This window comes from Triturus cristatus, chromosome 1_1 (genome assembly GCF_964204655.1).
Source record: "Triturus cristatus chromosome 1_1, aTriCri1.1, whole genome shotgun sequence".
Taxonomy (NCBI): Eukaryota; Metazoa; Chordata; class Amphibia; order Caudata; family Salamandridae; genus Triturus; species Triturus cristatus.
Genome location: NC_140579.1, coordinates 582,812,810 through 582,956,988, shown reverse-complemented (window position 1 = coordinate 582,956,988; position 144,179 = coordinate 582,812,810).

The window sequence follows — 144,179 nt, the reverse complement described above, 5'->3', positions numbered from 1 at the left end:
TGACCATGTGCCTCATGGGAACATTCCAGCCCGAACTCCCAAGCCAGGTCCTTCCTAGACTGGAAACAAGCATCCTAGGATCAGTTTAGCGGCTTCACCCCTCTTCAGCCAGGATAGCTTGATTCCATTGGCATGGAGTGCAGGGGACCCACGTCTGGGCATACCCGTCTCACTCGGGGTGACAAATGCAAAAACAACAGTTGATGGACAGAATGAAGAACAATGTCATACATTCACCTCAGTACAGAGATCTGGGCCTAAATCCATAGTTTTTTTGTTCACCATGACATTCCAGTTTGAACCCAGCCACATGCAAATCAGTCTTGACCCTGTGCCTCTTGGGAACAGTCCAGCCTGAACTCCCAAGCCAGGTCCTTCCTAGAGTGGAAACAAGCATCCTAGGACCGTTTTCAGGGGTTTCACCAGTCTTTAGCCAGGATAGCTTGATTCCAGTGGCATGGGGAGCACAGGACCCACGTCTGGGCAGACCCGTCCCACTCGGGGTGACAAATGCAAAAACAACAGTTGATGGACAGAATGAAGAACAATGTCATACATTCACCCCAGTACAGAGATCTGGGCGTAAGTCCATCTTTTTTTTGCTCACCATGCCATTCCAGTTTGAACCCAGCCATATGCAAATCAGTCTTGACCCTGTGCCTCATGGGAACAGTCCAGCCCGAACTGCCAAGCCTGGTCTTCCCTAGATTGGAGACAAGCATCCTAGGACCGTTTTGGGGTTTCACCCCTCTTCAGCCAGGATAGTTTGATTCCAGTGGCATGGAGAGCACGGGACCCACGTTTGGGTATACCTTTCCCACTCGGGGTGACAAATGCAAAAACAACAGCTGAAGGACAGAATGCAGAACAATGTCATACATTCACCCCAGTACAGAGATCTGGGCCTAAATCCATTGTTTTTTTGCATACCATTCCATTCCAGTTCGAACCCTGCCATATGCAAATCAGTCTTGACCATGTGCCTCATGGGAACATTCCAGCCCGAACTCCCAAGCCAGGTCCTTCCTAGACTGGAAACAAGCATCCTAGGATCAGTTTAGCGGCTTCACCCCTCTTCAGCCAGGATAGCTTGATTCCAGTGGCATGGAGTGCACGGGACCCACGTCTGGGCATACCCGTCCCATTCGGGGTGACAAATGCAAAAACAACAGTTGATGGACAGAATGAAGAACAATGTCATACATTCACCTCAGTACAGAGATCTGGGCCTAAATCCATAGTTTTTGTGTTCACCATGACATTCCAGTTTGAACCCAGCCATATGCAAATCAGTCTTGACCCTGTGCCTCTTGGGAACAGTCCAGCCTGAACTCCCAATCCAGGTCCTTCCTAGAGTGGAAACAAGCATCCTAGGATCAGTTTAGGGGCTTCACCCCTCTTCAGCCAGAATAGGTTGATTCCAGTGGCATGGAGAGCACGGGACACACGTCTGGGCATACCCGTCCCACTCGGGGTGACAAATGCAAAAACAACAGTTGATGGACAGAATGCAGAACAATGTCATACATTCACCCCAGTACAGAGATCTGGCCGTAAGTTCATCTTTTTTTGCTCACCATGCCATTCCAGTTTGAACCCAGCCATATGCAAATCAGTCTTGACCCTGTGCCTCATGGGAACAGTCCAGCCCGAACTGCCAAGCCTGGTCTTCCCTAGACTGGAGACAAGCATCCTAGGACCGTTTTGGGGTTTCACCCCTCTTCAGCCAGAATAGTTTGATTCCAGTGGCATGGAGAGCACGGGACCCACGTCTGGGTATACCTTTCCTACTCGGGATGACAAATGCAAAAACAACAGCTGAAGGACAGAATGCAGAACAATGTCATACATTCACCCCAGTACAGAGATCTGGGCCTAAATCCATTGTTTTTTTGCACACCATGCCATTCTAGTTTGAACCCAGCCATATGCAAATCAGTCTTGACCATGTGCCTCATGGGAACATTCCAGCCCGAACTCCCAAGCCAGGTCCTTCCTAGACTGGAAACAAGCATCCTAGGATCAGTTTAGCGGCTTCACCCCTCTTCAGCCAGGATAGCTTGATTCCAGTGGCATGGAGTGCAGGGGACCCACGTCTGGGCATACCCGTCTCACTCGGGGTGACAAATGCAAAAACAACAGTTGATGGACAGAATGAAGAACAATGTCATACATTCACCTCAGTACAGAGATCTGGGCCTAAATCCATAGTTTTTTTGTTCACCATGACATTCCAGTTTGAACCCAGCCACATGCAAATCAGTCTTGACCCTGTGCCTCTTGGGAACAGTCCAGCCTGAACTCCCAAGCCAGGTCCTTCCTAGAGTGGAAACAAGCATCCTAGGACCGTTTTCAGGGGTTTCACCAGTCTTTAGCCAGGATAGCTTGATTCCAGTGGCATGGGGAGCACAGGACCCACGTCTGGGCAGACCCGTCCCACTCGGGGTGACAAATGCAAAAACAACAGTTGATGGACAGAATGAAGAACAATGTCATACATTCACCCCAGTACAGAGATCTGGGCGTAAGTCCATCTTTTTTTTGCTCACCATGCCATTCCAGTTTGAACCCAGCCATATGCAAATCAGTCTTGACCCTGTGCCTCATGGGAACAGTCCAGCCCGAACTGCCAAGCCTGGTCTTCCCTAGATTGGAGACAAGCATCCTAGGACCGTTTTGGGGTTTCACCCCTCTTCAGCCAGGATAGTTTGATTCCAGTGGCATGGAGAGCACGGGACCCACGTTTGGGTATACCTTTCCCACTCGGGGTGACAAATGCAAAAACAACAGCTGAAGGACAGAATGCAGAACAATGTCATACATTCACCCCAGTACAGAGATCTGGGCCTAAATCCATAGTTTTTTTGTTCACCATGACATTCCAGTTTGAACCCAGCCACATGCAAATCAGTCTTGACCCTGTGCCTCTTGGGAACAGTCCAGCCTGAACTCCCAAGCCAGGTCCTTCCTAGAGTGGAAACAAGCATCCTAGGACCGTTTTCAGGGGTTTCACCAGTCTTTAGCCAGGATAGCTTGATTCCAGTGGCATGGGGAGCACAGGACCCACGTCTGGGCATACCCGTCCCACTCGGGGTGACAAATGCAAAAACAACAGTTGATGGACAGAATGAAGAACAATGTCATACATTCACCTCAGTACAGAGATCTGGGCCTAAATCCATAGTTTTTTTGTTCACCATGACATTCCAGTTTGAACCCAGCCATATGCAAATCAGTCTGACCCTGTGCCTCATGGGAACAGTCCATCCCGTACTGCCAAGCCAGGTCCTCCCTAGACTGGAAACAAGCATCCTAGGACCGTTTTTGGGGTTTCACCAGTCTTCAGCCAGTATAGCTTGATTCCAGTGGCATGGAGAGCACGGGAACCACGTCTGGGCATACCCGTCCCACTCTGGGTCACAAATGCAAAAACAACAGTTGATGGATAGGATGCAGAAAAATATCATACATTCACCCCAGTTCAGAGATCTGGGCCTAAATCCATCATTTTTTTGCTCACCATGCTATTCCAATTTGAACCCAGCCATATGCAAATCAGCCTTGACCCTGTGCCTCATGGGAACAGGATAGCATGATTCCAGTGGCATGGAGAGCACGGGACCCACGTTTGGGCACACCTTTCCCACTCGGGGTGACAAATGCAAAAACAACAGCTGATGGACAGAATGCAGAACAATATCATACATTCACCCCAGTACAGAGATCTGGGCCTAAATCCATCGTTTTTTTTGCACACCATGCCATTCCAGTTTGAACCCAGCCATATGCAAATCAGTCTTGCCCTTGTGCCTCATAGGAACATTCCAGCCCGAACTCCCAAGCCAGGTCCTTCCTAGACTGGAAACAAGCATCCTAGGATCAGTTTAGCGGCTTCACCCCTCTTCAGCCAGGATAGCTTGATTCCAGTGGCATGGAGAGCACGGGACCCACGTCTGGGCATACCCGTCCCATTCGGGGTGACAAATGCAAAAACAACAGTTGATGGACAGAATGAAGAACAATGTCATACATTCACCTCAGTACAGAGATCTGGGCCTAAATCCATAGTTTTTGTGTTCACCATGACATTCCAGTTTGAACCCAGCCATATGCAAATCAGTCTTGACCCTGTGCCTCTTGGGAACAGTCCAGCCTGAACTCCCAAGCCAGGTCCTTCCTAGAGTGGAAACAAGCATCCCAGGATCGGTTTAGGGGCTTAACCCCTCTTCAGCCAGGATAGCTTGATTCCAGTCTCATGGAGAGCACGGGACACACGTCTGGGCATACCCGTCCCACTCGGGGTGACAAATGCAAAAACAACAGTTGATGGACAGAATGCAGAACAATGTCATACATTCACCCCAGTACAGAGATCTGGGCGTAAGTCCATCTTTTTTTTGCTCACCATGCCATTCCAGTTTGAACCCAGCCATATGCAAATCAGTCTTGACCCTGTGCCTCATGGGAACAGTCCAGCCCGAACTGCCAAGCCTGGTCTTCCCTAGACTGGAGACAAGCATCCTAGGACCGTTTTGGGGTTTCAACCCTCTTCAGCCAGGATAGTTTGATTCCAGTGGCATGGAGAGCACGGGACCCACGTCTGGGTATACCTTTCCCACTCGGGGTGACAAATGCAAAAACAACAGCTGAAGGACAGAATGCAGAACAATGTCATACATTCACCCCAGTACAGAGATCTGGGCCTAAATCCATTGTTTTTTTGCACACCATTCCATTCCAGTTTGAACCCAGCCATATGCAAATCAGTCTTGACCATGTGCATCATGGGAACATTCCAGCCCGAACTCCCAAGCCAGGTCCTTCCTAGACTGGAAACAAGCATCCTAGGATCAGTTTAGCGGCTTCACCCCTCTTCAGCCAGGATAGCTTGATTCCAGTGGCATGGAGTGCACGGGACCCACGTCTGGGCATACCCGTCCCACTCGGGGTGAAAAATGCAAAAACAAAAGTTGATGGACAGAATGAAGAACAATGTCATACATTCACCTCAGTACAGAGATCTGGGCCTAAATCCATAGTCTTTTTTGTTCACCATGACATTCCAGTTTGAACCCAGCCATATGCAAATCAGTCTGACCCTGTGCCTCATGGGAACAGTCCATCCCGTACTGCCAAGCCAGGTCCTCCCTAGACTGGAAACAAGCATCCTAGGACCGTTTTTGGTGTTTCACCAGACTTCAGCCAGGATAGCTTGATTCCAGTGGCATGGAGAGCACGGGAACCACATCTGGGCATACCCGTCCCACTCTGGGTCACAAATGCAAAAACAACAGTTGATGGATAGGATGCAGAAAAATGTCATACATTCACCCCAGTTCAGAGATCAGGGCCTAAATCCATCATTTTTTTGTTCACCATGCTATTCCAATTTGAACCCAGCCATATGCAAATCAGCCTTGACCCTGTGCCTCATGGGAACAGGATAGCATGATTCCAGTGGCATGGAGAGCACGGGACCCACGTTTGGGCACACCTTTCCCACTCGGGGTGACAAATGCAAAAACAACAGCTGATGGACAGAATGCAGAACAATATCATACATTCACCCCAGTACAGAGATCTGGGCCTAAATCCATCGTTTTTTTGCACACCATGCCATTCCAGTATGAACCCAGCCATATGCAAATCAGTCTTGACCTTGTGCCTCATGGGAACAATCCAGCCCGAACTCCCAAGCCAGGTCCTTCCTAGACTGGAAACAAGCATCCTAGGATCAGTTTAGCGGCTTCACCCCTCTTCAGACAGGATAGCTTGATTCCAGTGGCATGGAGAGCACGGGACCCACGTCTGGGCATACCCGTCCCATTCGGGGTGACCAATGCAAAAACAACAGTTGATGGACAGAATGAAGAACAATGTCATACATTCACCTCAGTACAGAGATCTGGGCCTAAATCCATAGTTTTTGTGTTCACCATGACATTCCAGTTTGAACCCAGCCATATGCAAATCAGTCTTGACCCTGTGCCTCTTGGGAACAGTCCAGCCTGAACTCCCAATCCAGGTCCTTCCTAGAGTGGAAACAAGCATCCTAGGATCAGTTTAGGGGCTTCACCCCTCTTCAGCCAGAATAGGTTGATTCCAGTGGCATGGAGAGCACGGGACACACGTCTGGGCATACCCGTCCCACTCGGGGTGACAAATGCAAAAACAACAGTTGATGGACAGAATGCAGAACAATGTCATACATTCACCCCAGTACAGAGATCTGGCCGTAAGTTCATCTTTTTTTGCTCACCATGCCATTCCAGTTTGAACCCAGCCATATGCAAATCAGTCTTGACCCTGTGCCTCATGGGAACAGTCCAGCCCGAACTGCCAAGCCTGGTCTTCCCTAGACTGGAGACAAGCATCCTAGGACCGTTTTGGGGTTTCACCCCTCTTCAGCCAGAATAGTTTGATTCCAGTGGCATGGAGAGCACGGGACCCACGTCTGGGTATACCTTTCCCACTCGGGATGACAAATGCAAAAACAACAGCTGAAGGACAGAATGCAGAACAATGTCATACATTCACCCCAGTACAGAGATCTGGGCCTAAATCCATTGTTTTTTTGCACACCATGCCATTCTAGTTTGAACCCAGCCATATGCAAATCAGTCTTGACCATGTGCCTCATGGGAACATTCCAGCCCGAACTCCCAAGCCAGGTCCTTCCTAGACTGGAAACAAGCATCCTAGGATCAGTTTAGCGGCTTCACCCCTCTTCAGCCAGGATAGCTTGATTCCAGTGGCATGGAGTGCACGGGACCCACGTCTGGGCATACCCGTCTCACTCGGGGTGACAAATGCAAAAACAACAGTTGATGGACAGAATGAAGAACAATGTCATACATTCACCTCAGTACAGAGATCTGGGCCTAAATCCATAGTTTTTTTGTTCACCATGACATTCCAGTTTGAACCCAGCCACATGCAAATCAGTCTTGACCCTGTGCCTCTTGGGAACAGTCCAGCCTGAACTCCCAAGCCAGGTCCTTCCTAGAGTGGAAACAAGCATCCTAGGACCGTTTTCAGGGGTTTCACCAGTCTTTAGCCAGGATAGCTTGATTCCAGTGGCATGGAGAGCACAGGACCCACGTCTGGGCAGACCCGTCCCACTCGGGGTGACAAATGCAAAAACAACAGTTGATGGACAGAATGAAGAACAATGTCATACATGCACCCCAGTACAGAGATCTGGGCGTAAGTCCATCTTTTTTTTGTTCACCATGACATTCCAGTTTGAACCCAGCCATATGCAAATCAGTCTGACCCTGTGCCTCATGGGAACAGTCCATCCCGTACTGCCAAGCCAGGTCCTCCCTAGACTGGAAACAAGCATCCTAGGACCGTTTTTGGTGTTTCACCAGTCTTCAGCCAGGATAGCTTGATTCCAGTGGCATGGAGAGCACGGGAACCACATCTGGGCATACCCGTCCCACTCTGGGTCACAAATGCAAAAACAACAGTTGATGGATAGGATGCAGAAAAATGTCATACATTCACCCCAGTTCAGAGATCTGGGCCTAAATCCATCATTTTTTTGTTCACCATGCTATTCCAATTTGAACCCAGCCATATGCAAATCAGCCTTGACCCTGTGCCTCATGGGAACAGGATAGCATGATTCCAGTGGCATGGAGAGCACGGGACCCATGTTTGGGCACACCTTTCCCACTCGGGGTGACAAATGCAAAAACAACAGCTGATGGACAGAATGCAGAACAATATCATACATTCACCCCAGTACAGAGATCTGGGCCTAAATCCATCGTTTTTTTGCACACCATGCCATTCCAGTATGAACACAGCCATATGCAAATCAGTCTTGACCTTGTGCCTCATGGGAACAATCCAGCCCGAACTCCCAAGCCAGGTCCTTCCTAGACTGGAAACAAGCATCCTAGGATCAGTTTAGCGGCTTCACCCCTCTTCAGACAGGATAGCTTGATTCCAGTGGCATGGAGAGCACGGGACCCACGTCTGGGCATACCCGTCCCATTCGGGGTGACCAATGCAAAAACAACAGTTGATGGACAGAATGAAGAACAATGTCATACATTCACCTCAGTACAGAGATCTGGGCCTAAATCCATAGTTTTTGTGTTCACCATGACATTCCAGTTTGAACCCAGCCATATGCAAATCAGTCTTGACCCTGTGCCTCTTGGGAACAGTCCAGCCTGAACTCCCAATCCAGGTCCTTCCTAGAGTGGAAACAAGCATCCTAGGATCAGTTTAGGGGCTTCACCCCTCTTCAGCCAGAATAGGTTGATTCCAGTGGCATGGAGAGCACGGGACACACGTCTGGGCATACCCGTCCCACTCGGGGTGACAAATGCAAAAACAACAGTTGATGGACAGAATGCAGAACAATGTCATACATTCACCCCAGTACAGAGATCTGGCCGTAAGTTCATCTTTTTTTGCTCACCATGCCATTCCAGTTTGAACCCAGCCATATGCAAATCAGTCTTGACCCTGTGCCTCATGGGAACAGTCCAGCCCGAACTGCCAAGCCTGGTCTTCCCTAGACTGGAGACAAGCATCCTAGGACCGTTTTGGGGTTTCACCCCTCTTCAGCCAGAATAGTTTGATTCCAGTGGCATGGAGAGCACGGGACCCACGTCTGGGTATACCTTTCCCACTCGGGATGACAAATGCAAAAACAACAGCTGAAGGACAGAATGCAGAACAATGTCATACATTCACCCCAGTACAGAGATCTGGGCCTAAATCCATTGTTTTTTTGCACACCATGCCATTCTAGTTTGAACCCAGCCATATGCAAATCAGTCTTGACCATGTGCCTCATGGGAACATTCCAGCCCGAACTCCCAAGCCAGGTCCTTCCTAGACTGGAAACAAGCATCCTAGGATCAGTTTAGCGGCTTCACCCCTCTTCAGCCAGGATAGCTTGATTCCAGTGGCATGGAGTGCACGGGACCCACGTCTGGGCATACCCGTCTCACTCGGGGTGACAAATGCAAAAACAACAGTTGATGGACAGAATGAAGAACAATGTCATACATTCACCTCAGTACAGAGATCTGGGCCTAAATCCATAGTTTTTTTGTTCACCATGACATTCCAGTTTGAACCCAGCCACATGCAAATCAGTCTTGACCCTGTGCCTCTTGGGAACAGTCCAGCCTGAACTCCCAAGCCAGGTCCTTCCTAGAGTGGAAACAAGCATCCTAGGACCGTTTTCAGGGGTTTCACCCGTCTTTAGCCAGGATAGCTTGATTCCAGTGGCATGGAGAGCACAGGACCCACGTCTGGGCAGACCCGTCCCACTCGGGGTGACAAATGCAAAAACAACAGTTGATGGACAGAATGAAGAACAATGTCATACATGCACCCCAGTACAGAGATCTGGGCGTAAGTCCATCTTTTTTTTGTTCACCATGACATTCCAGTTTGAACCCAGCCATATGCAAATCAGTCTGACCCTGTGCCTCATGGGAACAGTCCATCCCGTACTGCCAAGCCAGGTCCTCCCTAGACTGGAAACAAGCATCCTAGGACCGTTTTTGGTGTTTCACCAGTCTTCAGCCAGGATAGCTTGATTCCAGTGGCATGGAGAGCACGGGAACCACATCTGGGCATACCCGTCCCACTCTGGGTCATAAATGCAAAAACAACAGTTGATGGATAGGATGCAGAAACATGTCATACATTCACCCCAGTTCAGAGATCTGGGCCTAAATCCATCATTTTTTTGCTCACCATGCTATTCCAATTTGAACCCAGCCATATGCAAATCAGCCTTGACCCTGTGCCTCATGGGAACAGGATAGCATGATTCCAGTGGCATGGAGAGCACGGGACCCACGTTTGGGCACACCTTTCCCACTCGGGGTGACAAATGCAAAAACAACAGCTGATGGACAGAATGCAGAACAATATCATACATTCACCCCAGTACAGTGATCTGGGCCTAAATCCATCGTTTTTTTGCACACCATGCCATTCCAGTTTGAACCCAGCCATATGCAAATCAGTCTTGACCTTGTGCCTCATGGGAACAATCCAGCCCGAACTCCCAAGCCAGGTCCTTCCTAGACTGGAAACAAGCATCCTAGGATCAGTTTAGCGGCTTCACCCCTCTTCAGACAGGATAGCTTGATTCCAGTGGCATGGAGAGCACGGGACCCACGTCTGGGCATACCCGTCCCATTCGGGGTGACAAATGCAAAAACAACAGTTGATGGACAGAATGAAGAACAATGTCATACATTCACCTCAGTACAGAGATCTGGGCCTAAATCCATAGTTTTTGTGTTCACCATGACATTCCAGTTTGAACCCAGCCATATGCAAATCAGTCTTGACCCTGTGCCTCTTGAGAACAGCCCAGCCTGAACTCCCAAGCCAGGTCCTTCCAAGAGTGGAAACAAGCATCCTAGGATCGGTTTAGGGGCTTCACCCCTCTTCAGCCAGAATAGCTTGATTCCAGTGGCATGGAGAGCACGGGACACACGTCTGGGCATACCCGTCCCACTCGGGGTGACAAATGCAAAAACAACAGTTGATGGACAGAATGCAGAACAATGTCATACATTCACCCCAGTACAGAGATCTAGCCGTAAGTCCATCTTTTTTTGCTCACCATGCCATTCCAGTTTGAACCCAGCCATATGCAAATCAGTCTTGACCCTGTGCCTCATGGGAACAGTCCAGCCCGAACTGCCAAGCCTGGTCTTCCCTAGACTGGAGACAAGCATCCTAGGACCGTTTTGGGGTTTCACCCCTCTTCAGCCAGGATAGTTTGATTCCAGTGGCATGGAGAGCACGGGACCCACGTCTGGGTATACCTTTCCCACTCGGGGTGACAAATGCAAAAACAACAGCTGAAGGACAGAATGCAGAACAATGTCATACATTCACCCCAGTACAGAGATCTGGGCCTAAATCCATTGTTTTTTTCACACCATGCCATTCTAGTTTGAACCCAGCCATTTGCAAATCAGTCTTGACCATGTGCCTCATGGGAACATTCCAGCCCGAACTCCCAAGCCAGGTCCTTCCTAGACTGGAAACAAGCATCCTAGGATCAGTTTAGCGGCTTCACCCCTCTTCAGCCAGGATAGCTTGATTCCAGTGGCATGGAGTGCACGGGACCCACGTCTGGGCATACCCGTCTCACTCGGGGTGACAAATGCAAAAACAACAGTTGATGGACAGAATGAAGAACAATGTCATACATTCACCTCAGTACAGAGATCTGGGCCTAAATCCATCGTTTTTTTGTTCACCATGACATTCCAGTTTGAACCCAGCCATATGCAAATCAGTCTTAACCCTGTGCCTCATGGGAACAGTCCAGCCCGAACTGCCAAGCCAGGTCCTTCCAAGATTGGAAACAAGCATCCTAGGACCGTTTTCAGGGGTTTCACCAGTCTTTAGCCAGGATAGCTTGATTCCAGTGGCATGGAGAGCACAGGACCCACATCTGGGCATACCCGTCCCACTCGGGGTGACAAATGCAAAAACAACAGTTGATGGACAGAATGAAGAACAATGTCATACATTCACCTCAGTACAGAGATGTGGGCCTAAATCCATAGTTTTTTTGTTCACCATGACATTCCAGTTTGAACCCAGCCATATGCAAATCAGTCTGACCCTGTGCCTCATGGGAACAGTCCATCCCGTACTGCCAAGCCAGGTCCTCCCTAGACTGGAAACAAGCATCCTAGGACCGTTTTAGCAGCTTCACCCCTCTTCAGCCAGGATAGCATGATTCCAGTGGCATGGAGAGCACGGGACCCACGTTTGGGCACACCTTTCCCACTCGGGGTGACAAAGGCAAAAACAACAGCTGATGGACAGAATGCAGAACAATATCATACATTCACCCCAGTACAGAGATCTGGGCCTAAATCCATCGTTTGTTTGCACACCATGCCATTCCAGTTTGAACCCAGCCATATGCAAATCAGTCTTGACCTTGTGCCTCATGGGAACATTCCAGCCCGAACTCCCAAGCCAGGTCCTTCCTAGACTGGAAACAAGCATCCTAGGATCAGTTTAGCGGCTTCACCCCTCTTCAGCCAGGATAGCTTGATTCCAGTGGCATGGAGAGCACGGGACCCACATCTGGGCATACCCGTCCCATTCGGGGTGATAAATGCAAAAACAACAGTTGATGGACAGAATGAAGAACAATGTCATACATTCACCTCAGTACAGAGATCTGGGCCTAAATCCATAGTTTTTGTGTTCACCATGACATTCCAGTTTGAACCCAGCCATATGCAAATCAGTCTTGACCCTGTGCCTCTTGGGAACAGTCCAGCCTGAACTCCCAAGCCAGGTCCTTCCTAGAGTGGAAACAAGCATCCTAGGATCGGTTTAGGGGCTTCACCCCTTTTCAGCCAGAATAGCTTGATTCCGGTGGCATGGAGAGCATGGGACACACGTCTGGGCATACCCGTCCCACTCGGGGTGACAAATGCAAAAACAACAGTTGATGGACAGAATGCAGAACAATGTCATACATTCACCCCAGTACAGAGATCTGGGCGTAAGTCCATCTTTTTTTGCTCACCATGCCATTCCAGTTTGAACCCAGCCATATGCAAATCAGTCTTGACCCTGTGCCTCATGGGAACAGTCCAGCCCGAACTGCCAAGCCTGGTCTTCCCTAGACTGGAGACAAGCATCCTAGGACCGTTTTGGGGTTTCACCCCTCTTCAGCCAGGATAGTTTGATTCCAGTGGCATGGAGAGCACGGGACCCACATCTGGGAATACCTTTCCCACTCGGGGTGACAAATGCAAAAACAACAGCTGAAGGACAGAATGCAGAACAATGTCATACATTCACCCCAGTACAGAGTTCTGGGCCTAAATCCATTGTTTTTTTGCACACCATGCCATTCTAGTTTGAACCCAGCCATATGCAAATCAGTCTTGACCATGTGCCTCATGGGAACATTCCAGCACGAACTCCCAAGCCAGGTCCTTCCTAGACTGGAAACAAGCATCCTAGGATCAGTTTAGCGGCTTCACCCCTCTTCAGCCAGGATAGCTTGATTCCAGTGGCATGGAGTGCACCGGACCCACGTCTGGGCATACCCGTCCCACTCGGGGTGACAAATGCAAAAACAACAGTTGATGGACAGAATGAAGAACAATGTCATACATTCACCTCAGTACAGAGATCTGGGCCTAAATCCATAGTTTTTTTGTTCACCATGAAATTCCAGTTTGAACCCAGCCATATGCAAATCAGTCTTGACCCTGTGCCTCATGGGAACAGTCCAGCCCGAACTGCCAAGCCAGGTCCTTCCTAGATTGGAAACAAGCATCCTAGGACCGTTTTCAGGGGTTTCACCAGTCTTTAGCCAGGATAGCTTGATTCCAGTGGCATGGAGAGCACAGGACCCACGTCTGGGCACACCTTTCCCACTCGGCGTGACAAAGGCAAAAACAACAGCTGATGGACAGAATGCAGAACAATATCATACATTCACCCCAGTACAGAGATCTGGGCCTAAATCCATCGTTTGTTTGCACACCATGCCATTCCAGTTTGAACCCAGCCATATGCAAATCAGTCTTGACCCTGTGCCTCTTGGGAACAGTCCAGCCTGAACTCCCAAGCCAGGTCCTTCCTAGAGTGGAAACAAGCATCCTAGGATCGGTTTAGGGGCTTCACCCCTCTTCAGCCAGGATAGCTTGATTTCAGTGGCATGGAGAGCACGGGACACACGTCTGGGCATACCCGTCCCACTCGGGGTGACAAATGCAAAAACAACAGTTGATGGACAGAATGCAGAACAATGTCATACATTCACCCCAGTACAGAGATATGGGCGTAAGTCCATCTTTTTTTGCTCACCATGCCATTCCAGGTGAACCCAGCCATATGCAAATCAGTCTTGACCCTGTGCCTCATGGGAACAGTCCAGCCCGAACTGCCAAGCCTGGTCTTCCCTAGACTGGAGACAAGCGTCCTAGGACCGTTTTGGGGTTTCACCCCTCTTCAGCCAGGATAGTTTGATTCCAGTGGCATGGAGAGCACGGGACACACGTCTGGGTATACCTTTCCCACTCGGGGTGACAAATGCAAAAATAACAGCTGAAGGACAGAATGCAGAACAATGTCATACATTCACCCCAGTACAGAGATCTGGGCCTAAATCCATTGTTTTTTTGCACACCATGCCATTCCAGTTTGAACCCAGCCATATGCAAATCAGTCTTGACCATGTGCCTCATGGAAACATTCCAGCCCGAACTCCCAAGCCAGGTCCTTCCTAGACTGGAAACAAGCATCCTAGGATCAGTTTAGCGGCTTCACCCCTCTTCAGCCAGGATAGCTTGATTCCAGTGGCATAGAGTGCACGGGACCCACGTCTGGGCATACCCGTCCCACTCGGGTTGACAAATGCAAAAACAACAGTTGATGGACAGAATGAAGAACAATGTCATACATTCACCACAGTACAGAGATCTGGGCGTAAGTCCATCTTTTTTTGCTCACCATGCCATTCCAGGTGAACCCAGTCATATGCAAATCAGTCTTGACCCTGTGCCTCATGGAAACAGTCCAGCCCGAACTGCCAAGCCTGGTCTTCCCTAGACTGGAGACAAGCATCCTAGGACCGTTTTGGGGTTTCACCCCTCTTCAGCCAGGATAGTTTGATTCCAGTGGCATGGAGAGCACGGGACCCACGTCTGGGTATACCTTTCCCACTCGGGGTGACAAATGCAAAAACAACAGCTGAAGGACAGAATGCAGAACAATGTCATACATTCACCCCAGTACAGAGACCTGGGCCTAAATCCATTGTTTTTTTGCACACCATGCCATTCCAGTTTGAACCCAGCCATATGCAAATCAGTCTTGACCATGTGCCTCATGGGAACATGCCAGCCCGAACTCCCAAGCCAGGTCCTTCCTAGACTGGAAACAAGCATCCTAGGATCAGTTTAGCGGCTTCACCCCTCTTCAGCCAGGATAGCTTGATTCCAGTGGCATGGAGTGCACGGGACCCACATCTGGGCATACCCGTCCCACTCGGGGTGACAAATGCAAAAACAACAGTTGATGGAGAGAATGAAGAACAATGTCATACATTCACCTCAGTACAGAGATCTGGGCCTAAATCCATAGGTTTTTTGTTCACCATGACCTTCCAGTTTGAACCCAGCCATATGCAAATCAGTCTGACCCTGTGCCTCATGGGAACAGTCCATCCCGTACTGCCAAGCCAGGTCCTCCCTAGACTGGAAACAAGCATCCTAGGACCGTTTTTGGGGTTTCACCAGTCTTCAGCCAGGATAGCTTGATTCCAGTGGCATGGAGAGCACGGGACCCACGTCTGGGCATACCCGTCCCACTCTGGGTCACAAATGCAAAAACAACAGTTGATGGATAGGATGCAGAAAAATGTCATACATTCACCCCAGTTAAGAGATCTGGGCCTAAATCCATCATTTTTTTGCTCACCATGCTATTCCAATTTGAACCCAGCCATATGCAAATCAGCCTTGACCCTGTGCCTCATGGGAAAAGGATAGCATGATTCCAGTGGCATGGAGAGCACGGGACCCACGTTTGGGCACACCTTTCCCACTCGGGGTGACAAATGCAAAAACAACAGATGATGGACAGAATGCAGAACAATATCATACATTCACCCCAGTACAGAGATCTGGGCCTAAATACATCGTTTTTTTGCACACCATGCCATTCCAGTTTGAACCCAGCCATATGCAAATCAGTCTTGACCTTGTGCCTCATGGGAACATTCCAGCCCGAACTCCCAAGCCAGGTCCTTCCTAGACTGGAAACAAGCATCCTAGGATCAGTTTAGCGGCTTCACCCCTCTTCAGCGAGGATAGCTTGATTCTAGTGGCATGGAGAGCACGGAACCCACGTCTGGGCATACCCGTCCCATTCGGGGTGACAAATGCAAAAACAACAGTTGATGGACAGAATGAAGAACAATGTCATACATTCACCTCAGTACAGAGATCTGGGCCTAAATCCATAGTTTTTGTGTTCACCATGACATTCCAGTTTGAACCCAGCCATATGCAAATCAGTCTTGACCCTGTGCCTCTTGGGAACAGTCCAGCCTGAACTCCCAAGCCAGGTCCTTCCTAGAGTGGAAACAAGCATCCTAGGATCGGTTTAGGGGCTTCACCCCTCTTCAGCCAGGATAGCTTGATTCCAGTGGCATGGAGAGCACGGGACACACGTCTGGGCATACCCGTCCCACTCAGGGTGACAAATGCAAAAACAACAGTTGATGGACAGAATGCAGAACAATGTCATCCATTCACCCCAGTACAGAGATCTGGGCGTAAGTCCATCTTTTTTTGCTCACCATACCATTCCAGTTTGAACCCAGCCATATGCAAATCAGTCTTGACCCTGTGCCTCATGGGAACAGTCCAGCCCGAACTGCCAAGCCTGGTCTTCCCTAGACTGGAGACAAGCATCCTAGGACCGTTTTGGGGTTTCACCCCTCTTCAGCCAGGATAGTTTGATTCCAGTGGCATGGAGAGCACGGGACCCACGTCTGGGTATACCTTTCCCACTTGGGGTGACAAATGCAAAAACAACAGCTGAAGGACAGAATGCAGAACAATGTCATACATTCACCCCAGTACAGAGATCTGGGCCTAAATCCATTGTTTTTTTGCACACCATGCCATTCTAGTTTGAACCCAGCCATATGCAAATCAGTCTTGACCATGTGCCTCATGGGAACATTCCAGCCCGAACTCCCAAGCCAGGTCCTTCCTAGACTGGAAACAAGCATCCTAGGATCAGTTTAGCAGCTTCACCACTCTTCAGCCAGGATAGCTTGATTCCAGTGGCATGGAGTGCACGGGACCCACGTCTGGGCATACCCGTCCCACTCGGGGTGACAAATGCAAAAACAACAGTTGATGGACAGAATGAAGAACAATGTCATACATTCATAGTTTTTTGTTCACCATGACATTCCAGTTTGAACCCAGAAATATGCAAATCAGTCTTGACCCTGTGCCTCATGGGAACAGTCCAGCCCGAACTGCCAAGCCAGGTCCTTCCTAGATTGGAAACAAGCATCATAGGACCGTTTTCAGGGGTTTCACCAGTCTTTAGCCAGGATAGCTTGATTCCAGTGGCATGGAGAGCACAGGACCCATGTCTGGGCATACCCGTCCCACTCGGGGTGACAAATGCAAAAACAACAGTTGATGGACAGAATGAAAAACAATGTCATACATTCACCTCAGTACAGAGATCTGGGCCTAAATCCATAGTTTTTTTGTTCACCATGACATTCCAGTTTGAACCCAGCCATATGCAAATCAGTCTGACCCTGTGCCTCATGGGAACAGTCCATCCCGTACTGCCAAGCCAGGTCCTCCCTAGACTGGAAACAAGCATCCTAGGACTGTTTTGGCGGCTTCACCCCTCTTCAGCCAGGATAGCATGATTCCAGTGGCATGGAGAGCACGGGACCCACGTTTGGGCACACCTTTCCCACTCGGGGTGACAAAGGCAAAAACAACAGCTGATGGACAGAATGCAGAACAATATCATACATTCACCCCAGTACAGAGATCTGGGCCTAAATCCATCGTTTGTTTGCACACCATGCCATTCCAGTTTGAACCCAGCCATATGCAAATCGGTCTTGACCTTGTGCCTCATGGGAACATTCCAGCCCGAACTCCCAAGCCAGGTCCTTCCTAGACTGGAAACAAGCATCCTAGGATCAGTTTAGCGGCTTCACCCCTCTTCAGCCAGGATAGCTTGATTCCAGTGGCATGGAGAGCACGGGACCCACGTCTGGGCATACCCGTCCCATTCGGGGTGACAAATGCAAAAACAACAGTTGATGGACAGAATGAAGAACAATGTCATACATTCGCCTCAGTACAGAGATTTGGGCCTAAATCCATAGTTTTTGTGTTCACCATGATATTCCAGTTTGAACCCAGCCATATGCAAATCAGTCTTGACCCTGTGCCTCTTGGGAACAGTCCAGCCTGAACTCCCAAGCCAGGTCCTTCCTAGAGTGGAAACAAGCATCCTAGGATCGGTTTAGGGGCTTCACCCCTCTTCAGCCAGGATAGCTTGATTTCAGTGGCATGGAGAGCACGGGACACACGTCTGGGCATACCCGTCCCACTCGGGGTGACAAATGCAAAAACAACAGTTGATGGACAGAATGCAGAACAATGTCATACATTCACCCCTGTACAGAGATCTGGGCGTAAGTCCATCTTTTTTTGCTCACCATGCCATTCCAGTTTGAACCCAGCCATATGCAAATCAGTCTTGACCCTGTGCCTCATGGGAACAGTCCAGCCCGAACTGCCAAGCCTGGTCTTGCCTAGACTGGAGACAAGCATCCTAGGACCGTTTTGGGGTTTCACCCCTCTTCAGCCAGGATAGTTTGATTCCAGTGGCATGGAGAGCACGGGACCCACGTCTGGGTATACCTTTCCCACTCGGGGTGACAAATGCAAAAACAACAGCTGAAGGACAGAATGCAGAACAATGTCATACATTCACCCCAGTACAGAGATCTGGGCCTAAATCCATTGTTTTTTTGCACACCATGCCATTCCAGTTTGAACCCAGCCATATGCAAATCAGTCTTGACCATGTGCCTCATGGGAACATGCCAGCCCGAACTCCCAAGCCAGGTCCTTCCTAGACTGGAAACAAGCATCCTAGGATCAGTTTAGCGGCTTCACCCCTCTTCAGCCAGGATAGCTTGATTCCAGTGGCATGGAGTGCACGGGACCCACATCTGGGCATACCCGTCCCACTCGGGGTGACAAATGCAAAAACAACAGTTGATGGAGAGAATGAAGAACAATGTCATACATTCACCTCAGTACAGAGATCTGGGCCTAAATCCATAGGTTTTTTGTTCACCATGACCTTCCAGTTTGAACCCAGCCATATGCAAATCAGTCTGACCCTGTGCCTCATGGGAACAGTCCATCCCGTACTGCCAAGCCAGGTCCTCCCTAGACTGGAAACAAGCATCCTAGGACCGTTTTTGGGGTTTCACCAGTCTTCAGCCAGGATAGCTTGATTCCAGTGGCATGGAGAGCACGGGACCCACGTCTGGGCATACCCGTCCCACTCTGGGTCACAAATGCAAAAACAACAGTTGATGGATAGGATGCAGAAAAATGTCATACATTCACCCCAGTTAAGAGATCTGGGCCTAAATCCATCATTTTTTTGCTCACCATGCTATTCCAATTTGAACCCAGCCATATGCAAATCAGCCTTGACCCTGTGCCTCATGGGAAAAGGATAGCATGATTCCAGTGGCATGGAGAGCACGGGACCCACGTTTGGGCACACCTTTCCCACTCGGGGTGACAAATGCAAAAACAACAGATGATGGACAGAATGCAGAACAATATCATACATTCACCCCAATACAGAGATCTGGGCCTAAATACATCGTTTTTTTGCACACCATGCCATTCCAGTTTGAACCCAGCCATATGCAAATCAGTCTTGACCTTGTGCCTCATGGGAACATTCCAGCCCGAACTCCCAAGCCAGGTCCTTCCTAGACTGGAAACAAGCATCCTAGGATCAGTTTAGCGGCTTCACCCCTCTTCAGCGAGGATAGCTTGATTCTAGTGGCATGGAGAGCACGGAACCCACGTCTGGGCATACCCGTCCCATTCGGGGTGACAAATGCAAAAACAACAGTTGATGGACAGAATGAAGAACAATGTCATACATTCACCTCAGTACAGAGATCTGGGCCTAAATCCATAGTTTTTGTGTTCACCATGACATTCCAGTTTGAACCCAGCCATATGCAAATCAGTCTTGACCCTGTGCCTCTTGGGAACAGTCCAGCCTGAACTCCCAAGCCAGGTCCTTCCTAGAGTGGAAACAAGCATCCTAGGATCGGTTTAGGGGCTTCACCCCTCTTCAGCCAGGATAGCTTGATTCCAGTGGCATGGAGAGCACGGGACACACGTCTGGGCATACCCGTCCCACTCAGGGTGACAAATGCAAAAACAACAGTTGATGGACAGAATGCAGAACAATGTCATCCATTCACCCCAGTACAGAGATCTGGGCGTAAGTCCATCTTTTTTTGCTCACCATACCATTCCAGTTTGAACCCAGCCATATGCAAATCAGTCTTGACCCTGTGCCTCATGGGAACAGTCCAGCCCGAACTGCCAAGCCTGGTCTTCCCTAGACTGGAGACAAGCATCCTAGGACCGTTTTGGGATTTCACCCCTCTTCAGCCAGGATAGTTTGATTCCAGTGGCATGGAGAGCACGGGACCCACGTCTGGGTATACCTTTCCCACTTGGGGTGACAAATGCAAAAACAACAGCTGAAGGACAGAATGCAGAACAATGTCATACATTCACCCCAGTACAGAGATCTGGGCCTAAATCCATTGTTTTTTTGCACACCATGCCATTCTAGTTTGTACCCAGCCATATGCAAATCAGTCTTGACCATGTGCCTCATGGGAACATTCCAGCCCGAACTCCCAAGCCAGGTCCTTCCTAGACTGGAAACAAGCATCCTAGGATCAGTTTAGCAGCTTCACCCCTCTTCAGCCAGGATAGCTTGATTCCAGTGGCATGGAGTGCACGGGACCCACGTCTGGGCATACCCGTCCCACTCGGGGTGACAAATGCAAAAACAACAGTTGATGGACAGAATGAAGAACAATGTCATACATTCATAGTTTTTTGTTCACCATGACATTCCAGTTTGAACCCAGAAATATGCAAATCAGTCTTGACCCTGTGCCTCATGGGAACAGTCCAGCCCGAACTGCCAAGCCAGGTCCTTCCTAGATTGGAAACAAGCATCATAGGACCGTTTTCAGGGGTTTCACCAGTCTTTAGCCAGGATAGCTTGATTCCAGTGGCATGGAGAGCACAGGACCCACATCTGGGCATACCCGTCCCACTCGGGGTGACAAATGCAAAAACAACAGTTGATGGACAGAATGAAGAACAATGTCATACATTCACCTCAGTACAGAGATCTGGGCCTAAATCCATAGTTTTTTTGTTCACCATGACATTCCAGTTTGAACCCAGCCATATGCAAATCAGTCTGACCCTGTGCCTCATGGGAACAGTCCATCCCGTACTGCCAAGCCAGGTCCTCCCTAGACTGGAAACAAGCATCCTAGGACTGTTTTGGCGGCTTCACCCCTCTTCAGCCAGGATAGCATGATTCCAGTGGCATGGAGAGCACGGGACCCACGTTTGGGCACACCTTTCCCACTCGGGGTGACAAAGGCAAAAACAACAGCTGATGGACAGAATGCAGAACAATATCATACATTCACCCCAGTACAGAGATCTGGGCCTAAATCCATCGTTTGTTTGCACACCATGCCATTCCAGTTTGAACCCAGCCATATGCAAATCAGTCTTGACCTTGTGCCTCATGGGAACATTCCAGCCCGAACTCCCAAGCCAGGTCCTTCCTAGACTGGAAACAAGCATCCTAGGATCAGTTTAGCGGCTTCACCCCTCTTCAGCCAGGATAGCTTGATTCCAGTGGCATGGAGAGCACGGGACCCACGTCTGGGCATACCCGTCCCATTCGGGGTGACAAATGCAAAAACAACAGTTGATGGACAGAATGAAGAACAATGTCATACATTCGCCTCAGTACAGAGATTTGGGCCTAAATCCATAGTTTTTGTGTTCACCATGATATTCCAGTTTGAACCCAGCCATATGCAAATCAGTCTTGACCCTGTGCCTCTTGGGAACAGTCCAGCCTGAACTCCCAAGCCAGGTCCTTCCTAGAGTGGAAACAAGCATCCTAGGATCGGTTTAGGGGCTTCACCCCTCTTCAGCCAGGATAGCTTGATTTCAGTGGCATGGAGAGCACGGGACACACGTCTGGGCATACCCGTCCCACTCGGGGTGACAAATGCAAAAACAACAGTTGATGGACAGAATGCAGAACAATGTCATACATTCACCCCTGTACAGAGATCTGGGCGTAAGTCCATCTTTTTTTGCTCACCATGCCATTCCAGTTTGAACCCAGCCATATGCAAATCAGTCTTGACCCTGTGCCTCATGGGAACAGTCCAGCCCGAACTGCCAAGCCTGGTCTTCCCTAGACTGGAGACAAGCATCCTAGGACCGTTTTGGGGTTTCACCCCTCTTCAGCCAGGATAGTTTGATTCCAGTGGCATGGAGAGCACGGGACCCACGTCTGGGTATACCTTTCCCACTCGGGGTGACAAATGCAAAAACAACAGCTGAAGGACAGAATGCAGAACAATGTCATACATTCACCCCAGTACAGAGATCTGGGCCTAAATCCATTGTTTTTTTGCTCACCATGCCATTCCAGTTTGAACCCAGCCATATGCAAATCAGTCTTGACCATGTGCCTCATGGGAACATTCCAGCCCAAACTCCCAAGCCAGGTCCTTCCTAGACTGGAAACAAGCATCCTAGGATCAGTTTAGCGGCTTCACCCCTCTTCAGCCAGGATAGCTTGATTCCAGTGGCATGGAGTGCACGGGACCCACGTCTGGGCATACCCGTCCCACTCGGGGTGACAAATGCAAAAACAACAGTTGATGGACAGAATGAAGAACAATGTCATACATTCACCTCAGTACAGAGATCTGGGCCTAAATCCATAGTTTTTTTGTTCACCATGACATTCCAGTTTGAACCCAGCCATATGCAAATCAGTCTGACCCTGTGCCTCATGGGAACAGTCCATCCCGTACTGCCAAGCCAGGTCCTCCCTAGACTGGAAACAAGCATCCTAGGACCGTTTTTGGGGTTTCACCAGTCTTCAGCCAGGATAACTTGATTCCAGTGGCATGGAGAGCACGGGACCCACGTCTGGGCATACCCGTCCCACTCTGGGTCACAAATGCAAAAACAACAGTTGATGGATAGGATGCAGAAAAATGTCAGACATTCACCCCAGTTAAGAGATCTGGGCCTAAATCCATCATTTTTTTGCTCACCATGCTATTCCAATTTGAACCCAGCCATATGCAAATCAGCCTTGACCCTGTGCCTCATGGGAACAGGATAGCATGATTCCAGTGGCATGGAGAGCACGGGGCCCCCGTTTGGGCACACCTTTCCCACTCGGGGTGACAAATCCAAAAACAACAGCTGATGGACAGAATGCAGAACAATATCATACATTCACCCCAGTACAGAGATCTGGGCCTAAATCCATCGTTTTTTTGCACACCATGCCATTCCAGTTTGAACCCAGCCATATGCAAATCAGTCTTGACCTTGTGCCTCATGGGAACATTCCAGCCCGAACTCCCAAGCCAGGTCCTTCCTAGACTGGAAACAAGCATCCTAGGATCAGTTTAGCGGCTTCACCCCTCTTCAGCGAGGATAGCTTGATTCCAGTGGCATGGAGAGCACGGAACCCACGTCTGGGCATACCCGTCCCATTCGGGGTGACAAATGCAAAAACAACAGTTGATGGACAGAATGAAGAACAATGTCATACATGCACCTCAGTACAGAGATCTGGGCCTAAATCCATAGTTTTTGTGTTCACCATGACATTCCAGTTTGAACCCAGCCATATGCAAATCAGTCTTGACCCTGTGCCTCTTGGGAACAGTCCAGCCTGAACTCCCAAGCCAGGTCCTTCCTAGAGTGGAAACAAGCATTCTAGGATCAGTTTAGGGGCTTCACCCCTCTTCAGCCAGGATAGCTTGATTCCAGTGGCATGGAGAGCACGGGACAAACGTCTGGGCATACCCGTCCCACTCGGGGTGACAAATGCAAAAACAACAGTTGATGGACAGAATGCAGAACAATGTCATACATTCACCCCAGTACAGAGATCTGGGCGTAAGTCCATCTTTTTTTGCTCACCATGCCATTCCAGTTTGAACCCAGCCATATGCAAATCAGTCTTGACCCTGTGCCTCATGGGAACAGTCCAGCCCGAACTGCCAAGCCTGGTCTTCCCTAGACTGGAGACAAGCATCCTAGGACCGTTTTGGGGTTTCACCCCTCTTCAGCCAGGATAGTTTGATTCCAGTGGCATGGAGAGCACGGGACCCACGTCTGGGTATACCTTTCCCACTCGGGGTGACAAATGCAAAAACAACAGCTGAAGGACAGAATGCAGAACAATGTCATACATTCACCCCAGTACAGAGATCTGGGCCTAAATCCATTGTTTTTTTGCACACCATTCCATTTCAGTTTGAACCCAGCCATATGCAAATCAGTCTTGACCATGTGCCTCATGGGAACATTCCAGCCTGAACTCCCAAGCCAGGTCCTTCCTAGACTGGAAACAAGCATCCTAGGATCAGTTTAGCGGCTTCACCCCTCTTCAGCCAGGATAGCTTGATTCCAGTGGCATGGAGTGCACGGGACCCACGTCTGGGCATACCCGTCCCACTCGGGGTGACAAATGCAAAAACAACAGTTGATGGACAGAATGAAGAACAATGTCATACATTCACCTCAGTACAGAGATCTGGGCCTAAATCCATAGTTTTTTTGTTCACCATGACATTCCAGTTTGAACCCAGCCATATGCAAATCAGTCTGACCCTGTGCCTCATGGGAACAGTCCATCCCGTACTGCCAAGCCAGGTCCTCCCTAGACTGGAAACAAGCATCCTAGGACCATTTTTGGGGTTTCATCAGTCTTCAGCCAGGATAGCTTGATTCCAGTGGCATGGAGAGCACGGGAACCACGTCTGGGCATACCCGTCCCACTCTGGGTCACAAATGCAAAAACAACAGTTGATGGATAGGATGCAGAAAAATGTCATACATTCACCCCAGTTCAGAGATCTGGGCCTAAATCCATCAGTTTTTTTGCTCACCATGCTATTCCAATTTGAACCCAGCCATATGCAAATCAGCCTTGACCCTGTGCCTCATGGGAACAGGATAGCATGATTCCAGTGGCATGGAGAGCACGGGACCCACGTTTGGGCACACCTTTCCCACTCGGGGTGACAAATGCAAAAACAACAGCTGATGGACAGAATGCAGAACAATATCATACATTCAGCCCAGTACAGAGATCTGGGCCTAAATCCATCGTTTTTTTGCACACCATGCCATTCCAGTTTGAACCCAGCCATATGCAAATCAGTCTTGACCTTGTGCCTCATGGGAACATTCCAGCCCGAACTCCCAAGCCAGGTCCTTCCTAGACTGGAAACAAGCATCCTAGGATCAGTTTAGCGGCTTCACCCCTCTTCAGCCAGGATAGCTTGATTCCAGTGGCATGGAGAGCACGGGACCCACGTCTGGGCATACCCGTCCCATTCGGCGTGACAAATGCAAAAACAACAGTTGATGGACAGAATGAAGAACAATGTCATACATTCACCTCAGTACAGAGATCTGGGCCTAAATCCATAGTTTTTGTGTTCACCATGACATTCCAGTTTGAACCCAGCCATATGCAAATCAGTCTTGACCCTGTGCCTCATGGGGACAGTCCAGCCCGAACTGCCAAGCCTGGTCTTCCCTAGACTGGAGACAAGCATCCTAGGACCGTTTTGGGGTTTCACCCCTCTTCAGCCAGGATAGTTTGATTCCAGTGGCATGGAGAGCACGGGACCCACGTCTGGGTATACCTTTCCCACTCGGGGTGACAAATGCAAAAACAACAACTGAAGGACAGAATGAAGAACAATGTCATACATTCACCTCAGTACAGAGATATGGGCCTAAATCCATAGTTTTTTTGTTCACCATGACATTCCAGTTTGAACCCAGCCATATGCAAATCAGTCTGACCCTGTGCCTCAAGGGAACAGTCCATCCCGTACTGCCAAGCCAGGTCCTCCCTAGACTGGAAACAAGCATCCTAGGACCGTTTTTGGGGTTTTACCAGTCTTCAGCCAGAATAGCTTGATTCCAGTGGCATGAAGAACACGGGACCCACGTCTGGGCATACCCGTCCCATTCGGCGTGACAAATGCAAAAACAACAGTTGATGGACAGAATGAAGAACAATGTCATACATTCACCTCAGTACAGAGATCTGGGCCTAAATCCATAGTTTTTGTGTTCACCATGACATTCCAGTTTGAACCCAGCCATATGCAAATCAGTCTTGACCCTGTGCCTCTTGGGAACAGTCCAGCCTGAACTCCCAAGCCAGGTCCTTCCTAGAGTGGAAACAAGCATTCTAGGATCAGTTTAGGGGCTTCACCCCTCTTCAGCCAGGATAGCTTGATTCCAGTGGCATGGAGAGCACGGGACACACGTCTGGGCATACCCGTCCCACTCGGGGTGACAAATGCAAAAACAACAGTTGATGGACAGAATGCAGAACAATGTCATACATTCACCCCAGTACAGAGATCTGGGAGTAAGTCCATCTTTTTTTGCTCACCATGCCATTCCAGTTTGAACCCAGCCATATGCAAATCAGTCTGACCCTGTGCCTCATGGGAACAGTCCATCGCGTACTGCCAAGCCAGGTCCTCCCTAGACTGGAAACAAGCATCCTAGGACCATTTTTGGGGTTTCACCAGTCTTCAGCCAGGATAGCTTGATTCCAGAGGCATGGAGGGCACGGGAACCACGTCTGGGCATACCAGTCCCACTCTGGGTCACAAATGCAAAAACAACAGTTGATGGATAGGATGCAGAAAAATGTCATACATTCACCCCAGTTCAGAGATCTGGGCCTAAATCCATCAGTTTTTTTGCTCACCATGCTATTCCAATTTGAACCCAGCCATATGCAAATCAGCCTTGACCCTGTGCCTCATGGGAACAGGATAGCATGATTCCAGTGGCATGGAGAGCACGGGACCCACGTTTGGGCACACCTTTCCCACTCGGGGTGACAAATGCAAAAACAACAGCTGATGGACAGAATGCAGAACAATATCATACATTCAGCCCAGTACAGAGATCTGGGCCTAAATCCATCGTTTTTTTGCACACCATGCCATTCCAGTTTGAACCCAGCCATATGCAAATCAGTCTTGACCTTGTGCCTCATGGGAACATTCCAGCCCGAACTCCCAAGCCAGGTCCTTCCTAGACTGGAAACAAGCATCCTAGGATCAGTTTAGCGGCTTCACCCCTCTTCAGCCAGGATAGCTTGATTCCAGGAGCATGGAGAGCACGGGACCCACGTCTGGGCATACCCGTCCCATTCGGCGTGACAAATGCAAAAACAACAGTTGATGGACAGAAAGAAGAACAATGTCATACATTCACCTCAGTACAGAGATCTGGGCCTAAATCCATAGTTTTTGTGTTCACCATGACATTCCAGTTTGAACCCAGCCATATGCAAATCAGTCTTGACCCTGTGCCTCTTGGGAACAGTCCAGCCTGAACTCCCAAGCCAGGTCCTTCCTAGAGTGGAAACAAGCATCCTAGGATCGGTTTAGGGGCTTCACCCCTCTTCAGCCAGGATAGCTTGATTCCAGTGGCATGGAGAGCACGGGACACACGTCTGGGCATACCCGTCCCACTCTGGGTGACAAATGCAAAAACAACAGTTGATGGACAGAATGCAGAACAATGTCATACATTCACCCCAGTACAGAGATCTGTGCGTAAGTCCATCTTTTTTTGCTCACCATGCCATTCCAGTTTGAACCCAGCCATATGCAAATCAGTCTTGACCCTGTGCCTCATGGGGACAGTCCAGCCCGAACTGCCAAGCCTGGTCTTCCCTAGACTGGAGACAAGCATCCTAGGACCATTTTGGGGTTTCACCCCTCTTCAGCCAGGATAGTTTGATTCCAGTGGCATGGAGAGCACGGGACCCACGTCTGGGTATACCTTTCCCACTCGGGGTGACAAATGCAAAAACAACAGCTGAAGGACAGAATGAAGAACAATGTCATACATTCACCTCATTACAGAGATCTGGGCCTAAATCCATAGTTTTTTTGTTCACCATGACATTCCAGTTTGAACCCAGCCATATGCAAATCAGTCTTGACCCTGTGCCTCATGGGAACAGTCCAGCCCGAACTGCCAAGCCAGGTCCTTCCTAGATTGGAAACAAGCATCCTAGGACCGTTTTCGGGGGTTTCACCAGTCTTTAGCCAGGATAGCTTGATTCCAGTGGCATGGAGAGCACAGGACCCACGTCTGGGCATACCTGTCCCACTCGGGGTGACACATGCAAATACTTCAGTTGATGGACAGAATGAAGAACAATGTCATACATTCACCTCAGTACAGAGATCTGGGCCTAAATCCATAGTTTTTTTGTTCACCATGACATTCCAGTTTGAACCCAGCCATATGCAAATCAGTCTGACCCTGTGCCTCATGGGAACAGTCCATCCCGTACTGCCAAGCCAGGTCCTCCCTAGACTGGAAACAAGCATCCTAGGACCGTTTTTGGGGTTTCACCAGTCTTCAGCCAGGATAACTTGATTCCAGTGGCATGGAGAGCACAGGACCCACGTCTGGGCATACCCGTCCCACTCTGGGTCACAAATGCAAAAACAACAGTTGATGGAGAGGATGCAGAAAAATGTCAGACATTCACCCCAGTTAAGAGATCTGGGCCTAAATCCATCATTTTTTTGCTCACCATGCTATTCCAATTTGAACTCAGCCATATGCAAATCAGCCTTGACCCTGTGCCTCATGGGAACAGGATAGCATGATTCCAGTGGCATGGAGAGCACGGGACCCACGTTTGGGCACACCCGTCCCATTCGGGGTGACAAATGCAAAAACAACAGTTGATGGACAGAATGAAGAACAATGTCATACATTCACCTCAGTACAGAGATCTGGGCCTAAATCCATAGTTTTTGTGTTCACCATGACATTCCAGTTTGAACCCAGCCATATGCAAATCAGTCTTGACCCTGTGCCTCTTGGGAACAGTCCAGCCTGAACTCCCAAGCCAGGTCCTTCCTAGAGTGGAAACAAGCATTCTAGGATCAGTTTAGGGGCTTCACCCCTCTTCAGCCAGGATAGCTTGATTCCAGTGGCATGGAGAGCACGGGACACACGTCTGGGCATACCCGTCCCACTCGGGGTGACAATTAAATGCAAAAACAACAGTTGATGGACAGAATGCAGAACAATGTCATACATTCACCCCAGTACAGAGATCTGGGCGTAGGTCCATCTTTTTTTGCTCACCATGCCATTCCAGTTTGAACCCAGCCATATGCAAATCAGTCTTGACCCTGTGCCTCATGGGAACAGTCCAGCCCGAACTGCCAAGCCTGGTCTTCCCTAGACTGGAGACAAGCATCCTAGGACCGTTTTGGGGTTTCACCCCTCTTCAGCCAGGATAGTTTGATTCCAGTGGCATGGAGTGCACGGGACCCACGTCTGGGTATTCCTTTCCCACTCGGGGTGACAAATGCAAAAACAACAGCTGAAGGACAGAATGCAGAACAATGTCATACATTCACCCCAGTACAGAGATCTGGGCCTAAATCCATTGTTTTTTTGAACACCATTCTATTTCAGTTTGAACCCAGCCATATGCAAATCAGTCTTGACCATTTGCCTCATGGGAACATTCCAGCCTGAACTCCCAAGCCAGGTCCTTCCTAGACTGGAAACAAGCATCCTAGGATCAGTTTAGCGGCTTCACCCCTCTTCAGCCAGGATAGCTTGATTCCAGTGGCATGGAGTGCACGGGACCCACGTCTGGGCATACCCGACCCACTCGGGGTGACAAATGCAAAAACAACAGTTGATGGACAGAATGAAGAACAATGTCATACATTCACCTCAGTACAGAGATCTGGGCCTAAATCCATAGTTTTTTTGTTCACCATGACATTCCAGTTTGAACCCAGCCATATGCAAATCAGTCTGACCCTGTGCCTCATGGGAACAGTCCATCCCGTACTGCCAAGCCAGGTCCTCCCTAGACTGGAAACAAGCATCCTAGGACCATTTTTGGGGTTTCACCAGTCTTCAGCCAGGATAGCTTGATTCCAGTGGCATGGAGAGCACGGGAACCACGTCTGGGCATACCCGTCCCACTCTGGGTCACAAATGCAAAAACAACAGTTGATGGATAGGATGCAGAAAAATTTCATACATTCACCCCAGTACAGAGATCTGGGCCTAAATCCATAGTTTTTTTGCTCACCATGCTATTCCAATTTGAACCCAGCCATATGCAAATCAGCCTTGACCCTGTGCCTCATGGGAGCAGGATAGCATGATTCCAGTGGCATGGAGAGCACGGGACCCACGTTTGGGCACACCTTTCCCACTCGGGGTGACAAATGCAAAAACAACAGCTGATGGACAGAATGCAGAACAATATCATACATTCAGCCCAGTACAGAGATCTGGGCCTAAATCCATCGTTTTTTTGCACACCATGCCATTCCAGTTTGAACCCAGCCATATGCAAATCAGTCTTGACCTTGTGCCTCATGGGAACATTCCAGACCGAACTCCCAAGCCAGGTCCTTCCTAGACTGGAAACAAGCATCCTAGGATCAGTTTAGCGGCTTCACCCCTCTTCAGCCAGGATAGCTTGATTCCAGTAGCATGGAGAGCACGGGACCCACGTCTGGGCATACCCGTCCCATTCGGCGTGACAAATGCAAAAACAACAGTTGATGGACAGAATGAAGAACAATGTCATTCATTCACCTCAGTACAGAGATCTGGGCCTAAATCCATAGTTTTTGTGTTCACCATGACATTCCAGTTTGAACCCAGCCATATGCAAATCAGTCTTGACCCTGTGCCTCTTGGGAACAGTCCAGCCTGAACTCCCAAGCCAGGTCCTTCCTAGAGTGGAAACAAGCATCCTAGGATCGGTTTAGGGGCTTCACCCCTCTTCAGCCAGGATAGCTTGATTCCAGTGGCATGGAGAGCACGGGACACACGTCTGGGCATACCCGTCCCACTCGGGGTGACAAATGCAAAAACAACAGTTGATGGACAGAATGCAGAACAATGTCATACATTCACCCCAGTACAGAGATCTGGGCGTAAGTCCATCTTTTTTTGCTCACCATGCCATTCCAGTTTGAACCCAGCCATATGCAAATCAGTCTTGACCCTGTGCCTCATGGGGACAGTCCAGCCCAAACTGCCAAGCCTGGTCTTCCCTAGACTGGAGACAAGCATCCTAGGACCATTTTGGGGTTTCACCCCTCTTCAGCCAGGATAGTTTGATTCCAGTGGCATGGAGAGCACGGGACCCACGTCTGGGTATACCTTTCCAACTCGGGGTGACAAATGCAAAAACAACAGCTGAAGGACAGAATGAAGAACAATGTCATACATTCACCTCAGTACAGAGATCTGGGCCTAAATCCATAGTTTTTTTGTTCACCATGACATTCCAGTTTGAACCCAGCCATATGCAAATCAGTCTTGACCCTGTGCCTCATGGGAACAGTCCAGCCCGAACTGCCAAGCCAGGTCCTTCCTAGATTGGAAACAAGCATCCTAGGACCGTTTTCGGGGGTTTCACCAGTCTTTAGCCAGGATAGCTTGATTCCAGTGGCATGGAGAGCACAGGACCCACGTCTGGGCATACCTGTCCCACTCGGGGTGACACATGCAAATACTTCAGTTGATGGACAGAATGAAGAACAATGTCATACATTCACCTCAGTACAGAGATCTGGGCCTAAATCCATAGTTTTTTTGTTCACCATGACATTCCAGTTTGAACCCAGCTATATGCAAATCAGTCTGACCCTGGGCCTCATGGGAACAGTCCATCCCGTGCTGCCAAGCCAGGTCCTCCCTAGACTGGAAACAAGCATCCTAGGACCGTTTTTGGGGTTTCACCAGTCTTCAGCCAGGATAGCTTGATTCCAGTGGCATGGAGAGCACGGGACCCACGTCTGGGCATACCCGTCCCACTCTGGGTCACAAATGCAAAAACAACAGTTGATGGATAGGATGCAGAAAAATGTCATACATTCACCCCAGTTCAGAGATCTGGGCCTAAATCCATCATTTATTTGCTCACCATGCTATTCCATGGGACCCAGCCATATGCAAATCAGCCTTGACCCTGTGCCTCATGGGAACAGGATGGCATGATTCCAATGGCATGGAGAGCACGGGACCCACGTTTGGCCACACCTTTCCCACTCGGGGTAACAAATGCAAAAACAACAGCTGATGGACAGAATGCAGAACAATGTCATACATTCACCCCAGTACAGAGATCTGGGCCTAAATCCATCGTTTTTTTGCACACCATGCCATTCCAGTTTGAACCCAACCATATGCAAATCAGTCTTGACCTTGTGCCTCATGGGAACATTCCAGCCCGAACTCCCAAGCCAGGTCCTTCCTAGACTGGAAACAAGCATCCTAGGATCAGTTTAGCGGCTTCACCCCTCTTCAGCCAGGATAGCTTGATTCCAGTGGCATGGAGAGCACGGGACCCACGTCTGGGCATACCCGTCCCACTCGGGGTGACAAATGCAAAAACAACAGTTGATGGACAGAATGAAGAACAATGTCATACATTCACCTCAGTACAGAGATCTGGGCCTAAATCCATAGTTTTTTTGTTCACCATGACATTCCAGTTTGAACCCAGCCATATGAAAATCAGTCTTGACTCTGTGCCTCATTGGAACAGTCCAGCCCAAACTGCCAAGCCTGGTCTTCCCTAGACTGGAGACAAGCATCCTAGGACCGTTTTCGGGGTTTCACCCCTCTTCAGCCAGGATAGTTTGATTCCAGCGGCATGGAGAGCACGGGACCCACGTCTGGGCATACCCGTCCCACTCGGGGTGACAAATGCAAAAACAGTTGATGGACAGAATGCAGAACAATGTCATACATTCACCCCAGTACAGAGATCTGGGCCTAAATTCATCATTTTTTTGTTCACCATGCCATTCCAGTTTGAACCCAGCCATATGCAAATCAGTCTTGACCCTGTGCCTCATGGGAACATTCCAGCCCAAACTCCCAAGCCAGGTCCTTCCTAGACTGGAAACAAGCATCCTAGGATCGGTTTAGGGGCTTCACCCCTCTTCAGCCAGGATAGCTTGATTCCAGTGGCATGGAGAGCACGCGACCCACTTCTGGGCATAACTGTCCCACTCGGGGTGACAAATGCAAATACAACAGTTGATGGACAGAATGCAGAACAATGTCATACATTCACCCCAGTACAGAGATCTGGGCCTAAATCCATCGTTTTTTTGCACACCATGCCATTCCAGTTTGAACCCAGCCATATGCAAATCAGTCTTGACCTTGTGCCTCATGGGAACATTCCACCCCGAACTCCCAAGCCAGGTCCTTCCTAGACTGGAAACAAGCATCCTAGGATCGGATTAGGGGCTTCACCCCTCTTCAGCCAGGATAGCTTGATTCCAGTGGCATGGAGAGCACGGGACCCACGTCTGGGCATACCCGTCCCAATCGGTGTGACAAATGCAAAAACTTCAGTTGATGGACAGAATGCAGAACAATGTCATACATTCACCCCAGTACAGAGATCTGGGCCTAAATCCATCGTTTTTTTGCGCACCATGCCACTCCAGTTTGAACCCAGCCATATGCAAATCTGTCTTGACCCTGTGCCTCCTGGGAACAGATCAGCCTGAACTGCCAAGCCAGGTCATCCCTAGACTGGAAACAAGAATCCTAGGACCAGTTTCAGGGTTTCACCCATCTTTAGCCAGGATAGCTTGATTCCAGTGGCATGGAGAGCATAGGACCCACGTCTGGGCATACCCGTCCCACTCGGGGTGACAAATGCAAAAACTTCAGTTGATCGACAGAATGCAGAACAATGTCATACATTCACCCCAGTATAGAGATGTTAATGTTATGTTAATGTTATGGTAATTTATATAGCGCACGGCTGCCCCAGCCAAGGGGCGTCCCGGCGCTGCAAAAAGACCAATTGCAGAGAGAAAGAGGCGCAAAGAAATGGAAGCAATTATTGAAAAAGGTGAGTTTTGATAGCCTTTCTGAAGGCAAAAAGGTCCTGCATGCCACGGATAGATTCCGGAAGACTATTCCATAACTTGGCAGCTAAGAAGCTAAAGGATCGGCCGCCTACTCTGGCCAGTCTGGTGCGAGGGATGATCGCAAGATGTTGTCCCTCTGAGCGAAGCGACCTCCTAGGAGTATACTCCGACAAGAGGGGGCACAACATTGGGGGAGAGGCGGTTTTAAGGATTTTAAAGGCTAAACACAGTGCCTTAAACTGGATCCTTTTACCCACCGGGAGCCAGTGTAATTTTTTCAAGGCTCCGGTCGCCGAAGAGTGGCGAGGGAGACCTACCAGCGCCCTGGCAGCCGTATTCTGGACTCTCTGTAGTCTGGAGGTTTCGGCAAGGTTCGCCCCTAATAAAAGAGAACTGGCATAATCCAGTCTTGAAAGGATGGTCGCCTGAACAATTAACTGGCGGGTGCGGCAGTCGAAGAACCTCAAAATGGGTCTGAGGTTACGTAAAATGCCGAAGCAGGTGGCCGCCACCTTTTTAGTATGGTGCGTGAACCACAGTGCCGAGTCCACCCAGACTCCCATATTTTTAATGCATTCCTTAGGCTTAGGAGGTTGGCCCAAGACATCAGGCCACCAGCTATCTCCCCAGGACGCTGGATTTTTCCCCAGGAGCAGTATCTCTGTTTTCCCCGCGTTAAGTTGGAGAAAATTCGCCGTCATCCAGTTGGTGATGTCAGTGAGTGTCTGTTTAAAGCGATAAGCCTCCAGACCTCTGTTGTCATTAAGAGCCACCACCAGATGGGTATCGTCAGCGTAGGATACCAATGCTAGTCCGCTCCTTCTAGCCACCTCTGCAAGAGGGCGGACATAGACATTGAACAGGGTAGGGCTCAGGGAAGAACCCTGCGGCACTCCCTGTCCGATGTTATGCTCCTTCGAGATGTAAGGGGGGGTGGAGACTCTGAAAGACCTGTTGGAAAGAAAGTCTCTAAACCATCCTAAAGCTGTCCCTGTAATACCAATTTCCTCCAGTCTCGTCAGAAGGACCTCGTGCGACACCGTATCGAAGGCAGCACTGAGGTCCAACAGGACCAGTGCTGCCGTTCCGCCGCTGTCAAGGATGGTACGGAGGTCCTCTGTAACACTGAGCAGGGCTGTCTCGGTGCTGTGACCAGCTCTAAACCCGTGTTGGGAGTCATCCAGAATGTTGTTGGTTAGGAGGAAGTTGGTCAGAATGTTGTTGACGTGTGCCTAGATGATTTTGGCTGGCCAGGGAAGCAGGGAGATGGGCCTAAAATTTTCAGGAAGCGTGGGGTCTAAAGTGTTTTTTTTTAAGATGGGGGATACCCATGCCTGCTTCCATTTGGAAGGAATACTGGCGGTAGAGAGAGACAGGTTAATAGTGTCTCGTATATGTTCTGTAATAAGTTCATGAGCTTCACAGAAAGTCTCCGGTTTTAAGGGATCCGCCGGGGAGCCAGATTTGATTTTTCTACAAATTTTTTGAAAACTCTCTCGCTCAAGAGTAGGAAGAGAGGAAAGAGAAGGTCTGGTAGGATCCAAAGTAACCGAAAGCTGCTTACAGTTAGGGAAAGTATCATAGATTTTCCTAATCTTATTGGTAAAAAAATTAGCCATATTGTTGCAAAGGTCAGGGGAGGTAGTGGCAGTGATAGCAATTTTTTTCGCAGTAAGGTTTTTCAGAATTTTAAAAACAGATTTAGAGGTGTTGGAGCTACTGTTGATTTCATCGGCATAATATGCCGCTCTTGTTCTGCACACCTTTCGGTGATAGGTTTTCTGGAGTAGGGCATAATTCTGTTTGAGATTGGCATCGTAATTTTTTCTCCAACCCCTCTCCGCCTTTTTGCATTCCTTTTTCAAAATGGCTAGTTCAGAATTGTACCAGGGACTAGCCGTATGGGTACGGGCCTTGATCCATCTGGCAGGGATCAGGGTGTCTAGTGCCTGGGTGATCCAGAGGCAAAACTGGTCATACCTTACGTCAAGGTCCTCACTTGAGGGAGGGGGATTTAACACCAGGAGTTTATGCAGATCTTCTAAGCGGAGTTTTCTCCATGGACGTTTTTGAACTAGCGGAGTGGGCACCAGAACAGGGCTAGAATTGCAGGAAATTGACAATATTACCAGATGATGGTCCGTCCAAGTCATAGGAATAGGCGGGTAAGCGGATACACTCGTAATATTAGTAAAGATGGGATCAAGAAGGTGTCCCGCTCTATGGGTGGGACCACTTACGAGTTGATTAAGCTGAAAAGCAGCGAGATCCGCAAGAAAGGTGGCAACTTTAGGCTCGGTGTCTCTGTCTAGATGTAAGTTGAGGTCGCCTATGATCGTGAAATTAGCAGTTTTAGTGATGTTAGTGCCCAGATTCTGTAGGAGAGAGTTAATGAAGGGGGCGTTAGCACCAGGGGGTCTATAGATCAAGAGGCCAGTTGCGCAGAACTGTGAGTTGGCTTTGATAGAAAAGCGAGCGCTTTCGCTGCCCTTAATGTCCACTTTAGTTAGTTGGCAGGCAAGGTGAGATTTGACTATAAGCGCTAGCCCGCCCCCTCTTGAGCTCCTGTTCACCGTGTGAGTGGTATATCCCATAGGAGTAGCTAAATTGCAAACCGAGTCAATGTCATCCTGGAGCCACGTCCCGGTCGTGAACAGGGCATCAAGGGAGTGATCTATTAAGAGATCATGGATTTCTAGATGGTGTTTTTGCATAGATCTAACATTTAGGTGTCCTAGCCTGAGGGCCTGGGGCAGTTTAGGTTTCGATTTGGTATTAGAGCAGAGTTTGGAGGGGTGTAGCAGGGGATTTAGAATATGGGCTGGGTTCCGCCTGATACAAGAGCAAGTGGGGTGCTGGAGACTCAACAACTCGGTCTTAGAGTAGCACATCTTACCGTGAAAAATGTAAGAGGGGGAACAATATATCTGGCGCCTGGCGCTGCCTTAGCGCAGACGGGCGCAGACGGGCAGCTCTTTGGCGGGTCTTCGGCGGGGCTGCGCGCGATCGCTGCGCGCTCGTGGTACTGCGAGGGCTAAATAGCCCAGAGGAAGTCAAGCACTAGAGCGCTAACCGCTCTTCGTGCAGGCCGACCGGAAGTGCCTGGAGGCCCCCACGATGAGTAGCAGGGAGGCGGCTCCGCCAGAGAAGGCAAGTCAGTAATGGCGTGTGATGCAGGGGGGTATTGAATTTTACAAAAGCACTCGATAAAAATGTGACACAATTTCACAACAGAAAATTAAAATGCACTTTAAAACAGAAGCGCTGACAAGCTCTTACTGCCCAGGTAAGGTCGCAAAGCGGGTCGGGGACACTGCCACTGTCTCCTTCCCGCAGCGAGCCACTGTCTCCTTCAGCCTAAATAGCCCAGAGGAAGTCAAGCACTAGAGCGCTAACCGCTCTTCGTGCAGGCCGACCGGAAGTGCCTGGAGGCCCCCAAGATGAGTAGCAGGGAGGCGGCTCCGCCAGAGAAGGCAAGTCAGTAATGGCGTGTGATGCAGGGGGGTATTGAATTTTACAAAAGCACTCGATAAAAATGTGACACAATTTCACAACAGAAAATTAAAATGCACTTTAAAACAGAAGCGCTGACAAGCTCTTACTGCCCAGGTCAGGTCGCAAAGCGGGTCGGGGACACTGCCACTGTCTCCTTCCCATCATTTTTTTGTTCACCATGCCATTCCAGTTTGAACCCAGCCATATGCAAATCAATCTTGATCCTGATTCTCATGGGAACAGTCCAGCCCGAACTGCCAAGCCAGGTCCTTCCTAGATTGGAAACAAGCATCCTAGGACCGTTTTCGGGGTTTCACCACTCTTCAGCCAGGATAGCTTGATTCCAGTTGCATGGAGAGCAGGGGACCCACGTCTGGGCATACCCGTCCCACTCTGGGTGACACATGCAAAAACTTCAGTTGATGGACAGAATGAAGAACAATGTCATACATTCACCTCAGTACAGAGATCTGGGCCTAAATCCATAGTTTTTTTGTTCACCATGCCATTCCAGTTTGAACCCAGCCATATGCAAATCAGTCTTGTCCCTGTGCCTCATGGTAACAGTCCAGCCCATACTGCCAAGCCAGGTCCTTCCTAGACTGGAAACAAGCATCCTAGGACCGTTTTCGGGGCTTCACCCCTCTTCAGCCAGATTAGCTAGATTCCAGTGGCATGGAGAGCATGGGACCCACGTCTGGGCATATTCGTCCCACTCGGGGTGAAAAATGCAAACACAACAGTTGATGGACAGAATGCAGAACAATGTCATACATTCACCCCAGTAAAAAGATCTGGGCCTAAATCCATCATTTTTTTGCTCACCATGGCATTCCAGTTTGAACACAGCCATATGCAAATCAGACTTGACCCTGTGCCTCATGAGAGCAGTCCAGCCCGAACTGCCAAGCCAGGTCCTCCCTAGACTGGAAACAAGCATCCTAGGACCGGTTTCGGGGATTCACCCCTCTTCAGCCAGTATAGCATGATTCCAGTGGCATGGAGAGCACGGGACCCACGTCTCGCCATACCTGTCTCACTCGGGGTGACAAATGCAAACACAACAGTTGATGGACAGAATGTAGAACAATGTCATACATTTGCACCAGTACAGAGATCTGGGCCTAAATCCATCGTTTTTTTGCGCACCATGCCATTGCAGTTTGAACCCAGCCATATGCAAATCAGTCTTGACCCTGTGCCTCATGGGAACAGTCCAGCCTGAACTCCCAAGCCAGGTCCTTCCTAGACTGGAAACAAGCATCCTAGGATCGGTTTAGGTGCTTCACCCCTCTTCAGCAGGATAGCTTGATTCCAGTGGCATGGAGAGCACGGGACACACGTCGGGGCATACCCGTACCACTCGGAGTGACAAATGCAAAAACAAAGATTGATGGACAGAATGCAGAACAATGTCATACATTCACCCCAGTACAGAGATCTGGGCCTAAATCCATTGTTTTTTTGCTCACCATGCCATTCCAGTTTGAACCCAGCCATATGCAAATCAGTCTTGACCCTGTGTCTCATGGCAACAGTCCAGCCCGAACTGCAATGCCAGGTCCTCACTAGACTGGAAACAAGCATCCTAGGACCTGTTTTGGGGTTTCACCCCTCTTCACAAAGGATAGCTTGATTCCAGTGACATGGAGAACACAGGACCCAAGTCTGGGCATACAATTCCCACTCAGGACGACAAATACAAAAACAACAGTTGATGGACAGAATGCAGAACAATGTCATACATTCACCCCAGTACAGAGATCTGGGCCTAAATCCATCGTTTTTTTGCTCACAATGAGATTCCAGTTTGAACCCAGCCCTACGCAAATCAGTCTTGACCCTGTGCCTCATGAGAACAGTCCATCCCGAACTGCCAAGCCAGGTCCTCCCTAGACTGGAAACAAGCATCCTAGGACCGGTTTCGGGGATTCACCCCTCTTCAGCCAGTATAGCATGATTCCAGTGGCATGGAGAGCACGGGACCCACGTCTCGCCATACCTGTCCCACTCGGGGTGACAAATGCAAACACAACAGTTGATGGACAGAATGCAGAACAATGTCATACATTTGCACCGGTACAGAGATCTGGGCCTAAATCCATCGTTTTTTTGCGCACCATGCCATTGCAGTCTGAACCCAGCCATATGCAAATCAGTCTTGACCCTGTGCCTCATGGGAACAGTCCAGCCTGAACTCCCAAGCCAGGTCCTTCTTAGACTGGAAACAAGCATCCTAGGATCGGTTTAGGTGCTTCACCCCTCCTCAGCAGGATAGCTTGATTCCAGTGGCATGGAGAGCACGGGACACACGTCTGGCCATACCCGTCCCACTCGGGGTGACAAATGCAAGCACAACAGTTGATGGACAGAATGCAGAACAATGTCATACATTCACCCCAGTACAGAGATCTGGGCCAAAATCCATCGTTTTTTTGCGCACCATGCCATTCCAGTTTGAACCCAGCCATATGCAAATCAGTCTTGACCCTGTGCCTCCTGGGAACAGACCAGCCCGAACTGCCAAGCCAGGTCGTCCCTAGACTGGAAACAAGAATCCTAGGACTGGTTTCGGGATTTCACCCATCTTTAGCCAGGATAGCTTGATTCCAGTGGCATGTAGCGCACAGGACCCACGTCTGGGCATACCCGTCCTACTCGGGCTGACAAATACAAAAACTTCAGTTAATGGACAGAATGCAGAACAATGTCATACATTCACCCCAGTACAGAGATCTGGGCCTAAATCCATCATTTTTTTGATCACCATGACATTCCAGTTTGAACCCAGCCATATGCAAATCAGTCTTGACCCTGTGCCTCATGGTAACAGACCAGCCCGAACTGCCAAGCCATGTCTTTCCTAGATTGGAAACAAGCATCCTAGGACCGTTTTCGGGGTTTCACCACTCTTCAGCCAGGATAGCTTGATTCCAGTGGCATGGAGAGCAGGGGACCCACGTCTGGGCATACCCGTCCCACTCTGGATGACAAATGCAAAAATTTCAGTTGATGGACAGAATGCAGAACAATGTCATACATTCACCCAGTACAGAGATCTGGGCCTAAATCCATCATTTTATGCCCGTCATTCCAGTTTGAACCAAGCCATATGCAAATCAGTCTTGACCCTGTGCTCATTGGAACAGTCCAGCCCGAAATGCCAAGCCAGGTCCTCCCTACACTGGAAAAAAGCATCCTAGGAACGGTTTCGGGGTTTCACCCCTCTTCAGCCAGGATAGCTTGATTCCATTGGAGTCATGGAGTGCACAGGACCTACGTCTGGTCATACCCATCCCACTCGGGTTGACAAATGCAAAAACTGCAGTTGATGGACAGAATGTAAAACAATGTCATACATTCACCACAGTACAGAGATCTGGGCCAAAATCTATTGTTTTTTTGTTCACCATTCCATTCCACTTTGAACCCAGCCATATGCAAATCAGTCTTGACCCTGTGCCTCATGGGAACAGTCCAGACCGAACTGCCAAGCCATGTCCTCCCTAGACTGGAAACAAGCATCCTAGGAACTGTTTCGGGGTTTCACCCCTCTTCATCCAGGATAGCTTGATTCCAGTGGCATGGAGAGTGCGGGACCCACATCTGGGCCCTTCCCGTCCCACTCCGGGTGACAAATGCAAAAACAACAGTTGATGGACAGAATGCAGAACAATGTCATACATTCACCCAAGTACAGAGATCTGGGCCTAAATCCATTGATTTTTGTTCACCGTGCCATTCCAGTCTGAACCCAGCCATATGCAAATCAATCTTGACCCTGCGCCTCATGGGAACAGTCCAGCCTGAACTGCCAAGCCAATTCCTCCCAAGCCTGGAAACAAGCATCCTAGGACCGGTTTCGGGGTTTCACCCCTCTTCAGCCAGGATAGCTTGATTCCAGTGGCATGGAGATCACGGGACCTACATCTGGGCATACCCGTCCCACTCGGGGTGACAAATGCAAGAACAACAGTTGATGGGCAGAATGCAGAACAATGTCATACATTCACCCCAGTACAGAGATATGGGCCTAAATCCATTGTTTTTTTTGCTCACCATGCCATTCCACTTTGAACCCTGCCATTTGCAAATCAGTCTTGACCCTGTGCCTCATGGGAGCAGTCCAGCCCAAACTGCCAAACCAGGTCCTCCCTAGACTGGGAACAAGCATCCTAGTGACTGTTTCGGGGTTTCACCCCTCTTCATCAAGAATAGCTTGATTCCAGTGGCAGAAGAGCACGGGACCCACATCTGGGCATACCCGTCCCACTCGGGGTGACAAATTCAAAAACACCTGTTGATGGACAGAATGCAGAACAATGTCATACATTCACCCAGTATAGAGATCAGGGCCTAAATCCATCGTTTTTTTGCTCACAATGAGATTCCAGTTTGAACCCAGCCATACGCAAATCAGTCTTGACCCTGTGCCTCATGAGAACAGTCCATCCCGAACTGCCAAGCCAGGTCCTCCCTACACTGGAAACAAGCATCCCAGGACTGGTTGCGGGGTTTCACCCCTCTTCAGCCAGGATAACTTGATTCCAGTGGCATGGAGAGCACAGGACCCATGTCTGGGCACACCCGTCCCACTCGGGGTGACAAATGCAAAAACAGTTGATGGACAGAATGCAGAACAATGTCATACATTCACACCAGTGCTGAGATCGGGGCCTAACTCCATCGTTTTTTTGCTCACCATGCCATTCCAGTTTGAACCCACCCATATGCAAATCAGTCTTGACCCTGTGCCTCGTGGGAACAGTCCAGCCCGAACTGCCAAGCCAGGTTCTCCCTAAACTGGAAACAAGCATCCTAGGACCGGTTGCAGGGTTTCACCCCTCTTCAGCCAGGATAACTTGATTCCAGTGGCATGGAGAGCACAGGACCCATGTCTGGGCACACCCGTCCCACTCGGGGTGACAAATGCAAAAACAGTTGATGGACAGAATGCAGAACAATGTCATACATTCACACCAGTACTGAGATCGGGGCCTAAATCCACTTTTTTTGCTCACCATGCCATTCCAGTTTGAACACAGCCATATGCAAATCAGACTTGACCCTGTGCCTCATGGGAGCAGTCCAGCCCGAACTGCCAAGCCAGGTCCTCCCTAGACTGGAAAAAAGCATCCTAGGACCGGTTTCGGGGATTCACCCCTCTTCAGCCAGTATAGCATGATTCCAGTGGCATGGAGAGCACGGGACCCACGTCTGGGCATACCTGTCCCACTCGGGGTGACAAATGCAAACACAACAGTTGATGGACAGAATGTAGAACAATGTCATACATTTGCACCGGTACAGAGATCTGGGCCTAAATCCATCGTTTTTTTGCGCACCATGCCATTGCAGTCTGAACCCAGCCATATGCAAATCAGTCTTGACCCTGTGCCTCATGGGAACAGTCCAGCCTGAGTTCCCAAGCCAGGTCCTTCTTAGACTGGAAACAAGCATCCTAGGATTGGTTTAGGTGCTTCACCCCTCCTCAGCAGGATAGCTTGATTCCAGTGGCATGGAGAGCACGGGACACACGTCTGGCCATACCCGTCCCACTCGGGGTGACAAATGCAAGCACAACAGTTGATGGACAGAATGCAGAACAATGTCATACATTCACCCCAGTACAGAGATCTGGGCCAAAATCCATCGTTTTTTTGCGCACCATGCCATTCCAGTTTGAACCCAGCCATATGCAAATCAGTCTTGACCCTGTGCCTCCTGGGAACAGACCAGCCCGAACTGCCAAGCCAGGTCGTCCATAGACTGGAAACAAGAATCCTAGGACTGGTTTCGGGATTTCACCCATCTTTAGCCAGGATAGCTTGATTCCAGTGGCATGTAGAGCACAGGACCCACGTCTGGGCATACCCGTCCTACTCGGGCTGACAAATACAAAAACTTCAGTTAATGGACAGAATGCAGAACAATGTCATACATTCACCCCAGTACAGAGATCTGGGTCTAAATCCATCATTTTTTTGATCACCATGACATTCCAGTTTGAACCCAGCCATATGCAAATCAGTCTTGACCCTGTGCCTCATGGTAACAGACCAGCCCGAACTGCCAAGCCATGTCTTTCCTAGATTGGAAACAAGCATCCTAGGACCGTTTTCGGGGTTTCACCACTCTTCAGCCAGGATAGCTTGATTCCAGTGGCATGGAGAGCAGGGGACCCACGTCTGGGCATACCCGTCCTACTCGGGGTGACAAATACAAAAACTTCAGTTAATGGACAGAATGCAGAACAATGTCATACATTCACCCCAGTACAGAGATCTGGGCCTAAATCCATAGTTTTTTTGATCACCATGACATTCCAGTTTGAACCCAGCCATATGCAAATCAGTCTTGACCCTGTGCCTCATGGGAACAGTCCAGCCCGAACTGCCAAGCCATGTCTTTCCTAGATTGGAAACAAGCATCCTAGGACCGTTTTTGGGGTTTCACCACTCTTCAGCCGGGATAGCTTGATTCCAGGGGCATGGAGAGCACAGGACCCACGTCTGGGCATACCCGTCCCACTCGGGATGACAAATGCAAAAATTTCAGTTGATGGACAGAATGCAGAACAATGTCATACATTCACCCCAGTACAGAGATCTGGGCCTAAATCCATCATTTTATGCCCGTCATTCCAGTTTGAACCAAGCCATATGCAAATCAGTCTTGACCCTGTGCTCATTGGAACAGTCCAGCCCGAAATGCCAAGCCAGGTCCTCCCTACACTGGAAAAAAGCATCCTAGGAACGGTTTCGGGGTTTCACCCCTCTTCAGCCAGGATAGCTTGATTCCATTGGAGTCATGGAGTGCACAGGACCTACGTCTGGTCATACCCATCCCACTCGGGTTGACAAATGCAAAAACTGCAGTTGATGGACAGAATGTAAAACAATGTCATACATTCACCACAGTACAGAGATCTGGGCCAAAATCTATTGTTTTTTTGTTCACCATTCCATTCCACTTTGAACCCAGCCATATGCAAATCAGTCTTGACCCTGTGCCTCATGGGAACAGTCCAGACCGAACTGCCAAGCCAGGTTCTCCCTAAACTGGAAACAAGCATCCTAGGACCGGTTGCAGGGTTTCACCCCTCTTCAGCCAGGATAACTTGATTCCAGTGGCATGGAGAGCACAGGACCCATGTCTGGGCACACCCGTCCCACTCGGGGTGACAAATGCAAAAACAGTTGATGGACAGAATGCAGAACAATGTCATACATTCACACCAGTACTGAGATCGGGGCCTAAATCCACTGTTTTTTTGCTCACCATGCCATTCCAGTTTGAACACAGCCATATGCAAATCAGACTTGACCCTGTGCCTCATGGGAGCAGTCCAGCCCGAACTGCCAAGCCAGGTCCTCCCTAGACTGGAAACAAGCATCCTAGGACCGGTTTCTGGGATTCACCCCTCTTCAGCCAGTATAGCATGATTCCAGTGGCATGGAGAGCACGGGACCCACGTCTGGGCATACCTGTCCCACTCGGGGTGACAAATGCAAACACAACAGTTGATGGACAGAATGTAGAACAATGTCATACATTTGCACCGGTACAGAGATCTGGGCCTAAATCCATCGTTTTTTTGCGCACCATGCCATTGCAGTCTGAACCCAGCCATATGCAAATCAGTCTTGACCCTGTGCCTCATGGGAACAGTCCAGCCTGAGTTCCCAAGCCAGGTCCTTCTTAGACTGGAAACAAGCATCCTAGGATCGGTTTAGGTGCTTCACCCCTCCTCAGCAGGATAGCTTGATTCCAGTGGCATGGAGAGCACGGGACACACGTCTGGCCATACCGGTCCCACTCGGGGTGACAAATGCAAGCACAACAGTTGATGGACAGAATGCAGAACAATGTCATACATTCACCCCAGTACAGAGATCTGGGCCAAAATCCATCGTTTTTTTGCGCACCATGCCATTCCAGTTTGAACCCAGCCATATGCAAATCAGTCTTGACCCTGTGCCTCCTGGGAACAGACCAGCCCGAACTGCCAAGCCAGGTCGTCCCTAGACTGGAAACAAGAATCCTAGGACTGGTTTCGGGATTTCACCCATCTTTAGCCAGGATAGCTTGATTCCAGTGGCATGTAGAGCACAGGACCCACGTCTGGGCATACCCGTCCTACTCGGGCTGACAAATACAAAAACTTCAGTTAATGGACAGAATGCAGAACAATGTCATACATTCACCCCAGTACAGAGATCTGGGCCTAAATCCATCATTTTTTTGATCACCATGACATTCCAGTTTGAACCCAGCCATATGCAAATCAGTCTTGACCCTGTGCCTCATGGTAACAGACCAGCCCGAACTGCCAAGCCATGTCTTTCCTAGATTGGAAACAAGCATCCTAGGACCGTTTTCGGGGTTTCACCACTCTTCAGCCAGGATAGCTTGATTCCAGTGGCATGGAGAGCAGGGGACCCACGTCTGGGCATACCCGTCCTACTCGGGGTGACAAATACAAAAACTTCAGTTAATGGACAGAATGCAGAACAATGTCATACATTCACCCCAGTACAGAGATCTGGGCCTAAATCCATAGTTTTTTTGATCCCCATGACATTCCAGTTTGAACCCAGCCATATGCAAATCAGTCTTGACCCTGTGCCTCATGGGAACAGTCCAGCCCGAACTGCCAAGCCATGTCTTTCCTAGATTGGAAACAAGCATCCTAGGACCGTTTTTGGGGTTTCACCACTCTTCAGCCGGGATAGCTTGATTCCAGGGGCATGGAGAGCACAGGACCCACGTCTGGGCATACCCGTCCCACTCGGGATGACAAATGCAAAAATTTCAGTTGATGGACAGAATGCAGAACAATGTCATACATTCACCCCAGTACAGAGATCTGGGCCTAAATCCATCATTTTATGCCCGTCATTCCAGTTTGAACCAAGCCATATGCAAATCAGTCTTGACCCTGTGCTCATTGGAACAGTCCAGCCCGAAATGCCAAGCCAGGTCCTCCCTACACTGGAAAAAAGCATCCTAGGAACGGTTTCGGGGTTTCACCCCTCTTCAGCCAGGATAGCTTGATTCCATTGGAGTCATGGAGTGCACAGGACCTACGTCTGGTCATACCCATCCCACTCGGGTTGACAAATGCAAAAACTGCAGTTGATGGACAGAATGTAAAACAATGTCATACATTCACCACAGTACAGAGATCTGGGCCAAAATCTATTGTTTTTTTGTTCACCATTCCATTCCACTTTGAACCCAGCCATATGCAAATCAGTCTTGACCCTGTGCCTCATGGGAACAGTCCAGACCGAACTGCCAAGCCATGTCCTCCCTAGACTGGAAACAAGCATCCTAGGAACTGTTTCGGGGTTTCACCCCTCTTCATCCAGGATAGCTTGATTCCAGTGGCATGGAGAGTGCGGGACCCACATCTGGGCCCTTCCCGTCCCACTCCGGGTGACAAATGCAAAAACAACAGTTGATGGACAGAATGCAGAACAATGTCATACATTCACCCAAGTACAGAGATCTGGGCCTAAATCCATTGATTTTTGTTCACCGTGCCATTCCAGTCTGAACCCAGCCATATGCAAATCAATCTTGACCCTGCGCCTCATGGGAACAGTCCAGCCTGAACTGCCAAGCCAATTCCTCCCAAGCCTGGAAACAAGCATCCTAGGACCGGTTTCGGGGTTTCACCCCTCTTCAGCCAGGATAGCTTGAATCCAGTGGCATGGAGATCACGGGACCTACATCTGGGCATACCCGTCCCACTCGGGGTGACAAATGCAAGAACAACAGTTGATGGGCAGAATGCAGAACAATGTCATACATTCACCCCAGTACAGAGATATGGGCCTAAATCCATTGTTTTTTTTACTCACGATGCCATTCCACTTTGAACCCTGCCATTTGCAAATCAGTCTTGACCCTGTGCCTCATGGGAGCAGTCCAGCCCAAACTAACAAACCAGGTCCTCCCTAGACTGGGAACAAGCATCCTAGTGACTGTTTCGGGGTTTCACCCCTCTTCATCAAGAATAGCTTGATTCCAGTGGCAGAAGAGCACGGGACCCACATCTGGGCATACCCGTCCCACTCGGGGTGACAAATTCAAAAACACCTGTTGATGGACAGAATGCAGAACAATGTCATACATTCACCCAGTATAGAGATCAGGGCCTAAATCCATCGTTTTTTTGCTCACAATGAGATTCCAGTTTGAACCCAGCCATACGCAAATCAGTCTTGACCCTGTGCCTCATGAGAACAGTCCAGCCTGAACTCCCAAGCCAGGTCCTTCTTAGACTGGAAACAAGCATCCTAGGATCGGTTTAGGTGCTTCACCCCTCCTCAGCAGGATAGCTTGATTCCAGTGGCATGGAGAGCACGGGACACACGTCTGGCCATACCCGTCCCACTCGGGGTGACAAATGCAAGCACAACAGTTGATGGACAGAATGCAGAACAATGTCATACATTCACCCCAGTACAGAGATCTGGGCCAAAATCCATCGTTTTTTTGCGCACCATGCCATTCCAGTTTGAACCCAGCCATATGCAAATCAGTCTTGACCCTGTGCCTCCTGGGAACAGACCAGCCCGAACTGCCAAGCCAGGTCGTCCCTAGACTGGAAACAAGAATCCTAGGACTGGTTTCGGGATTTCACCCATCTTTAGCCAGGATAGCTTGATTCCAGTGGCATGTAGAGCACAGGACCCACGTCTGGGCATACCCGTCCTACTCGGGCTGACAAATACAAAAACTTCAGTTAATGGACAGAATGCAGAACAATGTCATACATTCACCCCAGTACAGAGATCTGGGCCTAAATCCATAGTTTTTTTGATCACCATGACATTCCAGTTTGAACCCAGCCATATGCAAATCAGTCTTAACCCTGTGCCTCATGGGAACAGTCCAGCCCGAACTGCCAAGCCATGTCTTTCCTAGATTGGAAACAAGCATCCTAGGACCGTTTTCGGGGTTTCACCACTCTTCAGCCGGGATAGCTTGATTCCAGGGGCATGGAGAGCACAGGACCCACGTCTGGGCATACCCGTCCCACTCGGGATGACAAATGCAAAAATTTCAGTTGATGGACAGAATGCAGAACAATGTCATACATTCACCCCAGTACAGAGATCTGGGCCTAAATCCATCATTTTATGCCCGTCATTCCAGTTTGAACCAAGCCATATGCAAATCAGTCTTGACCCTGTGCTCATTGGAACAGTCCAGCCCGAAATGCCAAGCCAGGTCCTCCCTACACTGGAAAAAAGCATCCTAGGAACGGTTTCGGGGTTTCACCCCTCTTCAGCCAGGATAGCTTGATTCCATTGGAGTCATGGAGTGCACAGGACCTACGTCTGGTCATACCCATCCCACTCGGGTTGACAAATGCAAAAACTGCAGTTGATGGGCAGAATGCAGAACAATGTCATACATTCACCCCAGTACAGAGATCTGGGCCTAAATCCATCGTTTTTTTGCTCACCATGCCATTCCAGTCTGAACCCAGCAATATGCAAATCAATCTTGACCCTGCGCCTCATGGGAACAGTCCAGCCTGAACTGCCAAGCCAATTCCTCCCAAGCCTGGAAACAAGCATCCTAGGACCGGTTTCGGGGTTTCACCCCTCTTCAGCCAGGATAGCTTGAATCCAGTGGCATGGAGATCACGGGACCTACATCTGGGCATACCCGTCCCACTCGGGGTGACAAATGCAAGAACAACAGTTGATGGGCAGAATGCAGAACAATGTCATACATTCACCCCAGTACAGAGATATGGGCCTAAATCCATTGTTTTTTTTGCTCACCATGCCATTCCACTTTGAACCCTGCCATTTGCAAATCAGTCTTGACCCTGTGCCTCATGGGAGCAGTCCAGCCCAAACTGCCAAACCAGGTCCTCCCTAGACTGGGAACAAGCATCCTAGTGACTGTTTCGGGGTTTCACCCCTCTTCATCAAGAATAGCTTGATTCCAGTGGCAGAAGAGCACGGGACCCACATCTGGGCATACCCGTCCCACTCGGGGTGACAAATTCAAAAACACCTGTTGATGGACAGAATGCAGAACAATGTCATACATTCACCCAGTATAGAGATCAGGGCCTAAATCCATCGTTTTTTTGCTCACAATGAGATTCCAGTTTGAACCCAGCCATACGCAAATCAGTCTTGACCCTGTGCCTCATGAGAACAGTCCATCCCGAACTGCCAAGCCAGGTCCTCCCTACACTGGAAACAAGCATCCCAGGACTGGTTGCGGGGTTTCACCCCTCTTCAGCCAGGATAACTTGATTCCAGTGGCATGGAGAGCACAGGACCCATGTCTGGGCACACCCGTCCCACTCGGGGTGACAAATGCAAAAACAGTTGATGGACAGAATGCAGAACAATGTCATACATTCACACCAGTGCTGAGATCGGGGCCTAACTCCATCGTTTTTTTGCTCACCATGCCATTCCAGTTTGAACCCACCCATATGCAAATCAGTCTTGACCCTGTGCCTCATGGGAACAGTCCAGCCCGAACTGCCAAGCCAGGTTCTCCCTAAACTGGAAACAAGCATCCTAGGACCGGTTGCGGGGTTTCACCCCTCTTCAGCCAGGATAACTTGATTCCAGTGGCATGGAGAGCACAGGACCCATGTCTGGGCACACCCGTCCCACTCGGGGTGACAAATGCAAAAACAGTTGATGGACAGAATGCAGAACAATGTCATACATTCACACCAGTACTGAGATCGGGGCCTAAATCCATCGGTTTTTTGCTCACCATGCCATTCCAGTTTGAACACAGCCATATGCAAATCAGACTTGACCCTGTGCCTCATGGGAGCAGTCCAGCCCGAACTGCCAAGCCAGGTCCTCCCTAGACTGGAAACAAGCATCCTAGGACCGGTTTCGGGGATTCACCCCTCTTCAGCCAGTATAGCATGATTCCAGTGGCATGGAGAGCACGGGACCCACGTCTGGGCATACCCGTCCCACTCGGGTGACAAATGCAAAAACAACAGTTGATGGACAGAATGTAGAACACTGTCATACATTTGCACCAGTACAGAGATCTGGGCCTAAATCCATCATTTTTTTGCGCACCATGCCATTGCAGTCTGAACCCAGCCATATGCAAATCAGTCTTGACCCTGTGCTTCATGGGAACAGTCCAGCCTGAACTCCCAAGCCAGGTCCTTCCTAGACTGGAAACAAGCATCCTAGGATCGGTTTAGGTGCTTCACCCCTCCTCAGCAGGATAGCTTGATTCCAGTGGCATGGAGAGCACGGGACACACGTCTGGCCATACCCGTCCCACTCGGGGTGATAAATGCAAGCACAACAGTTGATGGACAGAATGCAGAACAATGTCATACATTCACCCCAGTACAGAGATCTGGGCCAAAATCCATCGTTTTTTTGCGCACCATGCCATTCCAGTTTGAACCCAGCCATATGCAAATCAGTCTTGACCCTGTGCCTCCTGGGAACAGACCAGCCCGAACTGCCAAGCCAGGTCGTCCCTAGACTGGAAACAAGAATCCTAGGACTGGTTTCGGGATTTCACCCATCTTTAGCCAGGATAGCTCGATTCCAGTGGCATGTAGAGCACAGGACCCACGTCTGGGCATACCCGTCCTACTCGGGGTGACAAATACAAAAACTTCAGTTAATGGACAGAATGCAGAACAATGTCATACATTCACCCCACTACAGAGATCTGGGCCTAAATCCATTCTTTTTTTGATTACCATGACATTCCAGTTTGAACCCAGCCATATGCAAATCAGTCTTGACCCTGTGCCTCATGGGAACAGACCAGCCCGAACTGCCAAGCCATGTCTTTCCTAGATTGGAAACAAGCATCCTAGGACCGTTTTCGGGGTTTCACCACTCTTCAGCCAGGATAGCTTGATTCCAGTGGCATGGAGAGCAGGGGACCCACGTCTGGGCATACCCGTCCTACTCGGGGTGACAAATACAAAAACTTCAGTTAATGGACAGAATGCAGAACAATGTCATACATTCACCCCAGTACAGAGATCTGGGCCTAAATCCATCATTTTATGCTCGTCATTCCAGTTTGAACCAAGCCATATGCAAATCAGTCTTGACCCTGTACTCATTGGAACAGTCCAGCCCGAAATGCCAAGCCAGGTCCTCCCTACACTGGAAAAAAGCATCCTAGGAACGGTTTCGGGGTTTCACCCCTCTTCAGCCAGGATAGCTTGATTCCATTGGCATGGAGTGCACAGGACCTACGTCTGGTCATACCCATCCCACTCGGGTTGACAAATGCAAAAACTGCAGTTGATGGACAGAATGTAAAACAATGTCATACATTCACCACAGTACAGAGATATAGGCCAAAATCTATTGTTTTTTTGTTCACCATTCCATTCCACTTTGAACCCAGCCCTATGCAAATCAGTCTTGACCCTGTGCCTCATGGGAACAGTCCAGACCGAACTGCCAAGCCATGTCCTCCCTAGACTGGAAACAAGCATCCTAGGAACTGTTTCGGGGATTCACCCCTCTTCATCCAGGATAGCTTGATTCCAGTGGCATGGAGAGTGCGGGACCCACATCTGGGCCCTTCCCGTCCCACTCCGGGTGACAAATGCAAAAACAACAGTTGATGGACAGAATGCAGAACAATGTCATACATTCACCCAAGTACAGAGATCTGGGCCTAAATCCACTGATTTTTGCTCACCGTGCCATTCCAGTCTGAACCCAGCCATATGCAAATCAATCTTGACCCTGCGCCTCATGGGAACAGTCCAGCCTGAACTGCCAAGCCAATTCCTCCCAAGCCTGGAAACAAGCATCCTAGGACCGGTTTCGGGGTTTCACCCCTCTTCAGCCAGGATAGCTTGAATCCAGTGGCATGGAGATCACGGGACCTACATCTGGGCATACTCGTCCCACTCGGGGTGACAAATGCAAGAACAACAGTTGATGGACAGAATGCAGAACAATGTCATACATTCATCCCAGTACAGAGATATGGGCCTAAATCCATTGTTTTTTTTGCTCACCATGCCATTCCACTTTGAACCCAGCCATTTGCAAATCAGTCTTGACCCTGTGCCTCATGGGAGCAGTCCAGCCCAAACTGCCAAACCAGGTCCTCCCTAGACTGGGAACAAGCATCCTAGTGACTGTTTTGGGGTTTCAACCTTCTTCATCAAGGATAGCTTGATTCCAGTGGCAGAAGAGCACGGGACCCACATCTGGGCATACCCGTCCCACTCGGGGTGACAAATTCAAAAACACCTGTTGATGGACAGAATGCAGAACAATGTCATACATTCACCCAGTATAGAGATCAGGGACTAAATCCATTGTTTCTTTGCTCACCATGCCATTCAAGATTGAACCCAGCGATAGGCAAATCAGTCTTCACCCTCTGCCTCATGGAAACAGTCCAGCCCGAACTGACAAGCCAGGTCCTCCCTACACTGGAAACAAGCATCCTAGGACCGGTTTGAGGGTTTCACCCCTCTTCAGCCAGGATAGCTTGATTCCAGTGGCATGGAGAGCACGGGACCCACTTCTGGGCTTAACCGTCCCACTCGGGGTGACAAATGCAAAAACAACAGTTGATGGACAGAATACAGAACAATGTCATACATTCACCCCAGTAAAGAGATCTGGGCCTAAATCCATCGTTTTTTTGCTCAGAGTGAGATTCCAGTTTGAACCCAGCCATACGCAAATCAGTCTTGACCCTGTGCCTCATGGGAAGAGTCCAGCCCGAACTGCTAAGCTAGGTCCTCCCTACACTGGAAACAAGCATCCTAGGACCGTTTTCGGGGTTTCACCACTCTTCAGCCAGGATAGCTTGATTCCAGTGGCATGAAGAGCATCGGACTCACACCTGGGCATACCCATCCCACTCGGGGTGACATATGCAAAAACAACAGTTGATGGACAGAATGCAGAACAATGTCATACATTCACCCCAGTACAGAGATCTGGGATAAATCCATCGTTTCTTTGCTCACCATGCCATTTCAGTTTGAACACAGCCATATGCAAATCAGTCTTGACCCTGTGCCTCATGGGAACAGTCCAGCCTGAACTGCCAAAGCAGGTCCTCCCTACACTGGAAACAAGCATCCTAGGACCGGTTTCGGGGTTTCACCCCTCTTCAGCCAGGATAGCTTGATTCCAGTGGCGTGGAGAGCACAGGACACACGTCTGGGCATACCCGTCCCACTCGGGGTGACAATTGCAAAAACTTCAGTTGATGGACAGAATACAGAACAATGTCATACATTCACCCCAGTACAGAGGTCGGGGCCTAAATCCATCGTTTTTTTGCACACCATGCCATTCCAGTTTGAACCCAGCCATATGCAAATCAGTCTTGACCCTGTGCCTCATGGGAACAGTCCAGCCCGAACTGCCAAGCCAGGTTCTCCCTAAACTGGAAACAAGCATCCTAGGACCGGTTTCGGGGTTTCACCCCACTTCAGCCAGGATAGCTTGATTCCAATGGCATGGAGAGTGCAGGACCCACGTCGGGGCATACCCGTACCACTCGGAGTGACAAATGCAAAAACAAAGATTGATGGACAGAATGCAGAACAATGTCATACATTCACCCCAGTACAGAGATCTGGGCCTAAATCCATTGTTTTTTTGCTCACCATGCCATTCCAGTTTGAACCCAGCCATATGCAAATCAGTCTTGACCCTGTGTCTCATGGCAACAGTCCAGCCCGAACTGCAATGCCAGGTCCTCACTAGACTGGAAACAAGCATCCTAGGACCTGTTTTGGGGTTTCACCCCTCTTCACAAAGGATAGCTTGATTCCAGTGACATGGAGAGCACAGGACCCAAGTCTGGGCATACAATTCCCACTCAGGACGACAAATACAAAAACAACAGTTGATGGACAGAATGCAGAACAATGTCATACATTCACCCCAGTACAGAGATCTGAGCCTAAATCCATCGTTTTTTTGCTCACAATGAGATTCCAGTTTGAACCCAGCCCTACGCAAATCAGTCTTGACCCTGTGCCTCATGAGAACAGTCCATCCCGAACTGCCAAGCCAGGTCCTCCCTACACTGGAAACAAGCATCCCAGGACTGGTTGCGGGGTTTCACCCCTCTTCAGCCAGGATAACTTGATTCCAGTGGCATGGAGAGCACGGTACCCACATCGGGGCATACCCGTCCCACTCGGGGTGACAAATGCAAAAACAAAGTTCGATGGACATAATGCAGAACAATGTCATACATTCACACCAGTACTGAGATCATGGCCTAACTCCATCGTTTTTTTGCTCACCATGCCATTCCAGTTTGAACCCACCCATATGCAAATCAGTCTTGACCCTGTGCCTCATGGGAACAGTCCAGCCCGAACTGCCAAGCCAGGTTCTCCCTAAACTGGAAACAAGCATCCTAGGACCGGTTGCGGGGTTTCACCCCTCTTCAGCCAGGATAACTTGATTCCAGTGGCATGGAGAGCACAGGACCCATGTCTGGGCACACCCGTCCCACTCGGGGTGACAAATGCAAAAACAGTTGATGGACAGAATGCAGAACAATATCATACATTCACACCAGTACTGAGATCGGGGCCTAAATCCATCGTTTTTTTGCTCACCATGCCATTCCAGTTTGAACACAGCCATATGTAAATCAGACTTGACCCTGTGCCTCATGGGAGCAGTCCAGCCCGAACTGCCAAGCCAGGTCCTCCCTAGACTGGAAACAAGCATCCTAGGACCGGTTTCGGGGATTCACCCCTCTTCAGCCAGTATAGCATGATTCCAGTGGCATGGAGAGCACGGGACCCACGTCTCGCCATACCTGTCCCACTCGGGGTGACAAATGCAAACACAACAGTTGATGGACAGAATGTAGAACAATGTCATACATTTGCACCGGTACAGAGATCTGGGCCTAAATCCATCGTTTTTTTGCGCACCATGCCATTGCAGTCTGAACCCAGCCATATGCAAATCAGTCTTGACCCTGTGCCTCATGGGAACAGTCCAGCCTGAACTCCCAAGCCAGGTCCTTCCTAGACTGGAAACCAGCATCCTAGGATCGGTTTAGGTGCTTCACCCCTCCTCAGCAGGATAGCTTGATTCCAGTGGCATGGAGAGCACGGGACACGCGTCTGGCCATACCCGTCCCACTCGGGGTGACAAATGCAAGCACAACAGTTGATGGACAGAATGCAGAACAATGTCATACATTCACCCCAGTACAGAGATCTGGGCCAAAATCCATCGTTTTTTTGCGCACCATGCCATTCCAGTTTGAACCCAGCCATATGCAAATCAGTCTTGACCCTGTGCCTCCTGGGAACAGACCAGCCCGAACTGCCAAGCCAGGTCGTCCCTAGACTGGAAACAAGAATCCTAGGACTGGTTTCGGGATTTCACTCATCTTTAGCCAGGATAGCTTGATTCCAGTGGCATGTAGAGCACAGGACCCACGTCTGGGCATACCCGTCCTACTCGGGCTGACAAATACAAAAACTTCAGTTAATGGACAGAATGCAGAACAATGTCATACATTCACCCCAGTACAGAGATCTGGGCCTAAATCCATCATTTTTTTGATCACCATGACATTCCAGTTTGAACCCAGCCATATGCAAATCAGTCTTGACCCTGTGCCTCATGGGAACAGACCAGCCCGAACTGCCAAGCCATGTCTTTCCTAGATTGGAAACAAGCATCCTAGGACCGTTTTCGGGGTTTCACCACTCTTCAGCCAGGATAGCTTGATTCCAGTGGCATGGAGAGCAGGGGACCCACGTCTGGGCATACCCGTCCTACTCGGGGTGACAAATACAAAAACTTCAGTTAATGGACAGAATGCAGAACAATGTCATACATTCACCCCAGTACAGAGATCTGGGCCTAAATCCATAGTTTTTTTGATCACCATGTCATTCCAGTTTGAACCCAGCAATATGCAAATCAGTCTTGACCCTGTGCCTCATGGGAACAGTCCAGCCCGAACTGCCAAGCCAGGTCTTTCCTAGATTGGAAACAAGCATCCTAGGACCGTTTTCGGGGTTTCACCACTCTTCAGCCAGGATAGCTTGATTCCAGGGGCATGGAGAGCACAGGACCCACGTCTGGGCATACCCGTCAATTACAATTTATTTATTATGTTTTGGCACTCCAAAGAGGGCCACACAAACAAAATACATGTACATATACCATCATAAGAAGAAAAAGGTAAACAGTTACAACACTCTCCGTTAAAAAGGACATACTACGACACAGTCCTCCTTATTTCATCAATAAATATCTAAAAAACCTTTAAAAAAGTTAAAAATATTGAAGCAAAACATTTCATTGGGAGGAGTATATAAAGCCTTTAAAAAAGAATTTGCATCAAGAATTCCCAATTGTAAACAAATTGATCGTAGCCACTTTAAACGAAGTGAGCGCAATGCAGGACAAATAAACAATACATGAGTACAATCCTGTGCGGACATATTACAAAAATTACATTGGGGTGAAGATCCATACCATTTAGCCAAGAGAGAATTAAGCGGCAATAGATCTTGCCTCAAAAGAACCCAAAATCTCCGAATGCCGTGTGATAAATTCCAAAATACATAAGATTGAGCAAGTTTCCTAGAATACGTGTTAAACAGAAGGACGCTTCGCTTCTTGGCTGTCATGGATTCTTTATCCCTCATGAAGCAAAGAGTCCAGGAAGCCTGTTTCAAAAGAGATTTTAGTTGGGAAGGAGAAATAGTAAAGATAGAACTCTCATCTAATTCAAGGAGTGCCACAGCCTTTCTAAAATTCTTAACAATTTGAGAGTGCTCTTTAAAACTTCCCAGTAATTCTCTCTTGAGCAGGGATCTCAGAGTCCCCATTTCTCCTCTAGCGAGGCTGGCGACCCAACGTACTAATGCAGACAGGGCCTGTACCCAACTGCTACGCAGTCCAAATTCAAGTCTAAGAGCAGCTGTAGAGCAAGCAGAATTCAGAGAGGTTAAAGACCTTAATAATTTTCCTTCAATCATATGAAGGAAGCCCCAGTGTTTTAAATCGACCAATTCTATTCCATATAGGAGAGTAGAAGGAATTTTTGCCTTATAAACCTCTAGTAAAAAAGCAAAGTGTCTTCTCCCTGTAGCGGAATAAAGAGCACTCAAGCTTTTGCCTTGAGACAGGGCTTTACGAGAGTTGTTATCAATGTGCTGCCTCTCGCTCAGGTTTGCAGAAACAATTCTTCCTAAAAAGGTATATGATTTAACCACTTCCAATTTCTGCCCACCTACTGACCAGCCATAATTCTCGAATTTAGATTTTTTCCTCCCCGTAATGCACATAACTTTACTTTTTGAGGCATTTATCCTCAAGAAGTGGGACTCAGCAAAGTCATGTAAAGCCTGCAGACGATTAGCTAGACCTTTAGGGGTTAGATCTAGAATTAAAATATCGTCAGCATATAGAAGGCAGGCTATAGGATAGCCCCCCACTACCGGGGCTATGCCAACACAAGATGCAAGTGAAGTTGGAAGATCAGCAATATACAGGGAGAACAGCAGAGGAGCCAGAAGACAACCCTGCTTTAAATCATTAGTGGAGGGAATAGCCCGCGAGAGCCCCCTTTCTCCACCCTGTAACACTCGACACCAAGTGTCCGAATGTAGAGATCGTACTAGGTCTAATAGAAGAGAGGGCATACCCAATATAGCTAGCTTTCTCCACAGCAAAGGACGATCCACTTTATCAAATGCTGTGGAGAAATCAATAAAGGCCGCATAGACTCCTCCGCCCCGAACTCTTACATATTTATCTAGCATAACCTGCAGGGCTGTAAGGTTATCCAAAGTACCATGCCCTTTGCGGAAGCCCGTTTGTTCAAGGGGTAAAATCTGGTTCACCTCGACCCAATCGGTAATTAGAGCTAGAAGGCATTTGGAAAAAACTTTTCCAATAGCATCAAGAAGGGCTATCTGACGATAGTTCATTGGGTTATTCCTATCTCCCTTCTTGAACAGGGGAACCAAAATGCTCCCCTTCCAAGAAGATGGCACAATCTTACTGGAAAAGCAAGCTCTAAATAGAGGAAAGAGAATCTTACTCCATAAGACAGGGTCTAACTTTAGTATTGAAATGGGAAGTTCATCGGGCCCCATAGCTCCAGAGGAGCGCATATCCTTAATGGCCATTTCAATGGTTTTCTCTGAGGGGGCTTCAATGGGAAGCTCAACATCTCTAGGAGCTCCTAAGGAGCATTCACAATCAAATGCTACGCCATTCCCAGCATAAAGGTCGGAGATATACGAAACCCATAACGATTCAGCAATAGGAATAGGATGAGGGCTGACTCTAGCTCCACAACCCTCTCCAATGAGAGACCAAAATTTTCTAACATTACCAAGAACAACCGCCTCCCGTAAGCTTATCCAAAGAGAATCCTCTTTTTCCTTTTTAAGTTTCTTCTTAATGCGACTTCTCCTTCTTTTTAACAGATATATTTTGTTTTTTAATTCAATAGATCTGCACAGAAATTGTTCCCGCACTAACCTATTTATCGCCTTATTTAAAGGGATCAAAGAACTGGGAACGAAGCTCCTTTTTTCAGAAAAAGTGGATCTATTAGCAACACGAATAACCTCCTTCATGAAGTTCTCAAAATGAGTCAGTTCAGAACCCTGCCAATCATTCAATTCTAGGATAGTTTTTCCTAAAATACATTTCAGGCCCTTCCTGGCTTTAAAATTCCAAAAACATCTTCCAGTATTCTTATGAAAATTAACTATATCGCTATTAAGATACCATGAGTCTGAACTTGGAAAAAATAAAGACAAATCTATAGTAATCACCTTGTGATCACTAAATAATGTCGGTAGGACTACCAAATCTTTTACAGAAGAAAAGATATCATAGTCAATGATTACATAATCCAAGATTGACTGACTGAAGGGGGATCTATGAGTATAATTGGCAGGAGAATCAGAGGGGAGCCTACCATTCACAATTATCCCCTCAGTTGCAGAAAGTTCTTCCAATAACAACTTCCCTCTTTTATTAGTTTTGATTTTATTAGGGAAGAGAATCTGAGGGATAAGGAAGGCTTCTTCTTTACATTTATTTCTAAATAACTCTAAACTAGAGTTAGAGACCTTACAATTAAAATCACCGACTAACAGCACATGGGGGGGTGTATCTAGCTCTTTAAGCTGTTTGATATATGAAAAGACTTGCTTCAATAAAATATTAAAACATTCATCTGGGGGAATATATACATTTATTATAACTAATGAAGTATTGGTACCCCTACTTGATAGCGAGCGGAGGGTCACTGCCTGAAAGAGGTTCTTTGGGTCAACATAATGTGTAAAATTCCATTTCAAACTATTTGACAAGAGGCACGCAAGACCACCTTTTGCATGCCCTTGCTTTGATGGTGATGCCCTTGCCTCAAGGACAAAATAATCTTTCCCTGCACATAAACTACTAGGACACCAGGTCTCTTGGAGGCAAATAATACTAGCTTTCATGGAGAATAAATATTGAAGTTTCTCGGGATTATTATGTATCCCGGCAGCATTCCAGGAGATAACTTTTAAACTGTTGCTAAAGATGTTGAAAGAGCTTAGGATTGTCTAAGGTTTTAGTAGACAAAACCCCAGGCAACCAATTCCACTGAAAATTATCTTTGTTTGGGGGAATATTCTGGGAGAGCGAAACTGGCATTACCTGCGTCACCCGGCGAGTATTTTTAGAAACCGAGATCTTTAATTCATCATATAGGGAAGAGAAAGTATCTTGATCATTGCCCTGCTGAGAGAGTCTATTAAGAGGGGAACAATTTCTCCCAAAGGGGAGAACAGGTAAAACATCAATTCCCCTACACTGAAAACTCTCCGCCTGTTGCAAAATAAGATTTAGTATAAGTTTAGAGTAGAACTTTACCCTAACAAAGGGAGCGGATGCTGTTCCTAATATAGAAACTAAGTCGATATCATTTGAATGAATTAATTTTAGGCTCTCAATTTCCTTAAAATATTTGATTAGCCATGCTCTATTTTGGTATAAGTCAGAATCGAATAAGGGTAAAAAATCTACTGTAAATGTGTCAACAAAGGCTTCAGGCATTTTTGAGGGCAAATGCTGGGGCCGAACCTCTCCAACATCCGAAGCAGGAAAAACGGGGGCACAAGGATCAAGGGCTACAGACCGCAAGGGGACCGGCCCAGGCAATTCTACCTCGGGTAAAGGAGTTGCCCAACTCCCTACTTCCGGTGGGGGACCATTCCCAGGGCAATCAGAAAAGGTTTCTGTGCCCGGAACTGGGGGCTTTAAGATATCAGAGGAATGGGAAACCACCTCCTTGCCCGCCGATTCTCCGGACATTTGGACCTTAAAGTCTAAAACCTGAGAATCCTCAAAAATGATTTGTTTCTGCTTTTACTTTCTAAATCTACGGATTGGTTTCCTCTTTTTTCCTAAATTCTTTCTTTGTTTTCTAATTTTTCCCTTTTCAACCCCCCCTAATCCCTTTGATTCAGGTATAAAAATTGGAAATAGTTCTTTTTCAGCTTTTGGAGCAGCAATCTCAACGCTTTCTTCTTCAATTTCAAGGTCGCAGAGCTTTGCGCAATTAGATACGAGTGAAATGGGGGCTACAAGGGGCTTATTTTTAGGGGTATCCACGAGTTTATTTTGGATTGAGTTTTCATTTTCGTTTAAGAGCACACTACCCAACTCGTGCCCCTGAAGGCTTACTTTAGGAATTATATCAAGAACCTTTTCCGGAGCTTTTAACAATAAAGCTTTTAATATCTGAGTAACAGATTCCAGAATGCAATCGGAACTTCCCATGAATTTACTCAATAACTGCAGGATGGAGGCCAGCAAATGTTCCAATGCAATCAAGGATTCAGAAATCGGTTTTTCCACTTTATCATAACCGAGCAAACCCTTATGCCCAGTGTCAGATAAATTAAGCAGTGGACTCATGGAAAAATTAGACTGAGAAAAAATATCTGGCGATTTTAGGGAGGGGGTACTACTAAAAAGAAAAAGACCAGAAGAAGAAACACCAGTCGGGGGTTTGATCACTTCAGGTAAGTTCAAAGGACCGTCAGCTAAGTATCGACCACAAAGCTCAAGGTCAATACTTGACAACTGAGAAACACCCTTACTGTCCATCATTAATTGTGAACCTCTAATGGGATCAGTAAGAGGAAGCTCTGTAGAAATGACTGGCACATTGGTTTGCTGCTCAATCTTGGGATAAAAAGAAACATCCCCATTATTTCCTGACCTATCAGGTGGCAATGGGGGGGGGTCTTCGGAAGGCGGGATATCTGATTGATCTTTTATCCCCCTACTAGAAACAGTCTTCTCCCAAAATTGAGGCAGCAGGGATTGACCCTTTAGTAGCGGGTTACTGGGAGATCTGTTACTACGGGAAGTGGGTTTTGACAACATACAAACCCTATCCCCTAAAACTCTCCCCGAACGTAGTTTTTTGGCCGACATCTTTATACAACAAGGTACTATAACCCCAAATGAATACAATAAATATATTTTAAATTAAAAGAAGGTGAAATATTTGAAGGTAAGTAACGAAGAGTTCCTGATCAACAGGAGAATGTGCACACCATAAATATATAATGGAAATAATGCAGAGATTTTAAAACAGCGGCGATAAGGCGCCGCCCGCGCACGGTCCCGCGATGCGGGGGCTCTGTTCAAATTTATGCGCCTCCGTGCGCGTTGTTGGTGATGCAGGCGGCCTTCCGCCGCTAGGGCTCCTGGGTGCTGAAGTCCTGCACTCTGCGGCCGCTAGGGAGCACGACGGCGGCAGCGGCAGGAAAGTTAGTAAACCAGCACCAGAACCGGTAAGAAGAACAAACAGGATTTTGTTTCGCTATACCCGGGGTTGTGGAGTCGCCTGCTCAGCCGGGGCTCTGTTCAAATTTATGCGCCTCCGTGCGCTTTGTTGGTGATGCAGGCGGCCTTCCGCCGCTAGGGCTCCTGGGGGCTGAAGTCCTGCACTCTGCGGCCGCTAGGGAGCACGACAGCGGCAGCGGCAGGAAAGTTAGTAAACCAGCACCAGAACCGGTAAGAAGATCAAACAGGGTTTTGTTTCGCTATACCCAGGGTTGTGGAGTCGCCTACAAAGGCAGTACGCAGCGCCTGCGCTTTTTCCAGCACTATTCTGGCCTACAGGTAATGGAACATAGAAGAGTACTTAGCTGAAAGAGTTCATGGAGTGTTTCCACAGTTAAGTCCTCAGCCGTGCAGTCCCATGGGAGTTCTACTCCAAGACGTAGTTCAGGAGGAAACAGCGTGGTTTCAGCGCGTGAAAAGAAACAAAGACTATATGAGGATAAATCCTGCACAGGCACCGAGCCCCTTGACGGCTCCAGTAGGTACAACGGTGAGTGTTCCTTACACGCACAAACGCAAATGTAGAAAGGACGCAATCCGAGGCTTTCAAGCGGCTCTTGCTTTGGTCCAGCGCATTTATCTTTGGAATGCCAGCGACAACGGAGGATTAAAGGTAAAGGAAATCCAAGCCTTTCAAACGGCTCTAAATGCGCGATAGAGCAATAACTTCACGCTGGATAGGTAGGACAAACAGTGCACCATGCAAGGCTGCAGGAGGCTGATGAGAAAACCAAGGAAACCCGAGAGACTACTGGGAATCAGTCTCAGCTGAGACCGGCAGCGCTTGGCTCCACCGGTTCCACTGCTTCCCACCACTGGCCCCACCAGCAAGGCCGCCCGGACCGCACGGGAAACCACCCGGGAAAACAAGTTCTGAGGTCCTATCTGGGTTCAGCCAGGAACGGGGCCAGCGCCAACCGCGGCATTCTTTTGGTGTTTTTTTTCAGCGTTCTCAGCAGCGGCTGCGGCTGCGGCAGCGACTCTCCACCGCTGACTCCTGCGTTCCTGCTCTGCTCTGACGGCGAAATGGCAAACGTGGACTGGATTCAAACGTGTCCACCCCGTCGATGACACTCGGGATGACAAATGCAAAAATTTCAGTTGATGGACAGAATGCAGAACAATGTCATACATTCACCCCAGTACAGAGATCTGGGCCTAAATCCATCATTTTATGTCCGTCATTCCAGTTTGAACCAAGCCATATGCAAATCAGTCTTGACCCTGTGCTCATTGGAACAGTCCAGCCCGAAATGCCAAGCCAGGTCCTCCCTACACTGGAAAAAAGCATCCTAGGAACGGTTTCGGGGTTTCACCCCTCTTCAGCCAGGATAGCTTGATTCCATTGGCATGGAGTGCACAGGACCTACGTCTGGTCATACCCATCCCACTCGGGTTGACAAATGCAAAAACTGCAGTTGATGGACAGAATGTAAAACAATGTCATACATTCACCACAGTACAGAGATCTGGGCCAAAATCTATTTTTTTTTTGTTCACCATTCCATTCCACTTTGAACCCAGCCATATGCAAATCAGTCTTGACCCTGTGCCTCATGGGAACAGTCCAGACCGAACTGCCAAGCCATGTCCTCCCTAGACTGGAAATAAGCATCCTAGGAACTGTTTCGGGGTTTCACCCCTCTTCATCCAGGATAGCTTGATTCCAGTGGCATGGAGAGTGCGGGACCCACGTCTGGGCCCTTCCCGTCCCACTCCGGATGACAAATGCAAAAACAACAGTTGATGGACAGAATGCAGAACAATGTCATACATTCACCCAAGTACAGAGATCTGGGCCTAAATCCATTGATTTTTGCTCACCGTGCCTTTCCAGTCTGAACCCAGCCATATGCAAATCAATCTTGACCCGGCGCCTCATGGGAACAGTCCAGCCTGAACTGCCAAGCCAATTCCTCCCAAGCCTGGAAACAAGCATCCTAGGACCGGTTTCGGGGTTTCGCCCCTCTTCAGCCAGGATAGCTTGAATCCAGTGGCATGGAGATCACGGGACCTACATCTGGGCATACCCGTCCCACTCGGGGTGACAAATGCAAGAACAACAGTTGATGGACAGAATGCAGAACAATGTCATACATTCACCCCAGTACAGAGATATGGGCCTAAATCCATTGTTTTTTTTGCTCACCATGCCATTCCACTTTGAACCCAGCCATTTGCAAATCAGTCTTGACCCTGTGCCTCATGGGAGCAGTCCAGCCCAAACTGCCAAACCAGGTCCTCCCTAGACTGGGAACAAGCATCCTAGTGACTGTTTCGGGGTTTCACCCCTCTTCATCCAGGATAGCTTGATTCCAGTGGCATGGAGAGTGCGGGACCCACATCTGGGCCCTTCCCGTCCCACTCTGGGTGACAAATGCAAAAACAACAGTTGATGGACAGAATGCAGAACAATGTCATACATTCACCCAAGTACAGAGATCTGGGCCTAAATCCATTGATTTTTGCTCACCGTGCCATTCCAGTCTGAACCCAGCCATATGCAAATCAATCTTGACCCTGCGCCTCATGGGAACAGTCCAGCCTGAACTGCCAAGCCAATTCCTCCCAAGCCTGGAAACAAGCATCCTAGGACCGGTTTCGGGGTTTCACCCCTCTTCAGCCAGGATAGCTTGAATCCAGTGGCATGGAGATCACGGGACCTACATCTGGGCATACCCGTCCCACTCGGGGTGACAAATGCAAGAACAACAGTTGATGGACAGAATGCAGAACAATGTCATACATTCATCCCAGTACAGAGATATGGGCCTAAATCCATTGTTTTTTTTGCTCACCATGCCATTCCACTTTGAACCCAGCCATTTGCAAATCAGTCTTGACCCTGTGCCTCATGGGAGCAGTCCAGCCCAAACTGCCAAACCAGGTCCTCCCTAGACTGGGAACAAGCATCCTAGTGACTGTTTCAGGGTTTCACCCCTCTTCATCAAGGATAGCTTGATTCCAGTGGCAGAAGAGCACGGGACCCACATCTGGGCATACCCGTCCCACTCGGGGTGACAAATTCAAAAACACCTGTTGATGGACAGAATGCAGAACAATGTCATACATTCACCCAGTATAGAGATCAGGGACTAAATCCATTGTTTCTTTGCTCACCATGCCATTCAAGATTGAACCCAGCCATAGGCAAATCAGTCTTCACCCTCTGCCTCATGGAAACAGTCCAGCCCGAACTGACAAGCCAGGTCCTCCCTACACTGGAAACAAGCATCCTAGGACCGGTTTGAGGGTTTCACCCCTCTTCAGCCAGGATAGCTTGATTCCAGTGGCATGGAGAGCACGGGACCCACTTCTGGGCATAACCGTCCCACTCGGGGTGACAAATGCAAAAACAACAGTTGATGGACAGAATACAGAACAATGTCATACATTCACCCCAGTAAAGAGATCTGGGCCTAAATCCATCGTTTTTTTGCTCAGAGTGAGATTCCAGTTTGAACCCAGCCATACGCAAATCAGTCTTGACCCTGTGCCTCATGGGAACAGTCCAGCCCGAACTGCCAAGCTAGGTCCTCCCTACACTGGAAACAAGCATCCTAGGACCGTTTTCGGGGTTTCACCAATCTTTAGCCAGGATAGCTTGATTCCAGTGGCATGAAGAGCATCGGACTCACACCTGGGCATACCCATCCCACTCGGGGTGACATATGCAAAAACAACAGTTGATGGACAGAATGCAGAACAATGTCATACATTCACCCCAGTACAGAGATCTGGGATAAATCCATTGTTTCTTTGCTCACCATGCCATTTCAGTTTGAACACAGCCATATGCAAATCAGTCTTGACCCTGTGCCTCATGGGAACAGTCCAGCCTGAACTGCCAAGGCAGGTCCTCCCTAAACTGGAAACAAGCATCCTAGGACCGGTTTCGGGGTTTCACCCCTCTTCAGCCAGGATAGCTTGATTCCAGTGGCGTGGAGAGCACAGGACCCACGTCTGGGCATACCCGTCCCACTCGGGGTGACAATTGCAAAAACTTCAGTTGATGGACAGAATACAGAACAATGTCATACATTCACCCCAGTACAGAGGTCTGGGCCTAAATCCATCGTTTTTTTGCACACCATGCCATTCCAGTTTGAACCCAGCCATATGCAAATCAGTCTTGACCCTGTGCCTCATGGGAACAGTCCAGCCCGAACTGCCAAGCCAGGTTCTCCCTAAACTGGAAACAAGCATCCTAGGACCGGTTTCGGGGTTTCACCCCTCTTCAGCCAGAATAGCTTGAGTCCAATGGCATGGAGAGCAGAGGACCCACGTCGGGGCATACCCGTACCACTCGGAGTGACAAATGCAAAAACAAAGATTGATGGACAGAATGCAGAACAATGTCATACATTCACCCCAGTACAGAGATCTGGGCCTAAATCCATTGTTTTTTTGCTCACCATGCCATTCCAGTTTGAACCCAGCCATATGCAAATCAGTCTTGACCCTGTGTCTCATGGCAACAGTCCAGCCCGAACTGCAATGCCAGGTCCTCACTAGACTGGAAACAAGCATCCTAGGACCTGTTTTGGGGTTTCACCCCTCTTCACAAAGGATAGCTTGATTCCAGTGACATGGAGAGCACAGGACCCAAGTCTGGGCATACAATTCCCACTCAGGACGACAAATACAAAAACAACAGTTGATGGACAGAATGCAGAACAATGTCATACATTCACCCCAGTACAGAGATCTGGGCCTAAATCCATCGTTTTTTTGCTCACAATGAGATTCCAGTTTGAACCCAGCCCTACGCAAATCAGTCTTGACCCTGTGCCTCATGAGAACAGTCCATCCCGAACTGCCAAGCCAGGTCCTCCCTACACTGGAAACAAGCATCCCAGGACTGGTTGCGGGGTTTCACCCCTCTTCAGCCAGGATAACTTGATTCCAGTGGCATGGAGAGCACGGGACCCACATCGGGGCATACCCGTCCCACTCGGGGTGACAAATGCAAAAACAAAGTTCGATGGACATAATGCAGAACAATGTCATACATTCACACCAGTACTGAGATCGGGGCCTAACTCCATCGTTTTTTTGCTCACCATGCCATTCCAGTTTGAACCCACCCATATGCAAATCAGTCTTGACTCTGTGCCTCATGGGAACAGTCCAGCCCGAACTGCCAAGCCAGGTTCTCCCTAAACTGGAAACAAGCATCCTAGGACCGGTTGCGGGGTTTCACCCCTCTTCAGCCAGGATAACTTGATTCCAGTGGCATGGAGAGCACAGGACCCATGTCTGGGCACACCCGTCCCACTCGGGGTGACAAATGCAAAAACAGTTGATGGACAGAATGCAGAACAATATCATACATTCACACCAGTACTGAGATCGGGGCCTAAATCCATCGTTTTTTTGCTCACCATGCCATTCCAGTTTGAACACAGCCATATGCAAATCAGACTTGACCCTGTGCCTCATGGGAGCAGTCCAGCCCGAACTGCCAAGCCAGGTCCTCCCTAGACTGGAAACAAGCATCCTAGGACCGGTTTCGGGGATTCACCCCTCTTCAGCCAGTATAGCATGATTCCAGTGGCATGGAGAGCACGGGACCCACGTCTCGCCATACCTGTCCCACTCGGGGTGACAAATGCAAACACAACAGTTGATGGACAGAATGTAGAACAATGTCATACATTTGCACCGATACAGAGATCTGGGCCTAAATCCATCGTTTTTTTGCGCACCATGCCATTGCAGTCTGAACCCAGCCATATGCAAATCAGTCTTGACCCTGTGCCTCATGGGAACAGTCCAGCCTGAACTCCCAAGCCAGGTCCTTCCTAGACTGGAAACCAGCATCCTAGGATCGGTTTAGGTGCTTCACCCCTCCTCAGCAGGATAGCTTGATTCCAGTGGCATTGAGAGCACGGGACACACGTCTGGCCATACCCGTCCCACTCGGGGTGACAAATGCAAGCACAACAGTTGATGGACAGAATGCAGAACAATGTCATACATTCACCCCAGTACAGAGATCTGGGCCAAAATCCATCGTTTTTTTGCGCACCATGCCATTCCAGTTTGAACCCAGCCATATGCAAATCAGTCTTGACCCTGTGCCTCCTGGGAACAGACCAGCCCGAACTGCCAAGCCAGGTCGTCCCTAGACTGGAAACAAGAATCCTAGGACTGGTTTCGGGATTTCACCCATCTTTAGCCAGGATAGCTTGATTCCAGTGGCATGTAGAGCACAGGACCCACGTCTGGGCATACCCGTCCTACTCGGGCTGACAAATACAAAAACTTCAGTTAATGGACAGAATGCAGAACAATGTCATACATTCACCCCAGTACAGAGATCTGGGCCTAAATCCATCATTTTTTTGATCACCATGACATTCCATTATGAACCCAGCCATATGCAAATCAGTCTTGACCCTGTGCCTCATGGGAACAGACCAGCCCGAACTGCCAAGCCATGTCTTTCCTAGATTGGAAACAAGCATCCTAGGACCGTTTTCGGGGTTTCACCACTCTTCAGCCAGGATAGCTTGATTCCAGTGGCATGGAGAGCAGGGGACCCACGTCTGGGCATACCCGTCCTACTCGGGGTGACAAATACAAAAACTTCAGTTAATGGACAGAATGCAGAACAATGTCATACATTCACCCCAGTACAGAGATCTGGGCCTAAATCCATAGTATTTTTGATCACCATGACATTCCAGTTTGAACCCAGCCATATGCAAATCAGTCTTGACCCTGTGCCTCATGGGAACAGTCCAGCCCGAACTGCCAAGCCAGGTCTTTCCTAGATTGGAAACAAGCATCCTAGGACCGTTTTCGGGGTTTCACCACTCTTCAGCCAGGATAGCTTGTTTCCAGGGGCATGGAGAGCACAGGACCCACGTCTGGGCATACCCGTCCCACTCGGGATGACAAATGCAAAAATTTCAGTTGATGGACAGAATGCAGAACAATGTCATACATTCACCCCAGTACAGAGATCTGGGCCTAAATCCATCATTTTATGTCCGTCATTCCAGTTTGAACCAAGCCATATGCAAATCAGTCTTGACCCTGTGCTCATTGGAACAGTCCAGCCCGAAATGCCAAGCCAGGTCCTCCCTACACTGGAAAAAAGCATCCTAGGAACGGTTTCGGGGTTTCACCCCTCTTCAGCCAGGATAGCTTGATTCCATTGGCATGGAGTGCACAGGACCTACGTCTGGTCATACCCATCCCACTCGGGTTGACAAATGCAAAAACTGCAGTTGATGGACAGAATGTAAAACAATGTCATACATTCACCACAGTACAGAGATCTGGGCCAAAATCTATTTTTTTTTTGTTCACCATTCCATTCCACTTTGAACCCAGCCATATGCAAATCAGTCTTGACCCTGTGCCTCATGGGAACAGTCCAGACCGAACTGCCAAGCCATGTCCTCCCTAGACTGGAAACAAGCATCCTAGGAACTGTTTCGGGGTTTCACCCCTCTTCATCCAGGATAGCTTGATTCCAGTGGCATGGAGAGTGCGGGACCCACGTCTGGGCCCTTCCCGTCCCACTCCGGATGACAAATGCAAAAACAACAGTTGATGGACAGAATGCAGAACAATGTCATACATTCACCCAAGTACAGAGATCTGGGCCTAAATCCATTGATTTTTGCTCACCGTGCCATTCCAGTCTGAACCCAGCCATATGCAAATCAATCTTGACCCTGCGCCTCATGGGAACAGTCCAGCCTGAACTGCCAAGCCAATTCCTCCCAAGCCTGGAAACAAGCATCCTAGGACCGGTTTCGGGGTTTCACCCCTCTTCAGCCAGGATAGCTTGAATCCAGTGGCATGGAGATCACGGGACCTACATCTGGGCATACCCGTCCCACTCGGGGTGACAAATGCAAGAACAACAGTTGATGGACAGAATGCAGAACAATGTCATACATTCACCCCAGTACAGAGATATGGGCCTAAATCCATTGTTTTTTTTGCTCACCATGCCATTCCACTTTGAACCCAGCCATTTGCAAATCAGTCTTGACCCTGTGCCTCATGGGAGCAGTCCAGCCCAAACTGCCAAACCAGGTCCTCCCTAGACTGGGAACAAGCATCCTAGTGACTGTTTCGGGGTTTCACCCCTCTTCATCAAGGATAGCTTGATTCCAGTGGCAGAAGAGCACGGGACCCACATCTGGGCATACCCGTCGCACTCGGGGTGACAAATTCAAAAACCCCTGTTGATGGACAGAATGCAGAACAATGTCATACATTCACCCAGTATAGAGATCAGGGCCTAAATCCATCGTTTTTTTGCTCACAATGAGATTCCAGTTTGAACCCAGCCATACGCAAATCAGTCTTGACCCTGTGCCTCATGAGAACAGTCCATCCCGAACTGCCAAGCCAGGTCCTCCCTACACTGGAAACAAGCATCCCAGGACTGGTTGCGGGGTTTCACCCCTCTTCAGCCAGGATAACTTGATTCCAGTGGCATGGAGAGCACAGGACCCATGTCTGGGCACACCCGTCCCTCTCGGGGTGACAAATGCAAAAACAGTTGATGGACAGAATGCAGAACAATGTCATACATTCACACCAGTGCTGAGATCGGGGCCTAACTCCATCGTTTTTTTGCTCACCATGCCATTCCGGTTTGAACCCACCCATATGCAAATCAGTCTTGACCCTGTGCCTCATGGGAACAGTCCAGCCCGAACTGCCAAGCCAGGTTCTCCCTAAACTGGAAACAAGCATCCTAGGACCGGTTGCGGGGTTTCACCCCTCTTCAGCCAGGATAACTTGATTCCAGTGGCATGGAGAGCACAGGACCCATGTCTGGGCACACCCGTCCCACTCGGGGTGACAAATGCAAAAACAGTTGATGGACAGAATGCAGAACAATGTCATACATTCACACCAGTACTGAGATCGGGGCCTAAATCCATCGTTTTTTTGCTCACCATGCCATTCCAGTTTGAACACAACCATATGCAAATCAGACTTGACCCTGTGCCTCATGGGAGCAGTCCAGCCCGAACTGCCAAGCCAGGTCCTCCCTAGACTGGAAACAAGCATCCTAGGACCGGTTTCGGGGATTCACCCCTCTTCAGCCAGTATAGCATGATTCCAGTGGCATGGAGAGCACGAGACCCACGTCTCGCCATACCTGTCCCACTCGGGGTGACAAATGCAAACACAACAGTTGATGGACAGAATGCAGAACAATGTCATACATTCACCCCAGTACAGAGATCTGGGCCAAAATCCATCGTTTTTTTGCGCACCATGCCATTCCAGTTTGAACCCAGCCATATGCAAATCAGTCTTGACCCTGTGCCTCATGGGAACAGACCAGCCCGAACTGCCAAGCCATGTCTTTCCTAGATTGGAAACAAGCATCCTAGGACCGTTTTCGGGGTTTCACCACTCTTCAGCCAGGATAGCTTGAATCCAGTGGCATGGAGATCACGGGACCTACATCTGGGCATACCCGTCCCACTCGGGGTGACAAATGCAAGAACAACAGTTGATGGACAGAATGCAGAACAATGTCATACATTCACCCCAGTACAGAGATCTGGGCCAAAATCCATCGTTTTTTTGCGCACCATGCCATTCCAGTTTGAACCCAGCCATATGCAAATCAGTCTTGACCCTGTGCCTCCTGGGAACAGACCAGCCCGAACTGCCAAGCCAGGTCGTCCCTAGACTGGAAACAAGAATCCTAGGACTGGTTTCGGGATTTCACCCATCTTTAGCCAGGATAGCTTGATTCCAGTGGCATGTAGAGCACAGGACCCACGTCTGGGCATACCCGTCCTACTCGGGCTGACAAATACAAAAACTTCAGTTAATGGACAGAATGCAGAACAATGTCATACATTCACCCCAGTACAGAGATCTGGGCCTAAATCCATCATTTTTTTGATCACCATGACATTCCATTATGAACCCAGCCATATGCAAATCAGTCTTGACCCTGTGCCTCATGGGAACAGACCAGCCCGAACTGCCAAGCCATGTCTTTCCTAGATTGGAAACAAGCATCCTAGGACCGTTTTCGGGGTTTCACCAATCTTCAGCCAGGATAGCTTGATTCCAGTGGCATGGAGAGCAGGGGACCCACGTCTGGGCATACCCGTCCTACTCGGGGTGACAAATACAAAAACTTCAGTTAATGGACAGAATGCAGAACAATGTCATACATTCACCCCAGTACAGAGATCTGGGCCTAAATCCATAGTATTTTTGATCACCATGACATTCCAGTTTGAACCCAGCCATATGCAAATCAGTCTTGACCCTGTGCCTCATGGGAACAGTCCAGCCCGAACTGCCAAGCCAGGTCTTTCCTAGATTGGAAACAAGCATCCTAGGACCGTTTTCGGGGTTTCACCACTCTTCAGCCAGGATAGCTTGTTTCCAGGGGCATGGAGAGCACAGGACCCACGTCTGGGCATACCCGTCCCACTCGGGATGACAAATGCAAAAATTTCAGTTGATGGACAGAATGCAGAACAATGTCATACATTCACCCCAGTACAGAGATCTGGGCCTAAATCCATCATTTTATGTCCGTCATTCCAGTTTGAACCAAGCCATATGCAAATCAGTCTTGACCCTGTGCTCATTGGAACAGTCCAGCCCGAAATGCCAAGCCAGGTCCTCCCTACACTGGAAAAAAGCATCCTAGGAACGGTTTCGGGGTTTCACCCCTCTTCAGCCAGGATAGCTTGATTCCATTGGCATGGAGTGCACAGGACCTACGTCTGGTCATACCCATCCCACTCGGGTTGACAAATGCAAAAACTGCAGTTGATGGACAGAATGTAAAACAATGTCATACATTCACCACAGTACAGAGATCTGGGCCAAAATCTATTTTTTTTTTGTTCACCATTCCATTCCACTTTGAACCCAGCCATATGCAAATCAGTCTTGACCCTGTGCCTCATGGGAACAGTCCAGACCGAACTGCCAAGCCATGTCCTCCCTAGACTGGAAACAAGCATCCTAGGAACTGTTTCGGGGTTTCACCCCTCTTCATCCAGGATAGCTTGATTCCAGTGGCATGGAGAGTGCGGGACCCACGTCTGGGCCCTTCCCGTCCCACTCCGGATGACAAATGCAAAAACAACAGTTGATGGACAGAATGCAGAACAATGTCATACATTCACCCAAGTACAGAGATCTGGGCCTAAATCCATTGATTTTTGCTCACCGTGCCATTCCAGTCTGAACCCAGCCATATGCAAATCAATCTTGACCCTGCGCCTCATGGGAACAGTCCAGCCTGAACTGCCAAGCCAATTCCTCCCAAGCCTGGAAACAAGCATCCTAGGACCGGTTTCGGGGTTTCACCCCTCTTCAGCCAGGATAGCTTGAATCCAGTGGCATGGAGATCACGGGACCTACATCTGGGCATACCCGTCCCACTCGGGGTGACAAATGCAAGAACAACAGTTGATGGACAGAATGCAGAACAATGTCATACATTCACCCCAGTACAGAGATATGGGCCTAAATCCATTGTTTTTTTTGCTCACCATGCCATTCCACTTTGAACCCAGCCATTTGCAAATCAGTCTTGACCCTGTGCCTCATGGGAGCAGTCCAGCCCAAACTGCCAAACCAGGTCCTCCCTAGACTGGGAACAAGCATCCTAGTGACTGTTTCGGGGTTTCACCCCTCTTCATCAAGGATAGCTTGATTCCAGTGGCAGAAGAGCACGGGACCCACATCTGGGCATACCCGTCGCACTCGGGGTGACAAATTCAAAAACCCCTGTTGATGGACAGAATGCAGAACAATGTCATACATTCACCCAGTATAGAGATCAGGGCCTAAATCCATCGTTTTTTTGCTCACAATGAGATTCCAGTTTGAACCCAGCCATACGCAAATCAGTCTTGACCCTGTGCCTCATGAGAACAGTCCATCCCGAACTGCCAAGCCAGGTCCTCCCTACACTGGAAACAAGCATCCCAGGACTGGTTGCGGGGTTTCACCCCTCTTCAGCCAGGATAACTTGATTCCAGTGGCATGGAGAGCACAGGACCCATGTCTGGGCACACCCGTCCCTCTCGGGGTGACAAATGCAAAAACAGTTGATGGACAGAATGCAGAACAATGTCATACATTCACACCAGTGCTGAGATCGGGGCCTAACTCCATCGTTTTTTTGCTCACCATGCCATTCCGGTTTGAACCCACCCATATGCAAATCAGTCTTGACCCTGTGCCTCATGGGAACAGTCCAGCCCGAACTGCCAAGCCAGGTTCTCCCTAAACTGGAAACAAGCATCCTAGGACCGGTTGCGGGGTTTCACCCCTCTTCAGCCAGGATAACTTGATTCCAGTGGCATGGAGAGCACAGGACCCATGTCTGGGCACACCCGTCCCACTCGGGGTGACAAATGCAAAAACAGTTGATGGACAGAATGCAGAACAATGTCATACATTCACACCAGTACTGAGATCGGGGCCTAAATCCATCGTTTTTTTGCTCACCATGCCATTCCAGTTTGAACACAACCATATGCAAATCAGACTTGACCCTGTGCCTCATGGGAGCAGTCCAGCCCGAACTGCCAAGCCAGGTCCTCCCTAGACTGGAAACAAGCATCCTAGGACCGGTTTCGGGGATTCACCCCTCTTCAGCCAGTATAGCATGATTCCAGTGGCATGGAGAGCACGAGACCCACGTCTCGCCATACCTGTCCCACTCGGGGTGACAAATGCAAACACAACAGTTGATGGACAGAATGCAGAACAATGTCATACATTCACCCCAGTACAGAGATCTGGGCCAAAATCCATCGTTTTTTTGCGCACCATGCCATTCCAGTTTGAACCCAGCCATATGCAAATCAGTCTTGACCCTGTGCCTCATGGGAACAGACCAGCCCGAACTGCCAAGCCATGTCTTTCCTAGATTGGAAACAAGCATCCTAGGACCGTTTTCGGGGTTTCACCACTCTTCAGCCAGGATAGCTTGATTCCAGTGGCATGGAGAGCAGGGGACCCACGTCTGGGCATACCCGTCCTACTCGGGGTGACAAATACAAAAACTTCAGTTAATGGACAGAATGCAGAACAATGTCATACATTCACCCCAGTACAGAGATCTGGGCCTAAATCCATCATTTTATGCTCGTCATTCCAGTTTGAACCAAGCCATATGCAAATCAGTCTTGACCCTATGCTCATTGGAACAGTCCAGCCCGAAATGCCAAGCCAGGTCCTCCCTACACTGGAAAAAAGCATCCTAGGAACGGTTTCGGGGTTTCACCCCTCTTCAGCCAGGATAGCTTGATTCCATTGGCATGGAGTGCACAGGACCTACGTCTGGTCATACCCATCCCACTCGGGTTGACAAATGCAAAAACTGCAGTTGATGGACAGAATGTAAAACAATGTCATACATTCACCACAGTACAGAGATATGGGCCAAAATCTATTGTTTTTTTGTTCACCATTCCATTCCACTTTGAACCCAGCCATATGCAAATCAGTCTTGACCCTGTGCCTCATGGGAACAGTCCAGACCGAACTGCCAAGCCATGTCCTCCCTAGACTGGAAACAAGCATCCTAGGAACTGTTTCGGGGTTTCACCCCTCTTCATCCAGGATAGCTTGATTCCAGTGGCATGGAGAGTGCGGGACCCACATCTGGGCCCTTCCCGTCCCACTCTGGGTGACAAATTCAAAAACCCCTGTTGATGGACAGAATGCAGAACAATGTCATACATTCACCCAGTATAGAGATCAGGGCCTAAATCCATCGTTTTTTTGCTCACAATGAGATTCCAGTTTGAACCCAGCCATACGCAAATCAGTCTTGACCCTGTGCCTCATGAGAACAGTCCATCCCGAACTGCCAAGCCAGGTCCTCCCTACACTGGAAACAAGCATCCCAGGACTGGTTGCGGGGTTTCACCCCTCTTCAGCCAGGATAACTTGATTCCAGTGGCATGGAGAGCACAGGACCCATGTCTGGGCACACCCGTCCCTCTCGGGGTGACAAATGCAAAAACAGTTGATGGACAGAATGCAGAACAATGTCATACATTCACACCAGTGCTGAGATCGGGGCCTAACTCCATCGTTTTTTTGCTCACCATGCCATTCCGGTTTGAACCCACCCATATGCAAATCAGTCTTGACCCTGTGCCTCATGGGAACAGTCCAGCCCGAACTGCCAAGCCAGGTTCTCCCTAAACTGGAAACAAGCATCCTAGGACCGGTTGCGGGGTTTCACCCCTCTTCAGCCAGGATAACTTGATTCCAGTGGCATGGAGAGCACAGGACCCATGTCTGGGCACACCCGTCCCACTCGGGGTGACAAATGCAAAAACAGTTGATGGACAGAATGCAGAACAATGTCATACATTCACACCAGTACTGAGATCGGGGCCTAAATCCATCGTTTTTTTGCTCACCATGCCATTCCAGTTTGAACACAACCATATGCAAATCAGACTTGACCCTGTGCCTCATGGGAGCAGTCCAGCCCGAACTGCCAAGCCAGGTCCTCCCTAGACTGGAAACAAGCATCCTAGGACCGGTTTCGGGGATTCACCCCTCTTCAGCCAGTATAGCATGATTCCAGTGGCATGGAGAGCACGAGACCCACGTCTCGCCATACCTGTCCCACTCGGGGTGACAAATGCAAACACAACAGTTGATGGACAGAATGCAGAACAATGTCATACATTCACCCCAGTACAGAGATCTGGGCCAAAATCCATCGTTTTTTTGCGCACCATGCCATTGCAGTTTGAACCCAGCCATATGCAAATCAGTCTTGACCCTGTGCCTCATGGGAACAGACCAGCCCGAACTGCCAAGCCATGTCTTTCCTAGATTGGAAACAAGCATCCTAGGACCGTTTTCGGGGTTTCACCACTCTTCAGCCAGGATAGCTTGATTCCAGTGGCATGGAGAGCAGGGGACCCACGTCTGGGCATACCCGTCCTACTCGGGGTGACAAATACAAAAACTTCAGTTAATGGACAGAATGCAGAACAATGTCATACATTCACCCCAGTACAGAGATCTGGGCCTAAATCCATCATTTTATGCTCGTCATTCCAGTTTGAACCAAGCCATATGCAAATCAGTCTTGACCCTATGCTCATTGGAACAGTCCAGCCCGAAATGCCAAGCCAGGTCCTCCCTACACTGGAAAAAAGCATCCTAGGAACGGTTTCGGGGTTTCACCCCTCTTCAGCCAGGATAGCTTGATTCCATTGGCATGGAGTGCACAGGACCTACGTCTGGTCATACCCATCCCACTCGGGTTGACAAATGCAAAAACTGCAGTTGATGGACAGAATGTAAAACAATGTCATACATTCACCACAGTACAGAGATATGGGCCAAAATCTATTGTTTTTTTGTTCACCATTCCATTCCACTTTGAACCCAGCCATATGCAAATCAGTCTTGACCCTGTGCCTCATGGGAACAGTCCAGACCGAACTGCCAAGCCATGTCCTCCCTAGACTGGAAACAAGCATCCTAGGAACTGTTTCGGGGTTTCACCCCTCTTCATCCAGGATAGCTTGATTCCAGTGGCATGGAGAGTGCGGGACCCACATCTGGGCCCTTCCCGTCCCACTCTGGGTGACAAATGCAGAAACAACAGTTGATGGACAGAATGCAGAACAATGTCATACATTCACCTAAGTACAGAGATCTGGGCCTAAATCCATTGATTTTTGCTCACCGTGCCATTCCAGTCTGAACCCAGCCATATGCAAATCAATCTTGACCCTGCGCCTCATGGGAACAGTCCAGCCTGAACTGCCAAGCCAATTCCTCCCAAGCCTGGAAACAAGCATCCTAGGACCGGTTTCGGGGTTTCACCCCTCTTCAGCCAGGATAGCTTGAATCCAGTGGCATGGAGATCACGGGACCTACATCTGGGCATACCCGTCCCACTTGGGGTGACAAATGCAAGAACAACAGTTGATGGACAGAATGCAGAACAATGTCATACATTCATCCCAGTACAGAGATATGGGCCTAAATCCATTGTTTTTTTTGCTCACCATGCCATTCCACTTTGAACCCAGCCATTTGCAAATCAGTCTTGACCCTGTGCCTCATGGAAGCAGTCCAGCCCAAACTGCCAAACCAGGTCCTCCCTAGACTGGGAACACGCATCCTAGTGACTGTTTCGGGGTTTCACCCCTCTTCATCAAGGATAGCTTGATTCCAGTGGCAGAAGAGCACGGGACCCACATCTGGGCATACCCGTCCCACTCGGGGTGACAAATTCAAAAACACCTGTTGATGGACAGAATGCCGAACAATGTCATACATTCACCCAGTATAGAGATCAGGGACTAAATCCATTGTTTCTTTGCTCACCATGCCATTCAAGATTGAACCCAGCCATAGGCAAATCAGTCTTCACCCTCTGCCTCATGGAAACAGTCCAGCCCGAACTGACAAGCCAGGTCCTCCCTACACTGGAAACAAGCATCCTAGGACCGGTTTCGGGGTTTCACCCCTCTTCAGCCAGAATAGCTTGATTCCAGTGGCATGGAGAGCACGGGACCCACTTCTGGGCATAACTGTCCCACTCGGGTGACAAATGCAAAAACAACAGTTGATGGACAGAATACAGAACAATGTCATACATTCACCCCAGTACAGAGATCTGGGCCTAAATCCATCGTTTTTTTGCTCAGAGTGAGATTCCAGTTTGAACCCAGCCATACGAAAATCAGTCTTGACCCTGTGCCTCATGAGAACAGTCCAGCCCGAACTGCCAAGCTAGGTCCTCCCTACACTGGAAACAAGCATCCTAGGACCGTTTTCGGGGTTTCACCACTCTTCAGCCAGGATAGCTTGATTCCAGTGGCATGAAGAGCATGGGACTCACATCTGGGCATACCCATCCCACTCGGGGTGACATATGCAAAAACAACAGTTGATGGACAGAATGCAGAACAATGTCATACATTCACCCCAGTACAGAATCTGGGATACATCCATTGTTTCTTTGCTCACCATGCCATTTCAGTTTGAACACAGCCATATGCAAATCAGTCTTGACCCTGTGCCTCATGGGAACAGTCCAGCCTGAACTGCCAAGGCAGGTCCTCCCTACACTGGAAACAAGCATCCTAGGACCGGTTTCGGGGTTTCACCCCTCTTCAGCCAGGATAGCTTGATTCCAGTGGCGTGGAGAGCACAGGACCCACGTCTGGGCATACCCGTCCCACTCGGGGTGACAATTGCAAAAATTTCAGTTGATGGACAGAATACAGAACATTGTCATACATTCACCCCAGTACAGAGATCTGGGCCTAAATCCATCGTTTTTTTGCACACCATGCCATTCCAGTTTGAACCCAGCCACATGCAAATCAGTCTTGACCCTGTGCCTCATGGGAACAGTTCAGCCCGAACTGCCAAGCCAGGTTCTCCCTAAACTGGAAACAAGCATCCTAGGACCGGTTTCGGGGTTTCACCCCTCTTCAGCCAGGATAGCTTGATTCCAATGGCATGGAGAGCACAGGACCCACGTCGGGGCATACCCGTACCACTCGGAGTGACATATGCAAAAACAAAGATTGATGGACAGAATGGAGAACAATGTCATACATTCACCCCAGTACAGAGATCTGGGCCTAAATCCATTGTTTTTTTGCTCACCATGCCATTCCAGTTTGAACCCAGCCATATGCAAATCAGTCTTGACCCTGTGTCTCATGGCAACAGTCCAGCCCGAACTGCAATGCCAAGTCCTCACTAGACTGGAAACACGCATCCTAGGACCTGTTTTGGGGTTTCACCCCTCTTCACAAAGGATAGCTTGATTCCAGTGACATGGAGAGCACAGGACCCAAGTCTGGGCATACAATTCCCACTCAGGATGACAAATACAAAAACAACAGTTGATGGACAGAATGCAGAACAATGTCATACATTCACCCCAGTACAGAGATCTGGGCCTAAATCCATCGTTTTTTTGCTCACAATGAGATTCCAGTTTGAACCCAGCCATACGCAAATCAGTCTTGACCCTGTGCCTCATGAGAACAGTCCATCCCGAACTGCCAAGCCAGGTCCTCCCTGCACTGGAAACAAGCATCCCAGGACTGGTTGCGGGGTTTCACCCCTCTTCAGCCAGGATAACTTGATTCCAGTGGCATGGAGAGCACAGGACCCATGTCTGGACATACCCGTCCCACTCGGGGTGACAAATGCAAAAACAGTTGATGGACAGAATGCAGAACAATGTCATACATTCACACCAGTACTGAGATCGGGGCCTAACTCCATCGTTTTTTTGCTCACCATGCCATTCCAGTTTGAACCCATCCATATACAAATCAGTCTTGACCCTGTGCCTCATGGGAACAGTCCAGCCCGAACTGCCAAGCCAGGTTCTCCCTAAACTGGAAACAAGCATCCTAGGACCGGTTTCGGGGTTTCACCCCTCTTCAGCCAGGATAGCTTGAATCCAATGGCATGGAGAGCACGGGACCCACATCGGGGCATACCCGTCCCACTCGGGGTGACAAATGCAAAAACAAAGTTCGATGGACATAATGCAGAACAATGTCATACATAAACCCCAGTACAGAGATCTGGGCCTAAATCCATCGTTTTTTTGCTCACCATGCCATTCCAGTTTGAACCCAGCCATATGCAAATCAATCTTGACCCTGTGTCTCATGGGAACAGTACAGCCCGAACTGCCAAGCCAGGTCCTTCCTAGACTGGAAACAAGCATCCTGGGACTGTTTTCGCGGTTTCACCACTCTTCAGCCAGGATAGTTTGATTCCAGTCGCATGGAGAGCACGGGACTCACGTCTGGGCATACCCGACCCACTCGGGGTGACAAATGCAAAAACAATAGTTGATTGAGAGAATGCAGAACAATATCATACATTCACCCCAGTACAGAGATATGGGCCTAAATCCATCGTTTTTTGCTCACCAAGCCATTCCAGTTTGAACCCAGCCATATGCAAATCAGTCTTGACCCTGTGCCTCATGGGAACAGTCCATCCCGAACTCCCAAGCCAGGTCCTTCCTACACTGGAAACAAGAATCCTAGGACCGGTTTCGGGGTTTCACCATTCTTCAGCCAGGATAGCTTGATTCCAGTGGCATGGAGAGCACAGGACCCACGTCTGGGCATACCCATCCCACTCGGGGTGACAAATGCAAAAACTTAAGCTGATGGACAGAATGCAGAACAATGTCATACATTCACCGCAGTACAGAGATCTGGGTCTAAATCCATCGTTTTTTTGTTCACCATGCCATTCCAGTTTGAACCCAGCCATATGCAAATCAGTCTCGACCCTGTGCCTCATGGGAACAGTCCAACCCGAACTGCCAAGCCAGGTCCTTCCTAGACTGGAAACAAGCATCATAGGACCATTTCTGGGGTGTCACCACTCTTCAGCCAGGATAGCTTGGGTCCAGTGGCATGGAGAGCACGAGACTCACGTCTGGGCACACCCGTCCCACTCGGGGTGACAAATGCAAAAACAGTTGATGGACAGAATGCAGAACAAAGTCATACATTCACACCAGTACAGAGATATGGGCCTAAATCCATCGTTTTCTTGCTCACCATGCCATTCCAGTTTGAAACCAGCCATATGCAAATCAGTTTTGACCCTGTGTCTCATGGGAACAGTCCAGCCTGAACTGCAAAGCCATGTCCTCCCTATACTGGAAACAAGCTTCCTATGACCGGTTTTGTGTGTTTCACCCCTCTTTAGAAAGGATAGCTTGATTCCAGTGACATGGAGAGCACGGGACCCATGTCTAGGCATACAAGTCCCACTCGGGATGACAAATACAAAAATAACAGTTGATGTACAGAGTGCAGAACAATGTCATACATTCACCCCAGTACAGAAATTTGGGCATAAATCCATTGTTTTTTTGCTCACCATGCCATTCCAGTTTGAACCCAGCCATATGCAAATCAGTCTTGACTCTGTGCCTCATGGGAACAGTCCAGCCCGAACTGCCGAGCCAGGTTCTCCCTAGACTGGAAACAAGCATCCTAGGACCGGTTTCGGGGTTTCACCCCTTTTCAGCCAGGATAGCTTGATTCCAGTGGCATGGAGAGCACAGGACCCACGTCTGGGCATACCCGTCCCACTCGGGATGACAATTGCAAAAACTTCAGTTGATGGGCAGAATGCAGAACAATGTCATACATTCACCCCAGTACAGAGATCTGGGCCAAAATCGATCATTTTTTTGCTCACCGTGCCATTCCAGTTTGAACCCAGCCCTATCCAAATCAGTCTTACCCTGTGCCTCATAGCAACAGTACAGCCCGAACTGCTAAGCCAGGTCCTCCCTAGACTGGAAACAAGCATCATAGGACTGGTTTCGGGGTTTCACCCCTCTTCATCCAGAATAGCTTGGTTCCAGTGGCATGGAGAGCATGGGACCCACGTCTGGGCATGCAAGTCCCACTCAGGGTGACAAATGCAAAAACAACAGTTGATGGACAGAATGCAGAAGAATGTCATACATTCACCCCAGTACAGAGATCTTGGTCTAATTCCATCGTTTTTTTGCTCACCATGCCATTCCAGTTCGAACCCAGTCATCTGCAAATCAGTCTTGACTCTGTGCCTCATGGGAACAGTTCAGCCCGAACTGCCAAGCCAGGTTCTCCCTAGACTGGAAACAAGCATCCTGGGACCGGTTTCGGGGTTGCATCCCTCTTCAGCCAGGATATCTTGATTCCAGTGGCATGAAGAGCACAGGACCCATGTCTGGGCACACCCGTCCCACTCGGGGTGACAAATGCAAAAACAGTTGATGGACAGAATGCAGAACAATGTCATACATTCACACCAGTACTGAGATCGGGGCCTAAATCCATCGTTTTTTTGCTCACCATGCCATTCCAGTTTGAACCCAGCCATATGCAAATCAGTCTTGACCCTGTGCCTCATGGGAACAGTCCAGCCCGAACTGCCAAGCCAGGTTCTCCCTAAACTGGAAACAAGCATCCTAGGACCGGTTTCTGGGTCTCACCCCTCTTCAGCCAGGATAGCTTGAATCCAATGGCATGGAGAGCACGGGACCCACATCGGGGCATACCCGTACCACTCGGAGTGACAAATGCAAAAACAAAGATTGATGGACAGAATGCAGAACAATGTCATACATTCACCCCAGTACAGAGATCTGGGCCTAAATCCATTGTTTTTTTGCTCACCATGCCATTCCAGTTTGAACCCAGCCATATGCAAATCAGTCTTGACCCTGTGTCTCATGGCAACAGTCCAGCCCGAACTGCAATGCCAGGTCCTCACTAGACTGGAAACAAGCATCCTAGGACCTGTTTTGGGGTTTCACCCCTCTTCACAAAGGATAGCTTGATTCCAGTGACATGGAGAGCACGAGACCCAAGTCTGGGCATACAATTCCCACTCAGGATGACAAATACAAAAACAACAATTGATGGACAGAATGCAGAACAATGTCATACATTCACCCCAGTACAGAGATCTGGGCCTAAATCCATCGTTTTTTTGCTCACAATGAGATTCCAGTTTGAACCCAGCCATACGCAAATCAGTCTTGACCCTGTGCCTCATGAGAACAGTCCATCCCGAACTGCCAAGCCAGGTCCTCCCTACACTGGAAACAAGCATCCCAGGACTGGTTGCGGGGTTTCACCCCTCTTCAGCCAGGATAACTTGATTCCAGTGGCATGGAGAGCACAGGACCCATGTCTGGGCACACCCGTCCCACTCGGGGTGACAAATGCAAAAACAGTTGATGGACAGAATGCAGAACAATGTCATACATTCACACCAGTACTGAGATCGGGGCCTAAATCAATCGTTTTTTTGCTCACCATGCCATTCCAGATTGAACCCAGCCATATGCAAATCAGTCTTGACCCTGTGCCTCATGGGAACAGTCCAGCTCGAACTGCCAAGCCAGGTTCTCCCTAAACTGGAAACAAGCATCCTAGGACTGGTTTCGGGGTCTTACCCCTCTTCAGCCAGGATAGCTTGAATCCAATGGCATGGAGAGCACGGGACCCACATCGGGGCATACCCGTCCCACTCGGGGTGACAAATGCAAAAACAAAGTTCGATGGACATAATGCAGAACAATGTCATACATTCACCCCAGTACAGAGATCTGGGCCTAAATCCATCGTTTTTTTGCTCACCATGCCATTCCAGTTTGAACCCAGCCATATGCAAATCAATCTTGACCCTGTGTCTCATGGGAACAGTCCAGCCCGAACTGCCAAGCCAGGTCCTTCCTAGACTGGAAACAAGTATCCTAGGACTGTTTTCGCGGTTTCACCACTCTTCAGCCAGGATAGTTTGATTCCAGTGGCATGGAGAGCAAGGGACACACGTCTGGGCATACCCGTCCCACTCGGGGTGACAAATGCAAAAACAATAGTTGATGGAGAGAATGCAGAACAATGTCATACATTCACCCCAGTACAGAGATATGGGCCTAAATCCATCGTTTTTTTCTCACCAAGCCATTCCAGTTTGAACCCAGCCATATGCAAATCAGTCTTGACCCTGTGCCTCATGGGAACAGTCCAGCCCGAACTCCCAAGCCAGGTCCTTCCTACACTGGAAACAAGAATCCTAGGACCGGTTTCGGGGTTTCACCATTCTTCAGCCAGGATAGCTTGATTCCAGTGGCATGGAGAGCACAGAACCCACGTCTGGGCATACCCATCCCACTCGGGGTGACAAATGCAAAAACTTCAGCTGATGGACACAATGCAGAACAATGTCATACATTCACCCCAGTACAGAGATCTGGGCCAAAATCGATCATTTTTTTGCTCACTGTGCCATTCCAGTTTGAACCCAGCCCTATCCAAATCAGTCTTACCCTGTGCCTCATAGCAACAGTCCAGCCCGAACTGCCAAGCCAGGTCCTCCCTAGACTGGAAACAAGCATCATAGGACCGGTTTCGGGATTTCACCCCTGTTCATCCAGGATAGCTTGGTTCCAGTGGCATGGAGAGCATGGGACCCACGTCTGGGCATGCAAGTCCCACTCAGGGTGACAAATGCAAAAACAACAGTTGATGGACAGAATGCAGAACAATGTCATACATTCACCCCAGTACAGAGATCTTGGCCTAAATCCATCGTTTTTTTGCTCACCATGCCATTCCAGTTTGAACCCAGTTATCTGCAAATCAGTCTTGACTCTGTGCCTCATGGGAACAGTGCAGCCCGAACTGCCAAGCCAGGTTCTCCCTAGACTGGAAACAGGCATCCTGGGACCGGTTTCGGGGTTGCATCCATCTTCAGCCAGGATATCTTGATTCCAGTGGCATGAAGAGCACGGGACCCACGTCTGGGCACACCCGTCCCACTCGGGGTGACAAATGCAAAAACAGTTGATGGACAGAATGCAGAACAATGTCATACATTCACCCCAGTACAGAGATCTGGGCCTAAATCCATCGTTTTTTTGCACACCATGCCATTCCAGTTTGAACCCAGCCACATGCAAATCAGTCTTGACCCTGTGCCTCATGGGAACAGTTCAGCCCGAACTGCCAAGCCAGGTTCTCCCTAAACTGGAAACAAGCATCCTAGGACCGGTTTCGGGGTTTCACCCCTCTTCAGCCAGGATAGCTTGATTCCAATGGCATGGAGAGCACAGGACCCACGTCGGGGCATACCCGTACCACTCGGAGTGACATATGCAAAAACAAAGATTGATGGACAGAATGGAGAACAATGTCATACATTCACCCCAGTACAGAGATCTGGGCCTAAATCCATTGTTTTTTTGCTCACCATGCCATTCCAGTTTGAACCCAGCCATATGCAAATCAGTCTTGACCCTGTGTCTCATGGCAACAGTCCAGCCCGAACTGCAATGCCAAGTCCTCACTAGACTGGAAACACGCATCCTAGGACCTGTTTTGGGGTTTCACCCCTCTTCACAAAGGATAGCTTGATTCCAGTGACATGGAGAGCACAGGACCCAAGTCTGGGCATACAATTCCCACTCAGGATGACAAATACAAAAACAACAGTTGATGGACAGAATGCAGAACAATGTCATACATTCACCCCAGTACAGAGATCTGGGCCTAAATCCATCGTTTTTTTGCTCACAATGAGATTCCAGTTTGAACCCAGCCATACGCAAATCAGTCTTGACCCTGTGCCTCATGAGAACAGTCCATCCCGAACTGCCAAGCCAGGTCCTCCCTGCACTGGAAACAAGCATCCCAGGACTGGTTGCGGGGTTTCACCCCTCTTCAGCCAGGATAACTTGATTCCAGTGGCATGGAGAGCACAGGACCCATGTCTGGACATACCCGTCCCACTCGGGGTGACAAATGCAAAAACAGTTGATGGACAGAATGCAGAACAATGTCATACATTCACACCAGTACTGAGATCGGGGCCTAACTCCATCGTTTTTTTGCTCACCATGCCATTCCAGTTTGAACCCATCCATATACAAATCAGTCTTGACCCTGTGCCTCATGGGAACAGTCCAGCCCGAACTGCCAAGCCAGGTTCTCCCTAAACTGGAAACAAGCATCCTAGGACCGGTTTCGGGGTTTCACCCCTCTTCAGCCAGGATAGCTTGAATCCAATGGCATGGAGAGCACGGGACCCACATCGGGGCATACCCGTCCCACTCGGGGTGACAAATGCAAAAACAAAGTTCGATGGACATAATGCAGAACAATGTCATACATAAACCCCAGTACAGAGATCTGGGCCTAAATCCATCGTTTTTTTGCTCACCATGCCATTCCAGTTTGAACCCAGCCATATGCAAATCAATCTTGACCCTGTGTCTCATGGGAACAGTACAGCCCGAACTGCCAAGCCAGGTCCTTCCTAGACTGGAAACAAGCATCCTGGGACTGTTTTCGCGGTTTCACCACTCTTCAGCCAGGATAGTTTGATTCCAGTCGCATGGAGAGCACGGGACTCACGTCTGGGCATACCCGACCCACTCGGGGTGACAAATGCAAAAACAATAGTTGATTGAGAGAATGCAGAACAATATCATACATTCACCCCAGTACAGAGATATGGGCCTAAATCCATCGTTTTTTGCTCACCAAGCCATTCCAGTTTGAACCCAGCCATATGCAAATCAGTCTTGACCCTGTGCCTCATGGGAACAGTCCATCCCGAACTCCCAAGCCAGGTCCTTCCTACACTGGAAACAAGAATCCTAGGACCGGTTTCGGGGTTTCACCATTCTTCAGCCAGGATAGCTTGATTCCAGTGGCATGGAGAGCACAGGACCCACGTCTGGGCATACCCATCCCACTCGGGGTGACAAATGCAAAAACTTAAGCTGATGGACAGAATGCAGAACAATGTCATACATTCACCGCAGTACAGAGATCTGGGTCTAAATCCATCGTTTTTTTGTTCACCATGCCATTCCAGTTTGAACCCAGCCATATGCAAATCAGTCTCGACCCTGTGCCTCATGGGAACAGTCCAACCCGAACTGCCAAGCCAGGTCCTTCCTAGACTGGAAACAAGCATCATAGGACCATTTCTGGGGTGTCACCACTCTTCAGCCAGGATAGCTTGGGTCCAGTGGCATGGAGAGCACGAGACTCACGTCTGGGCACACCCGTCCCACTCGGGGTGACAAATGCAAAAACAGTTGATGGACAGAATGCAGAACAAAGTCATACATTCACACCAGTACAGAGATATGGGCCTAAATCCATCGTTTTCTTGCTCACCATGCCATTCCAGTTTGAAACCAGCCATATGCAAATCAGTTTTGACCCTGTGTCTCATGGGAACAGTCCAGCCTGAACTGCAAAGCCATGTCCTCCCTATACTGGAAACAAGCTTCCTATGACCGGTTTTGTGTGTTTCACCCCTCTTGAGAAAGGATAGCTTGATTCCAGTGACATGGAGAGCACGGGACCCATGTCTAGGCATACAAGTCCCACTCGGGATGACAAATACAAAAATAACAGTTGATGTACAGAGTGCAGAACAATGTCATACATTCACCCCAGTACAGAAATTTGGGCATAAATCCATTGTTTTTTTGCTCACCATGCCATTCCAGTTTGAACCCAGCCATATGCAAATCAGTCTTGACTCTGTGCCTCATGGGAACAGTCCAGCCCGAACTGCCGAGCCAGGTTCTCCCTAGACTGGAAACAAGCATCCTAGGACCGGTTTCGGGGTTTCACCCCTTTTCAGCCAGGATAGCTTGATTCCAGTGGCATGGAGAGCACAGGACCCACGTCTGGGCATACCCGTCCCACTCGGGATGACAATTGCAAAAACTTCAGTTGATGGGCAGAATGCAGAACAATGTCATACATTCACCCCAGTACAGAGATCTGGGCCAAAATCGATCATTTTTTTGCTCACCGTGCCATTCCAGTTTGAACCCAGCCCTATCCAAATCAGTCTTACCCTGTGCCTCATAGCAACAGTACAGCCCGAACTGCTAAGCCAGGTCCTCCCTAGACTGGAAACAAGCATCATAGGACTGGTTTCGGGGTTTCACCCCTCTTCATCCAGAATAGCTTGGTTCCAGTGGCATGGAGAGCATGGGACCCACGTCTGGGCATGCAAGTCCCACTCAGGGTGACAAATGCAAAAACAACAGTTGATGGACAGAATGCAGAAGAATGTCATACATTCACCCCAGTACAGAGATCTTGGCCTAATTCCATCGTTTTTTTGCTCACCATGCCATTCCAGTTTGAACCCAGTCATCTGCAAATCAGTCTTGACTCTGTGCCTCATGGGAACAGTTCAGCCCGAACTGCCAAGCCAGGTTCTCCCTAGACTGGAAACAAGCATCCTGGGACCGGTTTCGGGGTTGCATCCCTCTTCAGCCAGGATATCTTGATTCCAGTGGCATGAAGAGCACAGGACCCATGTCTGGGCACACCCGTCCCACTCGGGGTGACAAATGCAAAAACAGTTGATGGACAGAATGCAGAACAATGTCATACATTCACACCAGTACTGAGATCGGGGCCTAAATCCATCGTTTTTTTGCTCACCATGCCATTCCAGTTTGAACCCAGCCATATGCAAATCAGTCTTGACCCTGTGCCTCATGGGAACAGTCCAGCCCGAACTGCCAAGCCAGGTTCTCCCTAAACTGGAAACAAGCATCCTAGGACCGGTTTCTGGGTCTCACCCCTCTTCAGCCAGGATAGCTTGAATTTAATGGCATGGAGAGCACGGGACCCACATCGGGGCATACCCGTACCACTCGGAGTGACAAATGCAAAAACAAAGATTGATGGACAGAATGCAGAACAATGTCATACATTCACCCCAGTACAGAGATCTGGGCCTAAATCCATTGTTTTTTTGCTCACCATGCCATTCCAGTTTGAACCCAGCCATATGCAAATCAGTCTTGACCCTGTGTCTCATGGCAACAGTCCAGCCCGAACTGCAATGCCAGGTCCTCACTAGACTGGAAACAAGCATCCTAGGACCTGTTTTGGGGTTTCACCCCTCTTCACAAAGGATAGCTTGATTCCAGTGACATGGAGAGCACGAGACCCAAGTCTGGGCATACAATTCCCACTCAGGATGACAAATACAAAAACAACAATTGATGGACAGAATGCAGAACAATGTCATACATTCACCCCAGTACAGAGATCTGGGCCTAAATCTATCGTTTTTTTGCTCACAATGAGATTCCAGTTTGAACCCAGCCATACGCAAATCAGTCTTGACCCTGTGCCTCATGAGAACAGTCCATCCCGAACTGCCAAGCCAGGTCCTCCCTACACTGGAAACAAGCATCCCAGGACTGGTTGCGGGGTTTCACCCCTCTTCAGCCAGGATAACTTGATTCCAGTGGCATGGAGAGCACAGGACCCATGTCTGGGCACACCCGTCCCACTCGGGGTGACAAATGCAAAAACAGTTGATGGACAGAATGCAGAACAATGTCATACATTCACACCAGTACTGAGATCGGGGCCTAAATCAATCGTTTTTTTGCTCACCATGCCATTCCAGATTGAACCCAGCCATATGCAAATCAGTCTTGACCCTGTGCCTCATGGGAACAGTCCAGCCCGAACTGCCAAGCCAGGTTCTCCCTAAACTGGAAACAAGCATCCTAGGACCGGTTTCGGGGTCTTACTTCTCTTCAGCCAGGATAGCTTGAATCCAATGGCATGGAGAGCACGGGACCCACATCGGGGCATACCCGTCCCACTCGGGGTGACAAATGCAAAAACAAAGTTCGATGGACATAATGCAGAACAATGTCATACATTCACCCCAGTACAGAGATCTGGGCCTAAATCCATCGTTTTTTTGCTCACCATGCCATTCCAGTTTGAACCCAGCCATATGCAAATCAATCTTGACCCTGTGTCTCATGGGAACAGTCCAGCCCGAACTGCCAAGCCAGGTCCTTCCTAGACTGGAAACAAGTATCCTAGGACTGTTTTCGCGGTTTCACCACTCTTCAGCCAGGATAGTTTGATTCCAGTGGCATGGAGAGCAAGGGACACACGTCTGGGCATACCCGTCCCACTCGGGGTGACAAATGCAAAAACAATAGTTGATGGAGAGAATGCAGAACAATGTCATACATTCACCCCAGTACAGAGATATGGGCCTAAATCAATCGTTTTTTTCTCACCAAGCCATTCCAGTTTGAACCCAGCCATATGCAAATCAGTCTTGACCCTGTGCCTCATGGGAACAGTCCAGCCCGAACTCCCAAGCCAGGTCCTTCCTACACTGGAAACAAGAATCCTAGGACCGGTTTCGGGGTTTCACCATTCTTCAGCCAGGATAGCTTGATTCCAGTGGCATGGAGAGCACAGAACCCACGTCTGGGCATACCCATCCCACTCGGGGTGACAAATGCAAAAACTTCAGCTGATGGACAGAATGCAGAACAATGTCATACATTCACCCCAGTACAGAGATCTGGGCCAAAATCGATCATTTTTTTGCTCACCGTGCCATTCCAGTTTGAACCCAGCCCTATCCAAATCAGTCTTACCTTGTGCCTCATAGCAACAGTCCAGCCCGAACTGCCAAGCCAGGTCCTCCCTAGACTGGAAACAAGCATCATAGGACCGGTTTCGGGATTTCACCCCTGTTCATCCAGGATAGCTTGGTTCCAGTGGCATGGAGAGCATGGGACCCACGTCTGGGCATGCAAGTCCCACTCAGGGTGACAAATGCAAAAACAACAGTTGATGGACAGAATGCAGAACAATGTCATACATTCACCCCAGTACAGAGATCTTGGCCTAAATCCATCGTTTTTTTGCTCACCATGCCATTCCAGTTTGAACCCAGTTATCTGCAAATCAGTCTTGACTCTGTGCCTCATGGGAACAGTCCAGCCCGAACTGCCAAGCCAGGTTCTCCCTAGACTGGAAACAGGCATCCTGGGACCGGTTTCGGGGTTGCATCCATCTTCAGCCAGGATATCTTGATTCCAGTGGCATGAAGAGCACGGGACCCACGTCTGGGCACACCCGTCCCACTCGGGGTGACAAATGCAAAAACAGTTGATGGACAGAATGCAGAACAATGTCATACATTCACCCCAGTACAGAGATAGGGGCCTAAATCCATCGTTTTTTGCTCACCAAGCCATTCCAGTTTGAACCCAGCCATATGCAAATCAGTCTTGACCCTGTGCCCCCTGGGAACAGTCCAGCCCGAACTCCCAAGCCAGGTCCTTCCTACACTGGAAACAAGAATCCTAGGACCGGTTTCGGGGTTTCACCATTCTTCAGCCAGGATAGCTTGATTCCAGTGGCATGGAGAGCACAGAACCCACGTCTGGGCATACCCATCCCATTCGGGGTGACAAATGCAAAAACTTCACCTGATGGACAGAATGCAGAACAATGTCATACATTCACCGCAGTACAGAGATCTGGGTCTAAATCCATCGTTTTTTTGTTCACCATGCCATTCCAGTTTGAACCCAGCCATATGCAAATCAGTCTCGACCCTGTGCCTCATGGGAACAGTCCAACCCGAACTGCCAAGCCAGGTCCTTCCTAGACTGGAAACAAGCATCGTAGGACCATTTCTGGGGTGTCACCACTCTTCAGCCAGGATAGCTTGGGTCCAGTGGCATGGAGAGCACGAGACTCACGTCTGGGCACACCCGTCCCACTCGGGGTGACAAATGCAAAAACAGTTGATGGACAGAATGCAGAACAATGTCATACATTCACACCAGTACAGAGATCTGGGCCTAAATCCATCGTTTTCTTGCTCACCATGCCATTCCAGTTTGAAACCAGCCATATGCAAATCAGTTTTGACCCTGTGTCTCATGGGAACAGTCCAGCCTGAACTGCAAAGCCATGTCCTCCCTATACTGGAAACAAGCTTCCTATGACCGGTTTTGGGGTTTCACCCCTCTTCAGAAAGGATAGCTTGATTCCAGTGACATGGAGAGCATGGGACCCATGTCTAGGCACACAAGTCCCACTCGGGATGACAAATACAAAAATAACAGTTGATGGACAGAGTGCAGAACAATGTCATACATTCACCCCAGTACAGAGATTTGGGCATAAATCCATTGTTTTTTTGCTCACCATGCCATTCCAGTTTGAACCCAGCCATATGCAAATCAGTCTTGACTCTGTGCCTCATGGGAACAGTCCAGCCCGAACTGCTGAGCCAGGTTCTCCCTAGACTGGAAACAAGCATCCTAGGACCGGTTTCGGGATATCACCCCTCTTCATCCAGGATAGCTTGGTTCCAGTGGCATGGAGAGCATGGGACCCACGTCTGGGCATGCAAGTCCCACTCAGGGTGACAAATGCAAAAACAACAGTTGATGGACAGAATGCAGAACAATGTCATACATTCACCCCAGTACAGAGATCTTGGCCTAAATCCATCGTTTTTTTGCTCACCATGCCATTCCAGTTTGAACCCAGTTATCTGCAAATCAGTCTTGACTCTGTGCCTCATGGGAACAGTCCAGCCCGAACTGCCAAGCCAGGTTCTCCCTAGACTGGAAACAAGCATCCTGGGACCGGTTTCGGGGTTGCATCCCTCTTCAGCCAGGATATCTTGATTCCAGTGGCATGAAGAGCACGGGACCCACATCTGGGCACACCCGTCCCACTCGGGGTGACAAATGCAAAAACAGTTGATGGACAGAATGCAGAACAATGTCATACATTCACCCCAGTACAGAGATAGGGGCCTAAATCCATCGTTTTTTTGCTCACCATGCCATTCCAGTTTGAACCCAGCCATATGCAAATCAATCTTGACCCTGTGTCTCATGGGAACAGTCCAGCCCGAACTGCCAAGCCAGGTCCTTCCTAGACTGGAAACAAGTATCCTAGGACTGTTTTCGCGGTTTCATCACTCTTCAGCCAGGATAGTTTGATTCCAGTAGCATGGAGAGCAAGGGACACACGTCTGGGCATACCCGTCCCACTCGGGGTGACAAATGCAAAAACAATAGTTGATGGAGAGAATGCAGAACAATATCATACATTCACCCCAGTACAGAGATATGGGCCTAAATCCATTGTTTTTTGCTCACCAAGCCATTCCAGTTTGAACCCAGCCATATGCAAATCAGTCTTGACCCTGTGCCTCCTGGGAACAGTCCAGCCCGAACTCCCAAGCCAGGTCCTTCCTACACTGGAAACAAGAATCCTAGGACCGGTTTCGGGGTTTCACCATTCTTCAGCCAGGATAGCTTGATTCCAGTGGCATGGAGAGCACAGAACCCACGTCTGGGCATACCCATCCCATTCGGGGTGACAAATGCAAAAACTTCAGCTGATGGACAGAATGCAGAACAATGTCATACATTCACCGCAGTACAGAGATCTGGGTCTAAATCCATCGTTTTTTTGTTCACCATGCCATTCCAGTTTGAACCCAGCCATATGCAAATCAGTCTCGACCCTGTGCCTCATGGGAACAGTCCAACCCGAACTGCCAAGCCAGGTACTTCCTAGACTGGAAACAAGCATCATAGGACCATTTCTGGGGTGTCACCACTCTTCAGCCAGGATAGCTTGGGTCCAGTGGCATGGAGAGCACGAGACTCACGTCTGGGCACACCCGTCCCACTCGGGGTGACAAATGCAAAAACAGTTGATGGACAGAATGCAGAACAATGTCATACATTCACACCAGTACAAAGATCTGGGCCTAAATCCATCGTTTTCTTGCTCACCATGCCATTCCAGTTTGAAACCAGCCATATGCAAATCAGTTTTGACCCTGTGTCTCATGGGAACAGTCCAGCCTGAACTGCAAAGCCATGTCCTCCCTATACTGGAAACAAGCTTCCTATGACCGGTTTTGCGGTTTCACCCCTCTTCAGAAAGGATAGCTTGATTCCAGTGACATGGAGAGCATGGGACCCATGTCTAGGCATACAACTCCCACTCGGGATGACAAATACAAAAATAACAGTTGATGGACAGAGTGCAGAACAATGTCATACATTCACCCCAGTACAGAGATTTGGGCCTAAATCCATTGTTTTTTTGCTCACCATGCCATTCCAGTTTGAACCCAGCCATATGCAAATCAGTCTTGACTCTGTGCCTCCTGGGAACAGTCCAGCCCGAACTGCCGAGCCAGGTTCTCCCTAGACTGGAAACAAGCATCCTAGGACCGGTTTCGGGGTTTCATCCCTTTTCAGCCAGGATAGCTTGATTCCAGTGGCATGGAGAGCACAGGACCCACGTCTGGGCATACCCGTCCCACTCGGGATGACAATTTCAAAAACTTCAGTTGATGGACAGAATGCAGAACAATGTCATACATTCACCCCAGTACAGAGATCTGGGCCAAAATCGATCATTTTTTTGCTCACCGTGCCATTCCAGTTTGAACCCAGCCCTATCCAAATCAGTCTTCCCTGTGCCTCATAGCAACAGTCTAGCCCGAACTGCCAAGCCAGGTCCTCCCTAGACTGGAAACAAGCATCATAGGACCGGTTTCGGGGTTTCACCCCTCTTCATCCAGGATAGCTTGGTTCCAGTGGCATGGAGTGCATGGGACCCACGTCTGGGCATGCAAGTCCCACTCAGGGTGACAAATGCAAAAACAACAGTTGATGGACAGAATGCAGAACAATGTCATACATTCACCCCAGTACAGAGATCTTGGCCTAAATCCATCGTTTTTTTGCCACAATGCCATTCCAGTTTGAACCCAGTCATCTGCAAATCAGTCTTGACTCTGTGCCTCATGGGAACAGTCCAGCCCGAACTGCCAAGCCAGGTTCTCCCTAGACTGGAAACAAGCATCCTGGGACCGGTTTCGGGGTTGCATCCCTCTTCAGCCAGGATATCTTGATTCCAGTGGCATGAAGAGCACGGGACCCACGTCTGGGCATACCCGTCCCACTTGGGGTGACAAATGAAAAAACAACGGTTGAGGGACAGAATGCAGAACAATGTCATACTTTCACCCCAGTACAGAGATCTGGGCCTAAATCCATCGTTTTTTTGCACACCATGCCATTCCAGTTTGAACCCAGCCATATGCAAATCAGTCTTGACCCTGTGCCTCATGGGAACAGTCCAGCCCGAACTGCCAAGCCAGGTTCTCCCTAAACTGAAAACAAGCATCCTAGGACCGGTTTCTGGGTTTCACCCCTCTTCAGCCAGGATAGCTTGATTCCAATGGCATGGAGAGCATAGGACCCACGTCGGGGCATACCCGTACCACTCGGAGTGACAAATGCAAAAACAAAGATTGATGGACAGAATGCAGAACAATGTCATACATTCACCCCATTACAGAGATCTGGGCCTAAATCCATTGTTTTTTTGCTCATCCATGCCATTCCAGTTTGAACCCAGCCATATGCAAATCAGTCTTGACCCTGTGTCTCATGGCAACAGTCCAGCCCGAACTGCAATGCCAGGTCCTCACTAGACTGGAAACAAGCATCCTAGGACCTGTTTTGGGGTTTCACCCCTCTTCACAAAGGATAGCTTGATTCCAGTGACATGGAGAGCACAGGACCAAAGTCTGGGCATACAATTCCCACTCAGGATGACAAATACAAAAACAACAGTTGATGGACAGAACGCAGAACAATGTCATACATTCACCCCAGTACAGAGATCTGGGCCTAAATCCATCGTTTTTTTGCTCACAATGAGATTCCAGTTTGAACCCAGCCATACGCAAATCAGTCTTGACCCTGTGCCTCATGAGAACAGTCCATCCCGAACTGCCAAGCCAGGTCCTCCCTACACTGGAAACAAGCATCCCAGGACTGGTTGCGGGGTTTCACCCCTCTTCAGCCAGGATAACTTGATTCCAATGGCATGGAGAGCACAGGACCCATGTCTGGACATACCCGTCCCACTCGGGGTGACAAATGCAAAAACAATTGATGGACAGAATGCAGAACAATGTCATACAATCACACCAGTACTGAGATCGGGGCCTAACTCCATCGTTTTTTTGCTCACCATGCCATTCCAGTTTGAACCCACCCATATGCAAATCAGTCTTGACCCTGTGCCTTATGGGAACAGTCCAGCCCGAACTGCCAAGCCAGGTTCTCCCTAAACTGGAAACAAGCATCCTAGGACCGGTTTCGGGGTTTCACCCCTCTTCAGCCAGGATAGCTTGATTCCAGTGACATGGAGAGCATGGGACCCATGTCTAGGCATACAACTCCCACTCGGGATGACAAATACAAAAATAACAGTTGATGGACAGAGTGCAGAACAATGTCATACATTCACCCCAGTACAGAGATTTGGGCCTAAATCCATTGTTTTTTTGCTCACCATGCCATTCCAGTTTGAACCCAGCCATATGCAAATCAGTCTTGACTCTGTGCCTCCTGGGAACAGTCCAGCCCGAACTGCCGAGCCAGGTTCTCCCTAGACTGGAAACACGCATCCTAGGACCGGTTTCGGGGTTTCATCCCTTTTCAGCCAGGATAGCTTGATTCCAGTGGCATGGAGAGCACAGGACCCACGTCTGGGCATACCCGTCCCACTCGGGATGACAATTTCAAAAACTTCAGTTGATGGACAGAATGCAGAACAATGTCATACATTCACCCCAGTACAGAGATCTGGGCCAAAATCGATCATTTTTTTGCTCACCGTGCCATTCCAGTTTGAACCCAGCCCTATCCAAATCAGTCTTACCCTGTGCCTCATAGCAACAGTCTAGCCCGAACTGCCAAGCCAGGTCCTCCCTAGACTGGAAACAAGCATCATAGGACCGGTTTCGGGGTTTCACCCATCTTCATCCAGGATAGCTTGGTTCCAGTGGCATGGAGTGCATGGGACCCACGTCTGGGCATGCAAGTCCCACTCAGGGTGACAAATGCAAAAACAACAGTTGATGGACAGAATGCAGAACAATGTCATACATTCACCCCAGTACAGAGATCTTGGCCTAAATCCATCGTTTTTTTGCTCACAATGCCATTCCAGTTTGAACCCAGTCATCTGCAAATCAGTCTTGACTCTGTGCCTCATGGGAACAGTCCAGCCCGAACTGCCAAGCCAGGTTCTCCCTAGACTGGAAACAAGCATCCTGGGACCGGTTTCGGGGTTGCATCCCTCTTCAGCCAGGATATCTTGATTCCAGTGGCATGAAGAGCACGGGACCTACGTCTGGGCATACCCGTCCCACTTGGGGTGACAAATGAAAAAACAACGGTTGAGGGACAGAATGCAGAACAATGTCATACTTTCACCCCAGTACAGAGATCTGGGCCTAAATCCATCGTTTTTTTGCACACCATGCCATTCCAGTTTGAACCCAGCCATATGCAAATCAGTCTTGACCCTGTGCCTCATGGGAACAGTCCAGCCCGAACTGCCAAGCCAGGTTCTCCCTAAACTGAAAACAAGCATCCTAGGACCGGTTTCTGGGTTTCACCCCTCTTCAGCCAGGATAGCTTGATTCCAATGGCATGGAGAGCATAGGACCCACGTCGGGGCATACCCGTACCACTCGGAGTGACAAATGCAAAAACAAAGATTGATGGACAGAATGCAGAACAATGTCATACATTCACCCCATTACAGAGATCTGGGCCTAAATCCATTGTTTTTTTGCTCATCCATGCCATTCCAGTTTGAACCCAGCCATATGCAAATCAGTCTTGACCCTGTGTCTCATGGCAACAGTCCAGCCCGAACTGCAATGCCAGGTCCTCACTAGACTGGAAACAAGCATCCTAGGACCTGTTTTGGGGTTTCACCCCTCTTCACAAAGGATAGCTTGATTCCAGTGACATGGAGAGCACAGGACCCAAGTCTGGGCATACAATTCCCACTCAGGATGACAAATACAAAAACAACAGTTGATGGACAGAACGCAGAACAATGTCATACATTCACCCCAGTACAGAGATCTGGGCCTAAATCCATCGTTTTTTTGCTCACAATGAGATTCCAGTTTGAACCCAGCCATACGCAAATCAGTCTTGACCCTGTGCCTCATGAGAACAGTCCATCCCGAACTGCCAAGCCAGGTCCTCCCTACACTGGAAACAAGCATCCCAGGACTGGTTGCGGGGTTTCACCCCTCTTCAGCCAGGATAACTTGATTCCAATGGCATGGAGAGCACAGGACCCATGTCTGGACATACCCGTCCCACTCGGGGTGACAAATGCAAAAACAATTGATGGACAGAATGCAGAACAATGTCATACAATCACACCAGTACTGAGATCGGGGCCTAACTCCATCGTTTTTTTGCTCACCATGCCATTCCAGTTTGAACCCACCCATATGCAAATCAGTCTTGACCCTGTGCCTTATGGGAACAGTCCAGCCCGAACTGCCAAGCCAGGTTCTCCCTAAACTGGAAACAAGCATCCTAGGACCGGTTTCGGGGTTTCACCCCTCTTCAGCCAGGATAGCTTGAATCCAATGGCATGGAGAGCACGGGACCCACATCGGGGCATACCCGTCCCACTCGGGGTGACAAATGCAAAAACAAAGTTCGATGGACATAATGCAGAACAATGACATACATAAACCCCAGTACAGAGATCTGGGCCTAAATCCATCGTTTTTTTGCTCACCATGCCATTCCAGTTTGAACCCAGCCATATGCAAATCAATCTTGACCCTGTGTCTCATGGGAACAGTCCAGCCCGAACTGCCAAGCCAGGTCCTTCCTAGACTGGAAACAAGCATCCTAGGACTGTTTTCGCGGTTTCACCACTCTTCAGCCAGGATAGTTTGATTCCAGTGGCATGGAGAGCACGGGACTCATGTCTGGGCATACCCGTCCCACTCGGGGTGACAAATGCAAAAACAATAGTTGATGGAGAGAATGCGGAACAATATCATACATTCACCCCAGTACAGAGATATGGGCCTAAATCCATCGTTTTTTGCTCACCAAGCCACTCCAGTTTGAACCCAGCCATATGCAAATCAGTCTTGACCCTGTGCCTCATGGGAACAGTCCAGCCCGAACTCCCAAGCCAGGACCTTCCTACACTGGAAACAAGAATCCTAGGACCGGTTTCGGGGTTTCACCATTCTTCAGCCAGGATAGCTTGATTCCAGTGGCATGGAGAGCACAGGACCCACGTCTGGGCATACCCATCCCACTCGGGGTGACAAATGCAAAAACTTCAGCTGATGGACAGAATGTAGAACAATGTCATACATTCACCGCAGTACAGAGATCTGGGTCTAAATCCATGGTTTTTTTGTTCACCATGCCATTCCAGTTTGAACCCAGCCATATGCAAATCAGTCTCGACCCTGTGCCTCATGGGAACAGTCCAACCCGAACTGCCAAGCCAGGTCCTTCCTAGACTGGAAACAAGCATCATAGGACCATTTCTGGGGTGTCACCACTCTTCAGCCAGGATAGCTTGGGTCCAGTGGCATGGAGAGCACGAGACTCACGTCTGGGCACACCCGTCCCACTCGGGGTAACAAATGCAAAAACAGTTGATGGACAGAATGCAGAACAATGTCATACATTCACACCAGTACAGAGATCTGGGCCTAAATCCATCGTTTTCTTGCTCACCATGCCATTCCAGTTTGAAACCAGCCATATGCAAATCAGTTTTGACCCTGTGTCTCATGGGAACAGTCCAGCCTGAACTGCAAAGCCATGTACTCCCTATACTGGAAACAAGCTTCCTATAACCGGTTTTGGGGTTTTACCCCTCTTCAGAAAGGATAGCTTGATTCCAGTGACATGGAGAGCACGGGGCCCATGTCTAGGCACACAAGTCCCACTCGGGATGACAAATACAAAAATAACAGTTGATGGACAGAGTGCAGAACAATGTCATACATTCACCCCAGTACAGAGATTTGGGCATAAATCCATTGTTTTTTTGCTCACCATGCCATTCCAGTTTGAACCCAGCCATATGCAAATCAGTCTTGACTCTGTGCCTCATGGGAACAGTCCAGCCCGAACTGCCGAGCCAGGTTCTCCCTAGACTGGAAACAAGCATCCTAGGACCGGTTTCGGGGTTTCACCCCTTTTCAGCCAGGATAGCTTGATTCCAGTGGCATGGAGAGCACAGGACCCACGTCTGGGCATACCCATCCCACTCGGGATGACAATTGCAAAAACTTCAGTTGATGGACAGAATGCAGAACAATGTCATACATTCACCCCAGTACAGAGATCTGGGCCAAAATCGATCATTTTTTTGCTCACCGTGCCATTCCAGTTTGAACCCAGCCCTATCCAAATCAGTCTTACCCTGTGCCTCATAGCAACAGTCCAGCCTGAACTGCCAAGCCAGGTCCTCCCTAGACTGGAAACAAGCATCATAGGACTGGTTTCGGGGTTTCACCCCTCTTCACCCAGAATAGCTTGGTTCCAGTGGCATGGAGAGCATGGGACCCACGTCTGGGCATACCTGTACCACTCGGAGTGACAAATGCAAAAACAAAGATTGATGGACAGAATGCAGAACAATGTCATACATTCACCCCAGTACAGAGATCTGGGCCCAAATCCATTGTTTTTTTGCTCACCATGCCATTCCAGTTTGAACCCAGCCATATGCAAATCAGTCTTGACCCTGTGTCTCATGGCAACAGTCCAGCCCGAACTGCAATGCCAGGTCCTCACTAGACTGGAAACAAGCATCCTAGGACCTGTTTTGGGGTTTCACCCCTCTTCACAAAGGATAGCTTGATTCCAACGACATGGAGAGCACGGGACCCAAGTCTGGGCATACAATTCCCACTCAGGATGACAAATACAAAAACAACAGTTGATGGACAGAATGCAGAACAATGTCATACATTCACCCCAGTACAGAGATCTGGGCCTAAATCCATCGTTTTTTTGCTCACAATGAGATTCCAGTTTGAACCCAGCCATACGCAAATCAGTCTTGACCCTGTGCCTCATGAGAACAGTCCATCCCGAACTGCCAAGCCAGGTCCTCCCTACACTGGAAACAAGCATCCCAGGACTGGTTGCGGGGTTTCACCCCTCTTCAGCCAGGATAACTTGATTCCAGTGGCATAGAGAGCACAGGACCCATGTCTGGGCACACCCGTCCCACTCGGGGTGACAAATGCAAAAACAGTTGATGGACAGAATGCAGAACAATGTCATACATTCACACCAGTACTGAGATCGGGGCCTAAATCAATCGTTTTTTTGCTCACCATGCCATTCCAGTTTGAACCCAGCCATATGCAAATCAGTCTTGACCCTGTGCCTCATGGGAACAGTCAAGCCCGAACTGCCAAGCCAGGTTCTCCCTAAACTGGAAACAAGCATCCTAGGACCGGTTTCGGGGTTTCACCCCTCTTCAGCCAGGATAGCTTGAATCCAATGGCATGGAGAGCACGGGACCCACATCGGGGCATACCCGTCCCACTCGGGGTGACAAATGCAAAAACAAAGTTCGATGGACATAATGCAGAACAATGTCATACATTCACCCCAGTACAGAGATCTGGGCCTAAATCCATCGTTTTTTTGCTCACCATGCCATTCCAGTTTGAACCCAGCCATATGCAAATCAATCTTGACCCTGTGTCTCATGGGAACAGTCCAGCCCAAACTGCCAAGCCAGGTCCTTCCTAGACTGGAAACAAGTATCCTAGGACTGTTTTCGCGGTTTCACCACTCTTCAGCCTGGATAGTTTGATTCCAGTGGCATGGAGAGCAAGGGACACACGTCTGGGCATACCCGTCCCACTCGGGGTGACAAATGCAAAAACAATAGTTGATGGAGAGAATGCAGAACAATGTCATACATTCACCCAGTACAGAGATATGGGCCTAAATCCATCGTTTTTTGCTCACCAAGCCATTCCAGTTTGAACCCAGCCATATGCAAATCAGTCTTGACCCTGTGCCTCATGGGAACAGTCCAGCCCGAACTCCCAAGCCAGGTCCTTCCTACACTGGAAACAAGAATCCTAGGACCGGTTTCGGGGTTTCACCATTCTTCAGCCAGGATAGCTTGATTCCAGTGGCATGGAGAGCACAGAACCCACGTCTGGGCATACCCATCCCACTCGGGGTGACAAATGCAAAAACTTCAGCTGATGGACAGAATGCAGAACAATGTCATACATTCACCGCAGTACAGAGATCTGGGTCTAAATCCATCGTTTTTTTGTTCACCATGCCATTCCAGTTTGAACCCAGCCATATGCAAATCAGTCTCGACCCTGTGCCTCATGGGAACAGTCCAACCCGAACTGCCAAGCCAGGTCCTTCCTAGACTGGAAACAAGCATCATAGGACCATTTCTGGGGTGTCACCACTCTTCAGCCAGGATAGCTTGGGTCCAGTGGCATGGAGAGCACGAGACTCACGTCTGGGCACACCCGTCCCACTCGGGGTGACAAATGCAAAAACAGTTGATGGACAGAATGCAGAACAATGTCATACATTCACACCAGTACAGAGATCTGGGCCTAAATCCATCGTTTTCTTGCTCACCATGCCATTCCAGTTTGAAACCAGCCATATGCAAATCAGTTTTGACCCTGTGTCTCATGGGAACAGTCCAGCCTGAACTGCAAAGCCATGTCCTCCCTATACTGGAAACAAGCTTCCTATGACCGGTTTTGGGGTTTCACCCCTCTTCAGAAAGGATAGCTTGATTCCAGTGACATGGAGAGCACGGGACCCATGTCTAGGCATACAACTCCCACTCGGGATGACAAATACAAAAATAACAGTTGATGGACAGAGTGCAGAACAATGTCATACATTCACCCCAGTACAGAGATTTGGGCCTAAATCCATTGTTTTTTTTGCCCACCATGCCATGCCAGTTTGAACCCAGCCATATGCAAATCAGTCTTGACTCTGTGCCTCATGGGAACAGTCCAGCCCGAACTGCCGAGCCAGGTTCTCCCTAGACTGGAAACAAGCATCCTAGGACCGGTTTCGGGGTTTCATCCCTTTTCAGCCAGGATAGCTTGATTCCAGTGGCATGGAGAGCACAGGACCCACGTCTGGGCATACCCGTCCCACTCGGGATGACAATTGCAAAACCTTCAGTTGATGGACAGAATGCAGAACAATGTCATACATTCACCCCAGTACAGAGATCTGGGCCAAAATCGATCATTTTTTTGCTCACCGTGCCATTCCAGTTTGAACCCAGCCCTATCCAAATCAGTCTTACCCTGTGCCTCATAGCAACAGTCCAGCCCGAACTGCCAAGCCAGGTCCTCCCTAGACTGGAAACAAGCATCATAGGACCGGTTTCGGGGTTTCACCCCTCTTCATCCAGGATAGCTTGGTTCCAGTGGAATGGAGAGCATGGGACCCACGTCTGGGCATGCAAGTCCCACTCAGGGTGACAAATGCAAAAACAACAGTTGATGGACAGAATGCAGAACAATGTCATACATTCACCCCAGTACAGAGATCTTGGCCTAAATCCATCGTTTTTTGCTCACCATGCCATTCCAGTTTGAACCCAGTCATCTGCAAATCAGTCTTGACTCTGTGCCTCATGGGAACAGTCCAGCCCGAACTGCCAAGCCAGGTTCTCCCTAGACTGGAAACAAGCATCCTGGGACCGGTTTCGGGGTTGCATCCCTCTTCAGCCAGGATATCTTGATTCCAGTGGCATGAAGAGCACGGGACCCACGTCTGGGCACACCCGTCCCACTCGGGGTGACAAATGCAAAAACAGTTGATGGACAGAATGCAGAACAATGTCATACATTCACCCCAGTACAGAGATAGGGGCCTAAATCTATCGTTTTTTTGCTCACCATGCCATTCCAGTTTGAACCCAGCCATATGCAAATCATTCTTGACCCTGTGTCTCATGGGAACAGTCCAGCCCGAACTGCCAAGCCAGGTCCTTCCTAGACTGGAAACAAGTATCCTAGGACTGTTTTCGCGGTTTCACCACTCTTCAGCCAGGATAGTTTGATTCCAGTGGAATGGAGAGCAAGGGACACACGTCTGGGCATACCCGTCCCACTCGGGGTGACAAATGCAAAAACAATAGTTGATGGAGAGAATGCAGAACAATGTCATACATTCACCCCAGTACAGAGATATGGGCCTAAATCCATCGTTTTTTGCTCACCAAGCCATTCCAGTTTGAACCCAGCCATATGCAAATCAGTCTTGACCCTGTGCCTCCTGGGAACAGTCCAGCCCGAACTCCCAAGCCAGGTCCTTCCTACACTGGAAACAAGAATCCTAGGACCGGTTTCGGGGTTTCACCATTCTTCAGCCAGGATAGCTTGATTCCAGTGGCATGGAGAGCACAGAACCCACGTCTGGGCATTCCCATCCCACTCGGGGTGACAAATGCAAAAACTTCAGCTGATGGACAGAATGCAGAACAATGTCATACATTCACCGCAGTACAGAGATCAGGGTCTAAATCCATCGTTTTTTTGTTCACCATGCCATTCCAGTTTGAACCCAGCCATATGCAAATCAGTCTCGACCCTGTGCCTCATGGGAACAGTCCAACCCGAACTGCCAAACCAGGTCCTTCCTAGACTGGAAACAAGCATCATAGGACCATTTCTGGGGTGTCACCACTCTTCAGCCAGGATAGCTTGGGTCCAGTGGCATGGAGAGCACGAGACTCACGTCTGGGCACACCCGTCCCACTCGGGGTGACAAATGCAAAAACAGTTGATGGACAGAATGCAGAACAATGTCATACATTCACACCAGTACAGAGATCTGGGCCTAAATCCATCGTTTTCTTGCTCACCATGCCATTCCAGTTTGAAACCAGCCATATGCAAATCAGTTTTGACCCTGTGTCTCATGGGAACAGTCCAGCCTGAACTGCAAAGCCATGTCCTCCCTATACTGGAAACAAGCTTCCTATGACTGGTTTTGGGGTTTCACCCCTCTTCAGAAAGGATAGCTTGATTCCAGTGACATGGAGAGCACGGGACCCATGTCTAGGCATACAACTCCCACTCGGGATGACAAATACAAAAATAACAGTTGATGGACAGAGTGCAGAACAATGTCATACATTCACCCCAGTACAGAGATTTGGGCCTAAATCCATTGTTGTTTTGCTCACCATGCCATTCCAGTTTGAACCCAGCCATATGCAAATCAGTCTTGACTCTGTGCCTCATGGGAACAGTCCAGCCCGAACTGCCGAGCCAGTTTCTCCCTAGACTGGAAACAAGCATCCTAGGACCGGTTTCCGGGTTTCATCCCTTTTCAGCCAGGATAGCTTGATTCCAGTGGCATGGAGATCACAGGACCCACGTCTGGGCATACCCGTCCCACTCGGGATGACAATTGCAAAAACTTCAGTTGATGGACAGAATGCAGAACAATGTCATACATTCACCCCAGTACAGAGATCTGGGCCAAAATCGATCATTTTTTTGCTCACCGTGCCATTCCAGTTTGAACCCAGCCCTATCCAAATCAGTCTTACCCTGTGCCTCATAGCAACAGTCCAGCCCGAACTGCCAAGCCAGGTCCTCCCTAGACTGGAAACAAGCATCATAGGACCGGTTTCGGGGTTTCACCCCTCTTCATCCAGGATAGCTTGGTTCCAGGGGCATGGAGAGCATGGGACCCACGTCTGGGCATGCAAGTCCCACTCAGGGTGACAAATGCAAAAACAACAGTTGATGGACAGAATGCAGAACAATGTCATACATTCACCCCAGTACAGAGATCTTGGCCTAAATCCATCGTTTTTTTGCTCACCATGCCATTCCAGTTTGAACCCAGTCATCTGCAAATCAGTCTTGACTCTGTGCCTAATGGGAACAGTCCAGCCCGAACTGCCAAGCCGGGTTCTCCCTAGACTGGAAACAAGCATCCTGGGACCGGTTTCGGGGTTGCATCCCTCTTCAGCCAGAATATCTTGATTCCAGTGGCATGAAGAGCACGGGACCCACATCTGGGCATACCCATCCCACTCGGGGTGACAAATGCAAAAACTTCAGCTGATGGACAGAATGCAGAACAATGTCATACATTCACCGCAGTACAGAGATCTGGGTCTAAATCCATCGTTTTTTTGTTCACCATGCCATTCCAGTTTGAACCCAGCCATATGCAAATCAGTCTCGACCCTGTGCCTCATGGGAACAGTCCAACCCGAACTGCCAAGCCAGGTCCTTCCTAGACTGGAAACAAGCATCATAGGACCATTTCTGGGGTGTCACCACTCTTCAGCCAGGATAGCTTGGGTCCAGTGGCATGGAGAGCACGAGACTCACGTCTGGGCACACCCGTCCCACTCGGGGTGACAAATGCAAAAACAGTTGATGGACAGAATGCAGAACAATGTCATACATTCACACCAGTACAGAGATCTGGGCCTAAGTCCATCGTTTTCTTGCTCACCATGCCATTCCAGTTTGAAACCAGCCATATGCAAATCAGTTTTGACCCTGTGTCTCATGGGAACAGTCCAGCCTGAACTGCAAAGCCATGTCCTCCCTATACTGGAAACAAGCTTCCTATGACCGGTTTTGGGGTTTCACCCCTCTTCAGAAAGGATAGCTTGATTCCAGTGACATGGAGAGCACGGGACCCATGTCTAGGCATACAACTCCCACTCGGGATGACAAATACAAAAATAACAGTTGATGGACAGAGTGCAGAACAATGTCATACATTCACCCCAGTACAGAGATTTGGGCCTAAATCCATTGTTTTTTTTGCCCACCATGCCATGCCAGTTTGAACCCAGCCATATGCAAATCAGTCTTGACTCTGTGCCTCATGGGAACAGTCCAGCCCGAACTGCCGAGCCAGGTTCTCCCTAGACTGGAAACAAGCATCCTAGGACCGGTTTCGGGGTTTCATCCCTTTTCAGCCAGGATAGCTTGATTCCAGTGGCATGGAGAGCACAGGACCCACGTCTGGGCATACCCGTCCCACTCGGGATGACAATTGCAAAACCTTCAGTTGATGGACAGAATGCAGAACAATGTCATACATTCACCCCAGTACAGAGATCTGGGCCAAAATCGATCATTTTTTTGCTCACCGTGCCATTCCAGTTTGAACCCAGCCCTATCCAAATCAGTCTTACCCTGTGCCTCATAGCAACAGTCCAGCCCGAACTGCCAAGCCAGGTCCTCCCTAGACTGGAAACAAGCATCATAGGACCGGTTTCGGGGTTTCACCCCTCTTCATCCAGGATAGCTTGGTTCCAGTGGAATGGAGAGCATGGGACCCACGTCTGGGCATGCAAGTCCCACTCAGGGTGACAAATGCAAAAACAACAGTTGATGGACAGAATGCAGAACAATGTCATACATTCACCCCAGTACAGAGATCTTGGCCTAAATCCATCGTTTTTTGCTCACCATGCCATTCCAGTTTGAACCCAGTCATCTGCAAATCAGTCTTGACTCTGTGCCTCATGGGAACAGTCCAGCCCGAACTGCCAAGCCAGGTTCTCCCTAGACTGGAAACAAGCATCCTGGGACCGGTTTCGGGGTTGCATCCCTCTTCAGCCAGGATATCTTGATTCCAGTGGCATGAAGAGCACGGGACCCACGTCTGGGCACACCCGTCCCACTCGGGGTGACAAATGCAAAAACAGTTGATGGACAGAATGCAGAACAATGTCATACATTCACCCCAGTACAGAGATAGGGGCCTAAATCTATCGTTTTTTTGCTCACCATGCCATTCCAGTTTGAACCCAGCCATATGCAAATCATTCTTGACCCTGTGTCTCATGGGAACAGTCCAGCCCGAACTGCCAAGCCAGGTCCTTCCTAGACTGGAAACAAGTATCCTAGGACTGTTTTCGCGGTTTCACCACTCTTCAGCCAGGATAGTTTGATTCCAGTGGAATGGAGAGCAAGGGACACACGTCTGGGCATACCCGTCCCACTCGGGGTGACAAATGCAAAAACAATAGTTGATGGAGAGAATGCAGAACAATGTCATACATTCACCCCAGTACAGAGATATGGGCCTAAATCCATCGTTTTTTGCTCACCAAGCCATTCCAGTTTGAACCCAGCCATATGCAAATCAGTCTTGACCCTGTGCCTCCTGGGAACAGTCCAGCCCGAACTCCCAAGCCAGGTCCTTCCTACACTGGAAACAAGAATCCTAGGACCGGTTTCGGGGTTTCACCATTCTTCAGCCAGGATAGCTTGATTCCAGTGGCATGGAGAGCACAGAACCCACGTCTGGGCATTCCCATCCCACTCGGGGTGACAAATGCAAAAACTTCAGCTGATGGACAGAATGCAGAACAATGTCATACATTCACCGCAGTACAGAGATCAGGGTCTAAATCCATCGTTTTTTTGTTCACCATGCCATTCCAGTTTGAACCCAGCCATATGCAAATCAGTCTCGACCCTGTGCCTCATGGGAACAGTCCAACCCGAACTGCCAAACCAGGTCCTTCCTAGACTGGAAACAAGCATCATAGGACCATTTCTGGGGTGTCACCACTCTTCAGCCAGGATAGCTTGGGTCCAGTGGCATGGAGAGCACGAGACTCACGTCTGGGCACACCCGTCCCACTCGGGGTGACAAATGCAAAAACAGTTGATGGACAGAATGCAGAACAATGTCATACATTCACACCAGTACAGAGATCTGGGCCTAAATCCATCGTTTTCTTGCTCACCATGCCATTCCAGTTTGAAACCAGCCATATGCAAATCAGTTTTGACCCTGTGTCTCATGGGAACAGTCCAGCCTGAACTGCAAAGCCATGTCCTCCCTATACTGGAAACAAGCTTCCTATGACTGGTTTTGGGGTTTCACCCCTCTTCAGAAAGGATAGCTTGATTCCAGTGACATGGAGAGCACGGGACCCATGTCTAGGCATACAACTCCCACTCGGGATGACAAATACAAAAATAACAGTTGATGGACAGAGTGCAGAACAATGTCATACATTCACCCCAGTACAGAGATTTGGGCCTAAATCCATTGTTGTTTTGCTCACCATGCCATTCCAGTTTGAACCCAGCCATATGCAAATCAGTCTTGACTCTGTGCCTCATGGGAACAGTCCAGCCCGAACTGCCGAGCCAGTTTCTCCCTAGACTGGAAACAAGCATCCTAGGACCGGTTTCCGGGTTTCATCCCTTTTCAGCCAGGATAGCTTGATTCCAGTGGCATGGAGATCACAGGACCCACGTCTGGGCATACCCGTCCCACTCGGGATGACAATTGCAAAAACTTCAGTTGATGGACAGAATGCAGAACAATGTCATACATTCACCCCAGTACAGAGATCTGGGCCAAAATCGATCATTTTTTTGCTCACCGTGCCATTCCAGTTTGAACCCAGCCCTATCCAAATCAGTCTTACCCTGTGCCTCATAGCAACAGTCCAGCCCGAACTGCCAAGCCAGGTCCTCCCTAGACTGGAAACAAGCATCATAGGACCGGTTTCGGGGTTTCACCCCTCTTCATCCAGGATAGCTTGGTTCCAGGGGCATGGAGAGCATGGGACCCACGTCTGGGCATGCAAGTCCCACTCAGGGTGACAAATGCAAAAACAACAGTTGATGGACAGAATGCAGAACAATGTCATACATTCACCCCAGTACAGAGATCTTGGCCTAAATCCATCGTTTTTTTGCTCACCATGCCATTCCAGTTTGAACCCAGTCATCTGCAAATCAGTCTTGACTCTGTGCCTAATGGGAACAGTCCAGCCCGAACTGCCAAGCCGGGTTCTCCCTAGACTGGAAACAAGCATCCTGGGACCGGTTTCGGGGTTGCATCCCTCTTCAGCCAGAATATCTTGATTCCAGTGGCATGAAGAGCACGGGACCCACATCTGGGCATACCCGTCCCACTTGGGGTGACAAATGAAAAAACAACGGTTGAGGGACAGAATGCAGAACAATGTCATACATTCACCCCAGTACAGAGATCTGGGCCTAAATCCATCGTTTTTTTGCACACCATGCCATTCCAGTTTGAACCCAGCCATATGCAAATCAGTCTTGACCCTGTGCCTCATGGGAACAGTCCAGCCCGAACTGCCAAGCCAGGTTCTCCCTAAACTGAAAACAAGCATCCTAGGACCGGTTTCTGGGTTTCACCCCTCTTCAGCCAGGATAGCTTGATTCCAATGGCATGGAGAGCACAGGACCCACGTCGGGGCATACCCTTACCACTCGGTGTGACAAATGCAAAAACAAAGATTGATGGACAGAATGCAGAACAATGTCATACATTCACCCCAGTACAGAGATCTGGGCCTAAATCCATTGTTTTTTTGCTCACCATGCCATTCCAGTTTGAACCCAGCCATATGCAAATCAGTCTTGACCCTATGTCTCATGGCAACAGTCCAGCCCGAACTGCAATGCCAGGTCCTCACTAGACTGGAAACAAGCATCCTAGGACCTGTTTTGGGGGTTCACCCCTCTTCACAAAGGATAGCTTGATTCCAGTGACATGGAGAGCACGGGACCCAAGTCTGGGCATACAATTCCCACTCAGGATGACAAATACAAAAACAACAGTTGATGGACAGAATGCAGAACAATGTCATACATTCACCCCAGTACAGAGATCTGGGCCTAAATCCATCATTTTTTTGCTCATAATGAGATTCCAGTTTGAACCCAGCCATACGCATATCAGTCTTGACCCTGTGCCTCATGAGAACAGTCCATCCAGAACTGCCAAGCCAGGTCCTCCCTACACTGGAAACAAGCATCCCAGGACTGGTTGCGGGGTTTCACCCCTCTTCAGCCAGGATAACTTGATTCCAGTGGCATGGAGAGCACAGGACCCATGTCTGGGCACACCCGTCCCACTCGGGGTGACAAATGCAAAAACAGTTGATGGACAGAATGCAGAACAATGTCATACATTCACACCAGTACTGAGATAGGGGCCTAAATCCATCGTTTTTTTGCTCACCATGCCATTCCAGTTTGAACCCAGCCATATGCAAATCAGTCTTGACCCTGTGCCTCATGGGAACAGTCCAGCCCGAACTGCCAAGCCAGGTTCTCCCTAAACTGGAAACAAGCATCCTAGGACCGGTTTCGGGGTTTCACCCCTCTTCAGCCAGGATAGCTTGAATCCAATGGCATGGAGAGCACGGGACCCACGTCGGGGCATACCCGTCCCACTCGGGGTGACCAATGCAAAAATAAGTTTGTTGGACATAACGCAGAACAATGTCATACATTCACCCCAGTACAGAGATCTGGGCCTAAATCCATCATTTTTTTGCTCAGAGTGAGATTCCAGTTTGAACCCAGCCATACGCAAATCAGTCTTGTACCCGTGCCTCATGGGAACAGTCCAGCCCGAACTGCCAAGATAGGTCCTCCCTACACTGGAAACAAGCATCCTAGGACCGTTTTCAGGGTTTCACCACTCTTCAGCCAGGATAGCTTGATTCCAGTGGCATGAAGAGCACGGGACTCACATCTGGGCATACCCATCCCACTCGGGATGACATATGCAAAAACAACAGTTGATGGACAGAATGCAGAACAATGTCATACATTCACCCCAGTACAGCGATCTGGGATAAATCCATTGTTTTTTTGCTCACCATGCCATTTCAGTTTGAACACAGCCATATGCAAATCAGTCTTGACCCTGTGTCTCATGGGAACAGTCCAGCCTGAACTGCCAAGGCAGGTCCTCCCTACACTGGAAACAAGCATCCTAGGACCGGTTTCGGGGTTTCACCACTCTTCAGCCAGGATAGCTTGATTCCAGTGGCATGGAGAGCACAGGACCCACATCAGGGCATACCCGTCCCACTCGGGGTGACAATTGCAAAAAACTTCAGTTTATGGACAGAATACAGAACAATGTCATACATTCACCCCAGTACAGAGATCTGGGCCTAAATCCATCGTTTTTTTGCACACCATGCCAATCCAGTTTGAACCCAGCCATATGCAAATCAGTCTTGACCCTTTGCCTCATGGTAACTGTCCAGCCTGAACTGCCAAACCAGGTCCTCCCTAGACTGGAAACAAGCATCCTAGGATCGGTTTCGGGCTTTCACCCCTCTACAGCCACGATAGCTTGATTCCAGTGGAATGGAGAGCACGGGACCCACGTCTGGGCATACCCGTCACACTTGGGGTGACAAATGCAAAAACAACAGTTTATTGACAGAATGCAGAACAATGTCATACATTCACCGCAGTACCGAGATCTGGGTCTAAATCTATCGTCTTTTTGCTCATCATGCCATTCCAGTTTGAACCCAGCCATATGCAAATCAGTCTTGACCCTGTGCCTCATGGGAGCAGTCCAACCCGTACTGCCAAGCCAGGTCCTCCCTACACTGGAAACAAGCATCCTAGGACCGGTTTCGGGGTTTCACTTCACTTCAGCCAGGATACCTTGATTCCAGTGGCATGGAGAGCACAGGACCCACGTCTGGGCATACCCGTTCCACTTGGGGTGACAAATACAAAAACAACAGTTGATGGACAGAATGCAGATCAATGTCATACATTCACACCAGTACAGAAATCTTATCCTAAATCCATCGTCTTTTTGATCACCATGCCATTCCAATTTGAACCCAGCCATATGCACATCAGTTTTGACCCTGTGCCTCATTGGAACAGTCCAGCCCGAACTGCCAAGCCAGGTCCTCCCTACACTGGAAACAAGCATCCTAGGACCGGTTTCGGGGTTTCACCCCTCTTCAGCCAGGATAGCTTGATTCCAGTGGCATGGAGAGCACGGGACCCACGTCTGGTCATACCCGTCCCACTTGGGGGTGACAAATGCAAAAACAACAGTTGATGGATAGAATGCAGAACAATGTCATACATTCACCCCAGTACAGAGATCTCGGTCTAAATCTATCGTTTTTTTGCTCACTATGCCATTCCAGTTTGAACCCAGTCATATGCAAATCAGTCTTGACCCTGTGCCTCATGGGAACTGTCCAGCCTGAACTGCCAAACCAGGTCCTCCCTAGACTGGAAACAATCATCCTAGGATTGGTTTCGGGCTTTCACCCCTCTACAGCCACGATAGCTTGATTCCAGTGGCATGGAGAGCATGGGACGCACGTCTGGGCATAACTCTCCCACTTGGGGTGACAAATGCAAAAACAGCAGTTGATTGACAGAATGCATAACAGTGTCATACATTCACCCCAGTACAGAGATCTGGGCCTAAATCTATCGTCTTTTTGCTCACCATGCCATTCCAGTTTGAACCAAACCATATGCAAATCAGTCTTGACCCTGTGCCTCATGGGAACAGTCCAACCCGTACTGCCAAGACAGGTCCTCCCTACACTGGAAACAAGCATCCTAGGACCGTTTTCGGGGTTTCACCACTCTTCAGCCAGGATAGCTTGATTCCAGTGGCATGAAGAGCACGGGACTCACATCTGGGCATACCCATCCCACTCGGGATGACATATGCAAAAACAACAGTTGATGGACAGAATGCAGAACAATGTCATACATTCACCCCAGTACAGCGATCTGGGATAAATCCATCGTTTTTTTGCTCACCATGCCATTTCAGTTTGAACACAGCCATATGCAAATCAGTCTTGACCCTGTGCCTCATGGGAACAGTCCAGCCTGAACTGCCAAGGCAGGTCCTCCCTACACTGGAAACAAGCATCCTAGGACCGGTTTCGGGGTTTCACCACTCTTCAGCCAGGATAGCTTGATTCCAGTGGCATGGAGAGCACAGGACCCACGTCTGGGCATACCCGTCCCACTCGGGGTGACAATTGCAAAAAACTTCAGTTTATGGACAGAATACAGAACAATGTCATACATTCACCCCAGTACAGAGATCTGGGCCTAAATCCATTGTTTTTTTGCACACCATGCCAATCCAGTTTGAACCCAGCCATGTGCAAATCAGTCTTGACCCTGTGCCTCATGGTAACTGCCCAGCCTGAACTGCCAAACCAGGTCCTCCCTAGACTGGAAACAAGCATCCTAGGATCGGTTTCGGGCTTTCACCCCTCTACAGCCACGATAGCTTGATTCCAGTGGAATGGAGAGCACAGGACCCACGTCTGGGCATACCCGTCACACTTGGGGTGACAAATGCAAAAACAACAGTTTATTGACAGAATGCAGAACAATGTCATACATTCACCGCAGTACCGAGATCTGGGTCTAAATCTATCGTCTTTTTGCTCATCATGCCATTCCAGTTTGAACCCAGCCATATGCAAAACAGTCTTGACCCTGTGCCTCATGGGAGCAGTCCAACCCGTACTGCCAAGCCAGGTCATCCCTACACTGGAAACAAGCATCCTAGGACCGGTTTCGGGGTTTCACTTCACTTCAGCCAGGATAGCTTGATTCCAGTGGCATGGAGAGCACAGGACCCACGTCTGGGCATACCCGTTCCACTTGGGGTGACAAATACAAAAACAACAGTTGATGGACAGAATGCAGATCAATGTCATACATTCACACCAGTACAGAAATCTTATCCTAAATCCATCGTCTTTTTGATCACCATGCCATTCCAGTTTGAACCCAGCCATATGCACATCAGTTTTGACCCTGTGCCTCATTGGAACAGTCCAGCCCGAACTGCCAAGCCAGGTCCTCCCTACACTGGAAACAAGCATCCTAGGACCGGTTTCGGGGTTTCACCCCTCTTCAGCCAGGATAGCTTGATTCCACTGGCATGGAGAGCACGGGACCCACGTCTGGTCATACCCGTCCCACTTGGGGGTGACAAATGCAAAAACAACAGTTGATGGATAGAATGCAGAACAATGTCATACATTCACCCCAGTACAGAGATCTGGGTCTAAATCCATCGTTTTTTTGCTCACTATGCCATTCCAGTTTGAACCCAGTCATATGCAAATCAGTCTTGACCCTGTGCCTCATGGGAACAGTCCAGCCCGAACTGCCAAGCCAGGTCCTCCCTACACTGGAAACAAGCATCCTAGGACCGGTTTTGGGGTTTCTACCCTCTTCAGCCAGGATAGCTTGATTCCAGTGGCATGGAGAGCACGGGACCCACGTCTGGTCATACCCGTCCCACTTGGGGGTGACAAATGCAAAAACAACAGTTGATGGATAGAATGCAGAACAATGTCATACATTCACCCCAGTACAGAGATCTGGGCGTAAATCCATCGTTTTTTTGCACACCATGCCATTCCAGTTTGAACCCAGCCATATGCAAATCAGTCTTGACCCTGTGCCTCATGGGAACTGTCCAGTTTGAACTGCCAAACCAGGTCCTCCCTAGACTGGAAACAAGCATCCTAGGGTTGGTTTCAGCCTTTAACCCCTCTACAGCCACGATAGCTTGATTCCAGTGGCATGGAGAGCATGGGACCCACGTCTGGGCATAACTCTCCCACTTGGGGTGACAAATGCAAAAACAGCAGTTGATTGACAGAATGCATAACAATGTCATACATTCACCCCAGTACAGAGATCTGGGCCTAAATCTATCGTCTTTTCGCTCACCATGCCATTCCAGTTTGAACCAAACCATATGCAAATCAGTCTTGACCCTGTGCCTCATGGGAACAGTCCAACCCGTACTGCCAAGGCAGGTCCTTCCTACACTGGAAACAAGCATCCTAGGACCTGTTTCGGGGTTTCACCCCTCTTCAGCCAGGATAGCTTGATTCCAGTGGCATGGAGTGCACAGGACCCACGTCTGGTCATACCCATCCCACTCGGATTGACATATGCAAAAACTGCAGTTGATGGACAGAATGTAAAACAATGTCATACATTCACCACAGTACAGAGATCTGGGCCAAAATCCATTGTTTTTTTGTTCACCATTCCATTCCACTTTGAACCCAGCCATATGTAAATCAGTCTTGACCCTGTGCCTCATGGGAACAGTCCAGCCCGAACTGCCAAGCCATGTCCTCCCTAGACTGGAAACAAGCATCCTAGGAACTGTTTCGGGGTTTCACCCCTCTTCATCCAGGATAGCTTGATTCCAGTGGCATGGAGAGCGCGGGACCTACATCTGGGCATACACGTCCCACTCGGGGTGACAAATGCAAGAACAACAGTTGATGGACAGAATGCAGAACTATGTCATACATTCACCCCAGTACAGAGATATGGGCCTAAATCCATTGGTTTTTTTTGCTCACCATGCCTTTCCACTTTGAACCCAGCCATTTGCAAATCAGTCTTGACCCTGTACCTCATGGGAGCAGTCCAGCCCAAACTGCCAAACCAGGTCCTCCCTAGACTGGGAGCAAGCATCCTAGTGACTGTTTCGGGGTTTCACCCCTCTTCATCAAGGATAGCTTGATTGCAGTGGCAGAAGAGAACGGGACCCACATCTGGGCATACCCGTCCCACTCAGGGTGACAAATTCATAAACACCTGTTGATGGACAGAATGCAGAATAATGTCATACATTCACCCAGTATAGAGATCAGGGACTAAATCCATTGTTTCTTTGCTCACCATGCCATTCAAGATTGAACCAGCCATAGGCAAATCAGTCTTCACCCTCTGCCTCATGGAAACAGTCCAGCCCGAACTGCCAAGCCAGGTCCTCCCTACACTGGAAACAAGCATCCTAGGACCGGTTTCGGGGTTTCACACCTCTTCAGCCAGGATAGCTTGATTCCAGTGGCATGGAGAGCACGGGACCCACTTCTGGGCATAACCGTCCCACTCGGGGTGACAAATGCAAAAACAACAGTTGATGGACAGAATACAGAACAATGTCATACATTCACCCCAGTACAGAGATCTGGGCCTAAATCCATCGTTTTTTTGCTCAGAGTGAGATTCCAGTTTGAACCCAGCCATACGCAAATCAGTCTTGACCCTGTGCCTCATGGGAACAGTCCAGCCCGAACTGCCAAGCTAGGTCCTCCCTACACTGGAAACAAGCATCCTAGAACCGTTTTCGGGGTTTCACCACTCTTCAGCCAGGAGAGCTTGATTCCAGTGGCATGAAGAGCATGGGACTCACATCTGGGCATACCCATCCCACTCGGGGTGACATATGCAAAAACAACAGTTGATCGACAGAATGCAGAACAATGTCATACATTCACCCCAGTACAGAGATCTGGGATAAATCCATCGTTTCTTTGCTCACCATGCCATTTCAGTTTGAACACAGCCATATCCAAATCAGTCTTGACCCTGTGCCTCATGGGAACAGTCCAGCCTAAACTGCCAAGGCAGGTCCTCCCTACACTGGAAACAAGCATCCTAGGACCGGTTTCGGGGTTTCACCCTTCTTCACAAAGGATAGCTTGATTCCAGTGACATGGAGAGCACGGGACCCAAGTCTGGGCATACAATTCCCACTCAGGATGACAGATACAAAAACAACAGTTGATAGACAGAATGCAGAACAATGTCATACATTCACCCCAGTACAGAGATCTGGGCCTAAATCCATCGTTTTTTTGCTCACAATGAGATTCCAGTTTGAACCCAGCCATACGCAAATCAGTCTTGACCCTGTGCCTCATGGGAACAGTCCAGCCCGAACTGCCAAGCCAGGTTCTCCCTAAACTGGAAACAAGCATCCTAGGACCGGTTTCGGGGTTTCACCCCTCTTCAGCCAGGATAGCTTGAATCCAATGGCATGGAGAGCAGGGGACCCACATCGGGGCATACCCGTCCCACTCGGGGTGACAAATGCAAAAACAAAGTTCGATGGACATAATGCAGAACAATGTCATACATTCACCCCAGTACAGAGATCTGGGCCTAAATCCATCGTTTTTTTGCTCACCATGCCATTCCAGTTTGAACCCAGCCATATGCAAATCAATCTTGACCCTGTGTCTCATGGGAACAGTCCAGCCCGAACTGCCAAGCCAGGTCCTTCCTAGACTGGAAACAAGCATCCTAGGACTGTTTTCGCGGTTTCACCACTCTTCAGCCAGGATAGTTTGATTCCAGTGGCATGGAGAGCACGGGACTCACGTCTGGGCATACCCGTCCCACTCGGGGTGACAAATGCAAAAACAGTTGATGGACAGAATGCAGAACAATGTCATACATTCACCCCAGTACAGAGATCTGGGCCTAAATCCATCGTTGTTTTGCTCACAATGAGATTCCAGTTTGAACCAAGCCATACGCAAATCAGTCTTGACCCTGTGCCTCATGGGAACAGTCCATCCCGAACTGCCAAGCCAGGTCCTCCCTACACTAGAAACAAGCATCCCAGGACTGGTTGCGGGGTTTCACCCCTCTTCAGCCAGGATAACTTGATTCCAGTGGCATGGAGAGCACAGGACCCATGTCTGGGCACACCCGTCCCACTCGGGGTGACAAATGCAAAAACAGTTGATGGACAGAATGCAGAACAATGTCATACATTCACACCAGTACTGAGATCGGGGCCTAAATCCATCGTTTTTTTGCTCACCATGCCATTCCAGTTTGAACCCAGCCATATGCAAATCAGTCTTGACCCTGTGCCTCATGGGAACAGTCCAGCCCGAACTGCCAAGCCAGGTTCTCCCTAAACTGGAAACAAGCATCCTAGGACCGGTTTCGGGGTTTCACCCCTCTTCAGCCAGGATAGCTTGAATCCAATGGCATGGAGAGCACGGGACCCACATCGGGGCATACCCGTCCCACTCGGGGTGACAAATGCAAAAACAATGTTCGATGGACATAATGCAGAACAATGTCATACATTCAACCCAGTACAGAGATCTGGGCCTAAATCCATCGTTTTTTTGCTCAGAGTGAGATTCCAGTTTGAACCCAGCCATACGCAAATCAGTCTTGACCCTGTGCCTTATGGGAACACTCCAGCCCGAACTGCCAAGCTAGGTCCTCCCTACACTGGATACAAGCATCCTAGGACCGTTTTCGGGGTTTCACCTTTCTTCAGCCAGGATAGCTTGATTCCAGTGGCATGAAGAGCACAGGACTCACATCTGTGCATACCCATCCCACTCGGGATGACATATGCAAAAACAACAGTTGATGGACAGAATGCAGAACAATGTCATACATTCACCCCAGTACAGCGATCTGGGATAAATCCATCGTTTTTTTGCTCACCATGCCATTTCAGTTTGAACACAGCCATATGCAAATCAGTCTTGACCCTGTGCCTCATAGGAACAGTCCAGCCTGAACTGCCAAGGCAGGTCCTCCCTACACTGGAAACAAGCATCCTAGGACCAGTTTCGGGGTTTCACCGCTCTTCAGCCAGGATAGCTTGATTCCAGTGGCATGGAGAGCACAGGACCCACGTCTGGGCATACCCGTCCCACTAGGGGTGACAATTGCAAAAAACTTCAGTTTATGGACAGAATACAGAACAATGTCATACATTCACCCCAGTACAGAGATCTGGGCCTAAATCCATTGTTTGTTTGCACACCATGCCAATCCAGTTTGAACCCAGCCATATGCAAATCAGTCTTGACCCTGTGCCTCATGGTAACTGTCCAGCCTGAACTGCCAAACCAGGTCCTCCCTAGACTGGAAACAAGCATCCTAGGTTCGGTTTCGGGCTTTCACTAGGGGTGGGCGGAATTTGCGGAATTAACCTTCGCAAATTATCGCGAGAATGTTTAAAATTATCGCAAACAAGCAGAAATATCGCGAAGATGCGGAAGTTTTTTTCCGGCATGTTCGCGCGATTTTCTGCATGGTTGCGGGTCGCCAACTTACCCATGTGGCTGCTTGCGGGCGCGGCCATCTTGTTTTGAGTTGTTCTCGCAGTGCATGATCGCGAGAAGAAAGACGTGATCGCGCGACGCATGACGTCACTGCGGGCGCGAACTGTCGCGAGACAGCGCAAATGGCTAAAAACAATACAACATCTCATGGAGAACGCGACCGGATCAAGAAAACTTGTCGGCGAACGCAGGGATTCAGGTAAGGCGATCGCGCGCGCGCGAGAATGTATCATTTTACAGCGCGAGCAAGAAACAAATTATCGCCAAGCTGCGGAAACCGGAATTTTTGACATTTTCGCGCTCTCCGCGGAACGCAAAAATGTCAAAATATCGCAATTTCCGCGAACGGAACGAAATTTTTGCCCAGGCCTAGCTTTCACCCCTCTACAGCCACGATAGCTTGATTCCAGTGGAATGGAGAGCACGGGACCCACATCTGGGAATACCCGTCACACTTGGGGTGACAAATGCAAAAACAACAGTTTATTGACAGAATGCAGAACAATGTCATACATTCACCCCAGTACCGAGATCTGGGCCTAAATCTATTGTCTTTTTGCTCATCATGCCATTCCAGTTTGAACCCAGCCATATGCAAATCAGTCTTGACCCTGTGCCTCGTGGGAGCAGTCCAACCCGTACTGCCAAGCCAGGTCCTCCCTACACTGGAAACAAGCATCCTAGGACCGGTTTCGGGGTTTCACTCCACTTCAGCCAGGATACCTTGATTCCAGTGGCATGGAGAGCACAGGACCCACGTCTGGGCATACCCGCTCCACTTGGGGTGACAAATACAAAAACAACAGTTGATGGACAGAATGCAGATCTATATCATACATTCACCCCAGTACAGAGATCTTATCCTAAATCCATCGTCTTTTTGATCACCATGCCATTCCAGTTTGAACCCAGCCATATGCACATCAGTTTTGACCCTGTGCCTCATTGGAACAGTCCAGCCCGAACTGCCAAGCCAGGTCCTCCCTACACTGGAAACAAGCATCCTAGGACCGGTTTCGGGGTTTCACCCCTCTTCAGCCAGGATAGCTTGATTCCAGTGGCATGGAGAGCACGGGACCCACGTCTGGTCATACCCGTCCCACTTGGGGGTGACAAATGCAAAAACAACAGTTGATGGATAGAATGCAGAACAATGTCATGCATTCACCCCAGTACAGAGATCTGGGTCTAAATCCATCGTTTTTTTGCTCACTATGCCATTCCAGTTTGAACCCAGTCATATGCAAATCAGTCTTGACCCTGTGCCTCATGGGAACAGTCCAGCCTGAACTGCCAAACCAGGTCCTCCCTAGACTGTAAACAAGCATCCTAGGATTGGTTTCGGGCTTTCACCCCTCTACAGCCACGATAGCTTGATTCCAGTGGCATGGAGAGCATGGGACCCACGTCTGGGCATACCTCTCCCACTTGGGGTGACAAATGCAAAAACAGCAGTTGATTGACAGAATGCATAACAATGTCATACATTCACCCCAGTACAGAGATCTGGGCCTAAATCTATCGTCTTTTTGCTCACCATGCCATTCCAGTTTGAACCAAACCATATGCAAATCAGTCTTGACCCTGTGCCTCATGGGAACAGTCCAACCCGTACTGCCAAGGCAGGTCCTCCCTACACTGGAAACAAGCATCCTAGGACCTGTTTCGGGGTTTCACTCCTCTTCAGCCAGGATACCTTGATTCCAGTGGCATGGAGAGCACAGGACCCACGTCTGGGCATACCCGTTCCACTTGGGGTGACAAATACAAAAACAACAGTTGATGGACAGAATGAAGATCAGTGTCATGCATTCACCCCAGTACAGAGATCTGGTCCTAAATCCATCGTCTTTTTGCTCACCATGCCATTCCAGTTTGAACCCAGCCATATGCACATCAGTTTTGACCCTGTGCCTCATTGGAACAGTCCAGCCCGAACTGCCAAGCCAGGTCCTCCCTACACTGGAAACAAGCATCCTAGGACTGGTTTCGGGGTTTCACCCCTCTTCAGCCAGGAAAGCTTGATTCCAGTGGCATGGAGAGCACGGGACCCACATCTGGGCATACAGGTCCCACTCGGAGTGACAAATGCAAAAACAACAGTTGATGTACAGAATGCAGAACAATGTCATACATTCACCATAGTACAGAGATCTGGGCATAAATCCATTGTTTTTTTGCTCACCATGCCATTTCACTTTGAACCCAGCCATAGGCAAATCAGTCTTGACCCTGTGCCTCATGGGAACAGTCCAGCCCGAACTGCCAAGCCAGGTCCTCCCTACACTGGAAACAAGCATCCTAGGACCGGTTTCGGGGTTTCACCCATCTTCAGCAAGGATAGCTTGATTCCAGTGGCATGGAGAGCACAGGACCCACGTCTGGGCATATCCATCCCACTCGGGGTGACAAATGCAAAAACAACAGTTGATGGACAGAATGCATAACAATGTCATACATTAACCCCAGTACAGAGATCGGGGCCAAAATCCATCGTTTTTTTGCTCACCATTCCATTCCAGTTTGAACCCAGCCATTTGCAAATCAATCTTGACCCTGTGTCTCATGGGAACAGTCCAGCCCGCACTGCCAAGCCAGGTCCTTCCTAGACTGGAAACAAGCTTCCTAGGACTGTTTTCACGGTTTTACCACTCTTCAGCCAGGATAGTTTGATTCCAGTGGCATGGAGAGCACGGGACTCACGTCTGGGCATACCCGTCCCACTCGGGGTGACAAATGCAAAAACAATAGTTGATGGAGAGAATGCAGAACAATGTCATACATTTACCCCAGTACAGAGATATGGGCCTAAATCCATCGTTTTTTGCTCACCAAGCCATTCCAGTTTGAACCCAGCCATATGCAAATCAGTCTTGACCCTGTGCCTCATGGGAACAGTCCAGCCCGAACTCCCAAGCCAGGTCCTTCCTACACTGGAAACAAGAATCCTAGTACCGGTTTCGGGGTGTCACCATTCTTCAGCCAGGATAGCTTGATTCCAGTGGCATGGAGAGCACAGGACCCACGTCTGGGCATACCCATCCCACTCGGGGTGACAAATGCAAAAACCTCAGCTGATGGACAGAATGCAGAACAATGTCATACATTCACCGCAGTACAGAGATCTGGGTCTAAATCCATCGTTTTTTTGTTCACCATGCCATTCCAGTTTGAACCCAGCCATATGCAAATCAGTCTCGACCCTGTGCCTCATGGGAACAGTCCAACCCGAACTGCCAAGCCAGGTCCTTCCTAGACTGGAAACAAGCATCATAGCACCATTTCTGGGGTGTCACCACTCTTCAGCCAGGATAGCTTGGGTCCAGTGGCATGGAGAGAACGAGACTCACATCTGGGCACACCCGTCCCACTCGGGGTGACAAATGCAAAAACAGTTGATGGACAGAATGCAGAACAATGTCATACATTCACACCAGTACAGAGATCTGGGCCTAAATCCATCGTTTTCTTGCTCACCATGCCATTACAGTTTGGAACAAGCCATATGCAAATCAGTTTTGACCCTGTGTCTCATGGGAACAGTCCAGCCTGAACTGCAAAGCCATGTCCTCCCTATACTGGAAACAAGCTTCCTAGGACCGGTTTTGGGGTTTCACCCCTCTTCAGAAAGGATAGCTTGATTCCAGTGACATGGAGATCACGGGACCCATGTCTAGGCATACAAGTCCCACTCGGGATGACAAATACAAAAATAACAGTTGATGGACAGAGTGCAGAACAATGTCATACATTCACCCCAGTACAGAGATTTGGGCCTAAATCCATAGTTTTTTTGCTCACCATGCCATTCCAGTTTGAACCCAGCCATATGCAAATCAGTCTTGACTCTGTGCCTCATGGGAACAGTCCAGCCCGAACTGCCAAGCCAGGTTCTCCCTAGACTGGAAACAAGCATCCTAGGACCGGTTTCGGGGTTTCATCCCTCTTCAGCAAGGATAGCTTGATTCCAGTGGCATGGAGAGCACAGGACCCACGTCTGGGCATATCCATCCCACTCGGGGTGACAAATGCAAAAACAACAGTTGATGGACAGAATGCATAACAATGTCATACATTAACCCCAGTACAGAGATCGGGGCCTAAATCCATCGTTTTTTTGCTCACCATTCCATTCCAGTTTGAACCCAGCCATATGCAAATCAATCTTGACCCTGTGTCTCATGGGAACAGTCCAGCCCGAACTGCCAAGCCAGGTCCTTCCTAGACTGGAAACAAGCATCCTAGGACTGTTTTCGCGGTTTCACCACTCTTCAGCCAGGATAGTTTGATTCCAGTGGCATGGAGAGCACGGGACTCACGTCTGGGCATACCCGTCCCACTCGGGGTGACAAATGCAAAAACAATAGTTGATGGAGAGAATGCAGAACAATGTCATACATTCACCCCAGTACAGAGATATGGGCCTAAATCCATCGTTTTTTGCTCACCAAGCCATTCCAGTTTGAACCTAGCCATATGCAAATCAGTCTTGACCCTGTGCCTCATGGGAACAGTCCAGCCCGAACTCCCAAGACAGGTCCTTCCTACACTGGAAACAAGAATCCTAGGACCGGTTTCGGGGTTTCACCATTCTTCAGCTAGGATAGCTTGATTCCAGTGGCATGGAGAGCACAGGACCCACGTCTGGGCATACCCATCCCACTCGGGGTGACAAATGCAAAAACTTCAGCTGATGGACAGAATGCAGAACAATGTCATACATTCACCGCAGTACAGAGATCTGGGTCTAAATCCATCGTTTTTTTGTTCACCATGCCATTCCAGTTTGAACCTAGCCATATGCAAATCAGTCTCGACCCTGTGCCTCATGGGAACAATCCAACCCGAACTGCCAAGCCAGGTCCTTCCTAGACTGGAAAGAAGCATCATAGGACCATTTCTGGGGTGTCACCACTCTTCAGCCAGGATAGCTTGGGTCCAGTGGCATGAAGAGAACGAGACTCACGTCTGGGCACACCCGTCCCACTCGGGGTGACAAATGCAAAAACAGTTGATGGACAGAATGCAGAACAATGTCATACATTCACACCAGTACAGAGATCTGGGCCTAAATCCATCGTTTTCTTGCTCACCATGCCATTACAGTTTGGAACCAGCCATCTGCAAATCAGTTTTGACCCTGTGTCTCATGGGAACAGTCCAGCCTGAACTGCAAAGCCATGTCCTCCCTATACTGGAAACAAGCTTCCTAGGACCGGTTTGGGGGTTTCACCCCTCTTCAGAAAGGATAGCTTGATTCCAGTGACATGGAGAGCACGGGACCCATGTCTAGGCATACAAGTCCCACTCGGGATGACAAATACAAAAATAACAGTTGATGGACAGAGTGCAGAACAATGTCGTACATTCACCCCAGTACAGAGATTTGGGCCTAAATCCATAGTTTTTTTGCTCACCATGCCATTCCAGTTTGAACCCAGCCATATGCAAATCAGTCTTGACTCTGTGCCTCATGGGAACAGTCCAGCCCGAACTGCCAAGCCAGGTTCTCCCTAGACTGGAAACAAGCATCCTAGGACCGGTTTCGGGGTTTCACCATTCTTCAGCTAGGATAGCTTGATTCCAGTGCCATGGAGAGCACAGGACCCACGTCTGGGCATACCCGTCCCACTCGGGATGACAATTGCAAAAACTTCAGTTGATGGACAGAATGCAGAACAATGTCATACATTCACCCCAGTACAGAGATCTGGGCCAAAATCGATCATTTTTTTGCTCACCGTGTCATTCCAGTTTGAACCCAGCCCTATCCAAATCAGTCTTACCCTGTGCCTCATAGCAACAGTCCAGCCCGAACTGCCAAGCCAGGTCCTCCCTAGACCGGAAACAAGCATCATACGACCGGTTTCGGGGTTTCACCCCTCTTCATCCAGGATAGCTTGGTTCCAGTGGCATGGAGAGCACGGGACCCACGTCTGGGCATGCAAGTCCCACTCAGGGTGACAAATGCAAAAACAACAGTTGATGGACAGAATGCAGAACAATGTCATACATTCACCCCAGTACAGAGATCTTGGCCTAAATCCATCGTTTTTTTGCTCACCATGCCATTCCAGTTTGAACCCAGTCATCTGCAAATCAGTCTTGACTCTGTGCCTCATGGGAACAGTCCAGCCCGAACTGCCAAGCCAGGTTCTCCCTAGACTGGAAACAAGCATCCTGGGACTGGTTTCGGGGTTGCAATCCTCTTCAGCCAGGATATCTTGATTCCAGTGGCATGAAGAGCACGGGACCCACGTCTGGGCATACCCGTCCCACTTGGGGTGACAAATGAGAAAACAACGGTTGAGGGACAGAATGCAGAACAATGTCAGATAGTCACGCCAGTACAGAGATCTGGGCCTAAATCCATCGGTTTTTTGCTCACCATGCTATTCCACTTTGAACCTAGCCATATGCAAATCAGTCTTGGCCTTGTGCCTCATGGGAACAGTCCAGCCCGAACTGCCAAGCAAGGTCCTCCCTAGACTGGAAAAAAGCATCCTAGGAATGGTTTTGGGGTTTCATCCCTTTTTATCCAGGATAGCTTGATTCCAGTGGCATGGAGAGCACGGGACCCACGTCTGGGCATACCCGTCCCACTTGGGGTGACAAATGAGAAAACAACGGTTGATGGACAGAATGCAGAACAATGTCATACATTCACCCCAGTACAGAGATCTGGGCCTAAATCCATCGTTTTTTTGCTCATCATGCCATTCCAGTTTGAACCCAGCCATATGCAAATCAGTCTTGACTCTGTGCCTCATGGGAACAGTCCAGCCGGAACTGCCCAGCCAGGTTCTCCCTAGATTGGAAGCAAGCATCCTAGGACCGGTTTCGGGGTTTCACCCCTCTTCAGCCAATGTAGCTTGATTCCAGTGACATCAAGAGCATGGGACCCACGTCTGGGCATACAAGTCCCACTCGGAATGACAAATGCAAAAACAACAATTGATGGACAGAATGCAGAATAATGTCATACATTCACCCCAGTACAAAGATCTGGGCCTAAATCCATCGTTTTTTTGCTCACCATGCCATTCCGGTTTGAACCCAGCCATATGCAAATCAGTCTTGACTCTGTGCCTCATGGGAACAGTCCAGCCCGAACTGCCAAGCCAGGTTCTCCCTAGACTGGAAACAAGCATCATAGGACCGTTTCTGGGGTTTCACCACTCTTCAGCCAGGATAGCTTGATTCCAGTGGCATGGAGAGCACGGGATTCACGTCTGGGCACACCCGTCCCACTTGGGGTGACAAATGCAAAAACAGTTGATGGACAGAATGCAGAACAATTTCATACATTCACAACAGTACAGAGATTTGGGCCTAAATCCATCATTTTTTTGCTCACCATGCCATTCCAGTTTGAACCCAGCCATATGCAAATCAGTCTTGACCTTGTTTCTAATGGGAACAGTCCAGCCCGAACTGCAAAGCCAGGTTCTCCCTAGACTGGAAACAAGCATCCTAGGACCGGTTTTGGGGTTTCACCCCTCTTCACCCAGGATAGCTTGATTCCAGTGACATGGAGAGCACGGGACCCACGTCTGGGCATATAAGTCCACCTCGGGATGACAAACACAAAAACAACAGTTGATGCACAGAATGCAGAACAATGTCATACATTCACCCCAGTACAGAGATCTGGGCCTAAATCCATCATTTTTTTGCTCACAATGAGATTCCGGTTTGAACCCAGCCATACACAAATCAGTCTTGACCCTGTGCCTCATGGGAACAGTCCAGCCTGAACTGCCAAGCCAGGTCCTCCCTACACTGGAAACATGCATCCTAGGACCGTTTTTGGGGTTTCACCACTCTTCAGCCAGGATAGCTTGATTCCAGTGGCATGGAGAGCACGGGACCCACGTCTGGGCATACAAGTCCCACTCAGGATGACAAATGCAAAAACAACATTTGATGGACAGAATGCAGAACAATGTCATACATTCACCCCAGTACAAAGATCTGGGCCTAAATCCATCGTTTTTTTGTTCACCATGCCATTCCAGTTTAAACCCAGCCATATGCAAATCAGTCTTGAACCTGTGCCTCATGGGAAAAGTCCAGCCCGAACTGCCAAGCCAGGTCCTTCCTAGACTGGAAACAAGCATCATAGGACCGTTTCTGGGGTTTCACCACTCTTCAACCAGGATAGCTTGATTCCAGTGGAATGGAGAGCACGGGACTCATGTCTGGGCACACCCGTCCCACTCGGGGTGACAAATGCAAAAACTTCAGTTGATGGACAGAATGCAGAACAATGTCATACATTCACCCCAGTACAAAGATCTGGGCCTAAATCCATCGTTTTTTTGCTCACCATGCCATTCCAGTTTGAACCCAGCCATATGCAAATCAGTCTTGACCCTGTGCCTCATGGGAACAGTCCAGCCCGAACTGCCAACCCAGGTTCTACCTAGACTGGAAACAAGCATCCTAGGACCGGTTTCGGGGTTTCACCCATCTTCAGCCAGGATAGCTTGATTCCAATGACATGGAGAGCACGGGACCCACATCGGGGCATACCTGTCCCACTCGGGGTGACAAATGCAAAAACAAAGGTTGATGGACAGAATGCAGAACAATGTCATACATTCACCCCAGTACAGAGATCTCGGCCTAAATCCATCGTGTTTTTTGCTTAGAGTGAGATTCCGGTTTGAACCCAGCCATACGCAAATCAGTCTTGACCCTGTGCCTTATGGGAACAGTCCAGCCCGAACTGCCAAGCTAGGTCCTCCCTACACTGGAAACAAGCATCCTAGGACCGTTTTCGGGGTTTCACCACTCTTCAGCCAGGATAGTTTGATTCCAGTGGCATGAAGAGCACAGGACTCACATATGGGCATACCCATCCCACTCGGGGTGACATATGCAAAAACAACAGTTGATGGACAGAATGCAGAACAATGTCATACATTCACCCCAGTACAGAGATCTGGGATGAATCCATTGTTTTTTTGCTCACCATGCCATTTCAGTTTGAACACAGCCATATGCAAATCAGTCTTGACCCTGTGCCTCATGGGAACAGTTTAGCCTGAACTGCCAAGGCAGGTCCTCCCTACACTGGAAACAAGCATCCTAGGACCGGTTTCGGGGTTTCACCCCTCTTCGGCCAGGATAGCTTGATTCCAGTGGCATGGAGAGCACAGGACCCGCGTCTGGGCATACCCGTCCCACTCGGGGTGACAATTGCAAAAACTTCAGTTGATGGACAGAATACAGAACAATGTCATACATTCACCCCAGTACAGAGATCTGGGTCTAAATCCATCGTTTTTTTGCACACCATGCCATTCCAGTTTGAACCCAGCCATATGCAAATCAGTCTTGACCCTGTGCCTCAGGGGAGCTGTCCAGCTTGAACTGCCAAACCAGGTCTTCCCTAGACTGGAAACAAGCATCCTAGGACCTGTTTCGGCGTTTCACTCCTCTTCAGCCAGGATACCTTGATTCCAGTGGCATGGTTGCACAGGATCCACGTCTGGGCATACCCGTTCCACTTGGGTGACAAATACAAAAACAACAGTTGATGGACAGAATGCAGATCAATGTCATACATTCACCCCAGTACAAAGATCTGGTCCTAAATCCATCGTCTTTTTGCTCACCATGCCATTCCAGTTTGAACCCAGCCATATGCACATCAGTTTTGACCCTGTGCCTCATTGGAACAGTCCAGCCCGAACTGCCAAGCCAGGTCCTCCCTACACTGGAAACAAGCATCCTAGGACCGGTTTCGGCGTTTCACTCCTCTTCAGCCAGGATAGCTTGATTCCGGTGGCATGGAGAGCACGGGACCCACATCTGGGCATACCCGTCCCACTCGGGGTGACAAATGAAAAAACAACAGTTAATGGACAGAATGCAGAACAATGTCATACATTCACCCCAGTACAGAGATCTGGGCCTGAATCTATTGTTTTATTTGCTCACGATGCCATTCCACTTTGAACCCGGCCATATGCAAATCAGTCTTGACCCTGTGCCTCATGGGAACAGTCCAACCAGAACTGCCAAGCCAGGTCCTCCCTACACTGGAAACAAGCATCCTAGTACCGGATTCGGGGTTTCACCCCCCTTCAGCCAGGATAGCTTGATTCCTATGGCATGGAGAGCACAGGACACGTCTGGGCATACCCGTCCCACTCGGGGTGACAAATGCAACAACAACTGTTGATGGTTAGAATGCAGAACAATGTCATGCATTCACCCAGTACAGAGATCTGGGCCTAAATCCATTGTTTCTTTGCTCACCATGCCATTCAAGTTTGACCCCAGCCATAGGCAAATCAGTCTTGACCCTCTGCCTCATGGGAACAGTCCAGCCCGAACTGCCAAGCCAGGTCCTCCCTACACTGGAAACAAGCATCCTAGGACCGGTTTCGGGGTTTCACCCCACTTCAGCCAGGATAGCTTGATTACAGTGGCATGGAGAGCACAGGACCCACGTCTGGGCATACCCGTCCCACTCGGGGTGCCAAATGCAAAAACAACAGTTGATGGACAGAATGCATAACAATGTCATACATTCACCCCAGTACAGAGATCTGGGCCTAAATCCATCGTCTTTTTGCTCACCATGCCATTCCAGTTTGAACCCAGCCATATGCAAATCAGTCTTGACCCTGTGTCTCATGGGAACAGTCCAGCCCGAACTGCCAAGCCAGGTCCTTCCTAGACTGGAAACAAGCATCCTAGGACTGTTTTTGCGGTTTCACCACTCTTCAGCCAGGATAGCTTGATTTCAGTGGCATGGAGAGCACGGGACCTACGTTTGGGCATACAGGTCCCACTCGGGGTGAAAAATGCAAAAACAACAGTTGATGGACAGAATGCAGAACAATGTCATACATTCACCACAGTACAGAGATCTGGGCATAAATCCATCATTTTTCTGCTCACCATGCCATTCCACTTTGAACCCAGCCATATGTAAATTTGTCTTGACCATGTGCCTCACGGGAACAGTCCAGCCCGAACTCCCAAGCTAGGTCCTCCCTAGACTGGAAACAAGCATCATAGGACCATTTCTGGGGTTCCACCACTCTTCAGCCAGGATAGCTTGATTCCAGTGGCATGGAGAGCATGGGACCCACTTCTGGGCATACCCGTCACACTCGGGTTGACAAATGCAAAAACAACAGTTGATGGACAGAAGGCAGAACAATGTCATACATTCACCACAGTACAGAGATCTGGGCCTAAATCCATCGTTGTTTTCTTCACCATGCCATTCCAGTTTGAACCCAGCCATATGCAAATCAGTCTTGACCCTGTGCCTCATGGGAACAGTCCAGCCCGAACTGCCAAGCCAGGTCCTTCCTAGACTGGAAACAAGCATCATAGGACCATTTCTGGGGTTCCACCACTCTTCAGCCAGGATAGCTTGATTCCAGTGGCATGGAGAGCACGGGACCAACGTCTGGGCATACCCATCCCACTCGGGGTGACAAATGCAAAAACAAAAGTTGATGGACAGAATGTAGAACAATGTCTTACATTCACACCAGTACAGAGATCTGGGTCTAAATCCATCGTTTTTTTGCTCACCATGCCATTGCAGTTTGAACCCAGCCGTATGCAAATCAGTCTTAACCGTGTGCCTCATGGGAACAGTCCATCCCGAACTGCCAAGTCAGGTCTTCCCAAGACTGGAAACAAGCATCCTAGGACGGTTGTCATTGTTTCACCCTTCTTCAGCCAGGATAGCTTGATTCCAGTGGCATGGAGAGCACGGGACACACTTCTGGGCATAACCGTCCCACTCGGGGTGACAAATGCAAAAACAACAGTTGATGGACAGAATACAGAACAATGTCATACTTTCACCCCAGTACAAAGATCTGGGCCTAAATCCATCGTTTTTTTGTTCACCATGCCATTCCAGTTTGAACCCAGCCATATGCAAATCAGTCTTGACCCTGTGCCTCATGGGAACAGTCCAGCCCGAACTGCCAATCCAGGTCCTCCCTAGACTGAAAACAAGCATCTTAGGACCGGTTTCGGTGTTTCACCACTCTTCAGCCAGGATAGCTTGATTCCAGTGGCATGGAGAGCACGGCACCCACGTCTGGGCATATAAGTCCCACTCAGGATGAAAATGAAAAAACAACAGTTGATGGACAGAATGCAGAACAATGTCATACATTCACCCCAGTACAAAGATCTGGGCCTAAATCCATCGTTTTTTTGTTCACCATGCCATTCCAGTTTGAACCCAGCCATATGCAAATCAGTCTTGACCCTGTGCCTCATGGGAACAGTCCAGCCCGAACTGCCAATCCAGGTCCTCCCTAGACTGAAAACAAGCATCCTAGGACCGGTTTCGGGGTTTCACCCCTCTTCAGCCAGGATAGCTTGATTCCAGTGGCATGGAGAGCACAGGACCCACGTCTGGGCATATCCGTCCCACTCGGGGTGACAAATGCAAAAACAACAGTTGATGGACAGAATGCAGAACAATGTAATAAATTCACCCCAGTACAGAGATCCACGCCTAAATCCATCGTTTTTTTGATCACCATGCTATTCTAGTTTGAACCCAGCCATATGTAAATTTGTTTTGACCATGTGCCTCATGGGAACATTCCAGCCCGAACTGCCAAGCCAGGTCCTCCCTAGACTGGAAACAAGCATCCTAGTACCGGTTTCGGCGTTTCACCCCTCTTCACCCAGGATAGCTTGATTCTAGTTGCATGGATAGCACAGGATCCACGTCTGGGCATACAGGTCCCACTCGGGGTGACAAATGCAAAAACAACAGTTGATAGACAGAATACAGAACAATGTCATACATTCACCCCAGTACAGAGATCTGGGCCTTAACCCATCGTTTTTTTGCTCACCATGCCAATCCAATTTGAACCCAGCCATATGCAAACGAGTCTTGACCCTGTGCCTCATGGGAACAGTCCAGCCCGAACTCCCAAGCTAGGTCCGCCCTAGACTGGAAACAAGCATCCTAGTACCGGTTTTGGGGTTTCATCCCTCTTCAGCCAGGATAGCTTGATTCCAGTGGCATGGAGAGCATTGGACCCACTTCTGGGCATACCCGTCCCACTCGGGTTGACAAATGCAAAAACAACAGTTGATGGACAGAATGCATAACAATGTCATACATTCACCCCAGTACAGAGATCTGGGCCTAAACACATCGTTTTTTTGCTCACCATGCCATTCCAATTTGATCCCAGCCATATGCAAACGAGTCTTGACCCTGTGCCTCATGGGAACAGTCCAGCCCGAACTCCCAAGCCAGGTCCTTCCTACACTGGAAACAAGAATCCTAGGACCGGTTTCGGGGTTTCACCACTCTTCAGCCAGGATAGCTTGATTCCAGTGGCATGGAGAGCACAGGACCTTGTCTAGGCATACAAGTCCCACTCGGGATGACAAATACAAAAACAACAGTTGATGGACAGAATGCAGAACAATGTCATGCATTCACCCCAGTACAGAGATCTGGGCCTAAATCCATCGTTTTTTTGCTCACCATGCCATTCCAGTTTGAACCCAGCCATATGCAAATCAGTCTTGACTCTGTGCCTCATGGGAACAGTCCAGCCCGAACTGCCAAGCCAGGTTCACCCTAGACTGGAAACAAGCATCCTAGGACCGGTTTTGTGCTTTCATCTCTCTACAGCCAGGATAGCTTGATTCCAGTGGCATGGAGAGCATGGGACCCACTTCTGGGCATACCTGTCCCACTCGCGTTGACAAATGCAAAAACAACAGTTGATGGACAGAATGCATAACAATGTCATACATTCACCCCAGTACAGAGATCTGGGCCTAAACACATCGTTTTTTTGCTCACCATGCCATTCCAATTTGATCCCAGCCATATGCAAACGAGTCTTGACCCTGTGCCTCATGGGAACAGTCCAGCCCGAACTCCCAAGCCAGGTCCTTCCTACACTGGAAACAAGAATCCTAGGACCGGCTTCGGGGTTTCACCACTCTTCAGCCAGGATAGCTTGATTCCAGTGGCATGGAGAGCACAGGACCTTGTCTAGGCATACAAGTCCCACTCGGGATGACAAATACAAAAACAACAGTTGATGGACAGAATGCAGAACAATGTCATACATTCACCCCAGTACAGAGATCTGGGCCTAAATCCATCGTTTTTTTGCTCACCGTGCCATTCCAGTTTGAACCCAGCCATATGCAAATAAGTATTGACTCTGTGCCTCATGGGAACAGTCCAGCCCGAACTGCCAAGCCAGGTTCACCCTAGACTGGAAACAAGCATCCTAGGACCGGTTTCGTGGTTTCATCCCTCTTCAGCCAGGATAGCTTGATTCCAGTGGCATGGAGAGCACAGGACCCACGTCTGGGCATACCCGTCCCACTCGGGATGACAATTGCAAAAACTTCAGTTGATGGACAGAATGCAGAACAATGTCATACATTCACCCCAGTACAGAGATCTGGGCCAAAATCCATCATTTTTTTGCTCACCGTGCTATTCCAGTTTGAACCCAGCCCTATCCAAATCAGTCTTACCCTGTGCCTCATAGCAGCAGTCCAGCCCGAACTGCCAAGCTAGGTCGTCCTTAGCCTGGAAACAAGCATCATAGGACCGGTTTCGGGGTTTCACCCCTCTTCATCCAGGATAGCTTGATTCCAGTGGCATGGAGAGCACGGGTCCCAAGTCTGGGCATACAAGTCCCACTCAGGGTGACAAATGCAAAAACAACAGTTGATGGACAGAATGCAGAACAATGTCATACATTCACCCCAGTACAGAGATCTGGGCCTAAATCCATCGTTTTTTTACTCACCATGCCATTCCAGTTTGAACCCAGCCCTATCCAAATCAGTCTTACCCTGTGCCTCATGGGAACAGTCCAGCCCGAACTGCCAAGCCAGGTTCTCCCTAGACTGGAAACAAGCATCCTGGGACCGGTTTCGGGGTTTCATCCCTCTTCAGCCAGGATAGCTTGATTCCAGTGGCATGAAGAGCTCGGGACCCACATCTGGGCATACCCGTCTCACTCGGGGTGACAAATGCAAAAACAACGGTTGATGGACAGAATGCAGAACAATGTCAGATAGTCACGCCAGTACAGAGATCTGGGCCTAAATCCATCGTTTTTTTGCTCACCATGCCATTCCACTTTGAACCTAGACAGATGCAAATCAGTCTTGACCCTGTGCCTCATCGGAACAGTCCAGCCCGAACTGCCAAGCAAGGTCCTCCCTAGACTGGAAAAAAGCATCCTAGGAACGGTTTTGGGGTTTCACTCCTCTTCATCCTGATAGCTTGATTCCAGTGGCATGGAGAGCACGGGACCCACATCTGGGCATACCGGTCCCACTCGGGGTGACAAATGCAAAAACTTCAGTTGATGGACAGAATGCAGAACAATATCATCCATTCACCCCAGTACAGAGATCTGGGCCTAAATCCATCATTTTTTTGCTCACCATGCCATTCCAGTTTGAACCCAGCCATATTCAAATCAGTCTTGACTCTTTGCCTCATGGGAACAGTCCAGCCCGATCTGCCAAGCCAGATTCTCCCTAGACTGGAAATAAGCATCCTAGGACCGGTTTCGGGGTTTCACCCCTCTTCAGCCATTATAGCTTGATTCCAGGGACATGGAAAGCATGGGACCCACGTCTGGGCATACAAGTCCCACTCGGGATGACAAATGCAAAAACAACAGTTGATGGACAGAATGCAGAATAATGTCATACATTCACCCCAGTACAAAGATCTGGGCCTAAATCCATCGATTTTTTTGTTCACCATGCCATTCCGGTTTGAACCCAGCCATATGCAAATCAGTCTTGACCCTGTGCCGAATGGGAACAGTCCAGCCCGAACCGCCAAGCCAGGTCCTTCCTAGACTGGAAACAAGCAACATAGGACCGTTTCTGGGGTTTCACCACTCTTCAGCCATGATAGCTTGATTCCAGTGGCATGGAGAGCACGGGACTCACGTCTGGGCACACCCGTCCCACTCGGGGTGACAAATGCAAAAACAGTTGATGGACAGAATGCAGAACAATGTCATACATTCACACCAGTACAGAGATCTGGGACTAAATCCATCGTTTTTTTGCTCATCATGCCATTCCAGTTTGAACCCAGCCATATGCAAATCAATCTTGACCTTGTGTCTCATGGGAACAGTCCAGCCCGAACTGCAAAGCCAGGTCCTCCCTAGACTGGAAACAAGCATCCTAGGACCGTTTTTGGGGTTTCACCACTCTTCAGCCAGGACAGCTTGATTCCAGTAGCATGGAGAGCACGGGACTCATGTCTGTGCATACTTGTCCCACTCGGGGTGACAAATGCAAAAACAACAGTTGATGGACAGAATGCAGAACAATGTCATTCACCCCAGTACAGAGATCTGGGATAAATCCATCGTTTTTTTGCTCACCATGCCATTCCAGTTTGAACCCAGCCATATGCAAATCAGTCTTGACCCTTTGCCTCATGGGAACAGTCCAGCCCGAACTGCCAAGGCAGGTCCTCCCTACACTGGAAACAAGCATCCTAGGACCGGTTTCGGGGATTCACACCTCTTCAGCCAGGATAGCTTGATTCCAGTGGCATGGAGAGCACGGGACCAACGTCTGGGCATACCCATCCCACTCGGGTGACAAATGCAAAAACAAAAGTTGATGGACAGAATGTAGAACAATGTCATACATTCACCCCAATACTGAGATCTGGGTCTAAATCCATCGTTTTTTTGCTCACCATGCCCTTGCAGTTTGAACCCAGCCGTATGCAAATCAGTCTTAACCCTGTGCCTCATGGGAACAGTCCATGCCGATCTGCCAAGTCAGGTCTTTCCAAGACTGGAAACAAGCATCCTAGGACAGTTGTCATTGTTTCACCCCTCTTCAGCCAGGATAGCTTGATTCCAGTGGCATGGAGAGCACGGGACCCACGTATGGGCATACCCATCCCACTCGGGGGTGACAAATGCAAACACAACAATTGATGGATAGAATGCAGAACAATGTCATACATTCACCCCAGTACAGAGATCTGGGTCTAAATCCATCATTTTTTTGCTCACCATGCCATTCCAGTTTGAACCCAGCCATATGCAAATCAGTCTCGACCCTATGCCTCATGGGAACAGTCCATACCGAACTGCCAAGCCAGGTCCTACCTAGACTGGAAACAAGCATCCTAGGACCATTTTCTGGGTTTCACCCCTCTTCACCAAGGATAGCTTGATTCCAGTGGCATGGAGAGCATGGGACCCACGTCTGGGCATACCCGTCCCATTCGGGGTGAAAAATGCAAAAACAACAGTTGATGGACAGAATGCAGAACAATGTCATACATTCACTCCAGTACAGAGATCTAGGCCTAAATCCATCGTTTTTTTGATCACCATGCCATACCAGTCTGAACCCAGCCATATGCAAATCAGTCTTGACCCTGTGCCTCATGGGAACAGTCCAGCCCGAACTGGCAAGCCAGGTCTTCCCAAGACTGGAAACAAGCATCCTAAGACCGTTGTCATTGTTTCACCCCTCTTCAGCCAGGATAGCTTAATTCCAGTGGCATGGAGAGCACGTGACCCACGTCTGGGCATACCCATCCCACTCGGGGTGACAAATGCAAAAACAACAGTTGATGGATAGAATGCAGAACAATGTCATACATTCACCCCAGTACAGAGATCTGGGCCTAAATCCATCATTTTTTTGCTCACAATGACATTCCAGTTTGAACCAAGCCATATGAAATCAGTCTTGACCCTGTGCCTCATGGGAACAGTCCAGACCGAACTGCCAAGCCAGGTCCTCCCTAGACTGGAAACAAGCATCCTAGGACCGGTTTCGGGGTTTCACCTCTCTTCAGCCAGGATAGCTTGATTCCAGTGGCATGGAGAGCACAGGACCAACGTCTGGACATACCACTCCCACTTGGGGTGACAAATACAAAAACAACAGTTGATGGACAGAATGCAGAACAATGTCATACATTCACCCCAGTACAGAGATCTGGGCCAAAATCCATCATTTTTTTGCTCACCGTGCCATTCCAGTTTGAACCCAGCCCTATCCAAATCAGTCTTACCCTGTGCCTCATAGCAACATTCCAGCCCGAACTGCCAAGCCAGGTTCTCCCTAGACTGGAAACAAGCATCCTGGGACCGGTTTCGGGGTTTCATCCCTCTTCAGCCAGGATAGCTTGATTCCAGTGGCATGAAGAGCACGTGACCCACGTCTGGGCATACCCGTCCCACTCGGGGTCACAAATGCAAAAACAACAGTTGATGGACAGAATGCATGACAATGTCATACATTCACCCCAGTACAGAGATCTGGGCCTAAATCCATCGTCTTTTTGCTCACCATGCCATTCCAGTTTGAACCCAGCCATATGCAAATCAGTCTTGACCCTGTGTCTCATGGGAACAGTCCAGCCCGAACTGCCAAGCCAGGTCCTTCCTAGACTGGAAAAAAGCATCCTAGGACTGTTTTTGCGGTTTCACCACTCTTCAGCCAGGATAGCTTGATTTCAGTGGCATGGAGAGCACGGGACCTACGTTAGGGCATATAGGTCCCACTCGGGGTCACAAATGCAAAAACAACAGTTGATGGACAGAATGCAGAACAATGTCATACATTCACCATAGTACAGAAATCTGGGCATGAATCCATCATTTTTCTGCTCACCATGCCATTCCACTTTGAACCCAGCCATATGTAAATTTGTCTTGACCATGTGCCTCATGGGAACAGTCCAGCCCGAACTCCCAAGCTAGGTCCTCCCTAGACTGGAAAAAAGCATCCTAGGACCGGTTTCGGGGTTTCACCCCTCTTCAGCCAGGATAGCTTGATTCCAGTGGCATGGAGAGCATGGGACCCATTTCTGAGCATACCCGTCACACTCGGGTTGACAAATGCAAAAACAACAGTTGATGGACAGAATGCATAACAATGACATACATTCACCCCAGTACAGAGATCTGGGCCTAAACATATTGTTTTTTTGCTCACCATGCCATTCCAATTTGATCCCAGCCATATGCAAACGAGTCTTGACCCTGTGCCTCATGGGAACAGTCCAGCCCGAACTCCCAAGCTAGGTCCTTCCTACACTGGAAACAAGAATCCTAGGACCGGTTTCGGGGTTTCACCACTCTTCAGCCAGGATAGCTTGATTCCAGTGGCATGGAGAGCACAGGACCCACGTCTGGGCATACCCATCCCACTCGGGGTGACAAATGCAAAAACTTCAGCTGATGGACAGAATGCAGAACAATGTCATACATTCACCACAGTACAGAGATCTGGGCCTCAATCCATCGTTTTTTTGTTCACCATGCCATTCCAGTTTTAACCCAGGCATATGCAAATCAGTCTTGACCCTGTGCCTCATGGGAGCAGTCCAGCCCGAACTGCCAAGCCAGGTCATTCCTAGACTGGAAACAAGCATCATAGGACCATTTCTGGGGTTTCACCACTCTTTAGCCAGGATAGCTTGATTCCAGTGGCATGGAGAGCACGGGACTCACGTCTGGGCACACCCGTCCCACTCGGGGTGACAAATGCATAAACAGTTGATGGACAGAATGCACAACAATTTCATACATTCACAACAGTACAGAGATTTGGGCCTCAATCCATCGTTTTTTTGCTCACCATGCCATTCCAGTTTGAAACCAGCCATATGCAAATCAGTCTTGACCCTGTGTCTCATAGGAACAGTTCAGCCTGAACTGCAAAGCCAGGTCCTCCCTAGACTGGAAACAGGCTTAGTAGGACCGGTTTGGGGTTTTCACCCCTCTTCAGAAAGGATAGCTTGATTGCAGTGACATGGAGAGCATGGGACCCATGTCTAGGCATACAAGTCTCACTCGGGATGACAAATACAAAAACAACAGTTGATGGACAGAATGCTGAACAATGTCATACATTCACCCCAGTACAGAGATCTGGGCCTAAATCCATCGTTTTTTTGCTCACCATGCCATTCCAGTTTGAACCCAGCAATATGCAAATCAGTCTTGACTCTGTGCCTCATGGGAACAATCCAGCCCGAACTGCCAAGCCAGGTTCACCCTAGACTGGAAACAAGAATCCTAGGACCGGTTTCGGGGTTTCACCACTCTTCAGCCAGGATAGCTTGATTCCAGTGGCATGGAGAGCACAGGACCCACGTCTGGGCATACCCATCCCACTCGAGGTGACAAATGCAAAAACTTCAGCTGATGGACAGAATGCAGAACAATGTCATACATTCACCACAGTACAGAGATCTGGGCCTAAATCCATCGTTTTTTTGTTCACCATGCCATTCCAGTTTGAACCCAGCCATATGCAAATCAGTCTTGACCCTGTGCCTCATGGGAACAGTCCAGCCCGAACTGCCAAGCCAGGTTCACCCTAGACTGGAAACAAGAATCCTAGGACCGGTTTCGGGGTTTCACCACTCTTCAGCCAGGATAGCTTGATTCCAGTGGCATGGAGAGCATGGGACCCACTTCTGGGCATACCCGTCACACTCGGGTTGACAAATGCAAAAACAACAGTTGATGGACAGAATGCATAACAATGACATACATTCACCCCAGTACAGAGATCTGGGCCTAAACACATTGTTTTTTTGCTCACCATGCCATTCCAATTTGATCCCAGCCATATGCAAACGAGTATTGACCATGTGCCTCATGGGAACAGTCCAGCCCGAACTCCCAAGCCAGGTCCTTCCTACACTGGAAACAAGAATCCTAGGACCGGTTTCAGGGTTTCACCACTCTTCAGCCAGGATAGCTTGATTCCAGTGGCATGGAGAGCACAGGACCCACGTCTGGGCATACCCATCCCACTCGGGGTGACAAATGCAAAAACTTCAGCTGATGGACAGAATGCAGAACAATGTCATACATTCACCACAGTACAGAGATCTGGGCCTAAATCCATCGGTTTTTTTTTCACCATGCCATTCCAGTTTGAACCCAGCCATATGCAAATCAGTCTTGACCCTGTGCCTCATGGGAGCAGTCCAGCCCGAACTGCCAAGCCAGGTCATTCCTAGACTGGAAACAAGCATCATAGGACCATTTCTGGGGTTTCACCACTCTTCAGCCAGGATAGCTTGATTCCAGTGGCATGGAGAGCACAGGACTCATGTCTGGGCACACCCGTCCCACTCGGGGTGACAAATGCAAAAACAGTTGATGGACAGAATGCAGAACAATGTCATACATTCACACCAGTACAGAGATCTGGGCCTCAATCCATCGTTTTTTTGCTCACCATGCCATTCCAGTTTGAAACCAGCCATATGCAAATCAGTCTTGACCCTGTGTCTCATGGGAACAGTTCAGCCTGAACTGCAAAGCCAGGACCTCCCTAGACTGGAAACAGGCTTAGTAGGACCGGTTTGGGGTTTTCACCCCTCTTCAGAAAGGATAGCTTGATTGCAGTGACATGGAGAGCATGGGACCCATGTCTAGGCATACAAGTCTCACTCGGGATGACAAATACAAAAACAACAGTTGATGGACAGAATGCAGAACAATGTCATACATTCACCCCAGTACAGAGATCTGGGCCTAAATCCATAGTTTTTTTGCTCACCATGCCATTCCAGTTTGAACCCAGCAATATGCAAATCAGTCTTGACTCTGTGCCTCATGGGAACAGTCCAGCCCGAACTGCCAAGCCAGGTTCACCCTAGATTGGAAACAAGCATCCTAGGGCCGGTTTCGGGGTTTCATCCCTCTTCAGCCAGGATAGCTTGATTCCAGTGGCATGGAGAGCACAGGACCCACGTCTGGGCATACCCATCCCACTCGAGGTGACAAATGCAAAAACTTCAGCTGATGGACAGAATGCAGAACAATGTCATACATTCACCACAGTACAGAGATCTGGGCCTAAATCCATCGTTTTTTTGTTCACCATGCCATTCCAGTTTGAACCCAGCCATATGCAAATCAGTCTTGACCCTGTGCCTCATGGGAACAGTCCAGCCCGAACTGCCAAGCCAGGTTCACACTAGACTGGAAACAAGAATCCTAGGACCGGTTTCGGGGTTTCACCACTCTTCAGCCAGGATAGCTTGATTCCAGTGGCATGGAGAGCATGGGACCCACTTCTGGGCATACCCGTCACACTCGGGTTGACAAATGCAAAAACAACAGTTGATGGTCAGAATGCATAACAATGACATACATTCACCCCAGTACAGAGATCTGGGCCTAAACACATTGTTTTTTTGCTCACCATGCCATTTCAATTTGATCCCAGCCATATGCAAACGAGTATTGACCATGTGCCTCATGGGAACAGTCCAGCCCGAACTCCCAAGCCAGGTCCTTCCTACACTGGAAACAAGAATCCTAGGACCGGTTTCAGGGTTTCACCACTCTTCAGCCAGGATAGCTTGATTCCAGTGGCATGGAGAGCACAGGACCCACGTCTGGGCATACCGGTCCCACTCGGGGTGACAAATACAAAAACTTCAGTTGATGGACAGAATGCAGAACAATATCATCCATTCACCCCAGTACAGAGATCTGGGCCTAAATCCATCATTTTGCTCACCATGCCATTCCAGTTTGAACCCAGCCATATTCAAATCAGTCTTGACCCTGTGCCTCATGGGAGCAGTCCAGCCCGAACTGCCAAGCCAGGTCATTCCTAGACTGGAAACAAGCATCATAGGACCATTTCTGGGGTTTCACCACTCTTCAGCCAGGATAGCTTGATTCCAGTGGCATGGAGAGCACAGGACTCACGTCTGGGCACACCCGTCCCACTCGGGGTGACAAATGCAAAAACAGTTGATGGACAGAATGCAGAACAATGTCATACATTCACCCCAGTACAGAGATCTGGGCCTCAATCCATCGTTTTTTTGTTCACCATGCCATTCCAGTTTGAAACCAGCCATATGCAAATCAGTCTTGACCCTGTGTCTCATGGGAACAGTTCAGCCTGAACCGCCAAGCCAGGTCCTTCCTAGACTGGAAACAAGCAACATAGGACCGGTTTGGGGTTTTCACCACTCTTCAGCCATGATAGCTTGATTCCAGTGGCATGGAGAGCATGGGACCCATGTCTAGGCATACAAGTCTCACTCGGGATGACAAATACAAAAACAACAGTTGATGGACAGAATGCATAACAATGTCATACATTCACCCCAGTACAGAGATCTGGGCCTAAATCCATCGTCTTTTTGCTCACCATGCCATTCCAGTTTGAACCCAGCCATATGCAAATCAGTCTTGACCCTGTGCCAAGCCAGGTCCTTCCTAGACTGGAAAAAAGCATCCTAGGACTGTTTTTGCGGTTTCACCACTCTTCAGCCAGGATAGCTTGATTTCAGTGGCATGGAGAGCACGGGACCTACGTTAGGGCATACAGGTCCCACTCGGGGTCACAAATGCAAAAACAACAGTTGATGGACAGAATGCAGAACAATGTCATACATTCACCATAGTACAGAAATCTGGGCATGAATCCATCATTTTTCTGCTCACCATGCCATTCCACTTTGAACCCAGCCATATGTAAATTTGTCTTGACCATGTGCCTCATGGGAACAGTCCAGCCCGAACTCCCAAGCTAGGTCCTCCATAGACTGGAAAAAAGCATCCTAGGACCGGTTTCGGGGTTTCACCCCTCTTCAGCCAGGATAGCTTGATTCCAGTGGCATGGAGAGCATGGGACCCATTTCTGAGCATACCCGTCACACTCGGGTTGACAAATGCAAAAACAACAGTTGATGGACAGAATGCATAACAATGACATACATTCACCCCAGTACAGAGATCTGGGCCTAAACATATTGTTTTTTTGCTCAAAATGCCATTCCAATTTGATCCC